The sequence below is a fragment of the Eleutherodactylus coqui genome, chromosome 1 (genome assembly GCF_035609145.1).
Source record: "Eleutherodactylus coqui strain aEleCoq1 chromosome 1, aEleCoq1.hap1, whole genome shotgun sequence".
NCBI classification, from domain to species: domain Eukaryota; kingdom Metazoa; phylum Chordata; class Amphibia; order Anura; family Eleutherodactylidae; genus Eleutherodactylus; species Eleutherodactylus coqui.
The window spans coordinates 289,895,774-290,039,952 of NC_089837.1; the positions used below are offsets into that span (position 1 = coordinate 289,895,774).

Consider the following 144,179-nt stretch of genomic DNA (forward strand, 5'->3'; position numbering starts at 1 on the left):
ATTTTAACGCTCAGATAGCCATGCCAAAAAAATTGTGACTATCGGGGCATAAAATTGCACGGACCCAGAATAGCTGCGACCAAGTCGCGGCTATCCTTTGCGATTTTATCGTCCATTCACACGTTATTTCACCACAGCCCCGAAATCCCTCGGTCGGCAAAACTACTTTAAATGACATAAATGTCTCAACTAGAGGCACCTGTCATTGTTTAGCCGCTGCTAAACTCCCTCCCCCTCCCTTTTTTTGGACGGCTCCCATAAACGCCCATACAAGTCTATGGTGTCTTCTGAGTTGTGCTGTCAAAAGATAGGACAAGACCTATCTTTTGACCCTGCAAAAAATGTCAGTGTTAAAATAAAGCGCGGTGCATTTTTTCTATTTTTCTTTAGAGGCGTCAAAAAAAACATTCATCTGAAGGAATCCATAAGAAACCATTGTTTCTTATAGTCGTGATTTTTTTGGCGTGCCTAAATCACATCAAAAATGACGTTACACATGCCGCTTAGTGCTCACTGGTATGAGCACTTATGGATACAACATGCAAAAAGTCAAAGATAACAAAAAAAATGTACCAACAGTATAAGAAAATCTTAAAATGAGAGGGAATGCAAATGGTGGTTGACAGGTACTCAAAAGAGAGTTTGAGCCTGTAGAAGGCCATAACATTTCTAATACCCAGGGGATTGACGGACTAGTAATCAAATAGGTAAAGTACACATTATAAAAGGATAGTGAATCTTACAACCGAGTGTTCTAATACTCTGTCTGAGTATAGCTGCCCATACACCTTCAACAACTGAGAGATGAAGAATAGGTCTACAGCTATTTCCCTAGCTCAGCTAAATGTTTGGGTGGTTAAAGGGGTTGTCCCGAGAAAGCAAGTGGGGGTAAGCACTTCTGTATGGCCATATTAATGCACTTTGTAATATACATCGTGCATTAAATATGAGCCATACAGAAGTTATTCACTTACCTGCTCCTTTGCTGGCGTCCCCGTCTCCATGGTGCCGTCTAATTTCAGCGTCTAATCTCCCGATTAGACGCGCTTGCGCAGAAGGGTCTTCTCCCTTCTCTTGGGTCTCGGCACGAGCGGCGTTCTGGCTCCGCCCCCTTCTACGCGTCATCGCGTAGCTCCGCCCCTTCACGTGTGCCGATACCAGCCAATCAGGAGGCTGGAATCGGCAATGGACCGCACAGAGCCCACGGTGCACCATGGGAGAAGACCCGCGGTGCATCGTGGGTGAAGATCCCGGTGGCCATCTTGGTAAGGTAAGTAAGAAGTCGCCGCAGAGCGGGGATTCGGGTAAGTATTAAACTTTTTTTTTTTTTAACCCATCCCTTGTGTTTGTCTCGCACCAAACGGGGGGCCTATTGAAAAAAAAAAAAAGTTGTTTCGGCGCGGGACAACCCCTTTAAGGTATCATTACCGGGGGGTGATTATTGCCAGAATTCTCACTGAAAACAGCGACTTCCTGCGCTATTCATCCCGTGAACATGCTGCTGCAAACAGGGCACTGAGTGATAAATCGCTCACCTATCAGATTCGCTTGTTTTGTAGCAGAACAAAAAACCACGGGCCTGTTGGCCAATGTAAACAGGAGCCACTCAACGTTTAAGCCATTTCTGTTTACTGTGAATGGAGGCGGGCAGCTGGAATAATCCTCGGACACTCTGCCTCCATTCACTGTGTAAAGCACAGAAGCGCTATTTGGGCGGTAGCCGCTGGGACGGCTGTTAGGTTCTTATGCGTTCGACAGTCGTGCCATGTAAGGGTACCCTTGGGATGCTTAGCTGCAGCCAGACAGCTCTGGCACTAGCTTATCTCCTTGGAAACAATAGGATCAAGCATTCAAATTTAATGTGCTCAATTCTACATTACACAGGCGTCCAGCCCACTGCTATGTGGCAGGTTTGGATGACAATTGTGTAATGTGTATGGGGGCTTTGACCCTGTCCAAAATGAAATTTACATTTCAGTGGATGATAGATTTCCAAATTTGAGCTATTAAGACACTGCACTGCAGTAGGAGATTAACTTTGCTTAGAGAAGCCGTGCCTAAATATATGACTAAAGGAAGCTTCTTCCTCTGTAGGATATATTTTGTAAAATCGCACAACAGTTGAATACCATAATTATATAATTTTGAATATAATAATTGTAACACACATTGATGTCTTGGAAGCAAAAGCCCAAATCTAGTACAATATATAAGAATGGGTGTAAGAGGCAGGTGGGGAGAAACCTATTTAAAAGTCATTTTAGAAAACAGCACAAAATTTCGGGAAATAGAGGTGGTATGCAATTGGAGGTAGAATCACGTGCAAGTTTGAACATCATAGCAGCAAAATCAACATCTTAATGAGGACAAAGCCCTATTTGCCAGCCAAAAGGCTACAACTCTTGTAAAAGAGCAAAGAGGAAGCTTGGGATCTCCAGAAGAGAGCTGTCTGGGAATATGGAATCGGAGGTCAGACAAGTAGAAGCAATGTATCCACATAGACAGGGAGAATGTCATGGCTTGGAGGGCTACAGGGATCTGTTTGAGTTCCATCAGTCAGATCCAGATGACTTTTCCAGGGTGTAAAGACAGAAAAAGGTTGCATTCAATCTGATTCTACCTAGAGTAGGGGGATCACGTTGAACAAGGGATTGTCTTCATACACTGTAGTATTTAATGATATTGTGGACTGAACACCACTCTGCACCAAATATTGCATCACTTAATAAGTCCGATGAGACCATATAAAATTAAATATGTAGACTGAATTTCTTGGTGAAAACTGGCTACATTCAAACATTATAAATCTTAATTTTTTTTTTGTAAACACAACTATATACTAATAATGTGGATAGCTTTATGAATCAGAAACTCCTTCACATTCTGGAACCTCAAAGAACAACATAGAAATAGTTGACTGTAACTGGACACCTGGAGCTCCTGGGAACTCTGTCAGGGCTTACAAAGTTAATAGCATTTTGTATTTGTTTTATGTATACCCTAGAAAGAGGTGTGCCTGTCTAGGGGGTGGAGTGTTCTGCAGTGACTCAGTGCTATGCATACTGTATGCACACACATACCTACGCTCCACACAAGTTGCTTGTACACCTGGACAGGATCTGTGCCCACACACACAGGTAAGCCACAATCAAGGAGTTTATTAAGAAAAATAGTATTTCACAAGAGATTTGTGAAGGAAGGAGAGTTTAGTATCAGATACTCAAGTAGGCCAAGTTGACCAGTGTATGATTAGGTTATTAGTGGAGTCTTTTTAAGAGAATTCCATATGTGGTTATAGTCTTATTCTTCTCTTGTTCAGTTTTCAACTCTTTCTTATGTCACAAGCCTTTGTCTTGTAAGATTAATAGTAACATACGGAAAAGGACATTTTATATTGCCTATGGCTAAAAGACTCACCTGTATATCTAAGACAAACTGAGGCAACTCCTTGTATGTGTGCGTGGTACTGACAGATTTAGGGATCCCTTTTCCCGTTTATGTGACATGCTGAAAAGGGGAGGGAGTTCCATTGCTGCTGCTATGAAACACAAATAAGCTAAGGGTGGTGGGGGTGTCCGTTCCCTATGTACCTGTAGTGCAAACATATTGTCAGTGTCGCTGTCACTGTATCTTCAGTGAGTGCACGGTTCTTCCTGGCGGTCACTAATAGACCAAACACGTTTTATTTACAGTTGCTTCCTTTATTCAATATTTAAACTAGAAGAATAACAATTAAGGACAGTAGGAATACAGTTGACCAAACCCTTAGGCCGCCTGCAGACGAGCGGGTCGGATCCGGCAGCGAGAAATCTCGCCGCGCGATCCGACCCCAGAGCCTGCAGGGGCGAGCGCGTACTCACCCGCGCCTGGCGGCCCCGGCTCTTTGATGTGCCGGCTGCCGCGCAGCCGGCGCATGCGCAGACCGGAGCCGGCGGCCAGGTGAGTGCGTGCTCCGCACAAAATTAGAACATGCCGCGGTTTGTTTGCCGCGCGAGATTTCGCGCGGCCAAACCGCGGCCGTCTGCATAGGAGTGCGTATTGTAATGCACTCCTATGCAGACTTTCAGCGGCGGAAATCCCGCGGCGGGATTTCCGCTCGTCTGCAGGCGGCCTTAGGCTGGGTTCACACGGGGCGGATTTGCCGCAGAAATTCCGTCCGGAATTTCGCCGCGGCAAATCCGCATGCGACCACTAATCCCGGGATTAGCCAGCCATGTGGATGAGATTTCTCAGAAACCTCGTCCACACGGGACGGAAAATCTGCTGCGGCAAAGCCGGCAGAAGCCGCCGCTGCGGCGTGGATTTGCCGGCCGCAGCATGTTCATTTTGTTTTCTTCCGCCAAGGGTTTTGAAGCAGCGGTTCTCCCGGCGGAAATCTCGCTGTTTTTCGCTGGGGCCAAACCGCGAGATTTTAGTTGAGAATCCGCCCCGTGTGAACCCAGCCTAAGAAATGAACCCAATGTAGTTAAAATGATAATATGTTATTGGTAGTAGCCCACACAGGAGCAGAGAACACAGAATAGTTCTCGATATATCCTTATAGACTAGTAAATGTGTAGTATTAACCCTTTCCAATCCACTGTCTGACATCTGATTTAAGGCTGTACAGCTCCGATGTTGGAAGACGTCCGTCGGGGTTTTCTTACTGCATATTGCCAGCCTCTCTGCTGTCGGAGCCTATCCAACGTGCCACCTCATGCAGTACTGGCCTTAGCCAGCATATAGCGTCGTTGTATAATGGCAGAAACAGTAAGCCCCCTAGGAAAACCGGGATACAAATTGTATTGGAAAGGGTTAAATGATTCATACAGAATTTGATTTCTCACATTTCTGAAACCTCTAATAATTTGATTTATTCTGGCAGATAAATAGTCCAGAATCAAACAATATGCCCTTTCCCTTTTAAAAGGCATTTACTATGCATTTGAAAATTTAGCTATATGTAATTTAAAGAAATATTTCAGTAACAATGCTATTTCAACCGCTGGCTCCCCCACCAATCGCTAGAAGTGGGGTCCCTTGCCCCCCCTTTTGAGACTGACAAATGAAGGAATGGCAGCACGAAAGCTCAGCCACTGCTCCACTTATTTCAAAGGGTGCACCATAGATATCCAAATTGAAGCTCTTGATGATTTCCAGCAATCCCATTGATATGAATAGTATGTGTGCTGCTGCTGCATTCAAATGCCAGTCTCTCAGGGGGACACAGGACCCCCTTTCGGGCTATCAGTGAGGGTCACAGCCAGGGGTGTAACTATAGAGGATGCAGGGGGTGCGGTTGCACCCGGGCCCAGGAGCCTTGGAGGGCCCATAAGGCCTCTCTTCTCCATATAGGGAGCCCATTAATATGAATAAAGCATTATAGTTGGGGCCCCCGTTCCAGGTTTTGCATTGGGGCCCAGGAGCTTTAAGTTACGCCTCTGGTCACAGCGGACAGATGCCCACAATCGTTTAGTTGTAGATAAGGGCTGACTTTATCTTACTGGAATACCCCTTTAACCCCTTCAGTGGCAGTTTTAGGTAGTCTTTAGCACATTTCAGTGCAGCAAGCCCCGGAGATTTTCCTGGCGTGCCACTAAATGGGCTAAAGGGGTAGTTTAGAATTAGAAAAAATGGCATGCTTTGCTTCCAGAAAAAGCATAGCTCTTGTATATGGGCTGTGCCTGGTATTGTAAGTCATCTCCCTACAAGTGAAATAGGATTTGCACCACAAATTACTATTTAGCATCTTTTTTGCACACCCAAAAATTATAATAAACAACATTTATTGAAGACAAACCAAACACATTATTTAAATCTATTAGAAATGAGAAAAAACAACAAGACTCACAACATTACTGTAGGACTAATCACAGCACTTAACAGTCTATGATAAGACGGCAATGTGTATACAAAATGGATGCCATATAATGTAGGAGGAATATATTAATCAACATACCGATATCAAATATATGAAATCATCAATAAAACAATTGTATAAATATTTTAATATTACACCATAGTCAAAATGAGTATAAAATTTGCCAAAATGTGCATATACTCATATAAAGAGTGAGTCCCATTACAGTGCCATGGGGCCTAAATGAAAGTGTTCATGCATATAATGACATCAAAAGGCCTTAAAATACTGTAGGGAAAAGATTACACTAGGGCGTTGATGGCGAACCTTTTAGAGACCGAGTGCCCAAACTGCAACCCAAAGCCTACTTATTTATTGCAAAGTGCCAACACGTCAGGGGGCGGGGCTTATCACAACGTATGATTTTACCTCAGTCGTTATAAAAAGAACAGGGCTGTTTCAAAATATACAGCGTGCGGATTTGGACTGCTTTTTAGATGCGGAAATGCTGCAGAATGTCCTCAGCGGAAATTTCTGTGGATAATTCTGCAGCATTTCTGCATCCAAAAAGCAGTCAAAATCTGCACCTGGTCTATTTTAAAACAGCCCTGCCCATTTCCGCCACATGTAAACATACCCCAGTGGTAATAGTGACACCGCACAGCGGCACTGAGCGTAATAGTGACACACCCCATAGCGGCCCCCAGCGTAATAGTGACACCCCCCAGGGGCCCCCAGCATACCAGTGATACCCTCCAGCGCCCCCCCCCCCGCGTACCAGTGACAAACCACAGTGGCCCCCCGCGTACCAGTGACAGACCACAGCAGCCCCCCGCGTACCATTGACAGACCACAGCGCCCCCCTGCATACCAGTGACACCCCCCCATGTACCAGTGACACCTCCCCTAGCAGCTCCCCGGGTACCAGTGACACCCCCCAGCTGCCCCTGGGTACCAGTGACACCCCCTACCCAGCTGCCCCCCAGGTACCAGTGACACCCCCCAGCTGCCCCCAGGCACCAGTGACACCCCCTTAGCGGCCCCCCGGGTACTAGTGACACCCCCCCCAGCGGCCCCCCGAGTGTTAGTGACACCCCCCCAGCAGTCCCCCGGGTACCAATGACACCCTCCCAGCAGCCCCCCGGGTACCAGTGACACCCCCCAGCGGCCCCTCGGGTACTAGTGACACCCGCCAGCGGCCCCACAGTCTGTGCTGCAGCCTTTCCATGCCCTGCTCTCCAGCTGCTGCAGCTCCCTCCAGCCTCCGCTGACTGTGGCTGTGCTCAAGCTGGCTGCGCTCCGTATCCTGCTGCCGGCGGTGCTCCCTCTGGCGTCACTGCTGCTGCCACTGATCTCTCTGCCTCGGTCCGCCGCTGCTGCTTCGCCGCCCCCTTTGCTGCCGATTCCTTCGCCGCCGATGCTTCCGCTGGTAAGGCCACACACGCCCCCAGCCTTCCAGAAGCTGGGGACGTTACAACATGTAAAACCCCTGTATTATGTTGCAACCCCTAACTTCTGGTGGCGACACAATACAAGAATACCGGGGAGCCGCGGCCCCTGCTGGCATTCACTAGTGGTGAGCGGCCAATGGCGGCGCATGCCAGCAGCGAGGGCTCTGCGTGCCGCCTCTGGCACGTGTGCCATAGGTTCGCCACCACTGCACTAGGGGAACCTAGTAATATCAGATCTAACCATAAAAGTGATATGTCCTCCGGATTATGGAAATTAACCAGGTATAAAGTGGAGTGAGAAGCAAAGCCCCCATTGCCATATGAGGGATTGTTTTTACGTAGCGGGCTGTAGTTTTTATTGGTACCATTTTTTATGCTGCGTTAATCATGCAGCATAAATTACATTTTTTTCTGCAGATTGGTTTATTACGACAATATCAAAATTATATATTTAAAAAAAAAAATTTTTCAGGCCCCATAACTGTTTGATTTTTTATTGACTTTTTGAAAAAATTGATTCTTTGTATAACGAGCTGTAATTTTTAATGGTACTATTTTGAGGTCTATATATGGTTTTATTAATCACTTTGCTTTTTGGGGGGGAGTTGAAGTAAGCTAAAAAAAAGGCATTTTGGTTGCGTTTTCTGAAACAATTTTTATAGCATTTACTTTGCAGGATAAAAAGCGTGTTTCTATTACTATTTGTTACAGTTATTTTTTAACATTTTTATTTTTTTTTATGTCCCTGCAGGGGACTTGAATTTGTGATCCTTTGATAATATGGTCACTCTGATAATGCATTATCACTATTCATAGTGAATACAGGCCATGGCAGAACCAAACGTTTTTGACTGGTGTCCTGTTGCCATGGAAACCCATTGCGATTACATTGCGGAGGGCCGATGACGTCATAGATGGAGCGCCCTCGCTCTGTGAACCCTTTGCATGCCACGATCAACATTGATTTTGACGTGCAAGGGGTTAACAGCAGGATTCGGTGTTCTCACCGATTCCCACTATTGCTGCAGGAAGCCATCTTTCAATCACAGGCGGCTCATGCTGCCGATGTCTCAGGGTTCAGCTCCTAAGCATCCATTTGTGGAAACCCCTTCCCAGCCAGGAGATAAACATACGTCCTGAGATGGGAAGGGGTTAAGGCAGGGGTGTAGCTAAAGGCTCATGGGCCTGGGTGCAAAAGATTATCTTTTTGGGTGCCCAACTTCTCTTAACCCCTTAACGCAGAGGCGTAACTTGAAGCATTTTTCATAGTACTGGACTCCCTATATGGAGAAGAGAGGCCTTATGGGCCCCCTAAGGCTCCTGGGCCTGTTTGCAACTGCATCCCCTATAGCAGTGGTGGCAAACCTATGGCACGCGTGCCAGAGGCGGCACGCAGAGCCCTCCCTACTGGCACGCGCTGCCATTGGCTGCTCACCACTTGTGAATACCAACAGGCGCTGCGGCTCTCCTGCCGGCATTCACTCAGCTGCGCTGCTAGCAGCACCGATCCCGGCGCACACAGCGATGTCAGTGTGCAGCCGGGATCCTCCTCCCCCAACGTCTCCTCGGTACGCACGTTTTCCACAACACTTCTGCCCTATTCAGTGGGTTGCTGGAATTACTGAATAGGGCAGAAGTGATGTGAAAAAAGTTAATATGCCCTCGTACTGGTGATTATTTTGCCACGAGAAGTAAGGGGTGGCGACATAATACACCTGATTCACGCCCCCAGCTTCTGATTAGCTGGGGGCGGAGGCACAGGCAGCGCAGGGCCTGGCTAGCAGCCCCCGCATAGAGGACAGCGCCGAGGCAGGGAGCGCCAGGACAGAGGACAGTGGCGGCAGAAGCGCAGGCGCAGGAGGAGAGTACACCATAACTGTGAGTGTGGGAAGGGAGGCCGCTATGGACGTCACTATTACGTTGGGGGCATTTATGCACATAAACAATATTCTCACACAAGTTTTGTGCGATGCGCACAAAGCTCGCATTAATATGAAATCTAGTCTTTTAAATGGATTTTTATTCATTTTAGCGATGCTCCAAGAAAAAAAAATCACAGCATGTTTCCATTGTTTACAATGGGACTTGGAAAGACATTGCATTATACTTGCATGCCCTTTGATGCACATGTGAATGCGATGTGATGTTTCCCATTGAAGTCAATGGGAAACACTTGCAATCCTAACATGTGGGAGGATTGCAATTTCACAGAAGCGATGCGTTGCGATTTTGAGTTAAAAAAAAAGAATTGCACCGCTGTGAGAAACGTGTTTTTCTAGTGCTTTATTCCTACAAGGCAGTTGCATCACTACCATCCATGGAGACAAAGCAGTTCAAACTTGCAAGTTTGTAAGAGCTGATTCTTCAAGATCTGTGGGCAGTCAGGGCTGTAACCAGCTGCCAGCCAAAAGTTGTGTGCACTCCCTATACTCCAATTCAGGGGGCATATGATGGTCAGCCTGATCGTGCCTATTAATGTAACTTTTGTAGATGTTACTTTTTAAAGTGACAGTCTAAGGCCTTAGTCACACGGGCGTTTTTTCACGCGATTTGCGGATCGCATGACGGATGCGCATCCGCAAATCGCGTGACCGGTGCGCGCAAGTCGCCCGCAAATCACCCGAAAATCTGCTCCTAGCCGCGTTTCATTAGAAACGGGCCGGAGCTGTCCAGCGCATTGCATTCAATGGAGACAGCAATAGAGCCAGCTCCATTTGAGGTCGCCCACCCACTGAATTCATGAATGGGTGTGTGAGTGAAACCTGCCTCTGATTGGTCAGGGCTGTGACCAATCAGAGGCAGATCATTCAGCAGGCGGGGATTTTAAAGCCCCGCCGGCTGAATAGTGCCGAGAAGCAGTTCAGGAGAACTGACAGCGGCCACGGCTGGACTCCGGCTGCAGCGGAAAGGTGAGTATACAATTTTTTTTTTATTTTAACACATTTTAGGATGAATTGCAGGGAAGGGCTTATATATTTAAGCCCTTCCCGACAATTCACCCCGCGCACGCCGGCAGCCCATTTCTTTCAATGGAGCGGCTGTATTGCCGGCTCCATTGAATTCAATGGGCAAACATCGTTCTTCTCTGTCACAGCTGTTACAGCTGTGGCAGAGAAGAATGATTTGTCTTCTATATGTTCTCAATGGGGTCGGCGCTGCTGACGCCGGCCCCATTGAGCGCATATAGAGAAGAGAACAGGAATCGCAGATCGCAGATAGGTGCGATCTGCGATTTCTGTTCTATAATTTATCGGACGAGTGCATAAAAAGCGCTCATGTGTCCGATACCATTGCAAAGCAATGGTTTTATAAAATCGCCGGACGCATGCGCATGCGCAAATCGCGGCTACAAACGCCCGTCTGACTAAGGCCTAAAGGTGCGTTTCAAAAAATCATTGAAATGAGCGAAAGTGAACAAAAGGTTGGTTTAAGTGCGAGCCAATGACTGAAAGACAAACAAAAATTGTTCACTTTTTAGTTTCAGCAGAACTAAAAATCAGTGTTTGCTCATTCATTTCTCGTTGCGTTTAAACACTCCCCGCTCAGTGTTTCACATACCGCGTTTCCCTGAAAATAAGACCTACCCCAATAATAAGCCGAACCCTGATTTTCGGGGGCGGCCGAAAATATAAGCTTTCTCACGAAAGTAAGCCTTAGCTACACTAGCAGGTGCTGTTGGAGTCCCTCGAGCTGGTCTCCAGCGCTGCAGCAGGCTTCTGTGTAGTTCTCAAAGCTGAAGGAGCATCTATTGCTGGTAACGGGCCTTGAATACCCAGCCTCCAGCAAGCAAGTGCTCTGATTAGTTCATGAACACTTCTTCAGCCAATCAGAGCTGCTGCTCGATGAAGCAATCACAGACATTCAATGATGCCATTCAATAAATCGCTGTCATTGGTTCATCGAGCGCCGTCTTTGATTGGCTAAGGAAGTGCTCATGAACCAATCAGAGCACTCGCTTGCTGGAGGCGGGGTATTCAAGGCCCGTTACCAGCAAGAGAAGCTCCTTCAGCATTGAGGACTACACAGAAGCCTGCCTCAGTGCCAGAGACCAGTGCGAGGGACCCGAAAGCCACCTGCTAGGTGAGTATAAGACACCCCTCGACAATAAGACCCTGTGCCTCTTTTGGGGCAAAAATTAATATAAGACAGGGTCTTATTTTCAGGGAAACATGATAGGAAGGCCTCGTTCACATGAGTGCTGTTTTAGTGCATTAGAGGTGTGCAAAGAAAGCGCTTCTATTAGAACCAATGGTTTCCTATAGAACCGTTCAGATTAAGGAATTTTAGACGCGCTGAATACTTGCAGCTAACAAAGATAGGGCATGCAACTGCAATCTAAGGTCCGTGGTGCGTGCTTTCCATAGACTCCTATAGGAGCTGGAAAGCACGCAGCACGCACCTCGGATCGTGTGAACGGGTAATTTCACAGCTAATTAAAATAGCTGGAAATCACCCGTTCACGCGATCTTTGGTACAGTATAGCCGCAATCTTTTCTCGCGCCTACACTGCACTGAACCAGCACTCTTGTGAACAAGGCCTAATTTTCCATATTTCTGATTTGCACAAGGCCTAATTGAAACACTGAATGAGAAGTGAATATTTGTCATTGATGATCTAAATACCGTATATACCGGCGTATAAGACGACTTTTGAACCCCGAAAAATCTGCTCTGCAGTCGGGGGTCGTCTTATGCGCCGGTAATACAAAAAAAAAAGTGTAAAAAAAAAAAAATTATTACTCACCTCCCACGGCGTTCTGTCGCGCTCCGGCAGGATGTCGCTCGCTCCGGCAGGCTGTCGCTCGCTCCTCGTCCCCGGCGCAGCATGGCAGCATAGCTTTCTGAATGCGGGGCTTGAAATCCCCGCTTCCAGAAAGCTAATACACACGCCGGCAGCCATGACAGCATTGAATGGCTGTGATTGGCTGAAGGCGCACGTGTTAGCAATCACACCCATTCAATGATGTCATTGAATAGTGTGATTGGCTGAAGCCACGTGTGCTTTAGCCAATCACAGCCATTCAATGATGTCATGGCTGCCGGCGTGTGTATTAGCTTTCTGGAAGCGGGGATTTCAAGCCCCGCATTCAGAAAGCTATGCTGCCATGCTGCGCCGGGGACGAGGAGCGAGCGACAGCCTGCCGGAGCGAGCGACATCCTGCCGGAGCGCGACAGAACGCCGGGGGAGGTGAGTAATGCATTTTTTTTTTTCTCCACTGTATACCGGCGTATAAGGTGACAGTTGGGGGGTCGTCTTATACGCCCCGTCGCCTTATACGCCGGTATATACGGTAAGCTGAACGAGTGCAATTGAGTTAGCAGTGACATCACTCGTTCATTCGTTCAAACAAGAATCGGCTGGTCTAAAAGGGGCATAAGGAACCTTGAATCCCCACTGTGAGGCAAAGTTCTTCAATAAACTTGTGTAGAGTACACCAATAAATCATAGAAAAGACATCCTTGGCAGTCCAAGCTTTATATAAGATGTTTGGTTCACAAATGGTTTTATTGGTGCCTCAAATTATTTTTCTGTAACCTTTCTCTTGCCTGTCCATAATTCATTACTTCCTTAGTGAAGGTTTGTGGTATTTGTATTAACCATACATCCTGTAGATGCACCGCCAAGCAGCTGCAACTAGAGTACTCCCCCACAGAGAGTGTGTCGTTTGCTCTGTCACTGAGTTTTTAATTTATTTTTTATTGCTCTATGTCTCACGTATCTTTCAAGATGTCCTCATCCTTATGTGCTTTTCTAGGTGCCAAGTAGGTATACATCATACTACCAATGGTCCTTAAGCAGGTGTGATTCACTTGTGTGACCAATGTGGGCAAAGAATGGATGACAGTGTGGACCTTCTGGATCTTAGTTTCTTGACAGGAGAGGAGCAAAGAGTGATAACTCAGGTACTGGAGCGCGACACACAGCTAAAGGAGAAGGATGAACAACGAGTACAGTAAGTGATTAAGAAATTTGGAAAAATGAAAATTTCCACTATTTAGACTAATAACTTGCTTTTCTATATGTGCAGTTTTGTTTACAATCTGTATCTATTATTTTCACAACATACTTCTATGCAGATGCAATCACACTTGAATTGATAAGGTTGTCACTCGAATCCAGGAGGTCAGTAGCCTCTGTATAGAACGTTCACGTTGTGGTTCTATGGGACTATTCAGAATGCTGCACTGTAGAGTAAGGTTGGGACAGCGACACAAAAATATCGCTGAACAAGCAACCGATTATTAAAATAACGAAATCTTGGTATTTGTATAGCGCCAACTTATTCCGCAGCGCTTTCAGGTAATAATTACTTATTACCCCCCACCAAGCTGGGTTCTCATTTTACCAACCTCGGAAGGATGGAAGGCTGAGTCAACCTTGAGATGGCTACCTAACTCACACAGGGATCGAACTTGCAACCTTCAGGTCATAGGCGAGAGCTTACACTCTGCGCCACATAAGGCTCATAATTATTGTAAAATATCAGTGGAAAACTATCGATATTTCGATATATCGACTTTTTAAAATGCTGTATAAAAATAAAACCGGTCTAGGGTTAATAAAGCAACACAATCAACAAAAAAAATTATAGTTTTCTTTTAAAACTTTAAACTGTTGAATTTATTAATAACTTAGAACTATTAATAACATGAAAATATATTAAAGTTACAAATGAAAATAAAAAATTACAGATGACATATAATTAAAATTAGGTATAGGAAAAGAAGTTTTTTATCATTGGCCCCAATAATCGTTATCTAATGAGCCAAGAAATATTAATTTGCTCGCATGCTCTCCCTCCAAAATGCTCCTTTGAGCCGACATCATTTCACCAGCTTGACCAGCAGAAAGATGATTGGAGGTAAACACACTGAAACAAGGTCCTGCCAGCTACAAGGAAGCCAGAAGATGGACGCTGGACCTGACGGGATGTGAGCATGATCTGTGTGTGTGTGTTTGTGGAGCTGTGTGCCTTGCATTTTTTCAAGTTGCCACTGAGGGACCAACGGTCTCCATGGCAATGTGTAAATAATGCAGGGCCTGGTAACACGAACGCAGTGCCCCGAACGCAATTGTAATTGCGTTAGATGGGTCTCCTATCTTTTCTATGGGCACTGTGTTCACGTTAGACGCTGAGCGCACGACATGTCGCATCTCCTTTTCTGAACGTGACCTTCGTGCATTCAGCACAGCCCTCCTTCTACATGTGGAAATGCTTTCATTTAGAAAGCACTGCCCACAGCCATTGCGTTAGATGCAAGCGTTCGGAGCCTGCGTCTAACGCCATTAACAAACGCATGTGTAAAAGGGGCCGAAGACCCCACTTTTTCTGAGAGTCGTTTTGTTTGGAGCAAACCTTATTGGTGACAAAGAGTCGCCTCACACTTTCCAAAAGTTTCTAGAACTTGTTTATAAGTTCATTAGTGCCTCGAGCAAAACTACATCCTGTACCAACACAAAGGAAAGGGCAGAATGTAAAGAAAGAACATCTGGTCACCAGACCACAAGACACGTTTCTTCTTTACAAAAATCGATATTCTATCGCCTTAAACTGTTGTTTGCCCCCGAAATAGGATAGTGTAAAGGTGAGTACCTTACCTTACACATAATGCGCAAGTGCATATAGCATAGCACCATTGTGGCTACCTAGTCTACTACTTCTCTACTACCTTTAGTTTACTTTCCTGCGGCAGAATGCCAATTAAAGAGGTTGTCCAAATGGTATTAGTGTATCTTGACGCTACCAGGAAGTCCTGGTGGAGTCAATAGTGACAGGGGGTGAGGCCCCTTGCAGCTGATTGGCTGCAAAATAAGGCTTGCCTACATGTCCTGGCAGGCCAGTGTAACTGTAGTGTCCTGGCTCGCTGGCTCCCCACTCGTTCCCAGTGCTCGGTGCTCCCGCTGTTCCGTATCTGCTCCTCATCTGGCAGCAGATGCTGTGTTCTCGGCGCCGCCGTGCTTTGCCCGGCCGTCTTGCTATAGCGTCTGCGGGCCTCTACTCCCCGCTCCTGCTGCCCCATTGGCGGCCCTCTGCTGAACCCCAGTGCCTTAGGAGCGGTAAGCACTCATCAGCACTGAGGCACCACCCAGAAGAAATGTGAGGCCAGCTGCGGAGTGCCGGTGCCTTAGGAGCGGTGAGCGCTGATCACCACCAAGGCACCGGCCAAAAGAAACCAGAGAGGTGCGACACAGCTGACAAGCACCAGCTGCTCGGCTCTCGCTGCTGCGGACCTAATTGCGAGCGCTGATCGGGGGAGCGGCTGTGAAGGAACATAGAGGCGCTGGCCAGCAGGCTGTCCCGACGGAGCCGGACGACACATGCAGGCCCAGCAACAACATCGGGGTGAGCAGGGGACCGGACGTCAGCCAGCACAGACTCAGCAACTGCTGCCGGCTAATGCAACAGTGAGGCGGGTTTGCTTTATGGCTGGCCCGCAGCCTCACGGTTACTTCGGTTCGGCGTACATTATAACATGTTAATGCTGCCATGTGACTGCGGTTACATGCCAGCATTGACAGCTCATAATGTATGCCTAAGAACCGAAGTAGCCTTGAGGCTAAGAATGCCGGACAGCCATTAAGCAATTGGTACAGTGTGCAGCTAGGACCTTGGTACCTTCACCCTATCGGGAGCTGGGTGTGTGACAGGGGCATTCCAGCTGTCAAACCCCTAGCTTCTGGTGGCGTCAAGGTACACTAATACCTGTCCAAATTTTTAAGGAACAATAAAAGCAGGGGTACTTACCCATTTTCAGGATGATCCAGCACTGCAGCCCTACCATCCTCACCTAACTGCTGAAGCAAAATGAAGGCTGCAGCAGTTAGGTGCCATTCTGCTGGCTTTAGCGCTCAGATGCTGGGAGCCATGGTGCCAGGAAAATGGCACTTGACCACTGCAGCCTGTGACTAACTGCAGAGGAAAAGGAAAAAAGAAGGGGTGGAGTAAACCCAACAGTGTCTGCGGCCTGAGGAGTTGCGAGAAAATATATGTGTAGAGAATAATTAATGGAGATGCTGCCAACCAGATAGACCCACCAACAGTGGTTGAGTAGAATGTGTGAAGGCTAAAGAACTGGTGTCTTGGTACTGCTCTCCAGTGAAGGTCACGAGACAGTTAGATAAAATATGCAACTTTTATTAAATAAATTGAAAAACAGCTGATACACATTTTGGGGCGAACCCCTTCATCAGTCAGGCTGGGTGATACATCCCTGTTGGGCCTGGGGAATGTGGGCCCAAAAGTGGGGGTGGTACCAGGAATGTAAATAACCAGGACTGGGAGCACCAGGAGAAGCAACTTGTCCTGGACACAACATGACTCTTCAGAGGTTGCAACACAAATGTTGTTGGCTCTTTGCTTTTTCATATCCGTAATAAACTTTTAATAGTGCCACACATGGATTCCCCTAAATGCTGCATAACCGTGTAATACACTGTGCCCCCTGAGTGATAAATAACAAAGCACACTGTCCACCTAGAGTAAATAAGGAGCTATAGTGCCCCCTGTAGTAATAAATACTGTGTTTCCCTCAAAATAAGACACTGTCTTATATTAATTTTTACCCAAAAGAGGGCTTATTTTCGGGGATGTCTTATTTTGCTTACCTAGTAGGCTCGGTCCAAGTCCCTCCTGCTGCTCTCCAGAGCCCTCACTTGGTTCCTGCAGTCCTTGGCTGCCCACAAAATATTGCTTTCTGGTTACGTGATTCAAAAATCCCGCCTCCACGAAGTGATGGCTGTGATTCGTTCTTCAAGCATTGCTCAGCCAATCAATGCAGTGCTCGACGAACCAATCACAGGCATCGCTTTGTGGAGGTGTGATTTATGAATCCTGTAACCAGTAAGTGATCTTGTGTGCGCGGCCGAGGGCTGCGAAAACCCGTGTCAAGGCTCTGGAAAGCAGCGGGAGGGACCTGGGCCAAGCCTGCTAGGTGATGTATTTCTATTTTTTAAAGTAATGTAACTAGGGCTTATTTTCGGGGCTGGGCATATATTTTAAGCCTTCCCAAAAATCCTGAAAAATCAGGCTAGGGCTTATTTTCGTGGAAACACAATAGCCATACTGTCCCCCTGTAGTAATAAATAGCAATACTGTCCCCCTGTAGTAATAAATAGCCCTATTGTCCCCTATAAATAGCTATAATGTCTACCTGTAGCAATATAAACTGCCCTCCTGTAGGAACATATAGCCATTATGTCCCTCTGTAGTAATATATAGCCGTACTATTCTTCTGTGAAAATTAAAAGAAATACGTGCAAATATATTCTTGGTTGTCTTGTGGGGAATTCCAATAATATTCACAAGACTCTCATATGATCCAGAGATAGACAGAGAATGCTGTGGGATATTCTAGCAAATGTATTTAATAGGTCACAAAAATAAGATATACTGCAACTAGCGTTGTGGATCATATGAGAGCCTTGTGAATATTATTGGAATTTCCTGCAAGAGCGCCTTTTTGTGCAGATATTTGCATGTATTTCTTGTGGTCTGTTTTTTGCTATCCATTTTTCTTTCTTTTTTTTTTATTCTTTATTACTCGTTTTCAATTCAATTACAATTAACCATTAACCATATTCCTGTTTCCAATTTCAGGTATATGCATTTGTCAGAAGTATGTAAATCTCTATTTTTAACAGTACTTTAGGAAAACAATAAAAGGCTCTTTATTCTCTTCTCCAACTCTACTTATTGTTTGGTCTTATGAACCAATATACTCTTAGCCTGAATCCTTGAAATCGGTTGTTGTTTAGGTCAAGTCAGTTCTTTGAATATGACGGCCAAGCTGGAACTCGTGACCTGCTTCAAGTTCCCATGGTTCTGAACGTGTGAGATAACAGAGCTTAAAGGGGTTGTCCCGCGGCAGCAAGTGGGTCTATACACTTCTGTATGGCCATAATAATGCACTTTGTAATATACATTGTGCATTAATTATGAGCCATACAGAAGTTATAAAAAGTTTTATACTTACCTGCTCCGTTGCTAGCGTCCTCGTCTCCATGGTGCCGACTAATTTTCGCCCTCCGATGGCCAAATTAGCCGCGCTTGCGTAGTCCAGGTCTTCTCCTGTTCTCTATGGGGCTCCGTGTAGCTCCGTGTAGCTCCGCCCCGTCACGTGCCGATTCCAGCCAATCAGGAGGCTGGAATCGGCAATGGACCGCACAGAAGAGCTGCGGTCCACGGAGGAAGAGGTTCCCGGCGGCCATCTTCACCGGTAAGTATAGAAGTCACCGGAGCGCGGGGATTAAGGTAAGCGCTCCGGTAAGCTTTCTTTAGGTCCCTGCATCGGGGTTGTCTCGCGCCGAACGGGGGGGGGGGGGGGGGTTGAAAAAAAAAAAAACCCGTTTCGGCGCGGGACAACCCCTTTAACTTATTTAACCACAAACTTATATAGCGACTGGACACAAAGAGACAAGGGGATACGATGGGGGGGTCAGACGCAGAGGGGAGGTTAAGTGGGGTGGGGTAGGGAAAGGGGAGTGCTGTGACCTTTAGTTGTTTGTGTTTAGAAGCGTTCGGTATTCCGCCGAGTCCTGAAACTCCATCCAGTAGTACCAAGTCTTCGTGAACTTTTCTTGGGATCCTGTGAGTGACGCTGTAAGGTCCTCCATCTCCATCAGCCCCTGTGTCGCATTGAGCCACATCGCCACCGTGGGAGGGATGGTCTGTCGCCAGAGTCTCGGGATGCAGGACCTCGCTGCACTGACTAGATGACGTACTATTGATTTCTTGTAAAACGATAGGGGGATCGTATTGTGATGTAGGAGGAAAAATGCTGGTGTTTTAGGTATTGAGAATTGTGTAAATTTAGAAGTGATGGATGCCTGCAGTTTGGACGGCACGTTGAAGCTAACAGTTTCCCTTTATATGCATAAAATGAAAGCACAATGCAAGAAACAGATATCTGCATCATTTTTTTCTGCAGGGACTTAGTGTATTGATTTTGCATGCAGAAAGGTTTCCGTAGTCTTTAATATTTGAGACACATGTTTTGGAGCTCCATCAGGGATTTTGGAGCAGCAGAACTGCTGTCATGAGTAAGAGGGGGCAGGGCACTGCTCACCCCTCTTACATTAGGATCCTCATTATTAAACTCAATACATTGCACAAGTTGGTGCATTCAGGAAAATTGTATAGAAATATTGGCCTTTTCTCAAGCAAGATTAGGTGAAAAAAAAAACACTTAGGGCCCAATGCACACGGGTGTATTTGCATTGCAGAATCCGGAACGGGCGTATTTGCATTGCAGAATCCAGGGCGGGCCTATACCTCCAGATTCCGAAGCAAATACTGGCCATAGACATGCTATAGAAAATCACTTTTCCTGTCCATGAGTGAAAATCACTTGCGATTTTCCACTTGCAGAGGCAAAATCGCAGTATGTTCTTTTTCGGCACAGATTCCATGCGGACAGCTTCTATTGCAGTCAATGGAAGCCTTCCGATCTGCATCACTGCGGACGCACCGCGGAATCCATGTCATCGCCTAGCGAGAGCGCAACATTATCTGTAGTGCTTATGTGCACCAGCGCAACACCGACACATCCGCAGCACAGACAAGAAATTATCCGGATAGGTTTGCAGGTTTCTACATGGGTCACCGGCCGAGCACCAGGTCGGATTCCGATGTGGGATCCTGCATGCACAATCTGTCCCGGATGTGTGCATTTGGCCTAATACTACAATAATAATACAGGATTTACCTCATGTAGAAACTGTGACACATGTTTAAAACTACATTTTAAGATATGTCCAGTAATCCCCATAGTGCAGATTTCTTATACAAACAGTTTAAGATCAATGAAGTAATGAATTGTCTAACAGAATGATTTACATTATCGTATTCTCGTGTCACAAGATGTATATATGAATAAAACAAACTTTTAAGGTCAGAGATGGGGACCATTGCAATTTACATCCCAAAAGAATTTATAGGACATGAATGTCTTTCAAATATTCTAGAAAGGACATTCTCTCTGCTAATTGATCATTCTACTGAATTGTTTGCACAGCAAGATGCTAATTTAATACTCAGGATGCACATTTTTGTTTTGTGGCTCCTGAATTTGGAGCTTTGTTTTTACCATAGGTTATCTGAACTAAAGGGCAGTTACTTTTTCATATAGGTGATATGTGGTATGACAATTGTGTTCCTTTTGTGCTCTTGCACTTTGAAACAACTGGTATCAATACAATAGCCAATGTGATAACTAGTAAACGTGCAAATCACTACATTTAACAAAAATTATGTTTTTGTGCTGAAAAATGCCTCTGAAGTGCTAGCTATTAGGGGCCTTCCTTCTTTCTAATTTGCTGTCCACTTAGTGTTGGAAAGTAAAGTTTGTCTTTAGTTACAAAGAGACTGAGACAGAACACAGGTAATGGAGGAGGGTGATGACTCATGCTGCCCCAATAGTGGAAGTCTATGGAGAGGAGAGGGGAGGGGGAAGAAAGAAGACAGATGTAGCAGCTACTACAATCACATCTACAGTGCTCAATACTTTTTTAGTGCCCTCCATGCTGTAGTTATTTTTTGGGTTCTGCAATAGAAAGTTACGGAACATAGTCTGGTGTTTTCTCCATGTGCAGTCTATGTGAAACATCATAGCAGCAATCTCCTCCCACCAGCAGAAAGCAAACTGAAAATCAGAGATACAGCCTTCAGAGTGGAAAACTAGTAAAAGTGGAAAAGTGCACAATACAAGTCATATAATGATCATAAATAGTGTTATTTCTGATGTACACACACTGCACCCTATTCTGAAAAGGTATCTGAAAGTGCAGATATACTTTTAAATAACTGCAGAGCTAAACTATGTTATATTCACTTATTTAGATACCGTAAAACAGTAATTGCACATTTTCTCCCTTTCTGCAGGAAATTACGATCATCTCTTTCAGATACTCGAGCACTAAAAAGACTGTCTGGGGACTGGTTTAATGATGTCAGGGCAAGACGTCCTTGGGGTCAAGTTGGTGGAGTTGACATGGTTAGGGCATCAATCAGGCGCAAGAAGAAAACCAGAGGTGGGTCATAGATCTTCTTAGTAATTTTTAAAAAAAGCACTTCACTATTAATAAATGTAATAACTTGTTTTGACAGGCGAATGGAGCCAAAGTTGGGCTCAGGATGACAAAGAATTGAATGGGGATTATGATAGTGAGGATTCTGGGGAGGAGGAAACAAAAAGAACAGTAATAAGGTAAAATGTGATGGCGCTGTGAAATCCATGGTGTATCTCCAAATCGAGGCAGTCCACACAACTGCTATGGGGCCTGTGGAGCAGGAGGGCCCGGAGTTGAATGGCCTTACCTAATAAACCACCCAATCAGTTGTGAACAAAGCCAGCACTGCAGAATCAGATATTAATTACTTAATGCCGTCCATCCCTACCATCTCATTTATGATTGCTTTTCTGTTATGCTGGTAGCCAGAAATGTCAGAAGATTTAGATGGCCAATAAATAGAGATGCTCTGTTTATTGGCCTGCTGAGTTATCTGACATTTCTGGCCCACGTATCCATGACTTTCCCCCCATTTTTGAATTGGGATGTACTTCACTATTTTTTGCCATAACTGTTTCTATGTACTAACATTCATATGGATTTGGAACAACTCCAGCTTTGAAGCAGAGTGGCTGTAACTTTGTGATTCACGGGTTGGTGGTACCGCTATATGTGTTCTGGAATTAAACACACTGGCTCTGGATGGGTACCAAGGACGTTCTTTATAATTCTATGTAATATTTTTGGTCATCTTACTCAATGTGTAGCGGCAGGGAGACTGCTTGGGTAAACTTCTACCCATCCTTTCTTGCACAACTGTGGATTTATTCTCCTCTGTAAGGCATGTTATCTTGTGTGTTTTTATTTCTGTTGATGACTAGAGCCCAGATAAGCAGAAGAACATCACTGTGAGATTGTGTAGTCACTCACTTTGTTGCTGACTTTTTTCTTCTTTAAGGGGGTTTTCTTATACTCTAATATTGATGACTGGAACCCCCACCAATCTGCTGTTTGAAGAAGTCATGGCTCTCGCTTGAGCATTATGGTGTCTTCTAGAACACTGATCAATCATATGAGACTGAGCTGCTATACAAGGTCCAGGTACTAAAAAATGTTCGGCATTGCGCCTGGTATGCAGTGAACTGGCTGCAGCACTCACTCGAGCAACACAGCTTCTTTCAACAGCTAATCATTGGGGGTTCCAAGCGGCAGGCCCCCCACCAATCAGCTATAGATGAGCCATCCTCATGATAAGTCATCAATAATAGAATAATGGAAAACTCTGGTAAAAGCACTGGCGTAACTATAGGGGATGCGGTTGCCCTCGGGCCCAGGACCCTTAGGGGGCTCCATATAGGGAGCCCAGTAGTTTGAATAAATCATTATAGTTGGGGGCCCGGTTACAGGTTTTGCATTGGGGCCCAGAAGCCTCACGTTACACCTTTGGATAAAAGGAATGTCCCCATCTTTCTGCTGCCCTATGTGAGCACATCATAAGGTAGTGACAGGCTTGCTGATTGCAGTGATTTATCCGTCTGTCCAGTAGTTTTTTAGAAACGTACATTGTTTCAGTAGCTGCATACCTATAAAGGACTGCAGAAAGTAGTCCTCGACATTCATGAGCTGCAGTGTAACCTGTCTACCCTATCCTTCAGTTGCTGATTGACAGTTGTCTGCTTACTATTGGGCATAGAGACAGCTGTCAATCGGTGGTTGGAGGGTGGGCGGGGGTAGCCTGCAGCTCATGAATATCGAGAACTACTTCTGTAGTCCTCTGTGTGTGTTGCAACTGATAAAATGTAAGTTTCTGAGAAACTGCTTCACAGATACATAAGACAGACATATTGCTCCAATCAGCGTGCTGGTCACTACCTGATGCTGCTCTTTTGCTGCAGCATAAAGATGGTAACGTATTCCCATTAGCTTCTTTATTCAAATCTTTGTATTTGTGTGGCAAGGGAGCACTTCTAACTTTTTCTTTGGGGCCCATGATTTCTATGTTGGCCCTTGTGTGAGATATTGTAAATGCGGAAAAATAAAGAACTGCCATTTTTCTTGCTCTAGTGCACATTTTTAGAATTATTTGTTCTTACTATAATAAATTCTAGTTCCTTTAGAGGGAGAGACTCAGAAGTCTCCTCATAATAAGAAAAAAATGAATGGATTGTATGAGATTATAATTTAGCTTGTAAAATATATAGCAAATTTCTTTCAGAAACCGTGTCATGTGACTCTTTGTCCATGGTATATGGTATCGCAGCACAGATGGCCAGAGTGGGTCTGTTTCTTGAAGAGAGCAACCATATGTAATTTTCTACAACCCCTTTACCAAATGACTTCATAGCACTAAAGTCTTAAGATTTGTTAACACATGGCATCAGCATTAGCAAAATTGCACAGGATACCAACATGACCTAAAAAGTGTGTAATTTTCAAATCGATTTCTGAAATCATGTTCACTACTATGTACCATCAGATCACTGTGGTAAATAATGCAGCAGCCAAAATGCAGCAACATTTTTTTCACTAATTCATTTGTGTTTTTCTGTAATCTATCATAGGATTTCCAGTGTATCTCTAGATCAGGATTCCTCTGATGAAGATCAGGTATGTGTAATGAAGATGCCGACTATTTCCTACACACCAGAATATTCCATCATCCTGAAAAATCCGTACCTAAATATGCATGTCTAACATGCAATGAGGATTTGCAAATGGCCTAATTTTGCTGGCAATTGCTCATCAAAATCCACATTTAGACATGCAGATTTCGGTGCAGATTTTGATGGTAAAATATTCCAGAGCATCTTGTAGAATATTCCAGTGTGTAAAAGCAACCAAAATAGATGATATTCAGATATTTTGTCTCTCTTTATTATACTCCACCCATTCCCCAGGTACTTGAACAGTGTACTGTGACTTACAGTGAATATACAAAGTAGTAATAGTGACCCCCCACAGTGGCCTTAGTAGTCATAGTGTCCCCTATATTGGCCTCTGTAGTAATAGTGTCCCCCTGAGACCTATATACTTGCCTCCTACTTGTCGTCAAAGTACCGTTGCTCCTCTTCTAGGTGCTGCAGCGGGAGAACGTGTGTGCACCCAGATGATTCCTCCCTTCTCTCCTCCTCCGGAACTAAAGAGGACACTTCAGGGGAGTAGGATCCCGGGTGCACACCCTGCCATCAGAGTGTGCACCCAGGATCAGCGCCACTAACAACACCGCTGAGTAATTACCGTTGGGGCACCCCAGCTGATAATTACTGTCATGGTGGGCAGCCTTTGGCGTGCGTACCAACACAAAGGGCTCTGCGTGCCCCCACTGGCACGTGTGCCATAGGTTCACCACCACGGGTATATGTAATACCTTGGAAACCTTTTGTTGCCCTTCTCCTGACTGATACCTTTCAACAATCAGATCCCTTTGATGTATTGTATGGCTTTTGCTGAAAAATGCAAAAAGAAAATGTCATGAAAATTCTACCAGAACAGCTGAACTTTAAATGAGGGAAATCACTTTACATAATAACAGCTATGTACTGACTACTATTTATCATGAGTTTAAGGGCTCACTCACACGACCATAGGCATTTTTACGCTGAGGCCGCAGTGCCTTCCCTTCCCCTCGCTGGCTCTTTGCCTCTCTCCTCCCCTCCAGATGTTTGCAGTGGGAGGGGGTAGTACGGGGGTGGGGCTAAGCTCCCGCCCCTTGTCCGCAGCTAGCAATAGGAGGGACAGGATGGTGTGGAGCTTAGCGCCGCCCCCTCTGATTGCAAACAGCTGTAGGGGAGGAGAGAGGAGGAGAGAAGGGGGAGGGAGTTTAGCAGTCACGCTGCTAAGCTCCCTCCCATCTCCATTCTCCGGCTGCTGTCTTAAGCTCCCATAGGAGTCTATGCAGCAGCGGACGTATTCCGGCTGGGAAGATAGTTACAGGACTATCTTTCCTGCCCAGCGTAAACGTTGCTCGCGCTATATTTGCTGTCCGGGCGCTTTTACGCTGCGGGAATACACCTGTGTGATCTGATGCATTGGAATCCAATGCATCAGATGGTAGCATATATCGTCCAGCCATGAAAACGGCGGCCATTATATATGCTTGTGTGAATAAGCCCTAAATATGATTGGCTAATTCTAAACACAACCACATTCCCAAATATAAAAGGGTGTTCACACCTGTGCAACTATATTATTTTAGTTTTGCTATTTTTAATCTTCCCCCCTAAAAAAGATTTGAGTTTGTTTTTCAATGGAATTGTACAGATAACGGGTCACATTGATGGTGGAAATAAATCTGAAATGATTCATCTTTGTTGGATTTTTTAACATGACAAAAACACGGTATTTTAGCAGGGTCTGTAGACTTTTTATATCCATTGTATGTTTATATGGATTTTCTTGGACTAAAATATTGATAGCGTATTCTCTGGATAGGTTCTCCGTATCAGATTAGTCACCATGTCGATCAGCTGTTTGAAAAGGCCATAACATTTGAGCAAACTCTGCAGCCCCTTCTCCACTGACCTGTGAGGTCACTTCCATCAGTCACATGGCCTTTGTGCAGCTCAGTCCCATTCAAATGAATGGGATTGAGCTGCAATTGCCAGACACTGGAAAATTTAAAATGCACAGCCCAGTGCCCGTATGTCATGAAGAGGCTGCAGCGCTCGCCTGAATTGCTGCATTAAACAGCTGATGGTACTAGGAGTAAAACCCTCAATGATCATCAGTATTTTAGTCTGCCCATTTAAAGCCATATCGTGTGCAGAGCTGAGGTGCAAAACCAGATGCAACCCATGGACAAGTCTGCCACTGATTCTGGAAAAAAGCAGACCCTTTTTTCTAATTCTGGACAAGTTCTTTAAATTTAACAGTGGGAGAGAGTATCATACCATTCTGGAAGCCACTTCTGCAGCTATGTCTTTTCAAACACAGGGTTTTTTAAGCCCAAGCCAGAAGTGGATCCAGCAGAAAGAAAAAAAAATTACATCCTTTCATTTTCTCATATGCTTTTTTATAGGAAAATAAGCCACCTGGAAGAGACATCATAAATTTGTGACAAAAAAAGCCGCATTCATTTAATGGCAATTTTTAAAAGCTCAAAAAATCTGCAACAAAAAGTGTGTGAAAGAAGCTTATGGGCATATTCACGCAGGACGGAATTGCCAAGAATTGTCCACAGTGTACATTCTGCAGCAGATTCATAGCTGAATGTCTGCATCAAAACGGGTTGAGCGCAGATTTTGGTGCAGAGTTCACGCCCCCATTTCAGAGTAAATAAATTCTGCAGCATATCAGGTGCTAAAATTGATATACTATGGATTTAAATTCCACACTGCATGTCAATTTCCACATGAGTTTGTGCAGTTTTTACACAGCATGTGGATGGGATTTTGAAAATTGATTTATAGGAAAGTGATCATCCAATAAATAGCACTGCAGAGCCTTTGTTCCATATTCAATTTGCGTATGACAATTTGCATCAATATATTCTTTTAGAATCCAGACTAGACTGCACCGTGTTGACGATCTTTCAGCTCATTAAGATAAATTCAGTTACACCAAGAACAAATGCACAATTTGCATTTCTAACTGTACATGCAGATTTTGATGTGGAATTGTAGTGAGAGCTCAATACAATAGGGCTCTGCACTCGGGTGTGTCCTGTAAAATCTGGTGCCGGGGGGAAAGGAGACAAAGTAGTGACTAAGTTGGGCCTGTCGCCATAGTGAAAGGGCGCAAGGTTTCGGAGTCATAGACAACATAAGTCTGAAAATGTAGAACTCTGAACTTGTCATGCAGGGTCCATTTTCGGAGACTTTAGGTCGGGGCTGATGTCTGTCAGCACCCATGGTAAGGCAGCTAGAGGGACAAAAGAAAAGGTTTGCTCTTATTGTAACCCATTATTTATGAGTTGCGTGTCTACACCATTCCACTATCCACAATGAATGGGGGGGCCTGATGATCAATGCCAATGTTCAGCAAGCCCACCAACAATACATTTTAGGACAGAAAAGTACGGACTGCCCTACACATGTAAGCTTTTACCCCCATATAAAGTTAGTCATAGCCCAGATGGATCTGAAAAGGGTATATGGATGATGGATCAATAAGGCTGGGTTCTCACAGGGCAGATTCTCGGCGAAAATCCCGTGGTTTGGCCGCAGCGAAAAACCGCGAGATTTCCGCCGGGAGAACCGCTGCTGCAAAACCGCGGCGGCTTTGAAGTGGCCTGGCCGCTCGTTCTTCCACTGCGGCCGGCGCTCCCATAGAGGAGAGCCCAGCCGCAACAGAAAGAAAAAAAAATGAACATGCTGCGGTCAGCAAATCCGCGCCAAATCAGCGCCTTCTGCCGGCGTAGCTGCAGCGGATTTGCTGTCCCATGTGGACGAGATTTCTGAGATTAGCGGCCGCGTGCGGATTTGCCGCAGTGATATTCCGCACGGAATTTCCGCGGCAAATCCGCTCCGTGTGAACCTAGCCTAAGGCTGGAAAAAATTACAGTCAAATCTTCACCTTTAAAACCGCACATCTGTCAAACCCTTTAGAACAGGAGTCACAATAGGATCTAAGTCCCTTTTTAAGCTCTGTAGTAACGGGGATATTTAATTTCATTCTGTTTGTAGGAGGAGAACTTAATACCCAAAGAGGAAGATGACAATGATATACCAGGTAACTGCTAATGTGATTTAAAAAAAAAATCGGTATATTTTGTCCTTACGTACTTTATATAGCTTAAATAATACCACTTAATACACACTTATGTCTGTATTGTATAGGCTTTTCTATACTAAAACTGAGTAAGGCTGCATGTCCACGGGCGATGATCTGCCGGCGGATCACGCTGTGTGAAGCTCCCTATAGCGTTTCTATGGTAAGCGCAGCGCCAGCGTCCATGAGTGGAGGATCGTAGCAATTCTTTGCTCGTGGGATCTAAATCGCGGCATGCCGCGATTTGCTGCGATTCTCTGCGGTGAGCCTATCTAACAGATAGGTCTCAGGGGTGAGCCTGTCAGCTCTCCCCCCTTGTCCCCCGCAGCGGAACATCACTGGCGATATTCCGTCACGAACGTGGACAGGGGGCCTAATGATTCTATTTAATTTCACAAACCTGCAAATAATTTTACATTTAGGGCTCCTACCCACTAGCGTTTTTTTTCACTGCGAAATTCGCAGGTTTTTTTTTTCCTACATGGGACCTGTAATGTTAAAATTGCGATCGCGCAAAATCGCGATTTACCGCGATGTCGCGATTTTGCGCAATCGCGATTTTAGCTTTACAACTCCCATAGCCCAAAGACCCCTGCAGAAAAAAAAAACTGCTGCGAATTTCGCAGTAAAAAAAACGCTAGTGGGTAGGAGCCCTTAGTTGTCCTCCACATTATTATATGAATACTTGAAACCCTTATTTCAGTCTTGAACAGCAGTAAAACATGACATACCACACACTTTCCTTTATCCACCAACCTTTGAAATTTTATCACTGAGCATGGATCTCACCAAGCAGACAGAGAATAATTTGGTTGGCGTAATAAGTAAAGGTATGTTCACACGTTGAGGATTTGGATTTTTCTCAGCAGAAAATCTGCAGCAAGTCAGCAGTGGAAAATCTACATCAAATACACACCAATTGGAATGTATTGTGGATTTTTCTGCTGACTTCGTGCCCTCATTTGAAGAAGGAGGAAGCCACACTGAAAATAAACAACATAAATTGACATGTTGCAGATTTTAAATCCGCACCGCATGTCAATTCTGCAGTGGATTTGGTGTGGATTTTCTTGTATATAAATTTAATCAACATGGCTTGTACTGTAAGGGTATGTTCACATGATGGAATTAACCGTGGAAGAATTCCATGTGAATAGTTGCAATTTTTGCAGGGATCTTAATACGGGATTTGCCCTGTCAATAGCCAAAATTCATGAGCGGCATTCAGATGCAGAAAATCGTGTTTCCGTGCATTTCCACATCAAGAAATGACATGATTTTAGAGGTGGAATTCACGTGAATTTTTTCCATGCTGAATTCCCCCATGTGAACATACCCTAAATGCTGAATATTTGCTGTATGGAAATTCCACGCAGAAAATCCCCCATTTCTGCTCCGTGTAATAATACCCTGAATTAATTTTTGCAATCAAACCATAGACTTCCTTTTTACCTTTACAAGTTTCCTTCTACATATCTGTTTTAAAAAGTGCATGTTTGGGTATGTTAAGTTAACAAAGCTTTAAAAAGAGTTTTATTATATTTTATTATATTTATAGTCATGCATAACTATGATTGCTTGTCAGGTCGTGAAATTTTTTCTTTTAAAATGATGCATGTGAAACCAAAGACAAAATGCCTCACTGACTACTAATGCCAGTGAAATTATAGGTACAGTGATACGAGCCAAGTTTGCTGCAGATTTTCTGCAGTGGAAGACCTGCTGCAAATCCTCAGTAAAACCCCAGTGGTAAAAATGATGCGGATTTTGCCTTGGATTTTGGTGCGAGTTTGCCTTAAAAATCCTTGCTGATTTCCACAGCCAACAATTGACAGGCTGGGGATTAAATCCACAGAGCATTTCAATTCTGCTGCAGATTCTTTGGAGATGTTTTCTGCACCATGTGGATTAAGAATTGTTAAATGTCACCCACATGGCTTGTACTGTAGAACGTATTTATGCCCATGTGAATAAACCGTAAAGACACCTTTGAGGGAATTCTTTCTTTACGTAAATACAGTATATGTATTTTGGACTGTAATACATTTTTTCTGTAGGATTAAATTTAAAATTTTACACCATTTGGATGTTGCAGATTCTACAGCACACAGCACTGTATACAGAAGCTGGAGACAGTGCTTTCTATTCAGATCCATCAGTGAAGCTGCACCTAGGGCCTAGTTTTCAGTCCTCTCTTCTCTTGAACCTTCTTCTCAGCTGATTTATGACCACAACAAAGCCTATTTTTCTTGTGGTTATAAATCAACCTAGTAAGAACCTTCAAGAGAAGGTCATTCTTGCTTCTAAAGCCCCATTTACATGCAACGCTTATTGCTCAAAATATGCTCAAACAATGTCTTTTGAGCGATAATTGTTGCGTGTAAATCCCACCACCGTTTACTTTTCGTCCGAACGATGATTTTTAGTTGAGCTTAAAATCCATTGTTCATCCAGAGAGCTAATAGCAGGGACCGTACACTGTGTTTCTCCACTAGAGCACTGATAACATTGTATTAAGCTGCAGTCCCATGGCAAAACAAAAAAGCTGTATGCAGAGAACAGACCACATACTGTTCTCTGCATACAGTGCACGGAGGCTCATTTACATGCAAATTAAACTAATAAGCTACTAATGGACATTTGTGCCTATTAGCAGCTTATGTAAAATGATCGCTCAAACTGTCAATCATCCTATCTTTTGAACGAATTTTAAGCGATCATCTTTGCGTGTAAATAGGGCTTAAGGAGTTAACAGCCACAATTGGATGTGACTCCAGGTGTCAGCTACTTTCAGCCTGAGCCGATGGAGGTCTCAATGGTGAAACCACCACCACTCACACTTTTATTACCTCTTCTGTGGATAGGTGATAAAGGTCAATTTTTAAGAATAGGATTGGGCACAATTTTTTTGATAAATCATACATCAGATTGTTTGTATGAATGATCATAGAAACACTAGTTTGGATTTACAGAACAAAAAAATAATTTAAAAAGAGAGTTGCAAAAATACAGAAGGTACTTGCGCAAAGTGGTAAAAAATAGGGTATAATTGGCCAATTATGCCATACAAGTGTAGCTTCAGTCAATGACTGGCCAAAAAGAAAATTTAACATGACGACTCATTTTTTTCAACAGACATTTTTCTTATTGCTGGCCATTATTTGTGTTACTTTTTAAGTTTTAACAGCTGAAATGGTTAAAATTGTTTATTTTGGCCAACTTTTGTGCACAGCCAGGTTTTTGCTTGCCAATCAATGATTAATAACTGTAATACTATTTCATAAGAAAATACTTTATTAGTCTCATTTATACCACTTTGTTTTACAAGAGGTTGCTCCAATGCGTCGTCGAACACCTAGTGTTGGTGACCTGGGAATGGAAGAGATAAATTTATCATCTGAAGCTATAACTGGGGAGGTAATGCACCTATGACACAGAACATCACAGTATTCTTGAATAGTAAGCATATACTAGGTCCAGCAGTAACATATCTGTCTTTTCAGGGAAATCATACTGAAAATGACTTGACTGTCAGTAAGAGCCCAGTAGGTGAAAGTGGACATAGAAACCTTAACCACAGTCCATCGGTGCCAACTCTGGGCAATAAATCTGTAAGACAATGTCTTCCCAACTGTATAGTTGTTACTTTCTTCTTTACTTTAAAGGGGTTGTCCCGCGATAGCAAGTGGTGTTAAGCACTTCTGTATGGCCATATTAATGCACTTTGTAATATACATCGTGCATTAAATATTGGCCATACAGAAGTTATACACTTACCCCCTCCGGTGATGGCGTCCCTGTCTCCATGGCGCAGACCAAAGCCACCTTCTCCCTGGATTAGACGTGCTTGCGCTGAAGGGGCCGCTCCGGCATGCTCGCGCCGCACAGGTCTTCTGCGCATGCGTATTACAAAGTGCATTAATATGGCCATACAGAAGTGCTTAACCCCACTTGCTATCGCGGGACGACCCCTTTAAATTGCACCAATTTAAATTCATGGCATGGCACCTCAGCTGTTTCTGCAACACCCGTCAAGGGGGTCGAGAAATGATCACGGGTTTATCAACTTAGCCATGAAATGCTGAGATGGCAATACCTCTTTGAGTTGACTGTGAAATAACGTACCCATTATGTATCAATACTACACTTTGAATATTCTCACATCATTATGCTGATCAGGATCATTGTATTATTTGCTATTGTACAGTATTAAAATAAGACTTATCCCTTTAAACCCTGGATAAGAGTGTAAGATACTGCAGCAGGCAAGTGTGTTTGTTCTAAGCAAAGCGGAGTAGACTGATACGGAGGTCCAGAGTCCATGACTAGGAACCAAGTGCGGGAGGAGAGGGAGTCTCCTGCCCTCAGGTATGCAGCACAGAGCTTAAGTGACATCCTCAGCTGGGAACGAGGAATGGACATCATTGTGTCTGTGGTTTGGTGGTACTGGTTCAGTGGTGTGTGGCAGGGAGGTGTGCGAAGAGGAAGTTTCCCTTTACTGTGTTCCTGTGTACCTGTGATTGGTCCTACAAGTAATCTTACATTACAAGAGGTTGCTGGTGTCCACACTTGGTCCCACATACCACCCTGGTGAAATAATTGGCTTGTTTTCTGTAACATACATTTTATTGTTGTTCATAGAGGATATAATGCTATCTATTCTTTTGTTTTCCTGGTTTATGCTCATCCTGGACCTTAGTATCGGGTCCTTGTGATTGGCACTCTCCAGATTGGATGTCTTTGACAGACGGGGATTCATCCCAGCTTACTGAGTTTGTATTGCAAGGCCACCCTAGTGGTTGTGTGCAGTGCTGCGCCATGGTTCCCGTGGTGACACCACTATAGCGTTTGAGTTTGTTTCATGTTCCTTATCATTTTGGGAGCACTGTTAATTTTTGTATTTTGATTATTGTACTTGACCAGATAGGAACGGAGTGCCAATGTGTGGGAGGAGAGGAAGTCTCCCTTCTATTTGATCAATGAGAAACAGAGTGCCAGTGTGCAGAAGTAGAGGTAGCCTTCCTCCCATCTGACCAGGAAGGGGAACTGTAAGATGTGTCTGTGTTCTCTTATAGAGATTCTTCAGTTGAAGTGAAAAGAATACTGTACCTGTATCATGCATTTATTTCTCTTTGTGACTGTCAATGAGAGTAACCTGCCCCCTAGAATTTAAATAATTACAACACGGTGGAACAGGCATCACCACATGTTCCATAAAGTAGCCCTTTACTCTGAATTAAATGTACAGTTGCAATTAAAAGTAAGTGAACCCCTTAGGATTACCTGGAGTTCTGCATTTATTACTAATAAAATTAGATTTAATTATCTAAGTCACAATTATACACAAACACAATGTAACTAAACTAATAATGCACAAAGTTGCACTGTTGATGTCTTTTTAGTGAGCTAATTGACTAAACATCCAAAGCGCAGGAAGAAAAAGTACTGTAAGTGAACCCTTGAATTTAATAACCAAAAGAACCCCCTTGGCAGCAATCACCTCCACTAAGCATTTCCTGCAGCTGCAAATAAGAGTTGCACAGCATTGAGAAGGGATTTTGGGCCATTCCTCCTTAGGTCAGTACTGTGACATGGCCATTTCAAAACACAAATCTTTTTCAACTATTCTTTAGTTCATTTCCTTGTGTGCTTTGGATCATAGTCTTGTTGTACGATCCAAAGTCTCTTCATCTTGAAGTCATGGACTGCTGCCCTTACATTCTTCTGTAAGGTGTTTTGATACATCTTAGAATTTACTGTTCCCTCAATGATCTCAAGACATTCATGTCCTGAGGCAACAAGGTAGCCCCAAACAATGATACTCACACCACATTTCATAGTTGGCATGAGATTTTGGCATTGGCATACAGTTTTCTTTTTGCTTCAAACATAGCGTTTTGCATTTGTGCTACAAAGTTCCACTTTTGTCTCATCTATCAAAAGAACATCTTCCCATCCAGGGGATCTCTGGCAAAGTTTAGACTGGCCACAATGTTGTTTTTGGAGAGCAGCGCCTTCTGTCATGGAGTCCTTTCACAAACATCATTCTTTTTCACTGTTTTTGTAACAGTGGACACATGTGCACATGTTTATACAGTTACTTGAGTCTTTAGTAAGGTCTTTTGATGTGCATGTTGCCTTAGGGTTCTTTCTCATCTTTCAGAATTGTCCATTGTGCTCTTGAAGTGATCTAACGCCCACTTATATGGAGAGGAGCACAAATTCTGGAATTTCTTAATTTATGGCTTAATGTACAGTGGTGTGCATAACTGTCGATTAATAAACACCCAAGTCTTAAGCAATGATTTTGTAGCTTTCTCCAACATCATACATCTCTATAACACATCTTCTGAGGTATTCTGAAAAATTGTTGTTTGCATCAAGGCATGGTTCGCACTAACAAGTCTTTCTTGAGAAGAAAAGATTTGTCAGTAAGAAGTCTTCATTTAATGGGCAAAGTATATGCAAAACTCAAACTTCAAGATCATCTCTTTAATTGAAACACCTTTGGCCAATTAGTTCTTGGAAAAGTTATTAATGCAGAGGTTCACTTACTTTTTCTCCCTGCACTGTGGATGTTTACTGAATCTGCTTAATAAAATACATAAATGTTACAACTGTCTGTGTGTTTTTAGTTTAGTTAGATTGCATTGATTAACAATTGTGACTAAGGGAGCATTCGCACTGCGTTTTGAGCATTTTGTCAGACGTATACATCAGGACTCCTGAAATATACTTCTGATAGAAGGCTGTAACATATCCTACTGTATAGACATGCAGTAGGATACTTTCCTACCTAGCACCTTCTCTTTTCCATAGCAACAGCTGATTCCCCTTTCAGCCCCAAAGCATCAAACAATACAGACCACTACAGCAGTCCTACTAACAGTTCCTTATATAATCCATATCCCCGGAAGTCCGTGCTGCCCATTTTTTCCACTCTCCCTTTACTTCAGAAACCCTTTCCTTACTACTGCTCCATTACCATATCCACATATTATACGCTGCAGAACCTCGGAGTTACAGTGTGCTCAGGCTCTGCCCTCATTAAAAGCAATCCCCCTTTTATTTTTTTTAAAGTGCAGCCCTAGCCTTCAGCTGAGGAGTAACATGGCCCACAGCCAGCAAGAACATGCGATTCCCTCTCTTCTCTGACCTTTTATTGCTGTCTAGGAGCATTTTGTATCTCACTGTGTAGACGCTCCTACATAGCAGAATGAGCAGTTGAACAAGGACGTGGAGAGAGAATTTTTGTATACCAGCAATGTCACTGAACATATAGGACTTTTAATTCAAAATGTATTTTTATTAAAGACTTTGCACATTACAACTAATATGACGAAAATAGTTCTAGATATGAACATTGCTGAAATATAGTCAATATCAAAACCAAGAATCATAGGACTTGACAACCTATCGCTATAGGTTATCGCTGCAGAGGAGATCTCTCGCTTTATTATTTTTTTAACTCTGAGCATGCCCACATTTTAACACAAAACACTCACTAGCTGTAGGTAAAACAGCTAACATAAATAGTCAGCTATAAATTAAACAACCTCCTGAGGGAGGGCCCCACTGGGACACCAAGGGAAACTCCCCCACGAGGCTTGTAAAGAAGGGAGAAAGAGGAGGAAAGGCGAGAAAAAAGAGAGTAAGAAAAAAAAGAAGGGAGAAAAAGTAGAAGTACTTTAGTTCCAAGTCTACCTATTAACCCCAAAATTTAATTTTAGTTAGGCATAACCCCATTAGCCAGCCATTGTTCAAACCCTGGAGATTTGCAGAATGTCAACAAATATCTCCCACATAGCATGATATGCCGAGTATTTAGCATCATCTCTGGCCCTCAATTCTTCCATATGGCCTATTTCATCTAGGGCTATAACCCAATTCAATCTTGATGGGGAAACCCGGGACCTCCAAAGCTGAGGTATCACTGTTCTCATAGCTAGGAGGAAAAATCTAAGGATGCTTCTCTTGATAGCTCCAATAGATCCCGGGAGGACCGACAACAAAGCGATATCCGGTGTAAGTACTAGGGAGCCCCCGCTCAGAGTGTTATGTAGGCCCTCAACTTCCCTCCAAAGTGCCAAGATCTGAGGGCAAGACCACCAGAAATGTGTGAGTGTGCCAACCTCTCCCTGACATCTCCAACACAGGTCAAATGTTCCCGGATAGTATCTAGCCAGGTGGGCCAGAGTATGATACCACCTTATTAACAGCTTGTAATTAAGCTCCCGATAGTTGCCTGAAGCTGTTATCTTATGAGTCAAACACATAGCTTTGGTCCATTCCTCCTTGGACACAGTTCATCCCAGATCCCACTCCCAGGACCTCTTGAAGCCCCCTCTCCCCGGGGTCCTGCCCTCCCCTACCACCCGGCCACCAGGATACCATAAACCGCGGAGATCCCTCCTCTGGACCTCTGAGGGCCCCCACACATCGCCTCAAAGGGGGTGTATGGTGAAGTCAGATCTGAGACCGGACCCAGAGCTCACACATAGTGGCCTAACTGGAGGTACTGGAACCACGCACCTGTCATGGGTCCCCCTTCTCCCAAAAGTGTGTTTAAAGGTAGCAGACCATCCCCGTCAACCACGTCCCTAACCCTAGGAAGCCGAATCCTCAGCCTGACTAGCAAGAGTAGTCCTGTATCTCCCTGAAGGAAGTCCGAGTTCCCCACCAATGGTGTCCAAGGTCCCGGGGTTGTTATTAGGCCATGTCGATGCACAAAACCATCCCAGATCCTTAGGAGAGAGCCCACAAAGGAGGAGACCCTGACACCCCGCCTACCTAGTCCACCACTCAACCAGAAGAGTCCCTGGATCCGATCTGTAGTAACATCTTGTTCCAATTCGACCCATAGCTTGGAGGGCCCCTCTTGGACCAAATCCAAAACCCATTAACAAATTGCAGCTCTATAATAGAAAAGCAAGTCTGATAGTCCCGCCCCTCCCTTCTCCTTCCGTTAGGTGAGTAGTCTATAGCTGAGATGTGGCCTAGCCCCTCCCCATACAAAGCGCATCATCGATTTTTGGAGCTTAACAAAATATCCTGCGAGATCCGAATGGGCAATGTTTGAAAGAGATAAAGGCGTTTAGGAAGAGAATTCATTTTAATGGTGTTAATTCTGCGAACCACGAGAGGGTCAACAGTCGCCACCTCTCAAAGTCTTTGACTATGGTGGAGTACATTGGTTCATAATTCAGGTCGAATATTTTCTCTGGGTCAGGAGGAAGGACCACCCCCAGATATTTAATATAATCCTCGCGCCAGTTCAAAGGGAACAGACATTTGAGCCGCACAATCTCCAATGTCGGAAGTGTGATGTTCAGGATTTTCGATTTACTCAGATTAATCTTGAAGTTACTGACCCGGCTATACCTATCAAACTCTTGCAGGACGGCGGGCAATGCCTAGCTGGGGTTGGTGACATACACCAGCAGGGCGTCAGCGAACAAGGCAACTTTATGTTCGCGTCTGATTGTTTTAAAGCCCTGTATATCCTTGTTCTCCCACAAGGCATTGGCCAGCGATTCCATGACCAGAGTGTATAGTGTCAGTGATAATGGGCAACCCTGCCGCGTGCCGTTTCTAATATTGATCGGATTAGAGAGTTTCCCGTTTACACGAACCTTATCTGTGGGGTTATTATAAAGAACCATCACCCAACTTATTACCTTGCTACCCAGTCCGATCTTCCTTAGCGTGGCCTCCAGAAAAGCCCAATTTACGCGGTCGAAAGCCTTTTCGGCATCAACTGAGAGAAGGCGTAATGAGCTGTTCGCCTCCCGCACCCTTCCCATCAATGATAGGCTTCGAATTGTGTTTTCCCTGGCCTTGCATCCCAGTACAAATCGCACGTGATCTCTATGGATAAGCCTAGGAACGAGGGGACGCAAGCGTGCGGCTATCGTTTTAGCGAACATTTTCATGTTAATGTTCAGTAAAGAGATTAGTTGATAATTCCCGCATGACAAAGGGTCTCTGCCTGGCTTCGGAATGACTGTTATAATGGCTTGCAGGGCTTGATATGCGAAAGGGCAGCTCCCTAAAACTGCATTAAAGGCCTTGCTTAAGAGAGGGGCTATAAGATCCCCACATGCTTTATAAAACCTGGGGATAAAGCCGTCGGGGCCAGGACTCTTCCCTATTTTTAGATTCTTAATTTCCCCTAGTATCTCTTGGTCTAGCAGGTCCTCATCTAGCATCGCTGCGTCCTCCTCCAGGATCGCCGTCGGAGCATAACTCTGTAAATATTGGTCAATCGCTGATGCTTCTACTGTCTTCTCGAAATTATATAACTTGCTGCAGAATTTCCTAAAACATTCTAGAATGTCACCTGTTGAATGGATTTAGCCCTTATCCGTTAAGTTCATTGCGAAAATGTATGACTGGTTTTCCCGTAAGTTTAATGCTTTGGCTAACCAGGAACTACATTTATTGCCATATTCATAAAAAAAATCCTTTATTCTGTCTCTCAGGTATAGGTGAGCCCGATCCCTGATCCCCAAGATTTGCTGGCGCAAGTTCGAGATTTCCGCATTAAGAGACAGAGAAGCATTAGATTTATTGGCCTGCTCCGCCTTGTCCAGCTGAGAGATTAAGTCCGTCAGCTTTCCTGCCCTATCTCTCTTGAGTCTTGCCTTGTGAGAGATGAAGACTCCTCTCATGATGCATTTCAAAGCTTCCCATTGAGTAGTCAGGGATGTTGTGTCCGTCTTATGGATTTCAATAAAGGTTTCTATTGTCTGTCTGACCTCCAGAAGGCAACACACATCGCCCAGGAGATTGTCGTTGAGTCTCCAAAAGTTTAGTCCCCCTGGTGACCCCCCTCCCAGCAGGGCCCTATAAACAGGTGCATGGTTCAACCAAATAAAGTTACCCATAGAGCTTCTAGGGGTCAAGTCCAGGAGACCATGAGATACAAATATATAATCCAATCGTCCATAACTATTTTGGGCAACAGAGTGATGGCTGTAGTCCTTGATCCCTGGATGAAGTATCCTCCAGAGATCAACAAGACGTAGCTCTGACAGCCGTCTCGGCAGTCTCCGCAGGGCAGCCAGGGAAGGACCGGACTTATCCGAGGACGTGTCAAGGTCAGGATCCAAGCCAAGGACAATATGGGAACCCATATGAGGCAAACTGCGCCAACTTCCCCAGCACGCGGCATCCAAACAAGATCTGACCTTTATTGGGAAAATAGACGTTAGCCACAGTTAGTCAAGGTCATCAATATGCGCCAAGATATCTGCCATTTGTAGAGCTTGTGCATTAATAACTTGGCTGTGAGCATCAAGCGTAGAGACTCCTGAGACTCGTCAAATGCATTCAGGCGATGTTTCCATATGTTTGAGCTCCTGTTGTAAAAGGGATAAAGCCTCCTTATGAGAACCCTCCAGCCTCTGGAAGTCCCTTTTTGTCGGGAGAGATCTTAAATGTTCCTTCCAGTCCCAATTATCCTCAGAGGAAGGGTCACAGGGAAAGAGTGGGCAAGCTGGCGCGGTTTTAGTTGTCGCAGCACTTCTCCTGTGAGCCCTTTGTGGAGACTACTACCCCCATCTGGCAGGGTACTTGTGTTCCCAGGGGGACTCATTAATAGAGGCACCTGGCTTCCACCCAGAGCCTTCCCAGGAGCTTGTACCTGGGTTATGCCCCTGTTATGATCAGGGCTAAGTGTCCTGTATGGGGGCGTCCTGCAGCCTGTGTATGTGTGGGTCTGCTGAGAGGACCACTGCTCTCATCATGTGCGGCTGCAGCAGTTTAGGGGAGAGTTTCACAGCTCCCTGCATGTGCGGTGCGGTGCCAGTCAGGGAAGAGGAGCTACTGTTCTCACTTATGTTAGGGCCGGCTCTGAGGGCAACAATGTACTCATCTGCCCCTCCAGGTGATGAAGCTGAATCCAAAATGGTGCGCATGGTCCGGCGCCATTTTGGATTCAGAAGCCGTTGGCCGCAGCTCCCAAAGAACCGCTGTATCTTCTGCGGCCCGTCCTCTGCCGCCTCCTGTGTCCTACATGTGGGTCTCTTCTTCCCCATGGTGCTATTGGTGGTCTGCTGGAGCCGTTTGGATAGCGTTAAGCTGGGGTTTACCGGCGGGTACAGCGGGGCCAGGGAACGTCCGAACCAGGCATCAGCTAGTCTCCGCCCCGATATAGTACTTTTAGTCCCACATGTTATGCAGACTGCAGTGGGCTTTAATAAAGAGTACATTTTGCTCCTTTCGCTACAAAGCACTCAGGAACCCAGAGGAGTGTGTGGGCAGGTTGGCCATATTATTGGAGACCTTACTGCTCTCTCACAGAGAGCTCCCTTGAGAACTATTTATACATGAGCAGTGACATCTCTGGAGCTCCCCAGGACCTTCCCGGCCATACACACTAAACATAGTCCAAAAACACAGTAGGAAGGCACCCTTATATAGACAATCAGACAACATTTTATTAGTAATAAATACAGAAAACCAGGTATGGCCTCATTCACACTAATGCTGCCTGCACTGTCTCCCGAAATGTTCTGAATGAAGCCCTCAACGCTGATGTGAACGAGGTCTAATGCCAAAGGGTTCATTTACTTTTTCTTGCAACTTTAATCTACAGTACACTTGCAAAAATAAACATAGTACTAGTAAGGGCTCCTGCCCACGGACTGAAATTTGTTGCGGAATCCATGGTGGGTGTCCGTACCGCGGATCTGCAGCAAATAGCACCCATAGCATGCTATGGGAAATTGATTCTTCCAGCACACTTGCAGAGGAAAAATCGCATGCTCCATTTTCTCGCAGATTCCGCACTGACGGTTTCCATTGAAGTCAATAGAAGCTGTTCAATCCGCGGCCCTTTCGCGATCACATTGCGGAAAAGTCGCAGATTCCACATCTTCGCTAGGCAATGATGCAGAAAAAGTAGTACTTCAAGAGAAATGAAAATTCAGGCATAATTTTATATATATATATATATATATATATATATATATATATATATATATATTATACTGTACATATACCAGTTTTGTGGCATTTTAGGCGTGCTTTTGCGTATCAATGTTGCTTTTTTGCTTATTTGAATATAGTTTCATTATTGTTGTATACTAAAAGTCATATTTCCTTTTACAGCTTTCTGGCAGCATGATGAGCTTGTTTAGTGCAGGAGAATTACGTTCTCTTGACGTTCAAGGCTGGATCCAGTTCTCTCTTCAGTATGATTCACCCAAGAGGGAGCTGAGGGTCCTGGTTATACAATGTAGAGATTTGACGCCAGCTCATAACGAGACTTCTAATCCGTAAGTGGGAGGAATGGAAAAACAGAGAGAGGAAGCAATTGAAGATATATTTCCTGAAGCTTAGCGTACATATAATAATTATGTCATTTAAAGGAACACTAAATCTAGAAATTAATTATATAAGTAAATGGGAAATTTTGTTGTCCCCACTGCCTGCAGCATTTCTGCCTAATCCTGAAACAGACAGTCTTGAAGAATTCTTATAGACAACACATGAGTCAGTCTCCTGCTGATCTGTTCAGTTTTTCATCTAGCTCAGATCCTGGGAAACACAGAGATTTCTTTATATATTTCTCAGTTTTAACATAAATATGAGACAAATACTGTCCGATAAATGAAAAGGAGGAGATGAAGTCCTAGGATTTTGTTTAAATTTTTGGTGCATATTCTGTTTAATCTTCCTTTAAGGAAAGGGTAGACATTTGACTTTCTTCTAAGTGATATGACTAGTCACTAAAATCATCTTTTTACATTTTACCATAGTACCTAATTTTAAACCATAGGGAGATTCTAGATGTGTAGCACAATATATATAACTACCACCCTTAAATGCCGGATAAACGGTAGAGACTGGCACTCACAATTTTCCTTAGTATTTTTTCTTTGTAAATAAGTAAAAGGTTTTAGACTATAGCAAAACAGTAGTATAGGGAGAATTCAGAATCCAGATTTCCCTCTTTTTGGGAGACTCTTGGACATTCTTGTATGGCTAGCGAATATTATCTCAATGCATTGTTCAACATTCAACAGATCTTGTATATAATTTCATTATAAGAGTCTCTTTGTTATCTCAATTCTCATAAATTATGCAGTTTTTTTCACGTACAATATCAAATAAGTTGGTGGTAGAAAAGAATTATTTTTATGTAAACTTTTCTTTACTATCCTTAGGTATGTGAAATGTTACTTGCTTCCTGACAAATCTGTACAAGGCAAGAGGAAAACAAAGGTGAAGAAGAAGACTTTGGACCCCCTCTTCAATGAAACCCTTAAGGTTGGTTCAAGACATATGAATATTTGTGCATTGCAATGAAGCTGTGTGTTTATATGTATTTTACATTAAATAACCCATTCTGTGGTAAAGTTCAAACAAAAACAAATCACTACACAGTTTCTTACTAGAGATGAGCGAGCATACTCGATCGTGCATTGTCCTTAGCGAGTACCTGCCCGCTCGGAAGAAAAGGTTCGGCGGGGGGCGGGGAGCGCGGGGAGGAACGGAGGGGGGATCTTTCTCTCCCCCGGCTCCCCCCTGCTCACTGCCGCAACTCACCTGTCACCCGCGCCGGCAGCCGAACCTTTTCTTCCGAGCGGGCAGGTACTCGCTAAGGGCAATGCTCGATCGAGCAATTATCCTTAGCGAGTATGCTCGCTCATCTCAATTTCTTACCATTTTACAGAAGTATTGTGCTATATATAATATAAAAACATGCCTTTTATTTCAATCATTTAAAATAATTTTTACCAAAGCCTGTTATGCACTGTTCTGTCCCCTAGATACTAATCTATTGATGAAACATGCAAGGTACCCGTCCAGACAAGGATGACTCTGCCTGGAACCTAGACCCAAATACACTATTATTCCCTTAAGTCAGGAACAACAGTAGAGAGGGGGAAGAAAGAGACGGGTTGAAAAAGTATAAGGCCTCATGTCCACTAGCTAAATGGAATTGCGGAATCCGCAGCGGATTTTGCCCATAGGGAATCATTGGCCATCCGCGGGTCCATTAAATTGATTTTTGCACCCGCGGATGGCATTTTAAAAGAATTGCGTTTTTCACGCATGGGAGAAAAAACGCGGCATGCTCCATTCTGTCACGGATTCCGCGCAGATTGGCAACATTGCTATCACATTGATAGCAATGTGTGCGGATATCTGCATGCAAAAAAAATACCATTTAAAGCAAATCCGCGCGGAATCCGCGGCAGATTCTGCGCGGATTGTATTTTTCAAGTGGACATGAGGCCTAAATACTCACACACACGATCGTCCAAAATATTTCCAGTGATACCTGAAAACTCAAAAAAATTCCCAAATAATGTTTGGATTTTTTACCTATTCAACACATTTCGCTCTACCAATCACAAGGGTTCATCAGGGATCAAATGTTATAAATGTTACCATGGAGAAATATGATGATATTTATAATCACCATATTTAGGATCAATTATATCATTCTATATCATCATATACATAATGATACAAACAGCATATATCAAAGATCCATCACTCCATGTTAATAAGATAACAAGTAATTATATTAAAACATTCAACACTTTTGTAGTGATGTAGTAGTGAGTTTATAAGTGCTTTAGCAAATCATAATATATCATTAATTTGATAAAGGTTGAACTTGATGCACCTGTGTATTCATTACCTAAATGACTATGGAATGTATCTTTCTGGAATGTACAAGTTATGTCAGACTATGGTACAGATGTAGCGTGCTAAAGCATATATGCTGTTTCCCCGAAAATAAGACAGTGTCATATTAATTTTACTTATTTTTCCATGAAGAAGAATTTACATTAAAAAAATGAACATTTATTATATACTGTAAGTAGTTGTCATCACAAACCAGCATAACCAGACAAACTGTGAATCCTATCAAGAATTTCTTGTTACTATCATTATTTCCATATACAACAATCTATGGTACATTTACCGATCCCGATATTTATGAACACAAAGCAAGATTTATTCAATGACAGTCATGTCATCATCTTCTGGAACATCATCATAGCAATCCAAACCCTGAATTTCCTGGTGAATTTCTTGTGACTCAATTTCTTTCAGAATCTCTCATGTCTAGCAATATCACTGTCCTTGTCTTTCCTGACTCACACACAGGGCCACAAAAAATAAGGGCTGTAAAGTACCTGGCTCCCAAACACAGTTTGAAGACTGTAACGATCACCCACAGCAGTTCCTGGATCACTTGTACAGCAGGGACGGTATTGCCGCTTCCGGCCACCAGGGGGAGCTCCTCACAGCAGATTTGCACAGCAGGGACAGAGCCAGGTCTTACTTTCGTGAAAGGCTTTATATTTAGCACTTCAGCAAAACCTGTACTAGGTCTTATTTTCGGGGAAACACGGTAGCATTAGGGCACTACAGAAAAAATGCCTATGCTATTTGGCTAGTGCCTACACTATTGACATAGTATGCCAGACACTGTGGATGGTGCTCTGTTTATACTGTACAACACAACACTATTATTTACATGACAGTACAAGCTTGACAGATCGGAACTACAAAGCCGTTTCTTAAACCTTTCCGTGTGGCATCGTGGGTCACTAGCAAGGAACATTTTCTTGGGAGAAGTAGAACTGGATCTTGCAATGTGGGACTGGAGCCAGACTCAGCCAGCATGGCATAACCTACAGCCAAGGGTGAGTGTAAAGTTTCCTAATTGAAAAGCACAATATAGTTTATAAGAGAGTAGTGTATACAACTTCACATACATGTATGTTAATGTCTCTGAAGATTCTCAAATAGAGGCATTGTTTCCTATAGTAACCAATCAGATTACAGAGATTGGTTGCCATAGACATGGATGCAATAGTGGACAGTGTTATATTGTGTAACCAAATTATTTTATCGATAGAGCTACAGCTGTTTTTGCAAAGCAATACATTGAGCTTTATACAATCCCGTGGACTGCAGCTGTCACTTGATCAAGTAGCACTGCAAGAATTTCCTGTGTAGATCAGGTCTAATTGACAACTGTGTGTTACTATTACCCTTGTCAGTAGGATGTATGTCATGTCTCCTTCATACATGAACTAGTGAACTACGAACGGGACTCACGAGAGAGAGATGACATGACAATGACTGACAAACACCCAAAAGACTTACCCAGCATACCTGCATGCATAAACTGATGGAATTGCAACGATACGAGATATTAGTTCGTATTTTGGACAATATACTTCAGCCCACAAGCCCGCAACAAGGGTCCTCGTTGTCTCGTGCGACCCTACTCTAACAAGACACCTACCCCATGAGTCCTGCCTGAAATCGGTTCATAAAGCCTTTTATCCCAGTTTTTGACATAAAAAAGTTACACATTTTGCGTAAATGTAGATTTGCCAAAAAATTTGTGGCTTTTATGCCTTTGCGCTACCCTTACTATGTAAAAAAAAAATGCACAGGGCTTATTGAGAGGGGACCGGCCACCTTGGACCGACAAATTTAAGTATAGTTTATGCCAGAAACTGGCATAAATTATGCCAGAATTGAACACCAAGTCGAAACTGGCATATATTTCTGAGAAGGCAAGTAGAGTTGCCGAGATGTGCCTAATACATGAAGACCCATGTGCCTCTTCATTGATTATGTGCATCATGCATTAGGGTAAATTATACTAAGACCGGCCTTGGAAACGCCGGTCTTAGTAAATTTCCCCCAGAGGTCTAAGAAAAGATGCTCCAGAATTGTTTTTAATGTGGAAAACAAGTATTTACTAAAACATGTCAGGACAGATGACGGGTTCTTTTTAACTGTCAGAGAAAAGTCAAAGAAAGGGCAGAAAGTACTTAAGTACAGCCCCTTCCCCCTAGAAAACAGGTAGTGACAGAAATGATGCATAAAGGGTCTTTTCAATGTGCTTAGTTGTGCTACCCTTCCTTATCTAGACTCCACTAATACAAAAAAAAACAATTTTTAAAGGGGTTTTCCGTGGAATTGATCGGCTGGGGTTTGTCGGTCAGAACCCTGACTGATCAGCTGAGCGGGTGCATGCTGTCAGAGCTGCAAATACAGAGGTCAGAGCTAAAGCAGCGGAAGTCTCCGTGCCAACCTCTGTGTAGTGGCTGGCGCTTGTAACTGCAGGCACAGCTCTTATTGATTTCAATGAGAGCCGTGCCTGCAGTTACAAGTCCGACCTCTGTGTTTTTGCAGTGCTGACAGCATGCGCCCCCTCAGCTGATCGGTCAGGGTCCCGAGCGACGGACCCTAGCCGATCAACTATTGATGATGATACTATGATTGATGATGATACCTATCCTGAGGATAGGTCATCAGTAATATTTTCCACGGAAAATCCCTTTAAAGACTATGGACACCTTTGAGGGCATTTTTTAAACTTGAATGCATCTATTTTTGCAGTAGGACTTTATTAAAAATTTTGCACAATTTGGCATCACAGTATATGAGAGTATATAACAAACTGCAGAATGCTAATCAGTAACAAATTCTCTTCTGACAGCTCAGTCTCCAGACCGTATCTCTGCTCCTGATGCTGATCTGACAGCCACCAGTGCTAAAAAGCAGCCTTGGCACACAGTCCTGAACCAGCACCCATACAATATCACATGCTTCCCTTTAATTCTCCCTATGGTGAATTTTGCTTTACTTTGTGTGGCAGAGTAGCCATTGTACGCACTTGTTTTTGCCACTAGAGGGCCAAATGTCAAGAAAAGCGTTCCCCCTCCCTCATGCTTTGTGCCCTTTAATGAGATGATTAACATGTGGTTGAGAGTGTTTAATAAAAACTGGCAGTCTGGAGAAGAGACAGGCATTGCTAGAGTCTGTGGAAATAGTGCAGCACTAAAAGCGTAAAGATGCACGCTGTGTGTTCTGTTTTAGTCTGTTCCAGTGACAGAGAAGAAGCTAATGCTTAGTAAGTGGCCAAATGGCCAGAGTTTATTTTGCTATTTATGCACTCTGTCATTGTAAATAAAAGCTGGTGCAAACCAGTTTTATGCCTGAATCTTTTATCTCAGAGTATATTTCATGTGTGTGCCAACTGTCTTACCAGAATGATGGGATCCTATTAATCTGACATCCTCCTAAATTGTCACATTGATCTTTCCTTTGCTGCTCTATCCAGCCAAGAGCTTCATGATGACTTAATGACTACAGAGTTTCCTGTATAAACATCTCTTGACCGTCACTTCTGCAGCTTCTATAACAACACATGTGTTTAGATCCCAGACCAGACCCCTTAATTAGTTGCAGACCCCAGAACGGAAAGCAGGCTGGACCTCATAATTAATTGTAAACACCAGACTCCTTAATAAAATGTAGACCTAAGGACTAGAGATGAGCGAGCATACTCGTCCGAGCTTGATGCTCGTTCGAATATTAGGGTGCTCGAGATGCTCGTTACTCGAGACGAGCACCACGCGGTACTCGTCTCGATTAAACGAGCACTGACCATTGAATTCAATGGAGCTGGCAATACAGCTGGCTCCATTGAAAGCAATGGGCTGCCGGCGATCTCAGGATGAATTTTCGGGAAGGGCTTAAAAATATAAGCCCTTACCTGAAAATGTGTAAAAAAAAATAAAAAAAATATGTCAGCATAAATATCGTTCTCCTCTGCCACAGCTGAATTTCCCAGATTTTCACAAATGAAAACCTTAGCGAGCATCGGCGATATACAAAAATGCTCGAGTCGCCCATTGACATTAATGGGGTTCGTTACTCGAAACGAACCCTCGAGCATCACGGGAAGTTCGACTCGAGTAACGAGCACTCGAGCATTTTGGTGCTCGCTCATCTCTACTAAGGACCCCTTAATTGTAAACTTCTTAAAACAGTTTTTAAATACTATTGATGATCTATTCTCAGGACAGGTCATCAATAGTTGATCGGCTAGGGTCCAGCGCTTGGGACCCGACCGACTAGCTGATTTTGCACCCACTGGCAGTGCCCAACATACAGGGGTGCATAGCAGAAATAGATCGATCTGACCCCTGTGTAATGGTCGGTAACTGTAGGCATAGCTCTCATTTAAATCAGTGACAACTGCGCCTGCAGTTACAAACGCCAGTCAGAGCAATCTGCTTCTGTTCTGTATCCATGTGTTGTGGAGTTTACAGCGGGCGTCCGATCAGCTGATTGGCCAGAGTCCCAAGTAGTGGATTTTGATATGGATTTGCATTAAGGCCTATTTAGAGCTATACTCGCTCTCGTGCTGCTGCACAGGAGCTATTATCGCTGGCTCACAGCGGGGCAGCTGGAGGAGATTTCTCTCCTCGCTCCTCTCCATTGACTTAACATAGTGGCCATTCAGTACTGAACAGCTGCTATTTACACTGAACGATGATCGTTATGCTGCATAAACGATGGACGATGAGCTGATCACTCAGTGTAAATAGCAGTTGTTCAGTACTAAACGGCCATTATGTTAAGTCAATGGAGAGGGCCGGGGAGCACGAGAAATCTCCTGCAACTTCTGGCCCCCCTGCTGGCCGCTCTGCGAGCTAGCCAGCGATACTAGCTCCCATGCAACAGCACGGGAGCGAGTGTATGTGGGGACGAGTGTCGGGCCTTATAGAATGGCCGCGGATTTGCAATCAATTACAAATCCACAGCAATTCTACTGCAAAACTGCATTGAACTCCACATTAGACATGCTCATGCTTTCACATTAGGCTCCAATCCTGACTAGAAGCTGGTCCTGGCAACTACCCTGCTTCACCGAAAATAAGCCCTGCCCCAAAAATAAGCCCTTCCACGATTTTAAGGGGTCTTGAAATATAAGCCCCACCCCAAAAATAAGCCCTAGCTACACTACATTAAAAAAAGCAATACATTACCTAGCAGGCGCGGTCCGGGTCCCCTCCTGCTGGTCTCCTGGAGTACCAGCACTCTTGCTTCAGTCCTCATCCATCAACAAAAGATCGCTGGTTAGTTACGGGGTTCATAAACCCCGCCTCCAGCAAGCAATGGCTCTGATTGGCTCAACTGTTGCGTTTGAGAACCAATCAATGCAGTACTCAAAGAACCAATCACAACTGATCTTCTGTCGGTGGCTGAGGACTAAAGCAAGAATGCCAGAGCTCCAGGAGACCAGCGGGAGGGAACCAGACGGCGCCTGCCAGGTAAGTATAATAAGACATCCCCGAAAATAAGACCCTGTGCCTTTTGGTGGCAAAAATTAATATAAGATAGGGTCTTATTTTCGGGGAAACGTGGTAGGAATACTGTAAATGTTTGGCAGCAACCCCGTTTGCAGCTGCCTTCCAAACACAACATAATAAAAAGGTAACAGGTGAACAAAGCTAAATATAATAAAGTTGGTAGGATAATTCAGCTGTATAGCTGTTAATTTTATTAGCTGCTGATTAATGCATATTATTTTATTACAATGCACATTTATATATTTTCTGTGAGATATTATGTTTGATAACTGTAATTTCGTCTCTGGTTCTTCTACTTGACAGACCTGTTCTAACTTGTAACATCTTTCACAGACGCCTCTCTCACCAGACTTTTTGTATAGTCGAGGAAGACTCAATTTCGCTGCAAAATTCATTCCTCAGGGAGGTGATGGTGAGTTTTGCATTTTTATTTAGGGCTTCTTCATGTCTGATTTTGGTCTGTGATAAATGGACTGATATAAATCCACTTTTGTCCATTTCGCATCAGTATGCTTTGTATCTGTCCATTTTTCACTTTCGTAAAAAAGGAGTTCATATGGATGTCATCCATGTATGTGTTCTGTTTTTTTTTCTGAACCCATAGACTGGAATGGGCGACTATTGTCTAAGAAATCGAACCAGAATAGGACATGCTGCAATTTAAACTGTATAAAAAAAACTCATGTCTGCAAAGCACTACTGACTGTAAGGGCCATTTCAGACGACCGTATATCGGCCATTTCACGCCGAGCCGATATACGGTGTCCTTGTCTGCAGAGGGGGGAGGATGAAAGAGCCAGGAGCAGGAACTGAGCTCCCGCCCCTTCCTCGCCCCTCTCCACTATTTGCAATGGGAGGGGGCGAGACGGGGGCAGAGCTAAGTATCGGCTCTTAGCTCCACCCCTGTCTCGCCCTCTCCTATTGCAAATAGTGACAAGGGGCGGAGAGGGGGTGGGAGCTCAGTTCCTGCTCCTGGCTCTTCCATCCTCCCCCCCACCTGAAGACAAGGACACCGTATATCGGCTCGGCGTGAAAACCGAGCCGATATACGGTCGTCTGAATCTACCCTAATGGTCAGTGTACTGTCTGTGTGTAGTTAATTGCAAACATGGACAGTACACGGATTTGAAAATTGCCCATGTAAATAAACAGTTATTCTTTAATTGACTTTGCTACTATTTCCATTGCATGAAAGTGATTTTCAACCATTTGTGGATTTTCCATATTGAATGAACAGTTTGTATAATTTGGCCTTATATGGACAATATTTGCAGCAGCAGATCAACCTCTTTAGCAAATCGAGGTTTCCTTTTTTTGTCCAGCTATTACAAAGCATCAGATAAACTGTATATATTGTGTGAATATGTAACTGTACTCTATTTCTTCGAATAGGTCCTTAGGAAGTGAGCATTCATCGCATTTTAATTACATTGCTACACTTTTTTCTTAATGGCAGGTTTAGGACTTCCACCGTCTGGAGAACTGCATATTTGGGTGAAGGAGGCACAGCAGCTTGTTCCTCATAAAGCTGGGAATATTAGTTCATTTGTAAAATGGTATAGTAACAGAATAAATTAATTTTAACTTTTAGCTTTTAAAGTGTTAACTTTTAGTCCAATATTGGCCAGTATTTATGTATATACAGTGTGTGTGTGCTTACAATGCGTTTGCTCATGGTGTAACAGTTAAGAGGTATTTCTGCCAAATGATGTTATATATGAAGTTTTCACCTATACACTGGACACGTGATATCTGATAGATTAGTGGGGTCTAGTTCCTGGGTCCCACACTAATTCTTAGAATGCAGATCTCAAAGGTACCTGACTGAATGGAGCAGTGGTTGAGCAAGTGGACTACAAAAGATAGTGGAGCTCTTGAATTCTGCTATCTCCATCAGTCCTATAGAGATTAATGGAGCAGCAGGAGCATGCATGCATTTTAACTGGGTGGATATGGGACCTTCATTCTAGCGATTTATGGTATTAGTCATGTAACTGGAATACCCCTTTAAGTGTAGTAACCTGCAGTACTTTTCCTTTTGTCTTACTTCCATATAGTTGTGTGCTCCCAGACGACAGTCTATCAAGTATTCAGCGCACACGAGTAATTCCACGTAGTTTGCGGCCAACATACAATCACACCATGGTATATGATGGCTTTCGAATGGAGGACTTGGCTGAAGCATGTGTAGAATTTACAGTCTGGGATCAAGGAACTATATCCAGTCGACCACTTGGAGGAATTCGTCTCAGTACTGGTCGAGGTAAATCAATCTTTTTTTCCTCAATCACCTTAGTAGAATTTAATATTTTATAATAAAAGCCTTTATCTATTTATTAACACCTTAACGACCGCCCCATCGGGAAACTACGTCCTCAGAAAGTGGGCTTTAATCCTAGAGGACGTAGTTTTATGCATCCTCTTTGGATTGATACCCACTGGCCTGAGGACGTGACAGCTCCATGCTGTCGGTGCCCGCAGGTAGCCGACAGCATGGAGCTGTCATCCCAGGATGCGGGCAGTCCCCCCCGGCATTGCGATCGGCGCTATAAAATGAATAGCGCCGATCGCAAAAAAGTAAATAAAACAGTGTAAAAAAGTAGTAATTCAGCTGCTATGATGGATCGGATCCATCACGGCAGCTGAAAATACTCACGCGGCTTGTCGGCGGTGTCCCCCGGAGTGCACAGAGGGGCTCGACCCCCGGAAAATTCAAAATTGCTCTGCTCCTGGCTGCCATGTGTAGCCAAGAGCAGAGGGATGTCACCAGGGACATGATCACTGTCATCCAATGGATGACAGTGATCATGTAAAGTTAAAAAAAAGTGCAAAAAGTAAAAAAAAATAAACAAAAAAAGGCGTAAAAGGTAAAAAAAAAATAGTGCAAAAAGTAAAAAAAAAGTTTTAAAAAGTTAAAAAAAGCTTGCGTTTCATCTCCCCCCACGGATCATATCCGTGAGGGAGGATGAAATGACGTACCTAAGGCCTGCGGATTTATCCGCGGACCTCACCCCAGCTTCTGCGCACGCGCCCGTCGCCAATGTGGCAGGCGCATGCGCAAAAGCCGTGGTTTTTTAAAATCTCCCTGCTCCTGGCTACAAAACTTAGCCGAGAGCCTGGAGATTTCACGGAGGGCCGCGGTGAGCGGTTCCTGATCACGTGTTCGCCGTTATCCAAAGAATAATGGCGATCACATAAAAGTTAAAAAAAGGGGAAGGTTCATCTCCCCTCACCGATGCGATCGGTGAGAGGAGATAAAACTTTTTACCAGAGGCCTCCATATTTGCACCCCGACGCAATCTTCTTCCGTGAACTTTCCCGTATTCTGCTCATGCGACCGCCGACAAAACACCGGACACATTAGCAGGAGACGGGGAGCCCAGGTCACCGAGAGCCTGGAGCAGTGACGGGTGGCCTCGTTGAGCGGTCCCCGGACACGTGAAAAAATGGTAGCGATCTACCTTTGGCCGGTCTCACATGACCGGATAGGAATTACGGATTCCGCATGCGTTTGATTAGCGGTAATACGCAGATCAATCGCATTGGATTACACAATTCCGCTCACATTAGCGGGTTGGAATTGTGTAATCCACTCGCAGAAAAGAGAACGCAGCAGGTTCTATTTTACCGCGGATATCCGCAACATAGAGCCCATTGTGCTCCATGGTCATGGATATACCTGCAGCCCATACGCAACTACGTTGTATACGGGCTGCGGGTACCCGCGTCATCGCTAAGTGACGGTGCGGGAAATACAAACAACAAAAAAAAAAGTGTACTGCGCATGACCGCCCGTGTAAGTACGCAGTTATGCACAGTACATTACGCGGCCGTACGCAGGGTCACAGCCGGGCTCACAGCCGGGATCCACCTACGGCTGCGTAAGCCCGGCGTTATTCAGACCGCTACCTGTAATACGCAATTTACAAGAAGCCCCGGGAACGCTCGCCTTCCTGCAGTTCCAGGAGCAGCTTGTTGAGCGTCTTCTGTGTGAGACCGCCGCACCTCATCAAGCTTACGGAGACTCACGGAACGCCACTTTTTACACCCCATCCCCGCCACTGAGGTCAAAAAATGACCCCCAAAAAGCATGAGAGGAGGGGGGTTACCCGATTTTATTGCCCTATGTGCCCATCCCAACCAGCCTCCATAATTACCCGTCTTTGGAAATACTACACAGTTCACATTATTACTTTTATCTAAGATTTGGGGAACGCCGAAAAGGGCGCAGAGGGGGGGGGGAATTTTAGGGAGTCAATTTTTATTCCGTACAAATGAGCAATGGGGCCTGGAATTTATTCAGTTGTGCCCTGCAATCCAACAGGTGTTCCCTCCATTACAGGCCTTGCCATGTTTCCTGTAAGTAGATTAGGGCCACAATGGGTATGTTTTTGAACACGGGACAAACGGGGGTATCCATTTGGGGTGAACGTCTTCATTCCTATGTACACTGTACAAAAAAAAAAGTTTTTAAATTGACAAAATTGCCAAAAAAATGAAAATCGTAATTTTTTCCTTCTGCTTTGCTGAAATTTAGTCAAATACTGTGGGGTCAAAATACGCTGTACACCCCTAGATGAATTCGTTAAGGAGTCTAGTTTTTAAAATGGGGATATTTGTGGGGCTTCTTTATAGTTTTGAACGCTCAATGGCTCTACAAGTGGGCAACGGGGCCTGGAATTTATTCCGTTGTACCCCCAACTGGTGCTCCTTCCATTATAGGCCTAGCCATGCGTCCTTTAAGTAGATTAGGGCCACAAGGGGTATGGTTCTGAACACGGGACAAACAGGGGTATCCATTTTGGGGTGAAAGTCTTCATTCCTATGTGTGCTGTACAAAAAAAACTGTTTTTAAATTGATACAACTGCCAAAAAAATGAAAATTGTAATTTTTTTCCTACTGCTTTGCTTAGATTTATTCAAAAATTGTAGGGTAAAAATACACAGTACACCCCTAGATAAATTCGTTAGGGGGTCGGTCTAGTTTTCAAAATGGGATCATTTGTGGGGTTTCTCTGTCGTTTTGGCCGCTCAAGGGCTCTACAATAGGGCAATGGGGCAATGGGGCCTAAATTTCTGTTCTGAAAGCCACCGACTACTCCTTTCATTTTGGGCCCCGTTGTGCATCCAGACAAAAGATTAGGGCCACAATGGGTATGTCTCTGAACACGGGAGAAACAGGGGTATCCACTTTAGGGTGCAAGTCTTCATTCGTGTGTGTGCTGTACCAAAAAAGCAGTTTTTAAAACGACAGAATTGCCAAAAAAACGAAAATCACAATTTTTTCCTTTTGCTTTGCTTCAATTCATTCAAAAACTGTGGGGTCAAAATGGTCAGTACACCCCTAGATAAATTCGTTAAGGGGTCTAGTTTTCAAAATGGGGTCACTTGTGGGGGTTCTCTTTGATTTTGGCCGCTCAAGAGCTCTACAAATGTGCTATGGGGCCTAAAACGCCTTCAAGGAAAATCTATGTTCTGAAAGCCACCGACTACTCCTTTCGTTTTGGGCCCCATTGTGCATCCAGACATGAGATTAGGGCCACAATGGGTATGTCTCTGAACACAGGAGAAACAGGGGTATCCATTTTGGGGTGAAAGGCTTCATTCATGCGTGTGCTGTACAAAAAAAGCTGTTTTTAAAATGACAGAATTGACAAAAAAACGAAAATCACAATTTTTTCCTTTTGCTTGGCTTGAATTCATTCAAAAACTGTGGGGTCAAAATGGTCAGTACACCCCTAGATAAATTCGTTAAGGGGTCCAGTTTTCAAAATAGGGTCACTTGTGGGGGTTCTCTTTGGTTTTGGCCACTCAAGAGCTCTACAAAAGTGCTATGGGGCCTAAAACGCCTTCAAGCAAAATTTATGTTCTGAAAGACACCGACTACTCCTTTCATTTTGGCTCCCGTTATGCATCCAGACATAAGATTAGGGCCACAATGGGTATGTTTCTGAACACGGGAGAAACGGGGGTATCCATTTTGGTGTGTAAATCCTCATTTTCATGGGCTCTATAGGAAAAAAATATGTCTTTAAAATGACATATTTGCAAAAATATGAAATTTTATTTTTTGTCCCCTAAATTGAACTAATTCCTGAAAAAAACTGGTGGGGTCAAAATACTCATGACCCCCCTCAGTGAATACACTAAGGGGTGTAGTTTTTAAAATGGGGTCATTTGTGGGTGTATCTATTATTCTGACACTTATGAGCCTTTGCAAACTTGGCTTGGTGCAGGAAAACAAAGTGCTCCTCAAAATGCTGAAAAGTAATGTTAAATTTGTACGTCCTCTAAATGGTTAAAAAAAACACAAAAGTTTTTCAAGTGTGCATTCAGAATAAAGTAAACAGATGGAAATACATATCTTATCAAAAATTTGTACAGTATGTTTGGACATATTTGAGATATTACGGTTGAAAATGTGAAAAAATGACAATTGTTTCAAAATTTTTCCAATATTGGTACTTTTAATAAATATACACAAATAATATCGGTCTCTTTTTACAACCTAAATGAAGTACAATATGTGCCGAAAAAACTGTGTCAGAATCACTGGGATATGTAAAGCCTTTACGGAGTTATGCCACGTTGAACGACGCATGTCAGATTTCCAAAATTTGGCTCCGTCACTAAGGTGCAAACAGGCTTCGTCACTAAGGGGTTAATGAGAAATATTCAATTCACCACAACAGAGACCCCTCTGCATTCTCAAAGAGGGACGTAATACTGAGTATATGTGACCACCTTGGAACAATTATTGAAGTGGTTGAACTTAGAAAGGCTTTTCAATAGAAACAGCAGGTGATACTATTCTAACGTTAGTCTTGGAAGATCTGGGGATAGAAACATATATTTTTTTTATAAATGTAAATACAAAAATGGATCATAATTATGGGCTGATTTAACTACAGACAAAATTCTACCACTTTGGTAGAAACAAGTTTTTCCATCCCCTGCCGTTGCAGCAATGCTGAGATCGCTGCCGGGTTGATGGACTCCGGTGCGGGTTTCAGACAGGGTTCTGCACCTTCCAGCTTAGTAGGTGTGATGCAATGTGCTCACATCTGTGGATGATTAGCTGGATATTTAGTTGGGATGGATAGGAAGCTAAGGTACTGTAAATTTTTATTTGCTCGCTGTCTGAGCTGGCAATTAGTGGCTCCCGTGGACAGCGTGGCGTCTGCTGTACCTTACTCTGGACGGCTCTGTGTGCTGCGGCTTATTCTACTAAAGCTAAGTGCTATGTTTTATTTTGTTTTGTCCTTTATCAGTTTGGCCAAGTAGGGTTACTTAGGTCCCAGGAACGAGTGCAGGCCTGTATCTATCGACGCAATCAGTCTGCTGTGTCAGGCAGGGCCCTCTCCCTCGTTCGTTACATATTTGGGGAAAGACTTCCCATGTATTATTCGTTGGTTTGTTTTGATCGCCACACTGTGAGCAATTATTGTGCATGTTTGCAGGTGCTTGTCCAGCACGTCCTTTGCAGACATAACAGAATTTACAGCCATACTTACTCGGTGGGATATTGTTTAACTTTGTTAAGATGCGTTGGAGGTTGCTGAGATCAAACAGCAGCAACCTGTGCTGGAGGCTTATATTAAGAAGCCTAAGATCAGTATTCCAGATTGTTTTTCTGGAGAGAGGTTAAATTTTTTTTGTTTCAAACAGTCCTGCAAACTTTTTTTCAGCCTACCCCCTCCCTGTCCTCAGGTGAGCTCCAGAGGGTGAGAATCATTATGTCCAGGTTGCAGGATGCCCCTCAGGCATGGGCATTTTCTTGCTCCCCTCTTCTAAAGTTTTGTGCTCTGGAACGACCCTGCATTGTGGAGTAAGTTTAAAGGAGATGTCCCGAGGCAGCAAGTGGGTCTATACACTTCTGTATGGCCATAATAATGCACTTTGTAATGTACATTGTGCATTAATTATGAGCCATACAGAAGTTATAAAAAGTTTTATACTTACCTGCTCCGTTGCTGGCGTCCTCGTCTCCATGGTGCCGACTAATTTTCGCCCTCCGATGGCCAAATTAGCCGCGCTTGCGCAGTCCGGGTCTTCTCCTCTTCTCTATGGGGCTCCGTGTAGCTCCGTGTAGCTCCGCCCCGTCACGTGCCGATTCCAGCCAATCAGGAGGCTGGAATCGGCAATGGACCGCACAGAAGCCCTGCGGTCCATGAAGACAGAGGATCCCGGCGGCCATCTTCAGCAGGTGAGTATGAAGACGCCGGACCGCCGGGATTCAGGTAAGCGCTGTGCGGGTGGGTTTTTTAACCCCTGCATCGGGGTTGTCTCGCGCCGAACGGGGGGGGGGTTTAAAAAAAAAAAAACCCGTTTCGGCGCGGGACATCTCCTTTAAGTGTGGCATAACGGATGGGATTAAGGACCTTTTGGTGGGTATCTCGTGCCTTAAAGCCTTGATGCAGCAATGTCTTTAGCCATTAGGGTAGGAAGACGGATTAGGGGAAGATATAAGGAGTTTTTTCACATTCCTGCTTCCCTGCTTACGGATGGGGAGGAACCCATGCAATTGGGTTTATTGGGTGGCAATGCCCGTAGGTGCAAGAGGGGTCAAAGCAAAGGGCAGTGTTTCCACTGCAACCAGACAGGACAGTTCCTGCAAAAGTATCCTCACCATAACTCTCAGCTAGGAAGACTAGGTAGTCTGGAAGTTAGAGGGGAAACCTCTCTAGGTCCAATGATTGCTTGGATGTCGTCCCCTAGGCTGGTGCTTCCTGCTGAGATATTCGCTGAGGGTGGTATTGATCCAATCACGATCTTCTTCGATTGTGGAGCGGGCGTCAATCTTATTCATCAAGGGACAATCAAGCGGTGTGAGTTAGAGGTAAAACCTCTGGATTCCCCCATCCCCATCTCTGCTATTGATGCCTCTCCGTTGTCTCAGAGGTTTCTGTAGTTTTGTGTACCAAACCTTTGTTCAAAAATTGGATTATTTCACACCGAAGTCATCACTTTGTATGTAATGGAATCCCTTCTGGCGCAAATCGTCTTGAGTTTGCCCTGGTTGCGGTTGCATAATCCCATGGTAGATTGCGAGAAGGGAGACATTGTTAAGTGGAGCCCCTACTGTACGGATTGTTGTATTTCAGTAGAAGTGTCTCCTGTGCAAGCCGAGTTACCTGATGATTGGTCTGTTTCTGCTGAGGTGTTTTCACAAGAAGAGGCGTTACAATCCTTTCAGGAGTTGAAGGGATGTTTGGCGGCGGCTCCGGTTTTAGTACAACTGGACTCGTCCAGACCGTTTGTAGTGGAGGTAGATGCCTCAGAGGTGGGGGTAGGTGCGGTGCTATCCCTGGGTACCAATACATTCTAAGATCTTCGACCTTGTGCTTTTTTTTTCATGCAAATTTTCGCCAGCCAAGCGCAATTATGATGTTGGTGGCAGAGAACTGTTGGCGATTAAGTGGGCATTGGAGGAGTGGCAACACTGGATGGAAGGAGGTCAGCATAAGGTGACTGTGGAGACAGCCAGGAGACTTAACCTGAGACAGGCGCGGTGGTATTTGTTTCTTTCGCGTTTTGACTTTCTTGTTATATAGTTAGGCAGTAAAACATTAAAGGGGTTGCCCCGCGGCAGCAAGTGGGTCTATACACTTCTGTATGGCCATAATAATGCACTTTGTAATGTACATTGTGCATTAATTATGAGCCATACAGAAGTTATAAAAAGTTTTTCACTTACCTGTTCCGTTGCTGGCAGCCCCGTCTCCATGGTTGCCGTCTAATTTTCGCCGTCTAATGGCCAAATTAGACGCGCTTGCGCAGTCCGGGTCTTCTGCTGTTCTCTATGGGGCTCCGTGTTGCTCCGTGTAGCTCCGCCCCGTCATGTGCCGATTCCAGCCAATCAGGAGGCTGGAATCGGCAATGGACCGCACAGAAGAGCTGCGGTCCACGGAGGGAGCAGACCCCGGCGGCCATCTTCAACCGGTAAGTATAGAAGTCACCGGAGCGCGGGGATTCAGGTAAGCGCTGTGCTGTTTTTTTTTTAAGTTCCTGCATCGGGGTTGTCTCGCGCCGAACGGGGGGGGGGTTGAAAAAAAAAAAACCCGTTTCGGCGCGGGACAACCCCTTTAAGGCTGATGCTGTTTCAGGGAATTTCGTTCCCGTAATTTAATATGAACCTCCCACGCCCATTCTTTTGGAGGGGTTGGAGGAGCAGTTCCGTAATGCGCGGGATCTGTCACTAGCAGGGTTGCCAGCGGGAAAGCTGTTAGTTCCTGTCGATTTAAGGCTGCAGGTACTGTCTGAGATGCACAATCCTGGGTTGGCTGGGTACCCGGGAATCCATAATACCCGGAAGCTACTCACAAGAAGGTTTTGGTGGCCATCTTTGTGACGGGATGTTTTCAGTTTTGTTGCATCCTGTAAGGTTTGTGCCAAGACTAAGTCACCTCGGAATTCTCCTGCTGGGAGATTGAGGCCTTTGCCTGAATTTGGGCTAAACAATATACCGCTGGATTTTACGGAGACATCTGCTAAAAATTTTAAGCTGGTGACTGATAACAGACGTTCGGTGAGGGCTAATTTCTTGGTGGGGGACTTGGTTTGGTTGTCTACTAGGAACGTAAAAACAGCAGTCATTCAGGTTGGGTTCACATTTCGTCGGTCCATTTAAAATCATGGAGAAAATTGGTTCGGTGTCTTTCCGTTTAAAGATTCCTAGTTCTATGAGAATCCATAATGTGTTTCATAAATTTGTGGACTCTAGCAATGGTTCTTCTCCGTCGGCCCCCATTGTGGTGGATGGAGATGTTCATTGTGAGGTAGGTCGCATAGTGAACTCTCGCCTAGTTAGGAGATCTCTCCAGTTATTGGTGCATTGGCATGGCTTTGGTCCTGAGGAAATGACGTGGGTACCATCAGCGGACGTCTATGCGGACCGATTAGTGGGAAATTTTCACAGGCTGAATCCTAAGCGACCTGGTCCTAAGGGTCCTGGGGACCCTTCAGGAAGGGGAGGTACTGTTGCAGCAGTGCTGAGATCACTGCCGGGTTGACGGAGTCCGGTGCGGGTATTAGACTTGGTTCTGCACCTTCTAGCTTAGTAGGTGTGATGCAATGTGCTCATATCTGTGGATGATTAGCTGGCTATTTAGCTGGGATGGATAGGAAGCTAAGGTGCTGTAGCTGTCTGAGCTGGCAGTTTGTGGCTCCTGTGGACTGCGTGGTGTCCACTGTTCCTTAGTCCGGATGGCTCTGTGTGCTGCGGCTTATTCTACTAAAGCTAAGTGCTATGTTTTATTTTGTTTTGTCCTTTATCAGTTTGCCCAAGTAGGGTTACTTAGGTCCCAGGAACGAGTGCAGGCCTGTATCTATCGACGCAATCAGTCTGCTGTGTCAGGCAGAGCCCTCTCCCTCGTTTGTTACGTATTTGGGGAAAGACTTCCCATGTATTATTTGTTGGTTTGTTTTGATCGCCACACTGTGAGCAATTATTGTGCACGTTTTCGGGTGCTTGTTCAGCACGTCCTTTGCAGACGTAACACCTGACCCCCTCTTTTATTTTTTTGTCATACCCTGAAGGTCTCCTATGTACATTGCAGTCACTTCCATGCAGTGCTGCCTATCAGGCACCATATTGATGCATAGATGTGTCCCTGCGTTTTCTTTCACTGTTTTGTGCTATCAATCTCATGATGCATCAGTACCCAACACATGAGCTACAGCCTGTACCTTCTCTGCCTGCAGATGCTGCCATTATAATCTGTATTTTATATTAACCTAAATAAGCTATAGACTACAAGTATACAGTCAGGTGGATGAGCTGTGATCTCATCTATTATAACTGTGTGACAGGAGCTGTGTCACAGCTCATCATCAGTACTTGTGATAGGAGTGTATGTGATCCCCTCTACTCAGCTTGTGTGGTAGGGTCCATCACACAGGAGTTATGCTGTGTGAATAACTGACTAATTTTAGAGCACATAAACCTAAGTAAATCTGAGCTAGTTAGAATTGAGACCACATGACCCACCAGAGGAAAAGGACCACAGGATTAGGGCTGTAAATCACAGCCTGGGTCCTGCTGCAGCTGCCAGGATCAGATATGGCTCTGATCCAAGCCGTTTAACCACTTGGATGCCACAGTCAATGCTGACCATAACATCTAAGTGGTTTAGACAGGAAATGCACTCCTTCTTTCCCGAATTGGCACTGCCACTGAAGCAATCTCTGGGTACTGATGGTTGCTGTGACAGTCAGAGCCCAAACCATGGCCTTTTGCTCTGTCATGTACTGTGGCCTATTAGAGCCTACAAGTGGTAGGGTCTAATAGGCTGATGGTAAGTAAAAAAAATAACAGGCTGGATTCACATAGCCATTTTGCGAGTGGCATCTGGCCGAAACTCACATCAGATGTCACACAGACACCCGCCCATGTGTGGACATAGCACATGACATATCCTATTATTGTCCATGAAAATGGCAGAGAATAGAACATGCAGTGATTTTCTTCACACCATCTGTCCATGTGAAAAATCAATCGCATATAGCCTCATAGGCTATAAGGGGGTCGTGTGCTACAAAGACACTACATGACCCAAAATTATGGCTATCTGAATAAGAACTTAGGCCTCATGTCCACGGCATAAATCGATTTTCAAAATCTACGCGGGTCTCCCAAACGTGCGATACGTAATTAAATACCTGCGGATGTCATTTTGCCCTGGCGTGTGGATCGCACGCAAGGGAGAACAACCGCAGCATGCTCAATTCTTGTGTTGTTTTCCCGCATGGACGGCTCCCGCGGCTTCCATTAAAGCCAATTGAAGCTGTCCGGATCCACGGCACAGACGCGGCTGTCATTGCATCCGTGCCGCGGGAAAGCAGGAGTTTTTTTTAAAAGAAAAGGGACGGCACGGTGAATGCGGACGGGACGCTGCCGGCGTCCCGAGCGCAATCTCCATGCAGAACACAGAAGGTCCAGCTGCGACAGAGGAGAACCCCACAGCGGCTGGACAGGTGAGTATAATGTATTTTCTGGCCTCATGCCTGCGGGCCGGGTGGAATCCACTGCAGGATTGTGCACGGGCAAACCGTGCGAGCCCATGGGCATGAGGCCTTATACATAATACTCTGCACTACATAGGTAGTGCAGTGTATTACATAAGTGATCAAGCAATCACATCTTCAAGTTCCCTACCGGGACTAATAAATGTTGTTAAAAAAAAACATAAAAAGGTTGCTTTTTAAATACCAAAAAATTCACAGAAAAGAAAAATCAAAAATGGTCATTTTACCAATAAGACAAGATTCATTGTCTAAAAAATGCAAACAGAAAAAAACCTCCACAAAACTTGTATCATCAAATAATATTTTAAAAATAGCTAAATTCCTATTTTATTTCTGCAATCTCCCCAAAAGACACAATAAAAAGTGATCAAAAAGTCATATCTACACAAAAATGTTACTAATGAAAAAGACAGCTTATCCCACAAAAAAACAAACCCTGACACAGCTCCACCGAAGGAACAAAAGGCTTCAATAAAGACTTATGAAACCCCCGGTGAACTCTCAATGTAGCTGGCAAATCAAGTTCATAAGCCAGAGGATTGACTACCCGCGTGATGACAAAGGGCCCCACATAACGCGGCGCCAGTTTTAAAGACGGAAGCTTCAATTTGAGATTTTTAGAAGACAGGTATGTATACCATCTGTCCCACCCTGTAAGGTTCAGACACTGACAAACTCTTCCCACTACGCAACTGCATACGAGCCTCCGTCGCTTCAAAGTTTTCTTGCACTTCATTCCATAATCCCTGCAGCGCATCTGTGGCAACATCAGCTGCAGGACAGGCAGATGGAGTACAAATAGCCGTAAGGAAGTGAGGATGCTGCCCATATACACAAAAGAATGGAGACACCCCAGTAGAAGAACAAGTGCGATTGTTTAGCGCAAACTCTGCCAACGGCAAACATTCTGTCAACTGATGAGCTTTTTCACTGGCAAACAACCATAAATATTGCACTAAATCCTGGTTCTTCCATTCCGTCTGACATTAGTTTGCGGGTGGAAGGCTGACGAGAAGGACAGCGACGTTCCCAGGTTTTTGCAGAAGGCTCGCCAAAACTGCGCAACAAACTGAACCCCGCAATCTGATACAATGTTCTCGGGAACCCCATGTAGACGAATGATTTCTTTCACAAAAATCTTGGAAAATTCTATTGCCGAAGGTAGCATTTTTAACGCCACAAAATGTGCCATTTTTGATAAACGGTCTACAACCACTAAAATAGTGGTGTACTTCTGAGATTCCGGGAGATCGGTGATAAAATCTACTGTTAACTGCGACCACGGACGAAAAGGTACCGGTAAAGGTCTCAGAGGCCCCTCCGGACTACCGACGCCCACTTTTACTGCGTGCACAGACTGAGCTTTCCTTAACAAAGTGACGGATCTCCTGAGACATGCCTGGCCACCAGAAGTGTCTAGAACAAAGATCAAGAGTACCCTGAACCCCTGGATGGCCTGCGAAAACCGATGAGTGAGATTATTCAATGACTCTGAGACGCAAGGTCTCTGGCACAAACCATCTGCCCTCCGGCACTCCCCAGGGAGTGTCCTGCTGACCATTCTGTAGTTGAGGGACGAGGTCGGATTCTACAGCTGCCACCACCACCCCAGGTGCCAAGATATTCTTGGGAGTCAGTCTCACCTTCTGGTGCCCCCAAACTCCGTGACAGGGCATCCGCCTTCACGTTCTTCTCTCCCGGAATATATGTCACGACGAAATTAAACCGGGCAAAAAATAGTGCCCACCTGGCCTGCCGAGCTGTGAGTCTTTTTAGCATTGTCTAGATTTACCAAGTTTTTGTGATCAGTGTACACAGTAATGGGGTGTCTAGCCCCCTCAAGATGGTGTTGCCACTCTTCTAGAGCCCACTTGATTGCCAATAACTCACGGTTCCCCACGTCGTAATTACGTTCCGCCAAATTAAACTCCCATGAGAAGAACGCACATGGACTATACCCGGATCTCCTGCTGACCTCCTGAGACAAAACCGCCCCTGCCCCCACCTCGGATGCATCGACTTCAATAAAAAACGGTTGCCGCGCGGCCGGCTGTACTAACACCGGGGCAATGAAAAACGCCCTTTTTAGACAACTAAAAGCCTCTAGGGCCTCTGGTGACCATCTTACCAAGTCAGCCCCCTTTTTGGTAAGATCGGTCAGGGGTTGGGCAATAACTAAGTAATTTTTAATGAATTTGCGGTAAAAATTAGCGAAACCCAAAAATCGCTGGAGAGCTTTTAGGTTGTCTGGTCTGACCCATTGGGAGATTGCAGCCACTTTATCAGATTCCATTTGAATCTCCGTGGGTGAAATCACATAAGCCAGGAACGACACTTGTTTAGTACCAAATGTGCATTTTTCCAACTTGACAAAAAGTTGGTATTCACGCAAACAGGTCCGAACCAACCTGAGGTGCTGCACATGGGAATCCCAGTCCGAGGAGTACACCAGAATGTCATCCATAAATACCCCCAGGAAGTCATGGAAGACCGCGTTCATAAATCGCTGGAACACAGCGGGGGCGTTACAAAGTCCAAAGGGCATGACCAGACATTCAAAATGTCCTAATGGGGTGTTGAACGCAGTCTTCCACTCATTTCCCTCTCAAATGCGAATTAGATTGTAAGCGATCCAATTAAGTCCAATTTGGAAAACCAGTGGGCCCCTACTACCTGATTCAATAAGTCAGAAATCGGGGGCAAGGAGCACTGGTTCTTTACTGTAATTTTATTCAAAGCTCGATAATCCAAACAAGGCCTCAATTTCCCATCCTTCTTCTCCACAAAGAAGAGACCTGCCCCGGCAGGGAACCTGGATGGCCTGATATGTCATTTGGCCAGAGACTCTGAGATATAGGGCTTAAGGGCTTCGTGCTCACGCCCAGACAAATTGAAAATGACTCCCTTACGGATTGGACTGTCGGGGATCAAATCAATACCACAGTCCCACTCCCTATGAGGAGGCAAAGTCTCAGACAGTTTCTTGGAAAATACGTCCTGAAAATCAGACAAATATTTTGAGATAAGTACGGTATCGGCTGAGCACATGGAGACAGTGGTTACGTGATTACGACAGGACAACCCCCAACGTGTCAATTCCCGGATGGATCAATCAATTTGGGGGTTGTGCAATGCCAACCAGGGCATACCAAGCACCACATCTACGGACATCCTTTCCATCACCAGGAAGGACAGATTCTCAGAGTGGAGAACACCCACAGTGAACTGCAGAATGGGATTCCTCCATCGGACAACTCCTGCAGACAGAGGGGTAGAGTCAATGCTAGTGAAGTGTATGGGGGACTTTAGCGCTGAGAATTCAGTCACTAGAGGTCTGACAAAAGTTAAATTAATCAAATTGGCGGCAGCGCCCGAATCAATGAAGGCTTGCCTGGATCGACTAAAATTTCGGAAGCCAACTTGACAAGGCACCTGTGATCCTAGGTGATCCTCCCGACAATCGCCTAGGATCTGTAGTTTTCTGCCGGTCCAGACTGCTATTGCAGATGTCTCTGAGGACAGATCGCTACTAGAGATGAGCGAACGTACTCGGTAAGGGCGATTTTGCAATCGAGCACTGCGATTTTCGAGTACTTCACTACTCGGGTGAAAAGTACTCGGGTGCGCTGGGGGTGAGCAGGGGGTTGCAGTGGGGAGTGGGGGGGGGAGAGGGAGAGAGAGAGGGCTCCCCCCTGTTCCCCGCTGCAACCCCCCGCCCCACAGCGCACCCGAGTACTTTTCACCCGAGTAGTGAAGTACTCTAAAATCGCGGTGCTCGATTGCGAAATCGCCCTTACCGAGTACGTTCGCTCATCTCTAATCGCTACACAGATGTCCGGCTTTCCCACAGTAGAAGTAAAGACGGTGAGTCATCCAGAACCGTCGCCGTTCCTCGGGCCTTAGATGGTCCACTTCCATAGGCTCGGTACCAGGAGTTGGCTTGGAAGAACTGGAAGCGGGTCTGGAAGATTCCCTAGTTTAACAGGCCTGACGTTCCTCTGTTCTACATCTCAGCCTCCTGTCAGCTTTTACTGCCAATTCCATTACCTCATTGAGTGTTACGGGAGTGGGATGAGAAAAAAGTAGATCCTTGACATCATCAGAAAGACCCAACAAAAACACATCTTTTAGGGCACTATCATTCCAGGAGGTTTCACCAGCATACTGTCTAAACTTAGAGCAATAGTCCTCTACCCACTGCTGCCCCTGACGTAGAGACATGAGCTGTGACACCGCCAACCCCGCCCCATCCGGCTCATCAAAAATACCTTCTAGTTCCCGAAAAAAACGAATCCACTGACTGCAGGCAAGCTGAACTCACGGGTAAGGAGTAGGCCCATGTCTCGAGGGGACCCCGCAGTAGGGACATAATTAATCCCACTTTCTGGGACTCTGAGCCAGATGAACAGGGCCGCATCCGAAAATACAGTCTACATGCCTGCTGAAAAACAAAAAACTTGCTTCTCTTCCCTGAAAATACCTCTAGGAGAGGACACTTGGGCTCAGGGATAGACGGGGCGGCAAAAACCTGCGCCAACGCTCGCTGCTCCTGGGCCACCATATGACCGGGCAGGTCTTGGATCACACCCAACTAGATCCTACAACTGACTAGCAAGGACACTCATAGTCTCCACTGGAGAGCCAAACAAAACCCACAGGGTAATTTAAGGGCCAGTTATTATGTTACGGTATCCTACCCACTGGTACGCCAACCCGGGTTGCCCTAGAACTTACCCGCACCTCCCTGTCCCTGCCACTGGCGTACCAAGATGTAACAAGATAGAATACCGACAGGATGGGCAGATGATACAACCAACAGAAAAATACAAGCAGGCCAAGGCAGCTGGGAGAACCTGGCAGATATGACAGAACAAGCTGACAACGCTGGAGACCAACAGAGGCAGGATGCTAGCACGCTGAAGGAAACCAAATAACTGGCAGTAAATGCAAGTCACTGCCAGCCTTAAAAACAAGCCTCCGTCCAGGGGCGGAGAGAGGGAAACACTCACTCCCACAGCACTAATTTAAAAGGTGCTAATGCACGGGGCTGACTACAGGTGCGCGTGCGCACAGTGCCGCCTGGACCTGCAAACATGCGCACCAAACCGTGCACCAACAGCATCACACCGACCAGCCACCCGCACCCCTGGCAACCGGACAACAAGCCAGGGGGACGCGCCCCGACCGTGGGACCCAGCGCCCCGCTGCCCCGGGAGGACCCGCAGCCGCCGCGGGGTAACCTACAGGTATGATGGAATTGCTGTTTTTTATCCATTCCCCAACCAAAAAATTATTATACTCTGATGTACTCTGCACAGTTTACATATTCCCCCACTCAAACAAAACTACTACTTCTTATAGCAATAGATGACTACCCTAAGGGGAGTAGTTTTCTAAATGGGGTCGCACCTCAGGTGGGTTTTCACTGTACTGATATATCATAGACTCTGAAAATGTGACATGGCACCTAAAAACCAATCCAGCAAAATCTACTCTTCAAATGCTAACTGGCAGGTCTCTCCTTCTGAGCACTGTGTTGACACAATGCTCACTACATGCCTAGATGAATGTCTTGAGGGGTATAATTTTCAAAATGAGGTCACTTTTTGGTTTTTCTCTTTACTGGTACCTCAGGGGCTCTGTAAATTCAACATGGCATCAAAAATGATTCCAGAAAAATCTGCACAGCAAAAGCCAAGTAGTGTTCCTTCCCTTCTTCCCTGTCATGCATCTAAACATTTCACAACCTACATTTTCGGTACTTGTGGGTTATCTGTGAGTAATATTATAAATATTTATGTTTTGGAGAAATAAAAAAAAGTTTAAGAAATAATTAGTGTTTTTTTATGCATGTATATTAGTGAAACATTTGTGAAATTAATTAAAAAAGTGACAGATAATTCACAACTATAACTTTTACTCCTGTTGGCCCTTATGAAAATGAAAAATTGAGGGCAATTTTTCAGTCAGGCAAGCGTTTTTTTTGGCGCACCTATGCTGCTGTAAAAAAAAAAAAATATATATATATATATATATACTCACCTCTTCTCCTCTGTCGGGGCTCTGACGTGTGTTCTCTTTTCCATGCCGGCACTATACTGAAGCACTTTCAGCAGGCGGATATTTAAAAATCCCCTCCTCCTGAAAGGGCTGTGTCTCATTGGCTGAGCGCTCAGCCAATCACAGGCAGCGTTCAGCCAATCTTTGAATGACAGCTCCTTGAATTTAATGAATGGCTGAGTACTGCCTGTGATTGGCCGAGCGCTGTGACCAATCACAGTCAGCGCTCCGCTGTCATTCAATGGCTGAGCACTGCCTATGATTGGCTGAGCGCTCAGTCAATCAGATACAGCTCTTTCAGGAGGCAGGGATTTTAAATCCCCGCTTGTTGAAAGAACTTCAGTACAGTGCCGGGGAGCCAAGCGTTAAGACAGCGGCGGAGAGGTGAGTATATATTTTCTTTTGTTTTTTACACCAGCTAGGGATAATTTTCAGGGAAGAGCTTATAATTTCAAGCCCTTCTCCAAAAAATCACTGCCGGGGTTGCCTGCAGCTCATTGCTTTCAATGGGACTAGCTGCAGCGCCGCTGGTACAAGTATTCACACCCTGTACTCAATAATTAGTTGAAGCACTTTGGCAATGATTACAGTCTCTAGTCTCTTTGGGTATGATTCCACAAAGTTTACACACCTGGATTTCAGGATTTTCTGCCATTCTCTCTGCAGATCTTCTCAAGCTCTGTCAGGTTGGATGGGAACTGTCTGTGGGCAGCCATTTTCAAGTCCTTTCAGAAATGTTTGACTGGGTTTAAGTAGGAGCTCTGGCTGGGCCACTCAAAGATATTCAGAGTTGTCCCTAAGCCACTCCTGCGTTGCCTTGCTGTGTGCTTAGGGTCATTGTTTAGTTGCAAGGGGAACCTTCTGCCCAGTTTGAGGTCCCTTGCGTTCTAGACAAGGTTTTCATTAAGAATATCTCTGAACTATCAACCCTGACCAGTCTCTCTGTCCTAGGAACTAAAAAACACCCCCACAGCACGCTTCACTGTAGGTATGGTATTGGGCAGATGATGAACAGTCTTTGTTTACTCCAGACATAACACTTGGAATTGAGGCTGAAAAGTTCAATCTTTGTTTTATCAGACCACAGAATCTTGTTTCTCACAGTCTGAGAGTCCTTTAGGTGCTGTTTGGCAAACTCCAGGCAGCTTTCATGTGTCTTTTACTAAGGAGCAGCGTCTTTCAGGCCACTCTGTCATAAAGCCCAGATTGGTAGATTGCTGCAGTGATAGTTGACCATCTGGAAGTTTCTCCCATCTGCACACAGGAACTTTGGAACTCAGCCAGAGTGACCATTGGGTTCTTGGTCACCTCTCATAACAAGGCCCTTTTTACCCTGTTAGTTCCAGATTTTATCTCATTTAAGAATTATTGAGGCCAATAAAAACCTGATCCAGAGCACAAAGGACCCCAGACTGGGCAAAAAGTTCACTTTGCAACAAGACAATGACCCTAAGCGCACAGACAAGACAACACAACACAGGAGTGGCTTAGAGACAACTCTATGAATGTTCTTGAGTTCTGACTTAAACACAATAGAACATCTCCAGAGGGACTTGAAAATGTCTGTCCAGAGACAGTATCCACAGCTCTGAGTCCCCTCTGTGTCATACTGTTTAAAGGCTGCAGCAACCTGTGCACTGGACATCACAGGCTGCTGTAACCAATGAAAGAGCGATCAAGCACTGAGCTTCGTCACTTGCTGCAGCAGCCTGTGACATCCCATAATTCTGCTGCTGCAGCCTATAAGCGATACGTCACAAGGGAGACCTGGAGCTGTGGCACTGGACACAACGCGAACCCAGTAGAGGTGAGTATAGGCTTGTTTGTTATTTTTTTTACACATGGGGAGCCTATTTATATAAAAGGTGAATAATTCAGACATCCCTTTTGACTATTTGTGTGGTATAACTATCTTACAAGCAGAAAATTTACATTTTGATCTCAATTTAAGTTTTCATTTTATGTTATGTCGCTGCTATTTCTTCATATACCTTCCTTAAACATGCAAATATAGGATAAAGCTTCCTATTGTGTAAATGAGGCCTAAATCATGTAACATTTTTCTATTCCCTTTATTTCCTTGTTTTAATAATTGATATCTGGAATATTTTTTGTAAAAATATCTTTCTGTATTACAGGAAGCAGTTATGATGTTCCTGTCAGTTGGATGGATTCTACAGAACAAGAAAAAACATTCTGGGAGACAGTTATAAAAAATCCATGCGAATGGACAGAAGTTACACTGCCACTAAGACAGAATTTAACCCCCCGCTAATAACATTTCGCATAAGACCTACTCTTACCTCAGCTAATAATTATAAGCTGGCCTTATACATTAGATAACTGCCAGTGTGAAGTTCTTAAGCTTGGCATTATTTCACCCGAACCCCATCTCCCATCCCCAAATAACATGCATGATTGGATTGTCTGAAAGTGCATGACTGGAGGAGAACAGAGTATCTCACACCTTCAGTATGGCTAGTTCTGGGAAAAATGTATAGTTTGGCTAAAAGAAATCCAACATTGCTGTATTTTACCTACAAAAAACTGCTAGCGGCATTTACCATTGCAAATACTCTTTAGATGGATGTCTGATCCTGTGAAACTTTAATTTTCGGACAAAATTAATGAGTATGGGCAACTTTACCAATCAGCCATAACTGTACATATTTTTAAATATCCTGTGCAGTGACAATTTTATTAAGACTGAACCACATTTTAATCCTCAAATACAGTTTAAGACTATTACATTACTCAAAAGTGATGCAAATCCATTGTCTGATTATGTCCAATACAACATATAAAGCCTCCTAATATATGTATATTAATGAGGACCTGTAATGACGGCCACAGTTTTACCTACGCTATTCCCTTTTTTTTCATGCTTACCTTCCTTTCGCCTGGACAGGCTCTTAGATCCAGCTCCTGGCGCTGTCAATCCGTCAGGTGGGCGGTGCACATCATTCACTCTCACTGAGTGACATCAGACTGTCAATGAAGTCAGATGTCTTCATTGAGAGTGAGTGGTGAGAACTGGCCCCTTAATGCACTTATAGTGCTTATTTCACTTATGAACATATTCAAAAGAATAGGACACAGGACATACTTTTGTGGTCACCACTTGTATCTAGTTTCTGTTTAGAATACACTTAATTAACAACAGTCTGATATCTATCTTTTAACCTAACTATGAATCCACTGGACTCAAAACATTAAGTCCAATTTTCAATACCTTATGAATGAGCTCTTTGTGTGGAACCGTATCAAGACTTTACTGAAATCCATATACGCAGTATCTATGGCACCACCTTCATTTTACACTTTTGTGGCAAGATTAAAGAAACTAATGACATTAGTTTGACATCATCTGCTTTCATTAAAGCCCTCCTTTTTAGGATCCAACAGGTTAGGAGTTTAAGTACTCTTTTTCAGAAGAGTTTACATTAATTTAACTACTACAGATGTCAAACTAACAAATCTGACATCCGTCACTTTATGTGGTAATAACTGTTGAATGCTTTTACTTATCGACACGATTCTGAGATTGTTTTACCGTGACAAATTGTAGTGGTAAATTTTCATCAATAAATTTTCTCTTTATTAAGAAAAAAATCTAAATTTACTAAAAATTTGGAAAAATTAGCAATTTTCAAACTGAGTTTTATGCCTTGTAAGACAGATACTCAAACTCCGCAAATTAACATTTACCATAGGCCTATTTTATATTGCAATCATTTTTAGGTGTTATTTTTTTTATAGAACTCCACAAAGTTTAGCAGTAGTTATTCACATTTAACTAGCAAATTTCAAAAGCTGATTTTTTTTTTTTAAGGACCAATTCAGTTCTGACATGGATTTTAAGAGCCTATGTATCAGAAACCATGAATCACCCCATTTTAAAAACTACACCCCTCAAATATTCAAAATGGCATTTAGTTTAATAACCTTTTAGATGTTTCACAGGAATTAAAGAAAAGTGCATAAGAAATGAGAACAGTTCCATTTTTTTTTTTTGCAGATTTTTAATTTAAAATACTTTTTTTCTACAACGCAGCAGGAGTTAGCAGAGAAACAAAATTACCTGGATTCTGCAGTTTTTAAAAATGCCCCATATGTGGATGTAAACTGCTGTTTGGGCACATGGCCAGGCTCATAGGAAAAAAGCACTATTTGGGTGTTGGAATGTAGATTGTGCTGGAATAACTTTCGGAAGCCATGTTGTGTTTGCAGCCCCTGAGGTATCAGTACATTTGAAACCCCCAAGAACTGACCCCCTTTTGGAAACTAGACCACCTTAGGGAATTCTTCGAGGGGTATATAGTGAGCGTTTTGACCCCACAGGTGATTTGTAAATTTTTTTTTTACATTTTGAGTTGAGAATGAAAAATTAAAATTTTTCCAATAAAAACATGATGTGTTACTCAATTTCTCCTGAGAACAGAAATGTTCCATTTGTGGACGTCAACTGCTGTTTGCATACATGGCCGGGCTCAGAAGAGAAGGATCAGCATGCAGCTTTATGTATAAGCTGTGAGGAGTAAATCATAAAACGGTGGTTCAACGCAATAATTAAATTAAAATTCCAGGGATGTGAGGTATATTTTAAAGCAAATTTTTATGTACAGGCCGGGTTGTGTGGGACAGGTTTCACGGTGACATATGGTGTCCTTCCTTATTCTTCGTTTGTAACAGATGCTGTACCTTTTTTGGGTCTTTCCTTTCTTACCAGTGTATGAAATTTCACTAGGAAAATGTTGTCCTGGTACAATACGTGTGGCCTCACTTCCTGAAGTACTGGGCTCACCACCTTCCTGGTCCTCAAATATTAGGGCCTTGATGACCTTCTCCTGGAATACAAGAAAGGGGCCCATCTGGCCTGCACAACAATATAGCACGTAGACATTATACAATGCCACCTGTATTATGTGCACAGCCATTTTTCTATACCGCACCCTTGTTTTGCACACTGCATTGTATTGCCCGAGTACTTAATCTGACAGGTCAGCCCCTCCTATGTACCTATTGTAGTAAAAGACATAGTCTGGCTTAGGGGTCTCTGTTCTGGTACTTCTATGGCTGTGTATTGCGCTCATTTTAAAGTATAATACTTTGTCTGCATAGCGCCCTGTTCTTACCTCTTCTGAAAATTTGCACATGCCACAGCTTTTCTGAAAGCGAGGTTCTGGAATAGGAGAACACTGATTATCCAGTAGAGGTGGTAACCCTAGTCTAGTACTGGGTGCATTCTTGAGGCTTAATGTCAGTCCCCTTCCCTTCATAAATCCTGAATTTATGGGTATACCCTGATGTACTGTCGCACAGCTTGTACATTTTCACGCCATATTGTGCCCTCCGACTAGGCAGATAGTGGCAGAATCAAAGCCTCCCTTTGAAATGTACCAGGTACTCATCTACAGCAAAGTTTTCTCAGGATGTACGCCTGGTCGAACTTAGCATTAAAATGTTGTATTACTGGCCTGATTTTATATAAATGATCATAATTGGGGTCATCACTGGGTGGGCACTGCATATTGTCATTATGATGCAGTAATTTTGTGATCTCTTCAAAAGGCATCCTTGACATAGCCATGGGGAACACTAGCTCGCCTTTTGTGTCGCCTTTCACTAGCCCTCTGCCAATCACTAAATCACTAGCCCTCCTCTTGTGTTGCCTTTGCTCCTTGGGAATGCCTTTATACATTTTGTGGGGTCTATTGGAGGTATCTATATCTTGCGGTTCCTCTCCTTGGTGTGGGGGGAGGGTGGGGTGTTACAATTTGGTTTGCTGGCTGCCTTGGTTGGTTGTGGTTGTGTTCGGGCTGCCCTTGCTGCTCTGTATTTTATGCTTTATGTGGACAAGAATTGTAAAGATGGCCAACTCTGCTGCAAAAATGTCATTTCTTCTCCATTTTGCACTGATTTGTATTGTGGTCTGCACCACCACAGTTCATGCAGGTGCTACCACAATACTCTTTTTGATAGCTATATTTTTGACAATTTTTGTAGTAGTCTGGCATTCCCAAAGCAGAGGTCACCACTTATTTTACCCAACTTAAAATGTGCTGACAGTAATTTTAGTCCCCGTGGGTAGCTGGGGTCATTAATACACTTGACCTAGAATCACCATTTTGAGGTCCAAATTCTCATTCATAATCTTACCTTACACTGAACGGATTTAAAATAACTTTGTAAAGGCCTCCAACTCTTTAACTTCAGCATAGGGAGAATACATTTTCATCACTGCGAGCTTGGACACATCTAGGACATGCTTATAAAGCTGAACACCTTGAAGCCTTGGACCCTCTTTCGCAGAAATAGCAGTAATTAAATCCTAAGATACCTTTTTTACGTAAAGGTAACATCATAAGTCCTGCGCTTGGGGTAATCCCGCACCGCCAATATTTCATGTTTCTGGAGGTTAAAAACGCCCATAAGCATGTCCTAGACCACATATCTCAGGCCATATGTTTCCACCGCTTTCTCTGCTAGGATGATTCAAACCTATTATAAAATGCCGATATAAAACCTGGGTTTTCCCACATGGTTCCTTAAGGCCTCATGTCCACGGGCAAATTGTGAATTAAAATCCGGAGCGTTTTTCTTACACGCCGATCCGCGTCCCATAGGGATGCATTAGACACCCGCAGGTAGTTAAATACCTGCGGATGTCATTTTTCCTTGCAGGCACGGGTCCCGCATGCAGGAAAATATCCGGACATGCTCCATTTAGGTGCGGGAGATCGCCTGCACAATGTACACTTAACCTCAGCCAAAAGGCCCAGAAGTAATAACCATAAAAAGTTTTCCCTGGACTCTGCCCTTACAACTGTGCCTTTCACTTCTTTAGCCGATGTCCGGTTCACTGACAAGCGACAGGTCCTGGTAGGCTTCAGCGGTCAACCACAATGCCGTACTGCAGCTTTTAAAATCTGCCTAGTACCACCTTGTGAAATGTGCCTTATCTTTCCTCCTGGACCCTCCCATGAACCCCAGACTTGCTGTGTGTGCAGCAGCCTTCACCTGCCTATGCAGAATGGTTTAGCAAATGATTACAGTTAAGGTTGATCGGTTATGGGATTTATTTTGATTGTCACATTTGGAGTTAGGAAGGAATTTTTTCCCTAAAATTAGGAAAATTGGCTTCAACCTCGTGGGGTTTATTGCTTTCCCCTGGAATAACATTACTAGCAATAATGATGATGATAATTAATCATCATCAACATCGTAGCTTGAAGAAGTTAGACTTACAGTGGGTCTTTTTTCACCCTTACATAACTGTATACATACACATACATAGATAAATAGATAGATATCCTATAGACAAGCCACTGCCCAACTAGGTGCATTTTTAGTTAAGACAGGAGCAGACTATCAAAGGGAAAGTCCTTAAAAAATTGAGTCCATGGCCTTTTCAATCAATCTGAAATTAAAGACTGGTCAGCTTTACCAGTGCTGTTGGCACAGAAATTGAATTTGAGAGCTTGGTATATTTTGTTGAGGCCTAATGTTGTTAGATTGTAAGAAGCCACTAGATGGCAGCAAAGTGCTATTTCACCAACTGGCTGCTAAATTTGCATGAGACAAAAATTGTTTAAAGAGAGACTAGCTGATTAGGAACTCCTCTCCAAAGTAGCTTGTACTGCAGCAATGTAGTCATCTGACCAACTCTATTACCTGGTTTACATTGAGTAAGTAGATGGTCGAGTAGGCAGGCAAGTTAGTAAAAGCATGACCACTTGACCAGTTTAAGCAGACAAGCTCTTAGAAGAGTTGACTATGAAAAATGTTTTGGTACTGTGTTACCCAGTAGAGTAAAGTGTGATTGTTCTCAGTGAGAGAAACCAAGTAATCTTGCAGATACGATACCTTTTATTGGCTAACAAAAATACATGATGTTATAGCGAGCTTTCGGGGATATCTCGCCCCCTTCGTCAGTCTAATGAATGAAACTAGTTTGGATGGCACATAATTATAACATACAGATGCAGAGGGGACACACTCCTCTTGATCTAAATAAATGTTCACACACAGAAATTTGAGACTTGAAAAAACACAAGACAGTCTGAGCAGAGAGTCAGACACTAAATCAGTTCACTAAGCTGAGGAATGCAACAGTTTTATGATGTTTCTTATCACTAATGCACCCATAAGAAGATACAGATAATACCTTGACAGCACTACCTCTGGAATGGAAACATTCTTACAATGAATTTCTGAATTCTTATGAAAAAAACAAAAAATGATTGGGAAGAGGACACCCATCTTGACCTACTTCAGACCTTTCATATTCCCCACTTAAGCAAGAAACCCAGGCTGAGGTTCATTCTATTCTTGAGGGTGTCAAACATGGCCATAAACTTATACTTCCAAATTCTTCTGTAACGCTGTGACTTGAAATTGCCCTTCAGTATGATAACTATCATCTGTTCTATGCCATGTCCGTGACTGCAAAAATATTTTCCCACAGGTAATTCTGTTTTTTCCTCGCCAATTGAGTGTCGATGAGATCTCATCATGGCTCTCAGTTTTTGTCCTGTTTCCCCGATATAAAGGCCCTCAACAGGACACTTACTGCATCGGATAAGGTACACAACATTGGACGTGGAACATATGAATGTCCCTGGGATCTTATAGTCCTGCTGTGTGTTGGGGATCCATATCCTGTCCGCGGTCAGTATATGTGAGCAAGTCTTGCAGTTAGTAACATAGTATGTTAGGCTGAATAAAGACAATGTCCATCTAGTTCAGCCTGGTTTAACCTCACTCTTATTGGTCCAGAGGAAGGCAAACCCCCTCCCCCTGTGAGCCAATTAGCTCTAATGGAGGCAAACGTTTCCTTCCTGACTCCATATGGCAGTCAGAGTAATCCCTGCATCAACGTTTGAGATAAACAAGCCCGCTGGTCACCCAATGTCTATATCCGGTAACATCATAGCGCTTTAGAAAGACATCTAGTCCCCTCTAAAACTCCTCTATGGTTATTGCCATCACCATGTCCTCAGGCAGAGAGTTCCACAGTCTCACTGCTCTTACAGTAAAGAACCCCCTTCTATGTTGGTGATGAAACCTGCTTTTTTCTGGAGTTCATCTGCAGTTCTTAACATTACAGGGATAGGTTCCTTTTTGTGTGTCAGAGGGCAATGCACTCCTGATTATAAAGTTCTTCAAATTAGAAGGTTGCCTATAACATAGGAGGGGAGGGTCCAGAAATATGGTTTTCAGACGCCCATCCTTGTGTAGGGTATGATGGAGTTTCTTTGCAGTCTTCCTTAGTACCTCTAGCTGTGAATTGTAGGTTGCTACTAGAGGCATATGAAGAAGTAGTTGATTTCTGGGTATCCTGGTGGCTCTGGTGATTTGGTCATCAATTGAGGTGGGATGGTAGTCCTGATTTAAAAATGTCTTTTTGAGATTGTGTAAATGTTCCTCTCTGTTTGTTGAGTTGGAGCAGTTCCGGTTGTATCTGATGGCCTGGCTGTATACAATGGACTTTTTTGATGTGCTTAGGATGGTAACTGTCCCATCTGAGGTATGTGGGTCTATCAATTGGTTTGTGGTATAGGGATGTCTATATTGAGTTGTTTGAAATTTTTATGATGGTGTCCAAAAAGTTGATTTTGGTAAACGAGTAGCTTAATGTCAGGTTTATGGTGGGGTGGAATGCATTGAATCTCTTATGAAATTTTATTAGTTCTTGTTCCGTGTTGGTCCAAAGGATTATGATGCCATCAATGTAGCAGAAGTAGGCTAGTGGTTTGCTGGAGCAGCAGGACAAAAAGTCACTCTCCAGTTTTACCATGAAAAGGTTGGCATATTGCGGTGCCATTTTACTGCGCATGGTGGTTCCGGTGAGTTGCAGAAATATCTTTTTGCCAAAGGAGAAAAAATTGTGTGCGCATGAACCTTGTGAGTTGTAACAGGGATTCAGAGGCTACCCCATTGACCTCAAGGTGTGCCTGGCAGGCGGTCAGTCCATCTTTGTGTGGGATGTTGGAGTATAAGGACTCCACATCCATGGTGGCCATGATTGTGCCATCTGGGAGTGGACCTATGGTTGACAGTTTGTTCAGTAGGTCCAGGGTGTCCTGCAAGTACCGTATATACTCAAGTATAAGCCGAGTTTTTCAGCACATTTTTTTGAATGACATCATTGAATGGCTGTGATTGGTTTATCGAGCACCGGCTGTGATTAGCTGGTGTTCAATCAAATTACAGCGCTTACTTACACAGCGCTGAGGGCGGGGGAATTCAAAGCCGAGCAGGGTGATGACAGCAGGGAGAATTCTCAAGCAGCTCCCACACCTGAGATAATTGGCCCCCTGGGTTGCCAGCTTTGTGTAGTTTGGGAAGCATATAGAATACTCTAACCCTGGGATTCTCCGGTATCAAGTCCAAGAGTCTTATGGAGCCTGCAGATAAACTTCTGATGACCCTCCTCAATTCCCTCACATATTTCTAAGTCGGGTCTTGATCCAGTCTGGTGTAGTATCTGCTGTCTGTCTGCTTCTTTCTTGTAGTCCAATGTATTCATGAGGACTATAGCAGGACTTATCTGCAGGCTTAATGGTGATCTCCTTGTTATTTTTGAGAGCATAGATGGCCCTTTTTCCCTGCATATTGATATTGTCTGCTTCTCTATTCTGTTTGTCCAGTATAGCAGATTGCACCAAATGCCTAAAGAAATCTATATATTTATCCAAAGCGGGATTGCAGCCAGTGGGGGTGTCTAATCAGAATTCTTCCTGTCCCCTAGTTTCTCCTGTGTTTGAGCGCTTGGAGGTCCTGTGTCCTCTTTGTCATGGAAGAACTCTTTCAGTCTTAGTCTCCTAAAATATTCTTTCAGGAGAAAGAGTTGACTGCATAGTTGCTCTCCCACTCGCCCTCTTCTCCTCTAATGAGCACCCGCCTTGCACTCTCCCTGTGCAAACAGATAAGACAGTGCAGAGGTGAGTGGAATAGCAAAAGGAAGGATTGTTTTTTTCTGGGACCAGTTCACTAGGGCCAGTAAATTAATTAAAAGTAAACACAAGCATGAAAATGTGAGGAAAGTTAAATACTGACCCCAGTTACTGGGACTAGTGAACCCAGTTATGTGACCATTTTAAACAAGGCCTAATGGATCTGCATAAGGGCAGGCTCACACAACCGTATGGTAAAACACTGCGTATATAACACGGCGTTTTACCGTGGTGTGGACCTGCATATTGCTGCGTATGGCAGAGTATCTCATGCAGGCTGTCATGCACAGTCTTCCTGGTTTAATTTATTTTTTTTATTAAACTCTCTGTCGCTTAGCATCATTGCATATAAATGCTGCACATACACAATGTAATTGCGTATGTATAGCGTTTTGTATGCACCCATGGAGAACAATAGGGCTCTATCGTGTGTAATACACAGTAGGATAGAATAAGCTGCGTTCTTTTTTACTCGCGTATTATGTGCAATGAAAAATGCTAGTGTGAGTATAACTGCGAAAATCAATGCATTTCAATTGCTGCGATGTACCGTGTATTATAGGCGTATACATCATGTGGCGCCCACAGGCCATGGAGGGGGTTCAGGTGATAGAATGGCTGTAGTGGTGGCTTTGCTACTCCCCCTGTTCCCAAACCGTGCCTGTGGGGAAAACAGCACAGTGTGAATGGTGTTCTGCATGGCGTTGGGTGCTACCTGTGAAGGCAAACAGGGTAAGATAGTGGTTTGTCAGGTTCTTGATACCAGTCAGTATGTAGGCCGAAACCCACTCCGGACAAAATAATAATAAAAATGGAAAACAAAATAAAAAGGAAATTGTCCTTTTCCTCCTGAAGTGTAGTGTGGTACCTCCATGCATATGTTGTAGTTGGTGTGAACATACTCCAGGAGACAGGATTAATAGTGAAAACAGGACGTTTTATTAGTAGCAAGAAAGATCTTCACTTAGGGACATTTACACAACTTGTTTACCTTTGCTTGAGATGGATGATTACAATTTAAATACAGGGCTCACTTTTCTTCCCATTTACGAGTTATTGATTGGACTACACTTTCATCCCTTTTGCTTTGCACTCCAGCTTTACTTCCTTATATTAATTAGTAAGATCGCCTTTCCTCTTTCTCTCTCTTCCTTTTACTGTCTTCCCTCTTTCTTTCTCTTCCTTTTACTGTCTTCCTGCTTGTGATTACTTTCTTCTAATTTCTCCCTTGCCCAAACTCTCCCTCTTGCTGACTTCCTCTCCATACACATTAACTGGATTGGGTACTCACACGTCTCCACTTTCCACCACACTGGCTTCTTCCAGCTCTTGGACTCTTCTTGCCTGAACTCTCCACTCCCTAAACTCCACTCCCTCTCTTCTTTTATACAAACCCGGTAACCCAACCCATGCGGAGGACTCCTCTACCGTTTCTTCCTACTACCTGCTTAATCATTCCCCAGGCTGTTGCTAGGTGACCTGAAACCCAATGGTGATGGGGGAACCTATCGGTGAACAAGAAACGGTGGTAAATGTAAAAGCATATTAAGAGTATAAAACGTAACTTTTGACGCACACCATAATAAACACATCTTAACCAATGAAATAACCACAGAGGTGCCATAGTGACCCTAATCCTGGTCACTACAATTGCGCATGTAATACTGAATTCAAATACGCTTGCGTGAGCGTGGCCTGAGACAGTTACATACCGTAGCAACTGTCCCAACAACAAAGCAGAAGACATGAGATAACGACACAGCAGAATTTCTGCTAATGATAACACTTGTTGTGGCTGCAGCCCTTTGTATAGTATGACTTACAATTATCTCTGCTGCTGATTTTCATGTTCATTTACAATAACAGGACATTTTATGAATTAGTGCTATTGATCAAATGACCACTAATATTCATGATTAACTGCATTAACATCATCTTAATTGGATTTTGGATTAGGATTCAAAGGATTTAGAATATTCACATGGAGGGTTCTTTCACACTGGCGTACTTTTCATAAGTATTTTATGAGCCAAAACCAGGAGCAGAACTTACAGAGAGAAAGCAGAAAGGAAAGATTTGCATTTCTTCCGTATTTTGCATCCACTCCTGGTTTTGTCTCACAAAATGCTGATGAAAAACACGCCAATATGAAAGAACCCTGATTCTCATTTTATAATAGCAAAAAAGTGGCCCTAGCAACCTTTTAGTTTTTCAATAGCAGTTTGAAAATGGAGACTGAGCTGATTGTATACAATTAGTTCTGCACATATCATGTAGTTTTAGAAATAAGTGACCATAACTATCTTTCTTCTTTAGAGAATATGAGGTCTCATTGAGGAATGCATGGGACTATATGAGATATGAGAAAAGATTCTGGTCACAAAGAAAGTGTATATATTTTACAGCTATATACATTAAATACATGTATTCTATTTTTCTAGTTACACACTATAGCACATGTGTCGAACACAAGGCCCGCGGGCCGAATCCGGCCCGCTGCCTCATGTTATGTGGCCCGCGGCATGCCGACGGCCGCTCACCACTGTAGTGATTACCAGCTGGGGTGCCGCAGCTCCCCACTTGTAATCACACTGACAGCGCTGATCCTAGCACACACTCTGACATCAGAATCCTTCTCCCCTGAGTCCCCTGCTCTTCAGTTCCGCAGGAGAGGACTCAGGGAGGAAGCGTGCTGTGCTGCACACTGTGCACCCGGGCGCATAGGAACTTTTTCCACAAGACTTTTGCACTATTGAGCAATTCCAGCAACGTGATTGGTTGTCTGGGTTGGCTGATTCACAGTGATTGGTTGTCTGGGTTGGCTGATTCACAGTGATTGGTTGTCTGGGTTGGCTGATTCACAGTGATTGGTTGTTTTGGTTCGCTGATTCACCAAGCAACCAATCAGGTTGCTGGAATTGCTCAATAGTGCAGAAGTCTTGTGGAAAAAGATAATATGCCACCCGGGCTCAGCACGATCCGAGGAGGAGCGGCGCTGACAGCAAGGAGGAGGTAAGCATATGGCTGGGGAAGGGGGAAGTCAATATTGCTGCTGGCGGTGGGGGGTTAATATTGCTGATTGCTGCCGGGGGTGAGAGGGTTAATATTGCTGGTGTGTTGGGAGGGGGTGGGGGTGTGTGTTAATATTGCTGGCGGGGGTGGGGGTTAATATTGCTGCTGGGTGGGGGTTAAAATTTCTGCGGGGGGGAGGGGTTAATATATATTGTTGCTGGGTGTGGGGGAATAATATTGTTGCTGGCAGGGGGTTAATATTGCTGCCGGGTTGGAAAGGGGGGTTAATATTGCTGCTGGGAGAGGGTTAATATTGCTGCAGGGGTGGGGTGGTAATATTGCTGGTGGGGGTTAATATTGCTGCTGGGTGGGTGGGGGTTAATACTGTTCTTGGGAGTGGGTTAATATTGGTGCGGGGGGAAGGGGTTAATATTGCTGGTGGGGGTTAATATTGTTGCTGGGTGGGGGGGTTATATTGCTGCTGGGAGGAGGTTAATATTACTGTGGGGGTCGCTATTACTACTGGGGCCACTGTGGGGTACCCTGTTACTACTGGGGCCACTGTGGGGGTCAATATTTTTACTGGGGCCACTATGAGAGTCACTATGACTACTGTGACCACTATAGGGGTCACTATTTTCACTGGGGCCACTATAGGGGTCACTATTACTACTGCGACCACTATAGGGGTCACTTATCACTGCCACCACTATAGGGGTCACTTATCACTGCGACCACTATAGGGGTCACTATGACTACTGCGACCACTATAGGGGTCACTATTAGGGTTCGTTCACACGGACGTAATTGCATTTCGGTCGCACAAATGCGCTACGTATTTGCGCAATCGAAAATCGCTTATACCTACGTATTTGGGCATGCAGAAAAGAACCCAGACGGGCCCCTGAGATGGTGCGCTAATATGCAGTGAATACATCGGCTTCCTGCGTGGCCCATTCACTTCAATGGCCTATTGTGGAGCATAGTACGCAACAACATAGGTCCTGCTGTGTGACAATATACATCATGGGAATGAAATCACTGAAACCAATGGCTTCTATTCACTGCATATTATGTACGCAAATACGCTTGTGTGAGCGGGCCCTTACTGTGCTGTCTTACAATCGGCCCTTTGAAGGTCACCATAAGCCCGATGTGGCCCTCGGTGAAAATGAGTTTGACACCCCTGCACTATAGTGACATTTGTTTTCTTACCGATTGCAACCTGCAGGTGTCACTATTGCTGTTACTTTCCAAGGTAATGTTTTATCAAAAAGGGTGGCCTCTAACGAGCTTAATCGCAAAAACGCACAAGAAAGTCAGACCTTCACAGCGCAAAAAGTCATGCTATCGTGCGTGTATCTGTGTACTTTCTGCGCTGCCAGGAACCCTGCACATTGGCATGCAACACACCTGCACCATGATTTAAAAGGCTCTGCAGCCCACTTAGTCCCCATTTTTTTTCGATTTCCCTGCAAAATTATCCAGCTCATTGATTCCTATGGTGCCTTTGCTGCGTAAATGCGCACAAAAATAGAGCATGTGCAGTGAGCCAGACTGAGCGCAGACCAATGATAAGGGTAAAGCAGCTGGGAATAAGATGGCTATCAACAGTGGCTATGCTGCCCTAAAATGTGGACAATTGTGATCTGTGCCAGTAGGCCATCTGCAGATGTAAAAACTAATAAAATAGCTGTTAAAGCCTGCTACCCGCGGAGTTGGGTAAGGGAAAATGTTAGTTTGTTGAAATGCCAGTCCATATATGGGTAGGGACTAGAGATGAGCGAATATACTCGTTTCGAGTAATTACTTGATCGAGCACCGCGATTTTCGAGTACTTCCGTACTTGGGTGAAAAGATTCGGGGGGCGAGGGGAGGCGTGGCGGAGCGGGGGTAGCAGCGGGGAACAGGGGGAGCCCTCTCTCTCTCCCTCTCCCCCCCACTCCCCGCTGCAACCCCCCACTCACCCATGGCGCCCCCCGAATCTTTTCGCCCGAGTACGGAAGTACTCGAAAATCGCGTCGCTCGGCCGAAAAAGGGGCGTGGCCGAGTAGGTTCGCTCATCTCTAGTAGGGACCCATTCTGGACAAAAACAATAAATATAAAAATGGGAGAACTAAACAAAAATGGGGATAGTAGTCCTTGTTTCTGAAGCTTTAGTGTGGTACCTCAGTGCAGTATGCCGGTGATGGGAAAGAACTCCAGGCATCAGACTTTAGATGATGAAACAACTTTTAACTATTTATTAGCCGGGAAAGAGTGTACACATGAGGTTTCAATTACACTGCATTAAATTCATTTGAGTAGATGCCGACTTTAAGTCACATTTGATAGACATTGATTAGTCCTGTACTTTCTTCAGGAAACTGACGTTAAAAACATTATATTTGGGACCTTTCCACATTTCTCCCTGGTACACCGCACAGGCTGTTGGTAAAGATGGTCTCCTTGATACTCTCCAGTCTTCTTCAGACTCTTCTGAGCTGGCTAGACTACTAGAATGGACTGACTAACCACGCGCACTCTCTACCTTTTTATACTCTCCCTCTAGACCTGTGGTTCCCAAAGTGGTCTATATGGACCCCTAGGAGTCGATTTTGACTTGCTTGGGGGCCTATATCAGTAAGAAAAAAATGTAGGCGTGTACGAGATGTAAATGGAGTTCCACGTGAGTGGACTCCTTTTAGGCAGGTCATCATCAACATTTAGGCATTCTATAAATGATATAATACACCTTAGACAGATTGTGTACATAATACTTATAATAGACATAGAAATTACTTACCTCTTTGATATTTCATAAAATTGTTTATGCAGAGTTCGCACAAAACGTCTTGGACTCTGGCGATAGACAAAACAGACCTGCGCAGTAGCTAACTTACCTATAAAGTATCAGTCAGTCCTTTAGTCCGTCTGTCTCTTAGTCAGTCCTTTAGTCCGTCTGTCTCTTAGTCAGTCAGTCTTTTAGTCCGTCTGTCTCTTAGTCAGTCAGTCCTTTAGTCTGTCTGTCTCTTAGTTAGTTAGTCAGTCCTTAGGCCGTCTGTCTCTTAGTTAGTCAGACCTTTAGTCCGCCTCTCCCTCAGTTAGTCAGTCAGTCCTTTAGTCGAGCTCGCCAATGTGTGATTCTTAATGGCCCTCCGCAGTGGGGGAGCAGGGGGAAGACCTGTCAATTCTCTGTGGTGAGCCTATTCTTTATTCCCTGCTGGGATGAAGAAAACATCTGCCGCATGTGGCAAATGTGTTCTTCATCCCCACGGGGGACATGGCAGCGGCGGACAGGTAAGTGTGTGTATGTGTGTATATATATACATTTTTTTTAACACTAAAAAGGATAATTTTTCAGGGAAGAGCTTATATTTAAAGCTCTTCCCTAAAAAATCACTTCAGGGGTGCTGGCAGACCATTGCCTTCAGTGGAGCCGCCGGCAGCAGCCGCGGCTCCATTTAAGGCAATGCGTGCCGGACCTATGGTGCACGCATGTCCTATCTTTACAGGTGCACGCCTGTAAAACACGGACATTGATCACACCATAGGGAATTCAGTGGTTGTAATAGACGCGTATTTTTGTGTGCACGTATGCATGCACATAAACACATCCGTGTGAAGGCTCCTTTAGTGTGAATCACACTAAATGTCATCTACTCGTGAGAACACGCTGCAGACGCTTGCATGAAATCCACATGCAGGCGCAGATCACTGACCTGAGGTACTCGACAAAACTGCTGCTCCTGTCCTGTCAGCAGTTCCTTATATCACCTCCCATTGTCACCTCACAGCCTCCTCAGCCAATCCGTATCTGTTGACAAGGGGCCAGCAAATTTTCAAGCTTTTCCTGCCGATTCGCCCGACCAATCCCAGCTCTCCAGCACTTTCTTTTCTTAGATACACCAGCTCCTCTTAGCCAGCTCCAGATGAACCTGTAAAAACTCAATCATAACCATTAATCTCCCTCCCCCCATCCCAACAACATATTAACCCATCCTTTGTTTTAAACTCGCTCAGATCCCATGAGGCTTCAGGCCCTTAGGGCTCATGTCCACGGGCAAAATAAGAATTAAAATCCGCAGCGGATTTTAACTCTTCTCCTGCCCGCGGATCCGCACCCCATAGGGATGCATTGACCACCCGCGGGTAGATAAATACCCGCGGATGGTCAATAAAAAGGATTTTAAAAAAAATGGAGCATGAAAAAATCTGGACCATGCTCCATTTTCATGCGGGTCTCCCGCGGGGACGGCTCCCGCGGGCTTCTATTGAAGCTTATGGAAGCCGTCCGGATCCGCGGGAGACAAAAATCGGGATTTACTCACACGCTCCGTTTCTTCTCTTCGCGCGGCGCCATCTTCTCTCCGTCGCGGCCGGATCTTTTTTCTTCGGGACGGCGCATGCGCGGGGCACGTCACCGACGTCATCATGCGCATCCGCCGAGCCGAAGAAAGAAGATCCGGCCGCGACGCAGAGAAGATGACGCCGCGGCGAAGAGAAGAAATGGAGCGGATGGGAGGTGAGTTTATTCTTTTTTATTCTTATTTTCAGCGCTCATGTCCGCGGGGCAGGAGGGACCCGCTGCAGATTCTCCATGGAGAATCTGCAGCGGATCTTATTTTCCCCGTGGACATGAGGCCTTAACGTCTCTCAGCCATACATGGAATCTTATGCTCTAATAAACTTTAAACTATTAAAATAAAAACACTAAAACTGGCTGGATTTTAATGGCCGTGGCATTTATTTCTTTAAAACTGGTTTTAACAACCAAACATTAAAATTGAATTCACCATAAATATAAATATCTCATCAAACTGCGTAGACTTCGTCCCAGATGCTCCAGTCTACTAATAACGATCAAGTTAAATCATTTCCATTCCCAACTGCAGAAGGCGGGTGGCAACCCCCCACCAGCCATGGCATAGCTATGGCATGCCCCTCCCAACCACCACCGCAGCCTTCTCTATCATACTTTGCAAATACATATTAAAAATGTCCAAAGCTATATCGGATAGATGAACTCCATTCATCCTATAGAACCCTTGCAAAAAACCTTCCCAATCCTTGTGTCGCACAGAAAAACCTCCTATGATCGGTAACCACCTTTCCAAAGCCCTGCTAAGCGTCTTCCACATCTTCTCTAAAAAAGAAAAATGAGGAAAAGACCAAACTAATCTAGGCACGATTTCAAAGAGAACTAAAACGCATCCGGAAAGCTAGCTCTGACACACCATAATTCTCTCCAAATATATCCACCAATAGCCCAACTGTCCGCTTCTTGCCCAAATCATTCCTACCCAAATGTAAGATGATAATATGCGGCACAGGAATCCCAGCCCTTCTTTCGGCCAACAACGCCATTAGCGAGGGCCATTGCATTCCTCTGACACCATTCCAATATAGTTCAAACTGTGAGATTTCCAACCCCAAATTACCGGTGTAGCTGCGCTCCATCGCTCTCCGATGAGCCAGGTAAACAAAAGAGTGGCCCACAATCCAGACTATAAACTTTGTGTGTGCGCCTAAAAGAGGAAATAACAAAACATTCACATGGCAACATTATCAGGACGCACATATAATTTAAAACGATTTGAATCCCATCTCCTTACTCTTTTAATATCGGCATCACTGAAACCGCACCTTGCAACTTCTAGCACTTGCTTTGTCTAAACACTTCCGTAACACTCCGAAAAATTAAAAACTAGATAGGGATGACCCATCAGCATGACATAGTAGTGAACCATCCTGCTTTGGGCGCACCTCTAAAAAACTTCTCCAAGTGTTTACCGGGCATAAACTGGCACAGGAATTTCAAAAAATACGGCACCAAACACCTTTACCCACTTTATCAGTTTTTCTTTGGCTTAAGAACACTTTGATGATCCGACATGTCCGAAATAAGCAAAGGTGAAACTACAAATTTAGATGATGCTAAAAACTCACTAGTGCGCAAAACTCCAAAGTAGGCTAAAAAAAAAGAAAATTAAAACAACTTTACCTCCAAACTCGATCTACAAACAGAAGACAATGCCTCAATCAATCTTCCAAGGAGACCAAACGAAATAGCAGCCCTATCATCCTTACAAAAAGCAGAAGCTTTAAAAGCCCGTAGCAACAACTTGCCCTGTGGAAACGAGGTACTTGGAGATAGCCCTAACCACCTCTGAAAAAATGCTATACCAGCCAGTAGCTTTAAAACAGAATTGTAAGACAGCTGTAATTGAATCCTGGAGTGAAAAAAGGCAAAAACGCGCTAATGTCCTGTGATCTCACATCTAACACCCGATCCACACAAAAGCCTTTCCAGGCCTTCCATGCAGCATTATACTCCTTCCAAGTTCTGGGAGCCACAGATCTTGATAACAGCCAATAAATCAATTCTGCCTCAGGGACCAAAGATGCTCTCGACATCTCACACCAGCCGAAGCCATGTCTGTTGTACATTTCCTGAAATGAACGATCTGCAAATGGGACAAAGCAGAAGTAAACACGTACTGTTTATACCTACCACTACAAGCCTTAACAAAAATATTGTATTGCAAACAAAACTTAGCAAAAATTTTCAACAGGGCTAAAACCATCTCTACTTTAGATGAGAAACAATTCACCGCTAACAACACGTCTTTGTTACTTGAATAAAACACCAACCTCTTATCTCTCAACTCAGCTCCCCAAAGAAACAGCGCCACAACCAATGGAAACAACTCAGTGAAAACCGAATCTCTCACTAATTTCTTCTGAAACCAAGAATGGATGCCAGACATCTGCAAAACCAACCTCTGAAGCCTGAAGCCACAAATTCACCTCCGGCAATTCACAAAATTCCTCTTGCCATGCCGCCTGCCCAATAAAATGCGGCATAAATTCCTGCCACACTTCCAAATCACCTCTTAAGCTAGCAGAAATTCTTACATGAGAAGAAGGTGATAACAGGCCTCTCATAGCAAATAACAGGTTTCTGCTGAAAATCCGGACCCACTGGTATAACCCGGCACCCAAAAGCCAATTAACCTGAAATCAGCTGAAGCTCTTTCAGGGTCAATTTCTTCCTCCTCATGGCACAGCAAAGCACATCACATAACCTCTCAATCTTCTCTTCAGGCAAACGAAATTCTATTCTCTGACTGTGAATGATAATACCCAAAAATTCTAACTGAACCATAGGGAAAACAGTCTTCTCCTGGGCTAAAGGTATCCCAAAAAACTCCATCAAATCCATAAAAATCGTGTAACACATCCAAAGATTCACTGGTATTAGCATGCTCAATAAAAAAAAATAAAAATACCCACTTCAGGAGACTCTGACTGCAACGCCCACTCCAAAAATGTGGAAAACAATTAAAAATAAAAACATAATAATTTGAAACCCATCAGTAAGGCCACGTCAAAAGAGAATTGCCTATCAAATTGGAATTCTAAAGATTAAACCCCCCAGGCCATACCGGCAATAAACGGAATGCCGATTGCATGTTGGTTTTTTACATCATAGCATGCATCTCGAAAGGGTGCAACAATCCCAGCGCAGCATCAAAAGATGCATATTTCACCCCCGCCAATTCCCCCGCCACCTCATCATTCGAAGAGGTGCCAGGGGGAAAAGACAAGCGGTGAATAACACTGGTGAATGCATTTGTCTCTTTCTTTGGCACTAGACCAAGAGGAGAGAGCCTGAAATCCTGCAAGGGGGGGCTTTAAAAAGGCCCAGCAACCCGGCCTTCATGCAACTCCTTCCAGATCTTCTCCCTTACCACGTCTGGGCGTAAACGCACCAAGCTAAGGTATTCAACCCATACACAACTAGAACCCTGAAAATGCGGAACAAAAAAAACACAACAAAAACTCTCTTTATCGAGGTGCGCTCTCTGATAGTCTGGCTACCGTTTTAACTATGCTAGCAGTCTTTGCAACTTCACTAGGGTCCTAGCTTTTAAACTGCACATGTCGCTGACTGGTCTGAGAAGAGGTAACTGCTGCCTTGCGAAAACATTTAGACGCTGGGTGCAAACCTCTACAAAAAGAACACTCATGTCTGGATCTACAGTTTTGTAACCATTTGCACTGGTTCTTATTATAGCCAAAACAATGACCTCTCCTCAGAAGCGCTCCAGCTTGAATCATTGGCCTTACCTGATATGATTGCCTCTGTGGTACCATCAGGCTCAACCACAAACACACATCTTCAACATCCCAACGCAGATTAGGATAAATCACCAGCTTCTAGCGGAACATCTCGTCATAAGTGAACCATGCTGCACCGCCGAAGCTGCGATAAGCTTCCAGCACAATGTCTATGTGCTGTAGAATTCCTGCAGTGCTTGTCTGAGACCGTTCAGGCAAAACTGCAGCAAAAATACAAAAGGCCTGCAGCCAAGCGTTAAAACTTTTGGGGCGTTTTTTCCTCTCTTCCTCAGATTTTGCTGTCTTCTTATCTAACGGCAAAAGCAGTAAAAGCTACAAATTCTCCTTTCCATATTTTTTCTTTAGTTGCCAGTGGAAGATGAAAACCCAGCAGCGTTACTTTACATGGCAAGGCTTCCTTGAAACCTTGCCGACTAACCCAGCCTTCCTATCTAAAGGAATGGCCGGCATCTCCCATGAAGCCGCTGGGTTATCAGCCAAAACTGGCAATTCTGAGCCCTTTGTCTATCCCTGAGTTCCCACATCATCCGCCTGCAACAACCCTTTCAACACTAAAAGCATTTTTTCTATGGTTGCCAATGAGCCGGCAGGAGCCGCAGTGAGCATAAAATCTGTACAGTTGCCAAAGAGCAGGGACCGCCCCTGCTCCCCAGTAGTCTCACTGCTACTGCCACCGGTCGGTGTCCACCATCCTTACGGCACTTCCACCGCTTGCGAAACATCAGGTCCACGCGGAACTCCCGATGCTGTGGCCTTGCGACACTGCAGAGATGTTGACGGTGAGAAGCGCCTGCTGCTTTTCCTAAGCCGCTTGCCTCTGGGTCACGATAATGGCTCCTCTTCTTCCTGCTGCCCTGCCTGCATCACATCCGGCGCGACACTGACACGTGTAGCCGTGCCACCCCGGCATCCCGTCACTCCACTCTGATTTCCAGGCGAAGTAGGTAAGCTCCTGCTCCATCTGTGCTCTGTCCTTACGGCCTTAGGTGATGGTCCGCACACCTCCTCAGGCTCACTTAAATCTGAGTCCATCCTTCGTAGTCCCTCCGGTCTGGTAAGCGCCGACCCTGCTGCTGCGTTAGTTGTCACTGGGGCCTTCAGGCAACCCCTCAGCCATTCCTCGCCACCCGTGGACTCTGCTCGCGAAACAGCTTACAGAGCAGCTCCTCCATGGTCTCAACAACTTGAGGTTCTTAACAAAACTGCTGCTCCTGTCCTGTCAGCAGTTCCTTATTTCACCTCCCGCTGTTACCTCACAGCCTCCTCAGCCAATCCGTGATCTGTTAACAAGGGGCCGGCAGATTTTCCAGCTTTTCCCGACAATTCTCCCAACCAATCACAGCTCTTCAGCACTGTCTTTTTTTAGATACACCAGCTCCTCTCAGCCAGCTCCAGATGAACCTGTAAAAACTCAATCATAATCATTAATCTCCGCCCCTCATCCCAACAACATATTAACCCTTCCTCTGCTTTAAACTCGCTCAGATCCCAAGAGGTTTCAGGCCTTTAACATCCCTCAGACATACAATAGGTGTTATACAGCTCTGAAATAACCAACTATCAACACAGCTGGATTGAGATTGTTAGGGCACTCTCACACGAGCATATGTAAAAACATTGCACTTTGTATGCAGCATTTTATTGCGTGCAGAGATGCGTTTTGATGCCTTTTTGTGCGCGTATGCATGCATTTTTACTGCATTTTTTTGTGCAGTAAAAATGCAGAAAGGCGAACTGATGATGCCAGAACTGGCCAAACCCACAGAAAACACCCCTGAAACAGTCACATAACAACACAGGTGCCATTTTAGTGAGCTTTCCTGCTTTGTGGTGATAGTTTAGTGCTAGCTGTTGTCTGGAAAGGATGTCCTACTGTTGCATGACTAGTGTCTATCACTTCAGACAGCCCAGTATGCAGTCCGATCCTGGAGGAAGAGCCCAGAAGACAGATGCAGAGGTTCTGGGTTCACCTTCTGGTGTCACAGTGAGGCCTCAGTCACACGGGCGCATCGGCACCCGTACACCGGCGCCGATGCGCCCGTGTGACTGACACCAGCAGACGGATGTACCTGAAGATGGCCGTCTCTCTGCAGCGCCGGAGGAAAGAACATGTGACCGGCTTCATTGCCGGTCATGTGTTCTTTCCTCCGGCGCTGCAGAGAGACGGCCGTCTTCAGGTACATCCGTCTCCTTCCTACAGTCACACAGGCGCATCGCCGCCGGTGTACGGATGCCGATGCGCCTGTGTGACTGAGCCCTGAGGCTGTAAAGGCCACTTCACAAGCATCTGCTATGATTTGAGACAGCACCTGGAGAAGTTCATTGCCTTTAGGCATATGTGGGAGTTGATACACTCTGGACTGACCTACACCAACATGAACATGCGCTGGAGTATCTCTGCTGAGGAATGTCTTCTGGTCACCCTGAGATATGATTTTTTGGGGGAGGTTAAGTATTTGGAATGTAAGATGTTCAGTGTAGAGTCCCTTTTACCCTACATGTATTCCCTAGCTAGTGTAACTTTGGTGTGGTGCCTATAGTTTTGTAACTCCTTTTTCTTGAAAGATTCTTTGCCACCAGGAACTCATTTGCATCACTACATATTAAGTTCCTATCGGGCAGTTCCACCTTCTCTGGAATCATCAGTAGGACCATCGATGTTCTTTGGACACAGCTAAAGCCATTGGTAATGCGTCCACCCTCTCCGCAAGCATGGATGGCTATTGCCGATGGTTTTAAAGCTGTAGCGCAGGTTGCAAACTTCATCGGGGCATTGAATGGCAAGAATATCTGTGTGAAGAAGCCAGTGAACTCAGGGTCTTATTATTACAATTACAAACAATACTTTTCGGTAGTTCTGTTGGCTGTTGCTGATAGCAACTATTGGTTTATGATTGCTGATATCGGGTCCTATGGAAGAACTGTGGATACTCGCATCTTCAGGGCTTCCAGAATGAAGCAGCAACTTCTTTCCAACCAGCTGGCCCTGCCAGCACCATGTGTGTTTCCTGGTTCTTCGGGCCCACCAGCCCCATTCGTTATTGTGGTGGATGAGGCGTTTTGCCTGGGGACCACATTTTGCACCCATTTCCGCACAGAGGGTTGGACACCAGGAGGCGGGTTTTTCATTACTGTCTCACACAGGCTCAGCGTTTTATCGAATGTGCCTTTGAGATTCTTAACAGTAAGTGGCGAGTTTTCCTGAGCACTATTCAGATGGAACCTGATAACGTGGGTGCAGGAATTCAAGCCGCCATGGTTCTGCATAATTTTTGCTGGGACAACACAGGTTGGACTGTGGGACAAGATCAAGTACCAGCATTTTCCCAGGTTGTTGCAGTTGATGGCATTCCACAGGGTAGGCCTGTGTCAGCTGGACTCAGAGTTAGAGACATCTTCACAAACTTCTTCCTGTTCCCTGAGAGAAAGGACCCATGGCAGATGGACTTTGTACAAGAATACTGATGATCTGGACTGTCCAAACTGTTTCAAACTCGATTTCTCATTTTATAATAATCATTCAGTGTAAACACATGCACCAGCAGCGCTTTGCATGATGACGGTGATACTTGCTCCCGAATAACAGCACAGTGATGAGTATCACAGGGATGTGCTGTCGGGCAGCGATTGCTCGACAGCTTGTTCTATGTAAACCCAGCATTATCCATCTGGCCAGGGAAATCTTCTTACCTGCTTCCATAATGAAGCTTGAAAACGGATTCTGGACACAATTCCAAAAGCAGCTTGAAAAATTGAAAATCTATTAAATCATACAGTGTTGCAAAGCTAACATTTATTACACAAAATTATACAAATACCCTATATCTATTTCCCCCACAAAAAAAAACAATGAATAGAGAAAAATTACAGATTAATGTAACTTGAGTCACACATGTTGCCAGAAGAATGGCTTGGCCCGTAGCCCATGGTGGTGGACTGGCTTTGGGATGAACCAAAACGATCTGTTTGGCCAATGTCAGGCGTATATAGCTTATACTGTGTTTGCCCCTGTTGTACTGCATAATCAGGACCCTGTTTTGGAAAACTGGACCCGTACTTTTGTCTGCATTCGAGTTCACTGACTTTATGTAATTGATCCCTCAGCGCAGGAGAACTTTTTCTTTAATCATTTGTCCTTTGTGTTCAGGTTCAGGAATTTGTTGATGGTGTATACATCGCCAGAGGTCCATTACAGCAAAAAGGCTCTATGGGACGGAGGGGGAAGGGGGGATATGCAGGCCTTTACTAATGCTTGGATATAGACCTGTATGGGCATGGAAAATTTTATGTTGATGTTACGCAGGTTTGTAGACAGGGACCTACAGAAATCATCTGACCAGTGTTCGGTGTGCCTCAATTTTAGTGGGTCCAGGACTCGGTTCTGGACCTGTTGAGTCACCGCTGCAGATGTTTTTTTTTTCTCTTTATTGCACATTCTCTCGGTGCTGTGGCAGGACTGGCTGGAGCTCTTCCACAGTTTCAGAGATCTGAGACTCTGCAAGTGAAGATGTAGTGTCCAGTCTTTCTGATGCATCTTCACCGGGCTCCAGGATGTCACGTTTGCTGTGGTGAACAGGAAAAAAGTTTTTAACATATATATGCATTGCTTTATTACTAAGAGAAATACGCTGCCAAAAAACTTAAAAACAGTGAACCTCCGCCCATGTGAGGTACACCAGTTGTTACAGGTACACATTTGTTTTTTCGTGCGCCTGAGCCACTCCGTACAGTACTCTTGCTAAAATTGATTGCGCGTGCTGCATCATTGCGTCTGCAGTTCATCAACTGAAAATAAAATGTTAAGGAAAAATCCATAAAATCACATAAAAGTTGCACAATGTCATTACATTTCAAAAGCACCCCAATAAAAAAATTGATAGTTTTTTTTTTTTGGAGGCGGGTTGACATTTTTACATGATGCTATCAAAAAGACAGTTTGCAATACAAACCAGGAGAGGTAACACATGTGGCTGCTGGATGTCCTGAACATATCACTGAGCATCATTGTTCCTCAGGTGACTGACTGTCATATGCGATGGCCTCCTGACCATCACACTAGCAGTGAGGGCAGTGTGCTGCTTCACAGCAAAGGCAGGGTTGAGGCGCTCACCCAGAGGTTCCAGACACAAAAAAAAAAAATTTTGTTTATACACTATATTTAAAAGACAAAATGTCCTTACTTAGGTCTTGCAATGATTTAATGCAGATGGCCACACTGTAGCATACATTCCTGAGCCGGCGCTTGATCATTAACACCCATTTAGTGAATGACATCACTGAATGGCTGTGATTGGTTCATCAAACGCCGGCTCTGATTGGCTGAGCCAGTGGCGCTCGTGATTCAATCACAGCACCCACTTGCTGGAGGCGGGGTATTCAAAGCCCCGTTACCAGGAAGAGAATGCTGTCAGCGTGGAGGAGATGGATGCCTGCCGCAGCGCCAGAGACCACACTGCCAGCTAGGTAAGTATAAGACATCCCCAAAAAAATAAGACACTGTGCCTCTTTTGGGAAAAAAAATAATAAGATAAGACAGTGTCTTATTTTCTGGGAAACACAGCAGTTGTTGTCATTAATGTCCCAGATTACAGGTTTTCCCTCCATGAAGGCAATACATTTCACCATGTCACTTGGAGATATCTTCTTGTTTTGTCAGCACAAAACTCTGTAAAGTAGATGCAAACAACTTCCTGTTTCGTTTTTTCCCCCTCCTGGTGGCATAGCAACCTGTGTACAAAACACAATAAAAAGCAGTACAGTGCGTTCAATTGCATATTTACTACATTTTTTTTCTACATACCCCTTTAATTTCTAAGGACGATTTATGCATGTAAGACGCAGAAAATAGATGCGGCGTGCGATAATTGCATGTGTAAAATGCTTGTGTGAGAGGCTGCATTGAAATATATGTAGCTCTAGTGCTGCCTATTACGTGCGTGCAAAAAAATTAATACACGGCAAAAACACTTGTGTGAGACTAGCCTTAGTCTAGTTTCTTGTCATAAAGAAAAACAAATGGCCTGGCCATGGGATGCAAGGTGGAATGAACAGCCATTCATGAGGAAAACTGAGGTGAAGCAATCAGTTGAGAGACACAAAAGAGTCTGCAGGGTGTGAAAACAGCTTCCCCAACGTCCTGTCCCATATAGGGGCATCTTTTGTAAAGGCCCATTTACACGAGCAGATAATCGCACAAATATCACTCAAACAACAGTTTGAGCAACAGCTTTGAGCGATTATTTTGCATAAAAAATAATTGGTATTCAAGTAGCTACTTAAATACCAATTATGTATGTAAATGAAGCCTTCACTGGGCACAGCTAATAGCCCAAGGCTATTATCTGCGCTCAGATCCTTTGTTCTCTATGGGGGAAACAATGCTATCAGCAGTCCCCACCCCCCTCCCCCGTGGAGAACGACTGATAAAAGTGATTGTTAAAATCAAGTGAGCTTGATTTTAACGATCACCAAAAAGTGCCCGAAATGCGGGTGCCCCACGCCCATTTACACGCACTGATTATCGCTAAAACGATCACCGATTATCGAATTTTTAGCGATAATCGTCTAGTGTAAATGGGCCTTAAGAAAGTGGGACAATCAAAAAGAAAGAAAAAAGGATAGGCAAAGAACAAGGAGATAGGAAAGAGTGGAAAGTATAAGCACCACTAGAAGGGAGGCCTCAGAAAAAAATTAAAATATCTTAAAAAATTAAATATCTTTGAAAAAAAAAAAACTATATAAGTTTGGTATCATAGTAATCCTACTGACCCATAGACTAAAGTTATGTAATTTTTGTTGCAGTTTGTGCGCCGTAGAAACAAGACAAACCAAAAGATGGCAGAATTTAATTTTTTTCTCTCTACTTAGAATTTTTTAAAAGTTTCTCATTACATTATATGGTACATTAAATAGCACCACTGAAAAATACAACTCGTCCCGCAAAAACCAAACAGCTACGTCGATGGATAAATAAAAGAGTTACCATTTTTTTAAAAGGGGGGAGGAAAAAGTGAAAATAGAAAAAAAAAAGTTCAGTCACTTAGGGGTTAATACATATTATGTATCCAGAAATATTACCCTTGCCCTCAATATGTGTCATATTTCACAGCTGCACCTGTTTAATCCTGAGTTTACTCACTTTCTTTTGTTGTGATGTCCATAAAATTTTAACTGAGACAATCTGCTATTTTATTTGAGTGAAAACAGCATTTTATACGATCTAGGTTAGTCAGACCAAGAATGCCACAAATAGTATAATATAGTTCAGGAAACTAGAACTCTCATAATTACTTTACACTAAAGCCGGTTTTACACAGCTGAGAAACTCGCGTGAGATTTCTGCATTGCAAGACGCATAAATCTCGGCCAAATATGAACACAATTCTTTTGAATGGAATCATATACAAGAGCGATGTTTTTCTACACCACACCTAGAAGCAGGAAAAAAAATCGTTTTGCATTCCTCGGAACGCATCGCCCATTGTTTTCAATAGGACATTAAAACACGTGTCAGGAGAGGTGTCGTGTCTCCTTTAGGAGAGCACCGAAAACACAAGTGTGATGCGAACTTTCCCATTTAAAACAATAGGAAACATTCGCCAATCTACCAACGCGCCTGCAAACTACGCCGGAGGATCACTACTTCACAGAAGTGATGGGAGGCGTTTTTGAAAAAAAAAAAACAACAACCTCGTATCGGTGTGAAAACACACTCTGGTGAGTGCTTGTGTAGGTAGTCTACTTTTTCAAAGCCTTGTCCTCAATGGGGCTCATTTACTATTGGTTTTGCACCAGAATTCTGGCACAAGTTGTACCCAGCAAAACATAACTTTAAAAATACAGCACATTATAAATTTCCTCAATATGTCTATATATTGCTTATTGACTTAGAATAGATTGCAAGGGGGGTTGATTACTGAAGTGTATAGATAGGTAAAGGTAAGGTTTCCTGGTGCAAGCACTGAGGCATGACTGACTCCTAGAGTGATGTCACATCGTTACGTTTTCTTGGCAGACTGTTTTTGCGGGGTAGTTTGCCATTTCATTCCCCACTCATCTTTACCCCCCAGCAAGCTGGGAACTCATTTTATCGACCTCGGAAGGATGGAAGGCTTAGTCAACCTTGAGCCGGCTACCTGAACCAAGCGGGGATAGAACCTGCAACCTTCAAACCTGCAATTGAGGTAAAATTGCAACAAAATATGTTTTTTTTTCTGCATTTGGTTCTACCACAGTATGGAAATGGTGCAGCTCCTATGAATGCCCTATTTCCTCTAATTAAATACAACTGAATGTAAACAGGCAGATGGCAAAGACACACAGACCAGGGTATAGTTGTGTTGCAGCTACGAGCCAGTATAAATGCATTTTTTTATAGTTTCTATGGTAATTTTGATGTACAGCACAGACGGAGCTCAGCTGATGTGTTGATTTTGTTAGCTGTGGATTAAGCATTTGGCTGTAGATTTCTCACTGCCTCCTTTCATTTGTGTAGGGGGCACTTCTAGAATTATGCATATGGAATCCAAATGTAACTGATTGTCAGGCTCATTCATACATAAGACAAGACACCAGTGCTATCAATGCCCTCTTTAAAGGGGTTTTCCAGTAGTAAACTATTGATGGATAGGCCAATAGTTTATCTGTGAGGGTCAGCTGCTCTTTAACCCCTTCGGTTAACAGGACAAAAGTTTACTTCCCTGGCTAGGTGATACTTAATGCAACAGGATATAAACTTACGTCCTGTCGATGGATGGGCTCAGAAGTGAGCCCATGTCATCCCATAATGGAAGCTGGCAACAGTGTTCGGTGAAAATACCGATACCTGCTGTCAGCACCTTACATGCTACAATCAATATAGATCACTGCAGATAAGTGGTTCCAGTGTAATACTGGAAGGCCGATGGGTAGCAATAGTCCGGGAGTGCTTACACTAGGGACTGAGGGGGAGGGTAAAAAGAGAAACAGAGGAGTAGACAGTGTAGATAGCAATCTGGGACCAAGTAATGTGAATGGGGGTCGAGCAGGGGGTGGGGTTAGTACAGTTAGAACTGACAGAACAGTTAATAGTACAATTAGTAGCACAATGAATATAAAGAATAACAACAACAACCGTATAAAATATATGGCAACGAATGCAAGAAGCTCCGCCCCGTCACATGTGCTGATTCCAGCCAATCAGGAGGCTGGAATCGGCACATGCGACGGGGGCGGAGCTACGCGATGATGCGTACAAGGGGGCGGAGCCAGAACGCCCCTGCTGCCGAACCGAGCCGAAGGGAAAAGACCCATCTGCGCAAGCGCGTCCAATCGGGCGATTAGACGCTGAAGTTAGACGGCACCATGGCGACGGGGACGCTAGCAACGGAGCAGGTAAGTGAATAACTTCTGTATGGCTCATATTTAATGCACGATGTATATTACAAAGTGCATTAATATGGCCATACAGAAGTGCATAACCCCACTTGCTGCCGCGGGACAACGCCTTTAATGCAGGTGGGCTTCGGCCCACACTGCATGCCCCAGTCAGACTGGGGTTCTTTATAACTGGACACATGCAGTTACAACTCCGTGTGGACCGACAGCATGGGTGGGTGCCAGGAAGCCACCGGCGGTACATAAATATATCCCATTGCAGTGCCCAGCACAGCTGATGTAACGTCAGCTTTAATGCAGGTGGGCAAAAAATTTATTGGATTACACTGTAGGCGAGGGCCCCCAAAAATTGGTGTACCAACAGTACTAATGTACGTCAGAAAAATTGCCCATGCCCAACCAAGAGGGCAGGTGAAACCCATTAATCGCTTTGGTTAATGTGGCTTAATTTGTAACTAGGCCAGCAGGCAGCCCAGTTAAAATAAAAATTGGTTCAGGTGCAAGTTTCAACTCTTTAATTGTTTACAAAAATTATATGACTGAGCCTTGTGGGCCTAAGAAAAATTGCCCGTTCGGCGTGATTACGTCAGGTTTCAGGAGGAGGATGAATATTATACACAGATTGATGAAGCTAAAAGGTCCACGTTTTTGATGGTGATAGAGAACAATGCTTCCATCCGCGGGTGCAGCCTACGTATTGTTTAGGTATCGCTGCTGTCCACTGGTGGAGAAGAAAAGTCTGGGGAAATCCAGGCTTTGTTCATCTTGATGAGTGTAAGCCTGTCGGCACTGTCGGTTGACAGGCGGGTACGCTTATCTGTGATGATTCCCCCAGCCGCACTAAACACCCTCTCTGACAAGACGCTAGCCGCAGGACAAGCAAGCACCTCCAGGGCATACAGCGCGAGTTCAGGCCACGTGTCCAGCTTCGACACCCAGTAGTTGTAGGGGGCAGAGGCGTCACGGAGGACGGTCATGCGATCGGCTACGTACTCCCTCACCATCCTTTTACAGTTCTCCCGCCGACTCAGCCTTGACTGGGGAGCGGTGACACAGTCTTGCTGGGGCGCCAGAAAGCTGTCAAAGGCCTTAGAGAGTGTTCCCCTGCCTGTGCTGTACATGCTGCCTGATCTCCGCGCCTCCCCTGCTACCTGGCCCTCGGAACTGCGCCTTCTGCCACTAGCGCTGTCGGATGGGAATTTTACCATCAGCTTGTCCGCCAGGGTCCTGTGGTATAGCATCACTCTCGAACCCCTTTCCTCTTCGGGTATGAGAGTGGAAAGGTTCTCCTTATACTGTGGGTCGAGCAGTGTGTACACCCAGTAATCCGTAGTGGCCAGAATGCGTGTAACGCGAGGGTCACGAGAAAGGCATCCTAACATGAAGTCAGCCATGTGTGCCAGGGTACCTGTACGCAACACATGGCTGTCCTCACTAGGAAGATCGCTTTCAGGATCCTCCTCCTCCGGCCATACACGCTGAAAGGATGACAGGCAAGCAGCATGGGTACCCTCAGCAGTGGGCCAAGCTGTCTCTTCCCCCTCCTCCTCATCCTCCTCATGCTCCTCTCCCTCCTCCTCAACGCGCTGAGATATAGACAGGAGGGTGCTCTGACTATCCAGCGACATACTGTCTTCCCCCGCCTCTGTTTCCGAGTGCAAAGCGTCTGCCTTTATGCTTTGCAGGGAACTTCTCAAGAGGCATAGCAGAGGAATGGTGACGCTAATGATTGCAGCATCGCCGCTCACCATCTGGGTAGACTCCTCAAAGTTTCCAAGGACCTGGCAGATGTCTGCCAACCAGGCCCACTTCTGTAAAGAATTGAGGAGGCTGACTCCCACTGCGCCGCCCATGTTGGAGTTGGTATTCCACTATAGCTCTACGCTGCTCATAGAGCCTGGCCAACATGTGGAGCGTAGAGTTCCACCATGTGGGCACGTCGCACAGCAGTCGGTGCACTGGCAGATGAAACCGATGTTGCAGGGTGCGCAGGGTGGCAGCGTCCGTGTGGGACTTGCAGAAATGTGCGCAGAGCCGGCGCACCTTTCCGAGCAGGTCTGACAAGCGTGGGTAGCTTTTCAGAAAGCGCTAAACCACCAAATTAAAGACGTGGGCCAGGCATGGCACGTGCGTGAGGCTGCCAAGCTGCAGAGCCGCCACCAGGTTACGGCCGTTATCACACACGACCATGCCCGGTTGGAGGCTCAGCGGCGCAAGCCAGTGGTCGGTCTGCTCTGTCAGACCCTGCAGCAGTTTGTGGGCCATATGCCTCTTCTCTCCTAAGCTGAGTAGTTTCAGCACGGCCTGCTGACGCTTGCCCACCGCTGTGCTGCCGTGCCGCGCGACACCGACTGCTAGCGACGTGCTGCTGCTGACACATCTTGATTGCGAGACAGAGGTTGCGTAGGAGGAGGAGGGTGGTTTAGTGGAGGAAGCATATACCGCCGCAGATACCACCACCGAGCTGGGGCCCGCAATTCTGGGGGTGGGTAGGACGTGAGCGGTCCCAGGCTCTGACTCTGTCCCAGCCTCCACTAAATTCACCCAATGTGCCGTCAGGGAGATATAGTGGCCCTGCCCGCCTGTGCTTGTCCACGTGTCCGTTGTTAAGTGGACCTTGGCAGTAACCGCGTTGGTGAGGGCGCGTACAATGTTGCGGGAGACGTGGTCGTGCAGGGCTGGGACGGCACATCGGGAAAAGTAGTGGCGACTGGGAACTGAGTAGCGCGGGGCCGCCGCCGCCATCATACCTTTGAAAGCCTCCGTTTCCACAACCCTATACGGTAGCATCTCCAGGCTGATAAATTTGGCTATGTGCACGTTTAACGCTTGAGCGTGCGGGTGCGTGGCGGCGTACTTACGCTTGCGCTCCAACACTTGCGCTAGCGACGGGTGGACGGTGCGCTGAGAGACATTGGTGGATGGGGCCGAGGACAGCGGAGGTGAGGGTGTGGGTGCAGGCCAGGAGACGGTAGTGCCTGTGTCCTGAGAGGGGGTTGGATCTCAGTGGCAGGTTGGGGCACAGGGGGAGAGGCAGCGGTGCAAACCGGAGGGGGTGAACGGCCTTCATCCCACCTTGTGGGGTGCTTGGCCATCATATGTCTGCACATGCTGGTGGTGGTGAGGCTGGTGGTGGTGGCTCCCTGGCTGATCTTGGCGCGACAAAGGTTGCACACCACTGTTCGTCGGCCGTCTGCACTCTCAGTGAAAAACTGCCAGACCTTTGAGCACCTCGGCCTCTGCAGGTTGGCATGGCACGAGGGGGCGCTTTGGGAAACAGTTGGTGGATTATTCGGTCTGGCCCTGCCTCTACCCCTGGCCACCGCACTGCCTCTTCCAACCTGCCCTGCTGCTGCACTTGCCTCCCCCTCTGAAGACCTGTCCTCAGTAGGCGTAGCAAACCAGGTGGGGTCAGTCATCTCATCGTCCTGCTGCTCTTCCTCCGAATCCTCTGTGCGCTCCTCCCTCGGACTTACTCCAATTACTACTACCTGAGTGATAGACAACTGTGTCTCATCGTCATCGTCCTCCTCACCCACTGAAAGCTCTTGAGACAGTTGCCGGAAGTCCCCAGCCTCATCCCCCGGGCCCGGGAACTTTCCAAAGGTTGGGCATCGGTCTCGACAAACTCCTCCAGTGGGAGAGGATTCGGAACCATTGCTGCCCATTCTGGGCAGGGGCCCGAGAACAGTTCCTGGGAGTCTGCCTGCTCCTCAGAATGTGTCATTGTAATGGAGTAAGGAGGCTGGGAGGAAGGAGGAGCAGCAGCCAGAGGATTCAGAGTTGCAGCAGTGGACGGCGCATAACTCTGGGTGGTCGATAGATTGTTGGATGCACTTTCTGCCATCCACGACAGGACCTGCTCACACTGCTCACATTTTCTAATAAAGGTCTACCGCGTGGACCCATTAATTATGAGATGAATGTGGGGACGCCAGAAACGTGCCTCTCTCCTAATCCCGCAGCAGTCGGCTGCGATACACCTGGACCAGGAGCTCGGCCTGTGCCCACACCCTGATCTGGGCCTCCGCGTCCTCGCCCGCGTCCACGTCCTCTAGGCCTACCCCTACCCCTCAGCATGCTATATTACCAGTAGTGCAGAAACAGAACGCTGTAATTAAATGTGCCGCTTATTGGCCTGTGGTTGGAGGCTGACTTCGCTTACAGAACGCACAGCAGAGCCAGGAAAGAATTTTGCGCAAGCCTGCTGTAACACTTAGCTGGCTGCGTATAAATTACGACAACTACCCCCAGCAGAGACGCAGTACAGTCAGGACGGTCACAGGCAGCCTAAATAGATTTTTTTCCCCAAATTTGTTTGCAAAATCCCACTGCCTATATAGACTGTATATGTCTTTCACTGTCCCTGCCTCACCACCACTACTAGCCCTCGACTATGTAAAATTACTGCAGACTGTTTCACTCTGGATAGGATGACAGCGGTGATGTAAGACGCAACGCAGAGCCAGGAAAGAATTTTGCGCATGCCTGCTGTAACACTTAGCTGGCTGCGTATGAATTAGGACAACTACCCCCAGCAGAGACGCAGTACAGTCAGGACGGTCACAGGCAGCCCAAATAGATATTTTTCCCCAAATTTTTTTGGAAAAGCCCACTGCCTATATAGACTGTATATGTCTTTCACTGTCCCTGCCTCACCACCACTACTGGCCCTGGACTTTGTAAAATTACTGCAGGACGCAATGCTCTGGACGCAATGCTCTGCACGGCCGATATACAAAAAAAAAAGATGTGCAACACTGCAAAAAGCAGCCTCAACAGTACTGCACATGGTCAGATGTGGCCCTAAGAAGGACAGTTGGGGTTCTTGAAGCCTAAAATCAATCCTAACACTCTCCTTATAGCAGCTCCGGCATCAGCAGCACTTTCCCTGATCTCTGTCAGAATGCATCTGTGGCGAGCCGCGGGAGGGGCCGATTTATATACTCGGGTGACACCTGATCTCCCCAGCCACTCACTGCAGGGGGGTGGTATAGGGCTTGAACGTCGCAGGGGGAAGTTGCAATGCCTTCCCTGTCTTTCTATTGGCCAGAAAAGCGCGCTAACGTCTCAGAGATGAAAGTGAAAGTAACTCGAACATCGCGTGGTGCTCGCCTCTAGTAACGAGCATCTCGAACACGCTAATACTCGAACGAGTATCAAGCTCGGACGAGTATGTTCGCTCATCTCTAGTAGAAACCTAACTTTCCCAGGTTGAGATGTACCACCTAGTATTAGTGTTAGGACCCATCTGAGCTCGGTCACCTGGACGTTGGTAGATGGGCCAATGTAATTCGATTGAATTATATACCAAGAACCTTGCATTTTTTAATGTGGTTAGAGTATTGATTATAGGTATGTATACCTCTGATAGTAAACGTAGATATCCCCGTATTTTTCAAAGGATCCCCCTTAGTGAGCATGTTAGTAAAAGACCAATCAGAAGACAAACCCAAGAGTTAAACCCAACACTTGAATATACAAAACCTTTACAGAGTTATTCTATGTTAAAGTGACACATATCAGATCTCCAAACTTTGGCTCCGTCACTAAGGCGCGAACGGGCTTGGTCACTAAGGGGTTAAGGGTAGATGTGTCTTTGGAAAGCTTGTGAAAATCACTATAGTTGACATAGCACAGCCCTTGGGTTGTCACTTCAGACTTTATCTTTAAAGAATCAGAAAAACAAAACAATGCTTAACGATGTACAATGAGCTGATCGCTCAGTGTAAATAGCAGCCCTTCAGTACTGAACTGCTGCTATGTTAAGTCAATAGAGAGAGGCAGGGGAATCCGAGGAGAGACCCCCTGCTGGCCACTCTGTGAGCGAGCTAGCGCTACTAGCTCCTGTGCAACAGCACAGGAGCGAGGACACACAGGGACAAGTGTCGGCCATCATTCACCCGACATTCATCCCATGTAAATGTACCTTTAAATGAACAACAGACAAAAAGTGAATGATTTACCATTTGTCAGCGGGCCGTTGCCTGCGTTTAGACTGAACGATTATTATTCACTTTCGCTCGTTTGAACAATTTTTTTGAAAAGGGCCCTCATGTAGCACATACCAATGGAAAAGCCATATTTCATTTACAAGTTAGTGCAATTCTGGGACAAGCAATAGCAGCTTCAGGCCTACAATAAAGAATTTAAACCTTACACTACTTCAGAATAGAAGCAGATTCATAAGCCACATAAGCAAGTTTTTCTTCAGACACTGCAATAAAGATCCTAGGAAGGCAGAGATCTCATGCAATTCGGATTCTTGGAAAGTAGAGGTGAAATGTATTTAGAGCATAGGTTTACGCTATTAAGCAATAGTAAGGCATCTTGCGTTTTCTCTTATTTACCGCACAACTTTGTGTCGCCATTTTCTTATTTTTACAGAAAATAATCAACCTGGATCGAGGGCTACTCCTTCGTGCACTAGTCAGAGCCACATCAAGACCGTAAGATTCCCAACTAGGTTTACTAGAACAAACCAGCATGGTGTTTATCACAGAGACGGGAAGTCTATATGTAAATTTTTCTTAAAAGCCCTTCACAGGTATAGACTAAAAGAATATAGTTTATTAGAAACTCTTAAAAACATATACGGGCTGACTAACAGTACTAACATACATTAACACAAAAAAGAGGAGAAGATATATTTAGGTGCAAGTTTGAATTATGCATCCAATGTCTCCAATGTAGATAATGGTCACAATAGCATGGTCAGTATAAGTGGATAACTTTAGTGCATATACAGAGTTCCTGCACTGAATGACTGGTGACAGTCGTGTGTAGAGGTCGCAGAGAACTACAGCTCTGAATGACTGGTGAAGTCACAGAGAAATACGGCTCAACGCGTTTCTCCGCTCGCTTTAGAGCGGTTCATCAGGAGCCACACAGATGTATATTTGACCAAAAAATCTTTAGTGGGATTAATAGCGTCAATCATTTAATTGACTAAGCTATCTTCCTCTTTTAGGATATATAATCAGTAGGATTAAATTGGCAAGAAAGTGGGTTGTCTGCGAAGATGTCGCCAACAGGTATATATATATACCAGACACCGTTAGACAAAAAGCCAGCAGAGTACGATGGTATAGTGGCTACGTTGGTAAAGAAGGAAGGAGGACTCGGATAAAGAACTTATGCACTGACAGTAGTCACAAGTCAGATGCGTGTTTAGATATGTCAGCTACAAGGATCCTGTATTTAGCGCTGTATACCTATCCTCCTACAAGTGTTGCAATGTTAGCAGCACTAATGTAGAATTTCTAGTATATGCACTGACATTAATAGAAAGTCAGGTGCATGTTCAGATAGGTCAGCTAAAGAGGATCCTGTATTTAAAGCTGCATACCTATCCTCCTAAAAGTGTTGCAATGTCAGCAACACTAATGTAGAAATGCTAGACTCCTATCCAAAGTTCAGACAACCAATCTAATATTCAAGCAGGCAGCCAACAATAGGCTTCAACAAATTTTTCTGCTCAAACAATAGGTCCCCAAGATAAGGCTACCTAGTGTGCCAAACATAGAGTAAAATAACAAACAGATAAAGCCTGTGGCCCTGATGGTGAGCCACAGGTAAATGGTTAGCTAGTGCAAGATCAGCGCTGTATATACCAGGGAGAGAACCTCCCTGTGGGAGGGATTTGATGAATACACCAATGAGGGCTGCTGAGAGGAGGAGATCTGTCAATCATTCTTAATTAGGCCAAAAAAAACAACAAAAAAAAACACTTCTAGGTTTACAAATATGTGGCCAGGTAGAGTACTTAATCCTTATGTTGATTATCTACCATTCGTGCTCCTTGATCATGGTGCAGTACCGGCGATTGTCCGTTAGTGATACGAATATAATGCCCATAACACGGACGTAGAGTAGTGACTCTGCGCATGCGCCCGTGACGCGATGACGTCAGAGCGTCAGATCATGTGCTTACAAAGGGGCGGAGACCCGTTGTTGTATCTCTCTCTCCGTGAGAGTATTCTTCCTTTGGTAAATAGATAAGGGGCACGTCATAGTTATGCTAATGTGTGGGCGGTGTTTCGCTATAGGTAAGCCGATCATTCTATTCATAAATATGTTGAATGAGCGGACATCGGGTAATAGTGACAACTCGAGATACAAACGGGCTGTTCTTTCAAATACTTTATGCACCATAGATGTATAGCTGATATAGGATATATATAGATTGATTAAAAGGAAGATTTTTGCCTAGCACATTAATAGTTGTAAACTCTATTTTTTTTTTTCTTCCCCTTCCTTCCCTCTTCCTTCTTCTTTCTTTCCTTCCCTCCTTCCCTTTTTCGCCTAGCACATTAGTAGTTATAAGCTCTATTCCGACCTAGTGTGAAAATAATAGCATCTGAGAGTGATGCCATAAAGGTACTGATAGAGCAGTCAGGCGTTGTTAAAGGGGAAGTAAATAATGTGCTGCAGAGAATGATTGTTTATATCATTTATACTAAAAGGAAGACATCACGATAAGATGTCCAGTTTGCTTCATGTAAGGTTAGGAGGATACAAATACAGCAGCAGCCTCATTGAGGAGTATAGGAATATCGGTATAGTGCTTGCCATCAATCGGTATGGAAAGAGTTAATGATGTCTATATTCTACATAGTTTCAGATGATGTTCCTAATAGAATTGGTAAGGATGCCGTAAGATCGATATTCTCAGGAGGGATAGTGCGGAACAAATAATGAGAGTTGGGAAAAGAGGCTATTTTACAAAAAGCAGTTAAAACATAAACTCTCATTCAAGCCAGCAGGGCTTAGGGTGTTCATACGATATATCCAGGCTGCCTCTTTTTGTAAGAGGCGCCTGTCAATGTCACCTCTGCGTCCGAAAGTCCTCAGGAGTTCAACTCCCTGAAATTTGAGTGAATTTGCATCACCGCCATGTAGGGACCAAACATGGTCGGCCAATGGTGTTGACTCTTTGCGATTTATATTGCCCACATGTCCCAAGATCCTACGTCGGAATTCCTGAATGGTTTTCCCCACGTAGACCTTGGGACAGGGGCACATCGCCATGTACACTATGTTTTTGGTCCTACAGTTAATGAAACTGCGGCACTTGTATACTTTATTGTTGGAGGCACATTGGAAAGTATCACTTTTCAAAATGTATGGACAAGCCATACAGCCATGGCAGGGGAAGGTACCGTTTGGTCTAGCAGATCCTAGCCAGGTTTTTTTGGTGTCATCTTGATACAAATGGCTCTTGACCAAATGGTCTTTGAGGTTATGGCCTCTCCGATATGTAATTAGTGGCATGGGTGATATTGAATCGCCAAGATCCATATCATTCTTCAAAATATCCCAGTAGTGACTTACGATGTTTCTGACTTGTTTGGAGGCCATATCGAATGTGCCTATAATGCGTGTGTACTGGTCAGTTGGACGTTTGCGGGGTGTTAAGAGAGTAGTCCTGTTTTGTTGCATAGCATGAGAGAAGGCACTTTGAATGACGTCTTCTGGATAATTTCTATCTCTAAAACGTGTCATCAGTTTTTGGCTTTCTTCTAGGAACGTGGAATCGTTCGAGCAGTTTCGTCGGAGCCGTAAGAGTTGTCCATTAGGAATTCCGCTTTTTAGAGGGACTGGATGATAGCTCTGCCACCCCAGTAAACTATTTGTGGCGGTAATTTTGCGGTACAATGTTGAGGAGATAGTGCCGTCCTCGTTCTTCTGGATCATTAAGTCTAGGTAAGGTAGACTGGTGGTGTTAAATTCACTCGTGACATGCAGATTTAAGGAGTTCTGGTTCAAAGAGTTCACAAAATCTTGGAAAGAGGATTCTGTTCCTCTCCAAAGGACAAGAATATCATCAATAAATCTAAGCCATAGTATGATATTATTTGACCATTCCATATTGTTGTAGATGACCCTTTCCTCCCACCAGCCCGGGTACAGGTTAGCATAGGATGGGGCACATGGCGTCCCCATCGCTGTACCCCTGAGCTGGTGGAAGTACTCGGAGTCAAACAAAAAGTAGTTATGGCGTAAGGTGAACTCAAGGAATTCCAGTATGCACTCATTGTGATTGATGTATTGGGAGCCCCTCTGTTCTAAAAAGAATTTTACTGCCTCACGCCTCCTTCGTGCAGGATAGAACTATAGAGTGCTTCTATGTCGAGTGATGCGAGGAAGGTATCTGGCTCAATTAAGATTCCATCGATAAGACGAAGAACGTCCATTGTATCCCTGACATGTGAGCGCAGGGATACGACAAAAGGGCGTAAGATGTTATCTATGTATGTACTTAGATTCTGGGTAAGGTTGTTGATGCCCGATACTATTGGTCTCCCTCTGATCGGGTCAATACCTTTGTGCACTTTTGGCAACGAGTAAAAAGTTGCCACTGTTGGATTAGTTGGATAAATAAATCGAAGTTCTTTCTCACTTATGCACCCCAGATCTCGTTGTCGTAGCAGTAGGTTCCTCAATTTGAACAAAAATGTATTAGTAGGATCGTTAGTCAAGCGACCATAGGTCGATGTGTCGCTAAGAAGTTGTCGACACATGTTGACATATTGCGATCTACTCATTACAACAATATTACCGCCTTTATCGGCGGGTTTCACAATAATTTGTTGATTAGATTCGAGGTTCTTTAGTGCTACGAGTTCACCTTTTGTTAAATTAGGATGTACGTTCTTTGGAGTACGAAGTGCCTTCAGATCTTTTTTAACCAACTTCTCAAAAATGTCAATTTCCGGACTTTTCAAAGCTGGAGGATTTGATTTATAAATTTGGCCACAGCAGCCATTTATTAACACAAACAACATAAAATACATTTTAACTTATTTCAACATCAACCTTAATGATGACCATATCCCGGTACCTGGGAAGGACCTTGGAGCCCACCCCTGTGCCTGCCACCTACTGCCGCCTCACCCCTACAAGGAGATAGCTGTCCCGGTCACCCGCCGCAACTTGGCCGACTCAGGCGACGCTATCCCCAAGAACTTTTTTAACTATTTCCTCCCGCCGCAGGTCGGCAGACTCGGGAGCGCAACGACACTCCCCATTAACCTCCGGCCGCCATCTCTTACCGACCCCGAGGCCGGCTAGCCAGGCCTGGCTAGCCTCTCCTACCGCCTATCAGGGCTCCGCCCTATACCCTGGAGGCGACAGGTCCCAAATTCGAAAAAGGAGAGGAACGGGGGGGGGGGGCTAGGTAGCCCCCACCATTCCCCTCACTACCTTCTATACGGGCTCCAAGGGTCCCTCTCCATCCCCCGCCACCGCAAGCGAGGCTCGACCCCCTTGAGCCTGCGCCGCCCTCCACACTGACAGCGCTCGCTCAATGCCTTCTTGTAAACCTTCCATCCATAGGTCCATCCCTATGTCGTTCAGATGAACGCCGTCCGACCTCCAATAGTTGCCCGTGCCTTTCTCCAGGTCTATGTGCCGCACTGCTATGCCCCCTTTTCCACCCACAAAACGAGAGACTTCTTTATTTAGCTTTACTCTCGCCCTGTTCAGCCCCTTTTCTGAGCGCGCTCCCCTCCATACTTTTCTCGGCACTAGCTCCGACCAAACCACGACTATTCCCGGGTATGACTCCTGTAACCTAAGGAAGTCATACCGAATGTCTCTCGATAGGTCCCTAAATCTCCTCTTCCCCAAGTCATTCCCCCCCGCATGAATGACTAATACGTCCGGTGCTCTATCCCATCTCACCCTCCTTTCTACCTCCTCCAAGACCGCGCCCCAGGACATGCCTCTAATGCCCATCCACCTTATCCGTGCTTCGTTCTTAGGGAACCGTAATTGCCTGCCGTTGGTCCGTTCCCCCGCTCTCTCAGCCCCCCAGAAGACATAAGAATGGCCTAAGATCCACACTAACGCTGGATGCCCATCTGTAAAACAAAATTACCGGTATAATTTAGTAACGGTCGCTCCTACTTTTTTACTCCCCCCCCCCCCCCCACCCTCACCCTGACACTTAGCCTTAAAGTAGGTGAGGGCGTACATAGGATCCAAAACGTCTTGACTCCCATCGACCTATTCTTTTTATAGCTTCCACCCCCATACCTCTCACTGATGCCTCTGTCGCTGCTCCCACCCTAAATGAATGTGACCCAAACTGTTCCTTATCAAACCCTGCTGTTTCCAGTGTACGCTTAAATATAGTTATAAATTGGAAGCGAGATAAAAATTGGCCATTCTCATGGCACAACAGGGGGCCTGTTCTAGATTCTAACCCTCCCCTATACTGCTCCCATGTCCTCTTAGGGCACATGAGGGCCCCTGGCACCTCGCCCAATTTCCGACGGATCCGCAACTCCAGCCTCCCTTCAACTAACCTTACGTCCTCCGCCTGCAAACCCCCCCCGGACTTTTTGCTGGGAGACACCAATTCATTTATCCTGAATGCTCCAAAGAATGCCAGAGAAAACGCCGTCCTGAACAACCGCCTCTCAAATTCGCTTCCGCACACAGTATCTAATGCTCTACCCAATTTTTCTAATATGTCAAAGGAAACCGGTCGCCTAGTGTCTACACTCTCCCTACCTCTCCTGAACCCCTTCAGCGCCTGTGTTACTAAAAACTTTTTAGTCACATCCCCCATCCCCCTTAACTTAAACCCAAATGCTAGCCCTGCTATAAATTGGTTTACTTGCGCCACTGACCTACCCCCTTCCGCCCTTCTACCCAACCAACTCAGCAGCAGACCTACTCTGTCTTCCTCTGAGTGCGCGCCCCCCTCCTTTCTCACCCATTCTTCCCACTCGTTCCATGCTGCGCTATACGCTACCCTGGTTCGCCGAGCCAATGACCGCTCTAACAGGCCCCCCACTGCTCGCTTACCACGCTCCAAATTTGATCCGGGCACTCTCTTCCTTTCATCTCTGCACCCGGCGCCAGTGTCCGGAACCGCTCCCACTGAAACCGAGAGAGAGCATCCGCAATTGAATTTTCAACACCGGGAACATGAGCCGCCACTATCCACATGTTTAGCGACAATGCTTCGAGCACTAAGTGATGCAGCAAGTTTACCACCGGGGGGGATGATGCCGAAAGGGTGTTAATCACTTGCACCACCCCCAAGTTGTCACAGTGAAATTTTACTTTTTTGTCCCGGAACTGGTCCCCCCACAGCATGATGGCCACCACTATTGGAAATAACTCCAGTAGCACTAAGTTCCGTATCAATCCTTCCTGCTTCCACTTCTCCGGCCACTCCCCCGCGCACCATTTCCCTTGGAAATAGGCCCCGAACCCAGCGCTGCCTGCCGCGTCAGTATATAGCTCCCAGTCCACATTGTTACTAACCTCGCCCATGATTACCGACCTGCCATTATATTTATCCAGGAAGGTAGACCATATCGTCAGGTCTGCCTTGTGGCTGGCCAGCAAACGAATGAAATGGTGGGGTGCCCGAATGCCCGCTGTTGCTGACGCCAACCGTCTACAAAACACCCGACCCATGGGCATGATCCTGCAGGCAAAGTTCAGTTTGCCTAACAGTGACTGCAGCCCTCTTAGCGTAATTTTCTTACTTCCTAGCGCCGCGCGCACCTCCTCCCGTAAGTCATCCAATTTATTCTTAGGTAAACGACAGACCATCGCAATTGAATCGATGGTGATGCCCAGAAAGCTTAAACACGTAGTAGGCCCCTCCGTCTTATCGGGAGCTAACGGCACCCCGAACCGCCTTGTCACACATTGCAAAGTGCCCAGCAGGCTCGCACACACGGGCGATCCCCCAGGCCCCACACACAGAAAATCATCTAAGTAATGAATGATCGACTGCACCGCAGCCGCATCCTTCACCACCCATTCTAAAAAGGAACTGAACGCTTCGAAGTATGCACACGAGATGGAACATCCCATGGGTAAACAACGATCCGCAAAATAATCCCCTTCCCAAAAGCACCCCAACAACCTCACGCTTTCCTGTGAAACCGGGAGCAGGCGAAAAGCCGATTCTACGTCAGCCTTTGCCATCAATGCTCCCTTCCCGTACCTTCTTATCCATTGCAATGCCGCATCGAACGACGTATACACCACCGAACAAAGCTCCGGGTCTATTCCGTCGTTCACCGATGCGCCCTTTGTATAAGATAAGTGGTGTATAAGCCGAAATTTTTTCGGCTCCCTCTTTGGGACCACCCCCAAAGGAGACACCACGAAATCTTGCACCGGCGGTTCTTTAAACGGCCCTGCCATGCGCCCCAACCTTACTTCCTTTCTTATCTTCTCCGTCACCACCTCCGGATACTCTAACGCTGATCGCAAGTTTTTTAACGAAAAGGGGACCCCATGCAACGGGGCTGGGATGTGAAACCCATCCCTAAAACCCTTAAACAGCAATTCCGCCTTCTCTCTATCAGGGTACCTACTTAGATGAGGTACCATCTCTTCCAAAATCACCGGGGTCATCCCTTTTTGTAAAACCGCCGGGACCTTTTCCCTTTCATTTCTTAAAACACCGTGCCGCTCCGTGGGAGCCTGTACTGCAATGGGAGCAGGCATGACGAAACTTGCATGTTGCCCCAAACTTACACTGTCCCTCATTGTACTGCCAACAGTACCCGAGCCTGTTCCCCCCCGCTGTGCTGCCTTGGCCCCCTGCTGAACTAGGGGCCAGGCCGAATGACCCGGCACTTCCCTGAAAGGGCTGTCCAAATCGTGCAGGGGCCATTACCCTCAACCATAGGCCTATATCTTTGTGCTCCCATCTGATAGATGGGCGCACCGCCTTACGCTGCCTAAATTGCTCATCGCAGCGTAGCCATGTCTGCCCCCCGTATACCCTATAAGCCTCCCCTATTGAGTCCATGTAGCAAAAAAGGCCGGAACAATTTTCCGGTGCTTTTTCTCCTATCACGCTGGCTAAAATGGCGAACGCTTGTAGCCAATTAGCAAACGTCTGGGGAATCAAGCGCCATCTCCTCTTCTCTTCCTCCTCTTTTTTAAAGTCCGTTCTCTTCCCCTTGTCCAAATTAAATTTTTCCAAGGGGAGGAGGGAGAATATCTCAACATATTCATCCTTCCAAATCTTTTCCCTCACCTCTTTTTTGAGATGCGCACCCAGAGGTCCCTCAAAGCACACGTATACTTCGCCCTTCGCTTTGTCGTCTAACCTTACTCCCTCCCCGTCTTTTTCTGTCTGTACTGCCACCGCGACGCCTGCTGCTGCACCTACCTCTGTAGCCCCCAATATTGCCCCCGTCTGGAGGTTTTCCCCGGCGACAAATGATGTCGCCGTGGCTACCCGCTCTACTGTAAGGGGGGTTTGTGTGCTTCCTACCGCCTGTCCTGCCCCAGTCCCCCCAGCAAGGGGTCCTATCCGACCTTCCTCTATGCTGGATGACGCACTGCCCGGTGAGCTCCATGCAGTGACAGGCGATGGGTTAACAACCCCCCCCGACGTCTCAAAAATTCTACCATGATACCAAGCAGCGCAGATGCATCGCTGCTTACGCTTGGTGTAGCTGCCCTACCCCCAGATCGTTGCCCAAAAATGCTCCCAGCAAGCACCCCCCGGTTAACATTACTAGGCATCCCGCACATATCCCCCACATGTTCAGCAAGGTTAACATTACTAGGCATGGTATACATATCCCCCACATTTTCTGCACGGTTAACATTACTAAACATCGTATACATATTACCCACATTTTCTGTATTATTAATATTACTAGACATACTGTACATGGAGCGTGACTCACCTGGCCGCGTGGGAGCTGTGGGCCCACCAGCCGCCGGACCTCCAGATCGAGCTTCTTCCTGACCCCCGCTGCGCTGCGACCGCTCTGCTGGCCCTGCAACCACCTCCCTTCTTCTTGTGTCCGCTAGACCATGGGGCACTTCTGTAACCGAACACCGCCTTCCCGATGGGGTTGCCGCCAGACCCGTAGATGTCCCGGGCCGCTGTACTCCTGACTCGCTGCAGGGTTGTTCTTGCTCTGCAGCGCCGCCTCCTTCTCTCCTTCTGCTCTTTGCCTGCCGACTAGCGGTAGGTCCCGCCCCCCTCTCAGCACGGGACCCAGCGCTGCCCGCCGTCCTCCTTTTCCTCGCAGGAGTTCTCCCCGCCTTGCTTCCCCTGCCTGTTGGTGTTGCCGGGGGAAGCGTGCTATGTGGGGGGGCCGGGGAGCCACTCCGCCTCCTTTGGCCCCGCGAGGGACCGTGCTCGGGGCTAAACCTTTCTGGTGCACGAGCCCTCCGCGGCCTTAGCTCTTTCATGTGCCCCGCTGGTGCTGCCACCGCCGGCCCCGCACCCTTTGCCAACCTGCTTTCCTCCACAGGTATTGCTCGTGAAGCCTCGACGCTCCCTGCCGTCATGTCCTGTGTTGCTGCGTCCCTCATGTCGGCAGACATTGCAGTTGCTCCATCCCCTGTGCTGAGTCCATGGGCTGAGAGCTGTAGTAGCCATTCCAGCCCTCTTTCCTCCGCCGCCGCCCGAATTCGTGCCAGAACCGCCTCCATTCCTTCAGCTGCTGAGATCTTCGGGCGCTTCCTTTTTTCTTCTGTGACTTCCGGTTCTTCGATTTAGCTCCGCCTCCTCCGGACTCCTTCCGCTTGTGGATCAATGCCCAGACTAGGCCGCTCTTGACTTTTGTCGCTTGCCGCCTTCCGATCGCCGCTACTGACTCTACCTTCAGCGCTCAGCCTTCTTCAGCACGTTCACCCGACAATTCCAGCTTCAGCGCACCCCGGCCTCTTCAGCGCTCGCCGCTCCGCTGCCGCACTCCCGATCTTCGTTCTTCGTTCTCCGCTCGCCGCTCTCCGCTCTCCTAACTCCGCTGTGCTTCTCCTGTCGTCTTCTCTCTCTTGCCTTCACTCTTTTGCTTGTTCTCCTCTTCTTCTTTTCGCCGCTCTGAGCTCTCCCGTGCTTGCTCCCCCTTATATAGGGCCTCCCGACGGAGGCCCCGCCCCCTCCCAGAATCCACTGCGCCCGATGACGTCACTCCTCCCCGTTCACCCTTTCATGCCGCCTCCCACCTATCGCTCTGCGGGCTTCCGGCTCCGGCGGTTCTTCGTACTCTGCTGGCTTTTTGTCTAACGGTGTCTGGTATATATATATACCTGTTGGCGACATCTTCGCAGACAACCCACTTTCTTGCCAATTTAATCCTACTGATTATATATCCTAAAAGAGGAAGATAGCTTAGTCAATTAAATGATTGACGCTATTAATCCCACTAAAGATTTTTTGGTCAAATATACATCTGTGTGGCTCCTGATGAACCGCTCTAAAGCGAGCGGAGAAACGCGTTGAGCCGTATTTCTCTGTGACTTCACCAGTCATTCAGAGCCGTAGTTCTCTGCGACCTCTACACACGACTGTCACCAGTCATTCAGTGCAGGAACTCTGTATATGCACTAAAGTGATCCACTTATACTGACCATGCTATTGTGACCATTATCTACATTGGAGACATTGGATGCATAATTCAAACTTGCATCTAAATATATCTTCTCCTCTTTTTTGTGTTAATGTATGTTAGTACTGTTAGTCAGCCCGTATATGTTTTTAAGAGTTTCTAATAAACTATATTCTTTTAGTCTATACCTGTGAAGGAAACCAGCATGGTGCAATGATTCTAACACAGAGCCACCCCACTTCATACAGGATGTAGCAAGAAACAGGCCACCACCTATTGGCAAGAAAAGCACATGAAAAGGACATATTGTCAACAAAACCTTTGCATCTCATGACTAATATCTGGCCAATGAGATGGCCTGGGCAAAAGAAATTGTTAGGCAGAATCGCGGCATTATTCCAAAATGAGGATGATGCGACAGTGATGCGACAATAGGTCGATGATAAGCCAGCGGACATGCTGATGATGAGGCATTTAATGGGGCCAATGTTAAAGGGGTTGTCCCGAGGCAGCAAGTGGGTCTATACACTTCTGTATGGCCATAATAATGCACTTTGTAATGTACATTGTGCATTAATTATGAGCCATACAGAAGTTATAAAAAGTTTTATACTTACCTGCTCCGTTGCTGGCGTCCTCGTCTCCATGGTGCCGACTAATTTTCGCCCTCCGATGGCCAAATTAGCCGCGCTTGCGCAGTCCGGGTCTTCTGCAGTCTTCTATGGGGCCGCTCGTGTAGAATGCCGGCTCCGTGTAGCTCCGCCCCGTCACGTGCCGATTCCAGCCAATCAGGAGGCTGGAATCGGCAATGGACCGCACAGAAGCCCTGCGGTCCACGGAGACAGAGGATCCCGGCGGCCATCTTCAGCAGTTAAGTATGAAGACGCCGGACCGCCGGGATTCAGGTAAGCGCTGTGCGGGTTGTTTTTTTAACCCCTGCATCGGGGTTGTCTCGCGCCGAACGGGGGGGGGGGGGTTAAAAAAAAAAAAACCCGTTTCGGCGCGGGACAACCCCTTTAAGCTAGTGAACTTGCTAGTGATTTTTAAAAATGTTTTTATTAATCAAATCAGGATACACATTCAACAGTACATAGATATCACAAACAAAATTGGCATTTTCACTGTCCAAAATCTGGACCGAATTATTATATAGCTTTAGACATTCTGTGACTGTCCAGTAACAGATAGGACTATGGACATCATCCCAACCTGCATTTTTCCATATTATGTAACCAAATAACTGAAAAAGAAAGAAAATGAAAAAAAATAGGAAAACAAAAACCAAATTGGGACCTGCTATGACCAAAGGGTTATACATCATCCCTTTTTTTTTTTCTCCTTTAGTATATACTGGGAAGGTGAGGGCTTATTTGGACGACCGTATATCGGCTCGGTTTTCACGCCGAGCCGATATACAGTGTCCTTGTCTGCAGGGGGGGAAGGATGGAAGAGCCAGGAGCAGGAACTAAGCTCCCGCCCCTCGCCACCATTTGCAATTGGAGGGGTGGGACGGGGCGGAGCTAAGTGCCGGGACTTAACTCCGCCCCCCGTCTCGGCCCCTCGTATTGCAAATAGTGGCAAGGGGCAAAGAGGGGGCGGGAGCTCAGTTCCTGCTCCTGGCTCTTCTATCTCCCCCCCCCCCCTGCAGGCAAGGACACCGTATATCGGCTTGGCGTGAAGACCGAGCCGATATACGGTCGTCTAAATAAGCCCTGAGCCTGCTCTTAGAGACTAATATTATTGTGCCCGTTTGTCCAAAACAGACTCTCAACCTATGTAGTAGAGATTTGCCCAAGGATATGGAGACCCCCCATGGCAACGGAATGATCAGAAAAACACTCTACGGCAGCAGCTGGACAAAGCTCCCCCAGGTCTCAAAAAAGTACTGCACCATTTTTTCCTTAAAAAGCGATGCTTTAGCTCAATCCATTTGGAACAGAAACGTTAATTTGTCCCAAAACAGCTTAAATGAGGTGCCTGTTGGCTGTATCCACACCTGTAGAATAGCCTTTAGTCCCGCCGCTGCCACAAAGTGCAAGAGTTTACGGACTCCTCTTGAGCAATGATATGTACTGGGATCAAGATACCTGAAAATCACCCACAAAGGTTCCTGTGGACAGAAGTTTGTCAAATGTGTATTGGTGTATTCGCGGACTCTGGACCAGAAAGCCTGGATTATAGGGCTGGTCCATAAGCAGTGGTATAGATAAGTGTTTGGTGCTTTACATTTGAAACAGTTTGAAGTGGAATATATTCCCATATGATATCCTCTTACAGGGGCTAAATAAGATCTATGGACAACCTGTAGCCTCATTTCCAGGAACCTAGCGAAGGGAAGGTATTTATAAACCAACGACATGGATTCCATAATCAATTTAGGTGTGAGGTCTGGGCTATCTAGGGACCATCGTCCAACCCCTGGGTCAATATCACTCTGTTCCTACATATTCTGTATTGCTCTGTATAATCTAGAGATAATTCCTTGCATGCCCATTGACCTGATAATCCATGTGCCACCCATCTGTGCCAAGTCAAATTCCCGGAATTGTGTCAGGAGTCCCAAGATAAAATGTCTGGCCTGTAAATATCAAAGCAGTGGGATTGAAAGTTTGGGGTAATTTTTTTTCTCCCTTTTACCTAGGAGTTTATCTATCGAATCGATACCTTGGGCCCACCATTCAGAAAAGACATTGAGGATTGCCATCTTGGAAGTTGGGATTATTGATTAACGATAGATGTGGAGACACATGTGGTGACGCATCGCTGTCACGGAGTAATTTATTCCATGTTTTCCAAGCTGCGAGTATCAAATGCTTATGTTTAACTGTCTCTGGTATTTCTGCATATGAAAAATGGAGTCACAGTTGCAGGAGGATCAGTGAATTATTAGAGTACTTTCACAGACTGAAATCCTTCAGTCTGGATTTCAGTCTGTGAAAGTGCATATGAAAAATGGAGTATATTTTCTAGCTGTATTGTACTAGTCATTTTTTTACTCAAGCAATTAATTTGTAAAATGTGATTGAGAATATATCCAATCATGAATAATGCAGACCTGTTCTGCTAAGTTATAGCAGTTTTCAGGACCGTTTCCAGTTTTTTAATATAAGGTTTGACGTTTATGTTGTATAATTTAGAAGGGTTTCTTGTGATCTGGACCCCAGATACTGTATGTAATGTTTTTCCCAATGGAAGTGATAGTGAGCTGCCCATAAAGGCTTAGCCGGCCCTTTGAGCAACAAAGCTTCAGTTTTATCTAGATTTAAAGTATATCTCGAGAGCTTAACGATTCTCTCAATTTCTTGTAGCAGAGGTATTAATGTCTGTCTAGGATTACTGACTATTACTAATATATCATCTGCGAATGCTTCTACTTTAATTCCCACATCGGCATAACACACTCCTGCAACAAAAAGTGTAGCATGTGTTTAGTGCTTGAGTAGTCGGTCTATGGATAAATTAAAGAGCAACGGGGAAAGAGGGCAGCCCTGACGTGTATTAAGGCTGTTAGCTGTAAGGATAGTGGTGGAATTTGTGTGTGTTGCATTAATATAGTTTACAAAAGTCTGTCCAAAACTGCTTCTTTCCAGTATTATGTTCAGTAATGGCCAAGCCATTTTGTCAAAGGCCTTCTCAACGTCCAGACTGAAAAGCATCGTCACCAGACTATCGGGGTTCTGTGCAGCAACCGTTGCCGCTATGGCAGCTCTAATATTTTTCAGAGCGCTTCTCCTACGGTATGTCAGAAGCCTTTCTGCGATGGGTCAAGTATGGAGGGAAGAATAAATTGGAGCCGGTCAGCCAATATCTTGGACAGAAACTTGTAATTGCAGTTTAACAATGCTATTGGACTGTATGAACGTGGGTCTGCCGGGTCTTTATTTGGTTTGGGAAGCAAATTTGTTTTGAAGTCCCAAAATCCTCGATATGAGTATCTTTTATGTAGATTGTATTGTAGAGTTGTGTCAACACTGGCACTAAGTCTGTTAAAAGTATTTTGTAGTATTCCGCTGAAAACCCGTCCGGTCCTGGCTATTTTCACCCTGCTGCCGCTGCAATCACCCGTCGCACCTCCTCCTCCTGTATAGCAGCATCCAATAGGGATATTTGTTCGTCGGAAATTCTGGTCAGGCCTATCTTCTCAAAAAAAGTATTTGTGTTTTGGATATTGGATGGCTCTGCCCTATAAAGATTTTAAAAATAGTCATATAATATTTGAGCCACCTCTTCCTGATTTGTTATTAAATTACTCACTCCAGGGTGCCTCAAGGCTAGGATTGGCTTATGTGGTTGTCGTTGTTTGGTCAAATTGGCTAGTAAACGTCCTGTTTTGTTACCCCATCTATAAAATTTATTTTTTGTTAGCTAGGTCTGCCAATGCACGTGGGTGTGTACAAATGTGTCTAATAGGCGCTTTGCTGTAAGGAATATTTGGTATGAATCGTCACTGCGGAGGTCGACATAATCTTTTTGGGCCATCAGCAAGGAGTTATGTAATGCCTCAAATTCTTCTTGAAATTTTCTCTGCCTATGCGATACATAGCCTATGATATGGCCCTGCATCACCGCTATGTCGTCTGCATGTTCCCTATTGTCATCTGCATAGTTATTCCAGTGGAGTTTTAGGTACTCCCTGAAATCTTCTGATTCCCACAAAAAAGAGGGGAAGTGCCACAGTCGTGACAGCCTCCGGGAGGGGACCAGTTGTAGTTTCAGCGTAACCGGTGCATGGTCAGAAAGAGTTATTGGGTGGATTGTGGACTGGCGGTGTTGATCAAAAAGGCTGTTAGATATTTAAAAATTCAATGCATTAGAATGAGTGGTGGGCGTTCGAGCAACATGTGTACTCCCTGCTAGTGGGGTTGAGCAGTCGTCACGGGTCACACAGGTGAAGCTGATCTATCATTGTTAGTAGCACGTGTGTGGTTAGTGCTGGTTGAATGGTAGGGCCTGTCCTATCCAGTGAGTCATCCTGCACACTGTTGAAATCGCCTCCGATAATTAGGCAGTCGTTCAAATATGGTTGTAATATTTCTATCAATGTGGAATAAAATAGTGGCTGGTCCGTGTTGGGGGCATAGATATTCACTAGACAGTATACTTATGAATCTATACGCACTCTTAGCGCAAGATACCTTCCCTGTGGATCGGCTATGGTGTGTATTAACGTGAATGGTGTGTTTTTCCTTATCAGAGTAACTACTCCTCGGGTCGCTGACGTGTGTCAAGCTGTGTAACATGCGTCGATCTACAGTGCCCTCAGCTCACCCCCTTCCTCTCCTTTTCCAGTGTGTTTCCTTAAGAAGATAATATCTGGTTTGTGGCGTTTTAAATGTGTGATCACTTTTTTCCGCTTAATGGGCGTGTAAAGTCCTGCTATGTTCTAAGACAAGAACTGTAGTGTTGTGGGTGTTTGGAAGTCTGCTAACTCTGTGTCCATAGGCATAGCGGTGTATGTAGTGTGGTCATAAATACCGTAACATATGCCTTGTTGTTGTTGTTGCATCCTCCAGTCCCAGTGAGCCGCAGACGCAACTGAATAGTAATCGTGCTGTGTGTGTTTGTGTGTGTGTGTGTGGGGGGGGGGGGGGGCAGTCTCTCTACAAGACCATTCTCTGAAAATCAAGCAGGCCACATTAGAACATATAACAAAAAACATATAAATAGTTAACATGCAAATTGTCGTTTTTTTCACATACGAGTTGCCCGCAAGGGCAGAATAGAGATAAGAGATAGAGTTCCTTCTTTGCGTCCACTTCAACCTCGTTCTCCTGCCTCCTCCAAATGAATATGCCTTCTTGCTTGCTCTGGGGTATTGAAGAGTAATGGTTTGTTACCATCTTGGACCCGGAGTTTTGCTAGGTATAGCAGCTGAAAACGGGTGGTTTTTTTTCATGTAGGATTTGACATATCGGGGTAAATAGCTTGCGTTTTTGTGACACAGCCACAGAAAAGTCCTAAAACAATAGGATCTTTACTAGAGATGAGCGAACGTACTCGGATAGGCACTACTCGTCCGAGTAATGTGCCTTATCCGAGTACCGCTGTGCTCGTGCTCTAAGATTCGGGACGCGCTGCGGAGCGGGGAGCTGCAGGGGAGAGCGGGGAGGAACGGAGGGGAGATCTTTCTCTCCTTCTCTCCCGGCCGCTCTGCCCCGCTCCCCGCTCCGACTCACCTGTCAGCAGCGGAGCGCCCCGAATCTTAGAGCACGAGCACAGCGGTACTCGGATAAGGCACATTACTCGGACGAGTAGTGCCTATCCGAGTACGTTCGCTCATCTCTAATCTTTACCCCATGGATTAATAATTCCCCCTGACGTCTGTAGGCTTGTGGGATAGCTTCTTTTGTCGCCCAGTGCATATATTTGGCTATCACCGAGCGAGGTCAGGCTCTGTTGTTGTTATGTACGTCTCCAGGAGGTCCAATGCGGTGAGCCCATTCTATTATTAGAGGATCAGCAGGTATGTTGAGCTGGAGAGCTTGTGGAAGGTCTGTGGTCAGATACGTTATAAGTTGATTGTTTGTTACTGACTCCGGTATTCCTACGAAGCACAGGTTGTTGCGACGGTGTCTATTCTCTAGATCGTCAATCTTATCTCTGAGTACTCCAGTCTCTGACCGGCTTCTTTGTAGTGATGCTTTCAAAGTTGCGATGGTGTATTCTGTGTTTTGAGTTTTCGTCTCCAGCTCTGTTAGCCTTTGAGTATTATCTGTAATTTGTGACAGTGCCGAGTTTATGGATTTATGCAATGCCTCCAGTCTGCTGTCGAATAAGGGAATTATTAGCTTTGATACCTCTTGCGCCACCAATGTCGCCTGCGTCACCTCCATATTGTCAGAGGTCTCAATTGTCAGTGGGGAAATCTGCGAGGAGGAAGTGTCCACTGTTTCAGAATGGGGATTCAGTGTGGCCAGGACCTGAGGCGAGGCGGTCTTTGGGGGGGACATAGACTGCTGAGGACCTTTGCACTCTTTCTTTAGTGGCTTTAGTAGGTCTGTTTTTTTGTTTCCCTGTTACTGTTCTTTTGTCAAGATCTAGCTGGCGTGTTGCTCGCGCCGAGGTACCCGCACTACGTTCGTGCAGATATTTGTCCATAGTTAGACTGCTTTAAGTCCGGCAGTTATGCGGGTTGTATATACAAAGATCAAGAATCCTACCCCATCTCCAAGATCAATAATAGTTTTGCTGCAGATTAATAATATGGATGTGGCTTCTCATCTGGCAACTATTCGGCCTCCATTTGTGTTTGTGTCATCTCACTGGCTTGGATCACAACCAGCATCTTTATTAATTAATTTTTTTGTCCCCTCTTCTCTCCACCTCCTCCTTAATGGGGTATTTGGCGTTGATGTGTCATAGGTAATCCCACCGCCAGCTCAAACCCCTCCCATCAAACCGCTTTGCGGTGATGTTCTTGCGGTACGTGAAAATTGGGCTATGGCGTAAGCTGCCCCTTGGTCCTGGCGTGTGTGTGACTGCGACCCGGGGACTGTATTACTGTAATTGAGGTCTCAAGTTGGGTAGCTGGGTTTGCCCCCGATAATAGTGTGATATTTGCGGTGCTGCTCTTCTTTATGTTAGTATGGTTGAGGGGGGGGGGGGTGTCTTTTGGCAGCAAGTGAGAAAAATGCTGTAATTGTTCTTTTCTTCCCCCCTCTCCTTCCCCTCAGCCTCCAGGACACGGTGATGTGAGTGTCAGTCCGGGTCCCAATGGGTCAGCAGCCGCACAACCAAGGTCTAACCCAGAAGCCGCAGGGGGACAGAGATCACTGGCGGCCTGTGTTTTTGATCCAGTACCCCGATGTTGAATGCCTGGGCCTCCGCTGTGTCTGCCGCGTTCCGGGCCTCTGATGCGGTGCCTGAAATGAGCGGGGTTCCTCCGGTTAGCTGAGGGTGCCATGCGCCTTCTCTTCCCTCCCATGGTGCTTAGTGAATTTTGCCGCGGGTATTGGAGCTGGAACTCTAGGCCGCGGCTTTAGGCGTCATGTCAGTAGTGACTGCGATGGAGTGCGGGCAGGGAAGTTGCAGCCGGATGGAGCTTACCGGGATTCCCCATCAGCGGTGAGGTCCCAAGAGATGGTATGTCCTGGTTGCTAGGTGGGCGCCATACTTGGGGTTTCGCGCTCCAGGCCACGTCGGGAAGGGCAGGGAAATGCCACGAGCTTTTCTCCGGTGGCACAGAGGGCTTCCTCCATGCAAGTAGGGGAGATGGCTGTCCCCTACAGCTGCTTTTGGGGCATCAGAGGGATCCCGATGTGTCCAGGGAGTATGGTATAGCAGGAACCCTTGTGATTTCGTATTTAATCGGACAATGTTAAACCAAAAGCAGAAAAGTAGGGCCCAGGTCATGGAACCCTATTTTGTCTTGCAGAATTGTGGCAATGCTGTCTGGGCAGGGCAGTTATGCTGTCAGCAGCAGAACCTGATATCTGTGGAGGAGGCTACATGGTGTTCGAGTCGGCCTTGGAGTAGGCGATGTTAAGGCAGATAAGCTCGTGATGCAGCTATGGAGGGCTGCATTGGTCTGTGGGAAGCGGGCTAGGCAGTCGAGGGCACTGTCCATTTAATAGGGACTGGGCCAGGATGAAGGTGGGTCCTGGCAGCCTGGAGGTAAGCCAGTTAACAGCTGGTGAGGCCAGTCCCCTTTGGGACAGTGCATATTTATTCGGGCAGCAAGCTGAAGGCCAACTTGATTAACTTCAAGAGGGTCAGATAGCAGACTCTGGCCTAGGCCAGCCATGGGATATACAGTGTCACAATTGGCACCAGGGTCCCGATTGTAATTGGTTGTAAATTAATTTTTAAAAATGTGGTTTGGCCACAGTTCTTATTCTTCCAAGTTATGCAGTGGTGTGTTTTTATTTATGAGAGCAGGTAGGTCCTCCACCTTAAGGCTACAATGCCATAGTGCACAGAGTGTACATTCCAGTGGCATTTCTTCCAAAAATATTACTCAGTTCCTCCTGATGCTACCACATTTAAACAATAGTTTTTCTTCCTGTAATATTGCAGCACACAGTTCTTTCCCAATAAAATGTGGTTGCTTAAGATACTTTGACGACTCTGTCACTGTAAATTATGGAAACGTAGTTAACTAATAGAGGTTTTGACTTTAGAAAATGCCAGTTAGCTAACTAAGATATACAGTGCGTCCACACATACAGCAGGTCAAAAAAGTCTTCAGACACTTCCACTTTTTTTGCATTTTGTTGTGTTGTGTTGTTGCTAGAGATGACCGAGCACCAAAATGCTCGGGTGCTCGTTGCTCGAGTCGAACTTTCCGCGATGCTCGAGAGTTCGTTTCGAGTAACAAACCCCATTGAAGTCAATGGGCGACTCGAGCATTTTTGTATATTACCCATGCTCCGCTAAGGTTTTCATTCGTGAAAATCTGGAAAACCCAAGAAAGTGATGGAAACGACACAGAAAAGGATAGGGCAGGCGAGGGCCAACATGCTGGGCTGCATCTCAGGCTCCCAGGTCCCACTGTTAAGCCACAATAGCGGCAAGAGTGAGCCCCCCCCCCAACAATTTTTACTTTGCACAAACCCTCATTAGCAAGGCATACCTTAGCTACGCACCACACTACCTCCAACCAACACTGCCTGCGGGACACACCGCTACCTCTTCTTCTGGGTTACATGCTGCCCAACACACCCCCCCCCCCCCCCGCACGACCCTGCATCCGCAGCGCACACAAAAGTGTCCCTGTGCAGCCTTCAGCTGCCCTCATGCCACACACTGGCTGCCACACCACCCTCATGTCTATTTATAAGTGCGTCTGCCATGAGGAGGAGCCGGAGGCACACACTGCAGAGGGTTGGCAGGGCCAGGTAGCGACCCTCTTTAAAAGGGGCGGGGCGATAGCCCACAATGCTGTAGAGAATCAATGATCGATCTTCATTCCAATCCTGTGCCACCTCCGTCAGGAGCTGCAAACGTGGGCATGAGTTACATAGCTATGGGGAATTCATGTGCCCACACAGTATTCATTCTGTCTAGGTGTCGCACAGCTCAATCGACACCGCAAGGGGAAAGCCATCTGCACTCTGCCCCCTACCCAAGTCAGTCAGTGTCTTTGTGCCAGACAGGTCAAACACCCCGATGAGAACTAAGTGTGCACCAACAGCATAGGTGGGTCCTAGGCAACCCAAGACATGAACAATAAATAAATCAGAGCGGCCAAACATGGCAGACTTGCACTGCGCCGACGACATAGGCCTCGGCCCACAGCTTCAGCAGTCGTAGGCATGAAATGGACTTCGATGCTAGTTCATCTGCGAGGGGCTCATTAAATCAGTTAGTTTTCCTTTCACCGCTCCAATGACTGGATTAGCAGGAAAAAACTCCACAGCCCCAACCTGGTGTAGTTGCACTTCCCCCGGGACATAGGCCTCAGCCCACACCCTTAGCAAACGCGGGCATGAAGCGGACTTCGATAGTAGTTCATCTGCGACGGGCTCAGTAAATCAGTTACGTTTTCTTTCTCCGCTCCAATGACTGGATTAGCCAGGAAAAAGTTGCACAGCCCCAACCTGGCACAGTTGCAGTTCCTTCGGGACATAGGCCTCGGCCAACAGCTTCAGCAATCGTAGGCAGGAAGTGGACTTTCACTTCACCCAGGACATAGGCCTCTGCACAAACCCTCAGCAATCGCGGGCCTAGAGCGGACTCCAATCTTAGCCTAGCTGTGAGCATCTCATTAGCGCTGTATCGCTCCTCTTGTTTGTCCCAATGCAGTGCCCCGGATAGCTGCGGTAACGTGAGATAAAATACAGGTTGGCTTCGGCCCACACTGCATGCCCTAATCAGTCTGGCCTTTTTTCATAGTCACAGGCAGATACAACTCCGCTATGGGAAGTCTGTGTGCACCCACAGCATGGGTGGCTCCCTGGAACCCACCGATGGTACATAAATAGATCCCATTGCAGTTCCCCGGATAGCTGAGGTAACGTGAGATAAAATACAGGTTGGCTTCGGTCCACACTCCATGCCCTAGTCAGTCTGGGTTTTTTTTTTAGGGCCAGATACGTAGAACACCGCGATCAGAAAACTTAGTGCACCCATACTATGCACAGACCCCTGTAAAATTCTTGTAGCAAAGGTATAAGCTGACCCCACTAACAGTTATGTTGCAGAAGTCTAGGGAGACCCTAGTAACATTTCAGTAGTAACAGTATAGACAGACCCCAGTAACATTTCAGTTGCAGCAGTATAGGCAGAGCCCAGTAACATTTCAGTAGTAACAGTATAGACAGACCCCAGTAACATTTCCGTAGAAGCAGTATAGGCATAGCCCAGTATTAGCAACATTTCAGTAGTTATAGTATTGACAGGCCCCAGTAACATTTCAGTTGCAGCAGTATAGGCAGAGCCCAGTAACATTTCAGTAGTAACAGTATACACAGACCCCAGTAACATTTCAGTAGTAACAGTATAGACAGACCCCAGTAACATTTCCGTAGCAGCAGTATAGGCATAGCCCAGTATTAGTAACATTTCAGTAGTAACAGTATAGACAGACCCCAGTAACATTTCAGTTGCAGCAGTATAGGCAGAGCCCAGTAACATTTCAGTAGTAACAGTATAGACAGACCCCAGTAACATTTCAGTTGCAGCAGTCTAGGCAGAGCCCAGTAACATTTCAGTAGTAACAGTATGACAGACCCCCGACACAGAGCGGTGTAAAAAAATTTTGAATTATTGGCGTGCAGTTGGAGGCAGACAGCACTTATGTTACACAAACTGCAGCCAGAAATAAATTATACAGAAAGGTGCAAGCAGGCCTAGCTGTGCAATATGCAATAGTGATGCACCTCAACTCCCAGCAGCCACGCAGTGAAATGCACACGGTCACAGGTAGCCGTAAGAAGGATTTAAAAAAAAAAAATTTTTTGAAATGCAATGCAGGCTATATAGCATGTATCTGACTTTTCCTCTATCAGGGGCTGTCACCATACGCTGTGCATACAGTTGACGGCAGACACAGAGTGGTGTAAAACATTTTTGAATTATTGGCATGCAGTTGGAGGAAGACAGCGCTTATGTTATGCAAACTGCAGCCAGAAATAAATTATATGGAAGGCTGCAAGCAGGCCTAGCTGTGCAATAGTGAGGTACTACAACTCCCAGCAGCCACGGAGTTAAATGCACACGGTCACAGGTAGCCCTAAGAAGGACCGTTGGTGTTCTTGTAGACAGGATTCCACACTACCACTGTCCCTGCCTCACCACCACTCTCCCTATACTATGTAGTACAGACTGCAGCCTGAGGATGCTATAGCCTGCATGCCCAATATAAAAAAAAAAAGGGCAAAACTGCTACCAGCAGCCACAACAGTAATGCACTAGGTCAGATGTAGCCCTAAGAAGGACCGTTGGGGTTCTTGTAGACGCTAACACTCTCCCTATAGCAGTAGCAACACCTTCCCTAATCTCTGCCAGCGTGTGTCTGAGGCCCGGGGGCGGGCCCACTTTAAATACTCAGGGGTCACTTGATCTCGCCAGCCACTCACTGCAGGGGGGTGGGATAGGGCTGGAACATCACAGGAGGAAGTTGTAATGCCTTCCCTGCATGTCTATTGGCCAGAAAATGGCGCAAAACTTTCAGGGAAGGAAATGGAATTGACTCGAGTACCGCGTGGTGTTCGTCTCGAGTAACGAGCATCTCGAGTACCCTAATACTCGAACGAGCATCAAGCTCGGACGAGTATGCTCGCTCATCTCTAGTTGTGGCCTTGTGCAAACTAAAAAAAAGTTCAAGTTTTCCTCCCATCATTCTGCAGTCAATACACCATAACGACAACATAAAAACAGAGTGTGAGAAATCTTTGTAAATTGTTTACAAATAAAAAACTAAGTGTCATGTCTGTCTCCTGAGATCTATTGTACTACAGGTTCTCTGGAGCTTTCCTTCTCAGGTGTTGGGGATTGTGCTGGCCTGGCGTGTGTGTCTCCAGTCAGCCAATCCCTCTAGGTCAGTACACCTGTCTTCCCAGGTGTGGGTGTGGTCAGCTTTCTCGGTTCCCATTTCTCTCTTTGTGTGGCGTGAGCAGGTTCTATGTGTGGTTCTATGTGTGGTGGCTGCAAGAAAGGTTTTTTTGGCTTTGCTTGGTTATGTCACTGAACACCTGGTTAGTGTAGTGTCTAACGGTATTGATAGGAGCCGTGACGGGGCCCGCTAGCTTCCATATTTTGACCAAAATGTCACCAAATACCTGGCATTTATAGCATTATCATTAGAGATGAGCGAGCACCAAAATGCTCGGGTGCTCGTTACTCGGGACGAAATTTTCGCGATGCTCGAGGGTTCGTTTCGAGTAACGAACCCCATTGAAGTCAATGGGCGACTCGAGCATTTTTGTATATCGCCGATGCTCGCTAAGGTTTCCATTTGTGAAAATCTGGGCAATTCAAGAAATTGATGGGAACGACACAACAACGGATAGGGCAGGCGAGGGGCTACATGTTGGGCTGCATCTCAAGTTCCCAGGTCCCACTATTAAGCCACAATAGCGGCAAGAGTGGCCCCCCCCCCCCCCTCCCAACAACTTTTACTTCTGAAAAGCCCTCATTAGCAATGCATACCTTAGCTAAGCACCACACCACCTCCAACAAAGCACAATCACTGCCTGCATGACACTCCGCTGCCACTTCTCCTGGGTTACATGCTGCCCACCCCCCCACCCCCCCGCACGACGCATTGTCCACAGCGCACACCAAAGTGTCCCCACACCACCCTCATGTCTATTTATAAGTGCGCCTGCCATGAGGAGGAACCGCAGGCACACACTGCAGAGGGTTGGCACGGCTAGGCAGTGACCCTCTTTAAAAGGGGCGGGGCGATAGCCCACAATGCTGTACAGAAGCAATGAGAAATATAATCCTGTGCCACCGCCATCAGGAGCTGCACACGTGGGCATAGCAATGGGGAACCTATGTGCCACACACTATTCATTCTGTCAAGGTGTCTGCATGCCCCAGTCAGACCGCGGTTCTTTATAAATAGTCACAGGCAGGTACAACACCGCAATGGGAATTCCGTGTGCACCCACAGCATGGGTGGCTCCCTGGAACCCACCGGCTGTGCATAAATGTATCCCATTGCAGTGCCCATCACAGCTGAGGTAACGTCCGATTAAATGCAGGTGGGCTTCGGCCCACACTGCATGCCCCAACCTGACCGGGGTTTTTAATTCATAGACACAGGCAGGTACAACTCCCTATTGTGAAGTCCCTGTGGACCGACAGCATGGGTGGGTGCCAGGAAGCCACCGGCGGTACATAAATATATCCCATTGCATTGCCCATCACAGCTGAGGTAATGTCATGTTTAATGGAGGTGGGCTTCGGCCCACACTGCATGCCCCAGTTAGACTGGGGTTCTTTAGAAGTGGACACATGTAGTTACAACTCCGTGTGGACCGACAGCATGGGTAGCTCCCTGGAACCCACCGACGGTACATAAATATATCCCATTGCAGTGCCCAGCACAGCTGAGGTAATGTCATGTTTAATGCAGGTGGGCTTCAGCCCACACTGCATGCCCCAGTCAGACTGGGGTTCTTTAGAAGTGGACACATGCAGTTACAACTCCGTGTGGACTGACAGCATGGGTGGGTGCCAGGAAGCCACCGGCGGTACATAAATATATCCCATTGCATTACCCATCACAGCTGATGTAACGTCAGCTTTAATGCTGGTGGGCAAAAAATTAATTGGATTACACTGTAGGCGAGGGCCCCAAAAAATTGGTGTACCAATAGTACTAATGTACGTCAGAAAAATTGCCCATGCCCAACCAAGAGGGCAGGTGAAACCCATTAGTCGCTTTGGTTAAAGTGGCTTCATTTGTAACTAGGCCTGGAGGCAGCCCAGTTAAAATAAAAATTGGTTCAGGTGCAAGTTTCAACGCTTTAATGAGCATTGAAACGTATAAAAATTGTTTACAAAAATTATATGACTGAGCCTTGTGGGCCTAAGAAAAATTGCCAGTTCGGCATGATTACGTCAGGTTTCAAGAGGAGGAGCAGGAGGAGGAGGATGAATATTATACACAGATTGATGAAGCTAAAAGGTCCACGTTTTTGATGGTGATAGAGAACAATGCTTCCATCCGCGGGTGCAGCCTACGTATTGTTTAGGTATCGCTGCTGTCCGCTGGTGGAGAAGAGAAGTCTGGGGAAATCCAGGCTTTGTTCATCTTGATGATTGTAAGCCTGTCGGCACTGTCGGTTGACAGACGGGTACGCTTATCTGTGATGATTCCCCCAGCCGCACTAAACACCCTCTCTGACAAGACGCTAGCCGCAGGACAAGCAAGCACCTCCAGGGCATACAGCGCGAGTTCAGGCCATGTGTCCAGCTTCGACACCCAGTAGTTGTAGGGGGCAGAGGCGTCACGGAGGACGGTCGTGCGATCGGCTGCGTACTCCCTCACCATCCTTTTACAGTGCTCCCGCCGACTCAGCCTTGACTGGGGAGCGGTGACACAGTCTTGCTGGGGAGCCAGAAAGCTGTCAAAGGCCTTAGAGAGTGTTCCCCTGCCTGTGCTGTACATGCTGCCTGATCTCCGCGCCTCCCCTGCTACCTGGCCCTCGTAACTGCGCCTTCAGCCACTAGCGCTGGGAATTTTACCATCAGTTTGTCCGCCAGGGTCCTGTGGTATAGCATCACTCTCGAACCCCTTTCCTCTTCGGGTATGAGAGTGGAAAGGTTCTCCTTATACCGTGGGTCGAGCAGTGTGTACACCCAGTAATCCGTAGTGGCCAGAATGCGTGTAACGTGAGGGTCACGAGAAAGGCATCCTAACATGAAGTCAGCCATGTGTGCCAGGGTACTTGTACGAAACACATGACTGTCCTCACTAGGAAGATCACTTTCAGGATCCTCCTCTTCCTCCTCCTCCTCCTCAGGCCATACACGCTGAAAGGATGACAGGCAAGCAGCATGGGTACCCTCAGCAGTGGGCGAAGCTGTCTCTTCCCCCTCCTCCTCATCCTCCTCCCCCTCCTCCTCCTCCTCCTCAACGCGCTGAGATATAGACAGGAGGGTGCTCTGACTATCCAGCGACATCCTGTCTTCCCCCGCCTCTCTTTCCGATCGCAAAGCGTCTGCCTTTATGCTTTGCAGGGAACTTCTCAAGAGGCATAGCAGAGGAATGGTGACACTAATGATTGCAGCATCGCCGCTCACCATCTAGGTAGACTCCTCAAAGTTTCCAAGGACCTGGCAGATGTCTGCCAACCAGGCCCACTCTTCTGTAAAGAATTGAGGAGGCTGACTCCCACTGCGCCGCCCATGTTGGAGTTGGTATTCGACTATAGCTCTACGCTGCTCATAGAGCCTGGCCAACATGTGGAGCGTAGAGTTCCACCGTGTGGGCACGTCGCACAGCAGTCGGTGCACTGGCAGATGAAACCGATGTTGCAGGGTGCGCAGGGTGGCAGCGTCCGTGTGGGACTTGTGGAAATGTGCGCAGAGTCGGCGCACCTTTCCGAGCAGGTCTGACAAGCGTGGGTAGCTTTTCAGAAAGCGCTGAACCACCAAATTAAAGACGTGGGCCAGGCATGGCACGTGCATGAGGCTGCCGAGCTGCAGAGCCGCCACCAGGTTACGGCCGTTGTCACACACGACCATGCCCGGTTGGAGGCTCAGCGGCGCAAGCCAGTGGTCGGTCTGCTCTGTCAGACCCTGCAGCAGTTCGTAGGCCGTGTGCCTCTTCTCTCCTAAGCTGAGTAGTTTCAGCACGGCCTGCTGACGCTTGCCCACTGCTGTGCTGCCACGACGCGCGACACCGACTGCTGGCGACATGCTGCTGCTAACACATCTTGATTGCGAGACAGAGGTTGCGTAGGAGGAGGAGGGTGGTTAAGTGGAGGAAGCATACACCGCCGCAGATACCATCACCGAGCTGGGGGTGGGTAGGACGTGAGCGGTCCCAGGCTCTGACTCTGTCCCAGCCTCCACTAAATTCACCCAATGTGCCGTCAGGGAGATATAGTGGCCCTGCCTGCCTGTGCTTGTCCACGTGTCCGTTGTTAAGTGGACCTTGCCAGTAACCGCGTTGGTGAGGGCACGTACAATGTTGCGGGAGACGTGGTCGTGCAGGGCTGGGACGGCACATCGGGAAAAGTAGTGGCGACTGGGAACTGAGTAGCACGGGGCCGCCGCCGCCATCATACCTTTGAAAGCCTCCGTTTCCACAACCCTATACGGCAGCATCTCCAGGCTGATAAATTTGGCTATGTGCACGTTTAACGCTTCAGCGTGCGGGTTCGTGGCGTACTTGCGCTTGCGCTCCAACACTTGCGCTAGCGACGGCTGGACGGTGCGCTGAGAGACATTGGTGGATGGGGCCGAGCACAGCGGAGGTGAGGGTGTGGGTGCAGGCCAGGAGACGGTAGTGCCTGTGTCCTGAGAGGGGGGTTGGATCTCAGTGGCAGGTTCGGGCACAGGGGGAGAGGCAGCGGTGCAAACCGGAGGCGGTGAACGGCCTTCGTCCCACCTTGTGGGGTGCTTGGCCATCATATGTCTGCGCATGCTGGTGGTGGTGGCTCCCCGGCTGATCTTGGCGCGACAAAGGTTGCACACCACTGTTCGTCGGTCGTCTGCACTCTCAGTGAAAAACTGCCAGACCTTTGAGCACCTCGGCCTCTGCAGGGTGGCATGGCGCGAGGGGGCGCTTTGGGAAACAGTTGGTGGATTATTCGGTCTGGCCCTGCCTCTACCCCTGGACACCGCACTGCCTCTTCCAACCTGCCCTGCTGCTGCACTTGCCTCCCCCTCTGAAGACCTGTCCTCAGTAGGCGTAGCAAACCAGGTGGGGTCAGTCACCTCATCGTCCTGCTGCTCTTCCTCCGAATCCTCTGTGCGCTCCTCCCTCGGACTTACTCCAATTACTACTACCTGAGTGATAGACAACTGTGTCTCATCGTCCTCCTCACCCACTGAAAGCTCTTGAGACAGTTGCCGGAAGTCCCCAGCCTCATCCCCCGGACCCCGGGAACTTTCCAAAGGTTGGGCATCGGTCACGACAAACTCCTCCAGTGGGAGAGGATTCGGAACCATTGCTGCCCATTCTGGGCAGGGGCCCGAGAACAGTTCCTGGGAGTCTGCCTGCTCCTCAGAATGTGTCATTGTAATGGAGTGAGGAGGCTGGGAGGAAGGAGGAGCAGCAGCCAGAGGATTCAGAGTTGCAGCAGTGGACGGCGCATAACTCTGGGTGGTCGATAGATTGTTGGATGCACTTTCTGCCATCCACGACAGGACCTGCTCACACTGCTCACATTTTCTAATAAAGGTCTACCGTGGACCCATTAATTATGAGATGAATGTGGGGACGCCAGAAACGTGCCTCTCTCCTAATCCCGCAGCAGTCGGCTGCGATACACCTGGATCAGGAGCTCGGCCTGTGCCCACACCCTGACTTGGGCCTCCGCGTCCTCGCCCACGTCCACGTCCTCTAGGCCTACCCCTACCCCTCAGCATGCTGTATTACCAGTAGTGCAGAAACAGAACGCTGTAATTAAATGTGCCGCTTATTGGCCTGTGGTTGGAGGCTGACTTCCCTTACGGAACGCACAGCAGATCCAGGAAACAATTTTGCGCAAGGCTGCTTTAACGCTTAGCTGCGTATTAATTAGGACTACTACCCGCAGCAGAAAGATACTGTAGGCAGCGTATAATATTATGTATACTGTTTCTCTCTGGCGGGATGACGGCGCTGATGTAACAGAGACAGCAGATCCAGGAAACAATTTTGCGCAAGCCTGCTGTAACGCTTAGCTGCGTATTAATTAGGACTACTACCCCCAGCAGATAGATACTGTAGGCAGCGTATAATATTATGTATACTGTTTCACTCTGGTGGGATGACGGCGCTGATGTAACAGAGACAGCAGATCCAGGAAACTATTTTGCGCAAGGCTGCTGTAACGCTTAGCTGCGTATTAATTAGGACTACTACCCCCAGCAGATAGATACTGTAGGCAGCATATAATATTATGTATACTGTTTCCCTCTGGCGGGATGACGGCGCTGATGTGACAGAGACAGCAGATCCAGGAAACAATTTTGCGCAAGCCTGCTGTAACGCTTAGCTGCGTATTAATGAGGACTACTACCCCCAGCAGACACGCAGTAAACTGAAGACGGTCACAGGCAGCCCAAATATAGTATTTTTCCCCAATTTTTTGGAAAAAGCCCATTGCCTATATAGCCTGAATATCTCCTTCCCTGCCTTACCAGTACTGGCCCTATACTCTGTACAATGACTGCAGACTGCGGACGCAATGCTCTGCACGCCCGATATACAAAAAACAAATTGTGCAACACTGCTAAAAGCAGCCTCAACAGTACTGCACACGGTCAGATGTGGCCCTAAGAAGGACCGTTGGGGTTCTTGAAGCCTAAAATCACTCCTAACGCTCTCCCTATAGCAGCTCCGGCACCAGAAGCACTTTCCCTGATCTCTGTCAGAATGCATCTGTGGCGAGCCGCGGGAGGGGCCGATTTATATACTCGGGTGACACCTGATCTCGCCAGCCACTCTGTCTTTCTATTGGCCAGAAAAGCGCGCTAACGTCTCAGAGATGAAAGTGAAAGTAACTCGAACATCGCGTGGTGCTCGCCTCTAGTAACGAGCATCTCGAACACGCTAATATTCGAACGAGTATCAAGCTCGGATGAGTACGTTCGCTCATCTCTAATTATCATCTGCTGTATGACATGATTTGGGCTCTGTGTGTGTTCTTATTCTGTCCAGTTTTCCCTGTGGGTGGTGGCATGTGTATGCATCCTAGCCTTGGTGTGTGGATTCCTAAGGGTAGGAAGGGCTCAGATCTAAAGACTGCTGGGCCGCCCCCTATTGGGGCCATGTCCCCGCTCAGGTAGGTCCTTGGTCATCTTCCTTTGTAGAAGATAGGAAGAGGTGTTAATTAGTGGTTGCTTCACCTGGGGTTCCCTATCCTTGGTAAAGTTCGTGTGGGCCCAGTGCTCACTAGCCCACATGAACACTAACACTTTGCATTGACATAAGTAATCAGGCTTTTTGGTATAACACTTAAAATTTAGCTCTGGGTACCTTCCATTTATCTTGCTCATCTTTGCAATGTTTCTACACCTTGATTGGAGACCACCTTTGGTAAATTCGATTCATTGGACATAATTTAAAAAAACACACCCTATGTCCATTTACTTCAGTCTATTAATCCCACCACCACCTCCATGTTGATCCAGAGGAAGGTAAAAAAAATCCAGTGAGGTAGAAGACAATTTTCCTCATTTAATGGAAAAAAATGTCTTCATGACTCCACTCTGGCAAGCAAAATAATCGCAGGATCAACAACCCTTCTGAAGTAATTTGTGACTGTAACATGTAATATTATAACACTTAAGAAAGGCGTTCAATCCTCTCTTAAACTCTTTTATCAAGTACACCATCATCCTGTCCTTAGGCAGAGACTTCCATAATCTCGCTGCTCTTATAGTAAAGACTGTAGAGGATGCCCTTTGTTTTAGTCAGAGTCCAGGGTATAAATAGATGATGGCAGAGATCTTGGTATTGTCCCCTGATATATTTATATATAGTTATTAGGTTGCCCCTTAGACATAGTTTTTTTTCCCTAAACTGTGTAAGGGCTCCCACACACTTGCGTTTGCGTTTTCTGGTAACGCAATTGCCAATGGGACTTTCTAATGTTAAAAACGCAACGCAATGCAACTTGCGTTTTTGGTGCATTGCGTTGCGTTTTTAACATTAGAAAGTCCCATTGACAATCGCGTTAACAAAAAACGCAAACGCAAGTGTGTGGAAGCCTTAACTCCAATTTTGATAACCTCTCTGAGTATTGTATTCCTCCCATTCCATTTATTACTTTAGTTGCTCACCTTTGAACCCACTCAAGCCCTGCTATGTCCTTCTCGACTGACACTGTATACAATATGCCATGTGTGGTCTGACTAGCAACAATGCTCTTGTCATGTGCCCCTGATTCTATTTGCCCTGGCAGCAGCTGCCTTACACTGGTTACTCTGGTTCAGTTTACAGTTAATTAAAATCCCCAAGTCCTTTTCCATGTCAGTTTTGCCATGTGCTTTCCCATTTAGTGTGTAATAGTGACATGTATTTTCCCTTCCCATGTGCATAACCTTACATTTATCAGTGTTAAACTTAATTTGCTACTTTTCTACCCAAGCCACCAACTTATCCAGATCCATTTGCAATCGCATTCTGTCCTCTGTTGTGTTTCTTTACATAATTTTGTATGATCTATAAATATTAATATTTTACTGTACAATCCTTCTACCAGGTCATTAATAAATATATTAAAAAGAATAGGGCCCAATACTGACCTTTGTGGTACCCCACTAGTAACAGTGACCCATTCAGCAATGGGCCAATCCAGTGGAGGAGACCACATCACTATAGAGTCCTTAAACATATGGAACAGTCTATCACATTGCTTAATTCGCTTAGAACCTGGGCATGTATGCCATCAGGAACCAGTGATTTGTCTATTTTAATCTTTTTCAGGTGGGGCTGCACTTCTTTCTGGGTGAAACTGGTGACATTTAATGGAGAGTTTATTTTAACCCTCTGCATGTCGTCTGACATTTCATTTTCCTCTGTGAATACACTGGAGAAAAAAGTATTTAATAGATTTGCTTTCCCCTCTTCACCTACCACAATTTTTCCTACATTATTATTAAAGGGCCAACACTTTCAATGTTCATCTTTTTACTATTTATATAATTGAAGAACAGTTTAGAGATAGACCGGGCTCACACGGGCGGATCAGATTCGCATGCAGGAGGCCCGGAGTGGATTGCGGTTGTAAGACCAGCCGGCAACCCTGTATACCTTCTTTTCCTGTATTGCGTATGACTGCGGGGGCTCACCATCGGTCATGCGCAGTACAGTTTTTTTGGGTTTTTTTCAATATTTTTATTTCCTGCACTGTTGCTAAGCGATGACGCGGGTACCCACGATCCATACACAATGTTAATCCTCCATTGCGCAAACATGGCCGTGTGATGTTACCATGACGCTGCAGCTTGTAAATACCCACACTTCAATGTAGGCCATCCGTGCGGAATCCGCGACAAAATAGCGCATGCTGCGTTTTTTTCTCCACTTGCAGAATACACAATTTGTGTTCACGAATGTGAGCGAAAAAGCTAATTTGTATGCTTTTCAATGGCCTCGTTTTGCGACGGATCCCAATCACAGATTCTGCCTGTGTGAGCCTGGCCTTAGTTTAACTCTCTTGTAATGTGTCTCTCTATCTCCACCTTGCTGCTTTTATTTGATTTTTACATAATTTATTTTTTCCTTACAGGTTGTTAGTGCCACACTGGTTTTCTCCTATTCCTAATTCCTTTATTACTGTAGGTTGTGAACTGCTCACAGTAAGTATTTAAGATGTTTTTAAACATCTCCCATTTATTGTTTGTACTTTTATTTCTGAGGACATTCTCTCAGTCAATTAGTTAAGGAGGCATCTCTGAGCTGATCAAACCTTGGCTTCCTAAAGTTTAGTGCTTTTGTAGCTCCTCGATAAAACTCCCTTTTGAAAGACAAGTGGAAGTTTATTATGGTCACTATTTTCCATTTGCCCTCCAACCTGCACCCCTGTTATTCTGTCAGGTCTGTTGGTTAATATTAAGTCCAAAATGGCCGTCCCTCTAGTAGAGTTCTGTACAAGATGGGTAAGGTAATTATTGAAATGTAGCCTATCCCAACCTGCAGCCAACAGCAAAGTCAGCCCAGTCCTTCTGGAACCCAACCCCCTCCTTCCTACACCAACTTTTGAGCCACTTGTTTACCTCCTTAATCTCCTGCTGCCTTTCTGTTATGGCTTGTGGTACAGGTTGTATTTCAGAAAATACTACCTTGGAGGTTCTTGCCTTAAGCTTACATCCTAATTCCCAGAAATCTTTTAAAGGACCCTCAACCTACCTCTAACTTTGTCACTGGTGTCAATGTGTACCATGACTGCTGGATCATTAGCAACCCCTTCCAATAATCTGTAAACCCAATCTGCAATGTGTCAAACTCTAGCGTCAGGAAGACAACACACTGTTCGACAATCCCGGTCTTTGTGGCAGATTGCCCTGTCTGTCCCGCTAATAATTTGGTTTCCTATTACCAGGACGAGTCTAGCCCGATCTGTGCTCCTATTCCCCTTGTTACTGGAGCAGACATCCTCCTGGCTGTCAGAGGCTATGTCGTACTCCAGCGGTGCTAATCCTGTTATGGAATTCCTCTCATTTGCCAATGTTGCAAACGTGGTGGGGTGTGCCAATTCAGAACTAGCTTGCCTGGATCTCTTCCCTCTACCCCTCCTTCTAACTCTGACCAAGCTATCTGCCTGATCATCCTGCACTCCCATGCCCCTGACCACATCTGCCTCAGAGGGTGCCTGCTCAGTAAACAGCAAACCCTTTTTTTATGTTGTCAATTGATCTTAGTGTTTTCAAAGTAATGCATTATTTACCCTGCACAATGAATGTCGTCCGAAATAGAAAAAAAAGAATGCCAAAAATGCGCTTTTTTTGGTCACTCCAAGAAAAAAATGAAATAAAAAGCGATCAAAAAGTCGTATGTATTCCACAGTGGTACCAACGGAAACAACAGGACGTCCTGCAAAAAATGAGTCCTCACACAACTATGTCAACGGAAAAATCAAAAAGTTATAGCGTGCAGAAGATGGCGGCAGAAAATAATTTTAAAAAATAAATGTCTTTGAAAAAATTAGGTTTTAAGTTTGCAAAAAAAACAACTATATAAGTTTGGTGTCGTAGTAGTCAGACTGACCCATTAGAATAAAGTTATCATATCATTTTTGATGCACCGAAAGATGGCTGAATGTCATTTTTTTAAAATTTCTCTCCACTAAGAACTAAAAGTTTTTCAGTACATTACACAGTACCATTGAAAAATACAACTACGTTTAAGGATAAAGGAGTTACAATTTTTAAAAAGGAGGGAGGAAAAAATGAAAATGGAAATAAAATTGGGCTGCTTCATTAAAGGGGTTGTCCCGCGGCAGCAAGTGGGTCTATACACTTCTGTATGGCCATAATAATGCACTTTGTAATGTACATTGTGCATTAATTATGAGCCATACAGAAGTTATAAAAAGTTTTATACTTACCTGCTCCGTTGCTAGCGTCCTCGTTCCCATGGAGCCGACTAATTTTCGCCCTCCGATGGCCAAATTAGCCGCGCTTGCGCAGTCCAGGTCTTCTCCTGTTCTCTATGGGGCTCCGTGTAGCTCCGTGTAGCTCCGCCCCGTCACGTGCCGATTCCAGCCAATCAGGAGGCTGGAATCGGCAATGGACCGCACAGAAGAGCTGCGGTCCACGGAGGAAGAGGATCCCGGCGGCCATCTTCACCGGTAAGTATAGAAGTCACCGGAGCGCGGGGATTAAGGTACGCGCTCCGGTAAGCTTTCTTTAGGTCCCTGCATCGGGGTTGTCTCGCGCCGAACGGGGGGGGGGGTTGAAAAAAAAAAAACCCGTTTCGGCGCGGGACAACCCCTTTAAGGGGTTAAAGGTACCTTTAGGAACCTTTTACACAGGCGGAACTGTTCTGCAAGTGGACCAGAATTTGCCATCTTATGAAAAATTCCGCACCAAAATCTGCATGTCTAATGATTTTCATGCAGGATTAAAAATTACTTAATTCTTTTGAGAATTCTGCATCAAAATCCACATTTAGATGTGCATATTTTGGTGCAGGTTTCTGCAGTGGTAAATTCAGCTTTGTGTTGTGAAACAATTTCATTGCTTCTAAAAGATCCCTTTAAAGTGTACAAGTCAGTATTAGGCCGGCTTCACACGTGTCAAAATTACTGCAGGCATTCCTGATTTTGAAGTGGCCAAATCTGCACCTAAATGTTATGGGTATGGCTATGTTTTTAACTGTGAATCAGCTGCAAGATTTAACTCTTGTATTGCAAGGGTTTGTTGCAGACAATTTCAGCACTGCACGAAGGAGATTTTTAAAAATCCCCTCCACATGGCTTGTATTGTAAATCTTGCAGAATTTCATCTGCAATTCTGTTAGTGAAAATCATGCAGTATTTCCACCGTATGGAAAAGTAGATTTACATATTTTCTTAACAGAGTATTCAAGAGTTAAAATAGAGTTTGTCACGGAATTTGTCACAGAGCAACTATTACAAGTGCTTTCGCCGCTGCGAACAATGGTCACGGCAGAGCCTTGATCGAACACTATAGTGGGAATTGCAAGCAGAGAGTTGTTAGAATACAGGCTGATCTGTACTCAGCTTTCCTGGGCTTCTGCACGCATGTGCCACGAAAGCTCAAATAATCACCTGATCTAGTCCAATGCTGCCGTACTTTACAATACCCGCACACACTTGCTGCCACCACAAGCCGTTAAAGGTAAGCTGGAACCCAGACTATGAATTATGAAGCTAATCTTCGGAGTTATGGTTCATCTTAAAGTGGACAAGGCTTAAATAATAAATTGCAGGTTTATTTTAAAAAAGACTAGCAGTGCAAATAAATATATATATATATATATATACACAAAAAGGTTGTTACATGGGAGTATAAGGGTATACAGACATACACACACCGTATGTCCTTACTCCCCCGCCCCCCCAAAAAAATGATATATTCACACTGAGTCAAAGCCTTGTAAAAGTTTTGCAGCGATCTTCACTAAGAATCCGCTAACTTTCTTCATATGAGGGTTAATCGCTTAACTCTGGCACGAACATTTTAAATATCCCACTGCTGCCACAAATTGAGATACGAATAGGGAGGGAAAAGAAAGGAAGGTGGTTATTTAGTCACATGACAGCTCTTGTCCAGGGGAATGTTAGACAATAGCCTTTCTAAAGCCCTATTCACACAGGACGACTGTTGGGCAAGCGATGCCCAACACTCATCCCTGTGTGTTCTTGCTCCCGTGCTGCTACACAGGAGCGAGTAATGCTGGCTCTCTGACAGAGCGGCCAGGAGGGAGCCGGGGCGGCAGGAGGAGATTTTACTCCTTGCTTTTTCCCACGCCTCTCCCTTAACTCGACAAAATGGCCCTTCGGTACTGAACAATCATCATTCAAGATTTTATGCAGCCTAAATGAAGAGTGATGATCCTGAACGATGAGTGTAAACAGCAGCCATTCAGTACTGAATGGCCGCTGTGTTAGTGAATGGAGAGGGGCGAGGGAGAGCGAGGAGTGAAATCTCCTCCAGCCTCCCCACTGCAAGCCAATGATACTCGCTTTTGTGCAGCAGCACAGAAGCGAGTACATGCAGGGATGAATATCAGGCATTGTTTGCCCGACAGTCGTCTTCTATAAAATGGGCTTAAATGCACATAACAACAGGCAGGCGTGAGGAACTGGGTGAAAGGTCGACTGAAAGCTACAAATGCAATTTAACTACACACAAAATAGATGACAATATAGCCAGACCTGACGCACACAAAATGGATAACACATGCAAAATGGCTGATGACCTACCAGTCTCTATATCACAAATGAATTTGAAAAATTGAAAGAGTGGGTTCCATAATAAAACATATTTGAAGCCTACATTGCTTGCAGCCCACTGTGTAATATGATAAAATTAATATGTTAAAATAACAGAAAACAAACAAATTCCTTTTCTTTGTAGAGATTAAACACAAGCAGGGAAGAGTATATGGACAAAGCAATGTTGTTACATCACCTAAGACACTTAGTTAGCCATGAATTAGACAATGCACTATGAAGCTCAAACATGCATACACATAGTTAGCCAGGTTGATATGAGTCACATCTGCTGTATTGACCTTTTTTTAAAGCATGAAAATTCATTTTTTTTATCTTGTATGATCAACTAACTCCTGGTCATTTAAAGCAGTGGTTCTCAACCATTTTCAGCCCCCTTTAGGTATTGGGATGGTGCCCAGCGCCCCCCAAGCCTTACAAGTTTAGACCCAGCCAAGGTTTACCTTGTTTACAAAGTTAAAACTACAAATTAAAATACTGAATACTTTTTTTTTGGAAAGTTTGATAGTGCCTAACAGATTAGCATTAATTGTGAAAACACGTCTCTAAAAATTACCAAAGAAGCATTTTAGTCAGCTACATTTTAGCTTCTA

The 144,179-nt window shown here is 45.5% G+C and overlaps 1 protein-coding gene across 1 annotated transcript; it reads left to right on the forward strand.

Annotated features, from left to right (window-relative positions):
• Positions 1–3,057: 3,057 nt before the first annotated feature.
• SYTL1 (synaptotagmin like 1) lies at positions 3,058–72,641 on the forward strand. The gene is made up of 15 exons (XM_066572820.1): positions 3,058–3,137; positions 13,047–13,244; positions 21,171–21,319; positions 21,396–21,495; positions 23,860–23,905; positions 27,922–27,967; positions 31,335–31,423; positions 31,510–31,617; positions 41,120–41,286; positions 42,178–42,280; positions 44,518–44,679; positions 49,492–49,570; positions 50,615–50,714; positions 51,216–51,421; positions 70,383–72,641. The coding sequence occupies exons 2-15, from the start codon at positions 13,126–13,128 to the stop codon at positions 70,517–70,519; spliced, it is 1,611 nt and encodes a 536-aa protein (XP_066428917.1). The 5' UTR covers positions 3,058–3,137; positions 13,047–13,125; the 3' UTR covers positions 70,520–72,641.
• The last annotated feature ends 71,538 nt before the right edge of the window (positions 72,642–144,179 follow it).

Coding starts and splice junctions, on each gene's coding strand:
- SYTL1 (XM_066572820.1), top strand. CDS start 13,126: ATGGATGACAGTGTGGACCTTCTGGATCTTAGTTTCTTGACAGGAGAG. Junction 13,245..21,170: donor AAGGATGAACAACGAGTACA/GTAAGTGATTAA, acceptor CCCTTTCTGCAG/GAAATTACGATCATCTCTTT. Junction 31,424..31,509: donor CTGAAGCTATAACTGGGGAG/GTAATGCACCTA, acceptor CTGTCTTTTCAG/GGAAATCATACTGAAAATGA.